Source organism: Tachysurus fulvidraco, chromosome 10 (assembly GCF_022655615.1).
Source record: "Tachysurus fulvidraco isolate hzauxx_2018 chromosome 10, HZAU_PFXX_2.0, whole genome shotgun sequence".
Classification (NCBI taxonomy): Eukaryota; Metazoa; Chordata; class Actinopteri; order Siluriformes; family Bagridae; genus Tachysurus; species Tachysurus fulvidraco.
The window spans coordinates 6,100,832-6,243,925 of NC_062527.1; the positions used below are offsets into that span (position 1 = coordinate 6,100,832).

Genomic DNA, 143,094 nt, shown 5'->3' on the forward strand with positions numbered 1-143,094 from the left:
TAAACATAGAACAAAATGTTATTATAAAGAATTATATAAAGATTAATATAATACAAGATTAATATTACATATTAAATGTGTTTGTTTTTATCTCCAATGAGCAAGTCTGAGGTGACTCAGGTGACTGTGGTGAGGAAAAACTGCCTTGGATGGTAAAGGAAGGAACCTTGAGAGGAACCAGACTCAAAGGGTAACCTCATCCTCATATGGGTGACACTGGAGGGTGTGATTATAAATATACAGTCTGATAAATATTGTGTTGATGAGGAGGTTGTTGTCCTCAATGACCACATAGAGTTGACATCTCTTCTTAACAAAAGATGGTCAGTGTAGTGGGTTTTGTCCAAATAATATAAAACCGGGTATACTCCGGTTTCCTCCACGATCCAAAGGTTGATTGGCATCTCTGGAAAATTGTCCGTAGTGTGTGTGTGTGTGTGTGTGTGTGTGTGTGTGTGTGTGTGTGTGTGTGTGTGTGTGTGTGTGTGTGTGTGTGTGTGTGTGTGTGTGTGTGTGTGTGTGTGAGTGAGTGAATGAGAGTGTGTGGATGCATCCTGTCTCGATGCCCGATGACGACTGAGATAGGCACAGGCTCCCCGTGACCCGAGAAGTTCGGATAAGCGGTAGAAAATGAATGAATGAATGAATGAATGAATGAATGAATAGCTAAATCTATAAGACTGACTTTACAGCTCATTGTTTTGATGACCAACTAAACAGAAGATGACCATTTGCCTTATGTTGATGGGACTGATTTTGGTCCTATAGGGTAATTTCCTTAGCATCCATCCAGATCTGTCTAATTAGTGTTTTTGGCCAAAGCCATGGCCTGACTGATCGTTTTAACCTCCTCATGTAGGAAAAAAATGTTTGACTGCTGATATTTGCCATGTTTAGCTTTTTAGCAATGTGTATTCAGAATCAGATATTTGAGGGACACGTTCCCAGATATTAAACCCTCCTGAACTGGGAAACGAATAATGGATGCATCTCATATACTTTGTGATTATTTTTTTTACTTTTTTTTTTTAAATTGTCGATGTTAATGTATGAATTTATTCAGATGCTGAGAAGACAATGTATTCCCAACACCCGCTTTATAACGTCCAATCCGAATGAAGCTACAGGGCGTCCATTGTCTTTCACCTACTTTATAGCTCGAATTCAAAATGACATCATTCAGAGCGCCGACTTCCCGCAGCTGAGGATCCCGCGCTGTTACCGCCGCGGCGCGGATTGAAATCCTAGACCAGTCCAGCCACTAGGGGGCGCACAAGCTAGTGCACTCTCAGTGCCAGTCCCAAGCCTGTAAAAAGAGAGCGAGAGAGCTGCATCAGGAAGCAGCTTTGGCGACCACGAACGGAGGCAGCCGGAAGTACAACAACAACAACAAAAGAAGAAAAGTGTCATAAATTCGAGAAGAAACTTAAGAGTAAACAAATATTAAAGTTCATATAAAAATTTTATTTTACAGTAACAATTGCTTCTTATTGTTTTATCTTGACTCCATGGATTTTTGAGTGAAAAACAAATAAAAAGAATACCGTTTAACAAATCAACAGTTTTCATGGAACAACCCATACACCCCCCCCCCAACACACACACAAACAAATCACGAGTCAATCGCGATTTTTTTGGCGCCTTTCCAAAAACCCCAGCGACGAATCAGAACCGAACGAAGGCGGGCTTCTGAGTAGAATTCAGCCGCACACTGACCAATCAGATCGCTCGCTTATGTGGCTACGAGTTCCTGTCATGCAACGGGGTTCTTTAAATTCAAATATAGCAGCGCTACGTAGTAACACTCTCTCTCGTGCTTAGGTGGTTTGTGGCACTCACACGATTTATCAAGTATCGTGATGACTAGTGTACAGCTTCGTGTCAGCGGTTTAACGGCTTCCAGAAGCAGCGCTTCTCAGCACGCGCGCAGAAGCGTGTGTCGAAGTCTCTTCGGACCGGTGGATCACGACGAGCTGAACCGGGACATCGAGAACAAGATGCGCGAGATCTCCGAGCGGGACCAGAAACGGTGGAATTTTAACTTCGTGTCTGATACACCGCTGCACGGCGACTACGAGTGGGAAAGAACCGCTGTGGAGGCGACGCCTGTGTTTTACCAGGAGACGGTACAAGTAGGGAAACACAGGGCTGTTGCTCTGCACGTTGAGCCGCATGTAGAGGCTCCTAACCGGGAGACGTGCGCGCGGGGCGACGCTGGAGGTGGAACCGCTTGTGCTGAGAGAACAAACACGGGGAAGAGGAAAACGACTCGGATTACAGGTGTGTGAACAGCAGGATGAAGAACGCGAGCTTGTTGTCATGTTTTCGTGCAGCGTGTTAACTTCTCGCTCTTTTCTCTCTTTCTCTCAGATTTTTACGTCAAACGAAGGAAGCAAGTGGATCCCAAACGGCACGAGAGCGCGTCACAAAACCTGTTCGGCTCCATCGCTTCTGAGCGAACGCCACGAAAACGGCTGCGCTGAAGGTACAAAAGCAGGTTTCTGGTGTGTTTTTTTAAGGTCCGCAACAACTTTTCCATACGAGTCGGATTTTCCCGACTGTTTTGGTGAGTGTTATGGCGGCGGACTAGGTGTGGTGAAGGCGGCGGTCAGTGTTTGTTGTTGCAGGAGGAGGAGGGGGTCTGTGTGTGTGTGTGTGTGTGTGTGTGTGTGTGTGTGTGTGTGTGTGTGTGTGTGTGTGTGTGTGTGTGTGTGTGTGTGTGTGTGTGTGTGTGGTTGGGGGAGGGGGCACGCGCGCGCTGTGGCGGGAAAAACTCGACACCACGAATGACCAGTGTTTAACATGTCTAACACGCCTTCTGTTTTTCCCTGTAAATCTCGGTTTACACACCGTGGAAAGTCCTGGGATAGATTTGCAACCTTTCAGACACACGATGCCATTTTGTTTTTCAGGATTTTCCAGTGAAGGTTGAGGACAATCCTGTGTGAAGAAACACAGCCCTCATGGATGGAAAAATGATGATGAAGATGGGCAGAGCACTACAAGATCAAACACCGTTTCGTGCTCTGTATTGGAGGATCAGGACAACTGCTAAAGAAGGAGTTTGATGAGCCAGATATGGTTTCGATTCTCAGGCTTTCACACAAGCTCCTGCTGAAGAATGTGCACAAAAAAAAACAAACAAATGTAGCAAAAAAATATATATTTATGCAACTGTGACAGAAGTCCGAACTTGTTTTTGACCTGTGTTAATACTGTTTACCTAGAAGCCTGGGGGTCTTTCCATGTAATCCAGCTGTGTACTGATGGACCTCTGGCACTTGGGCATACGTTTTACTGGAAGTGTTTGTTTTGTTTTTGCCGAATCCTAACTATCATAATTTGCCCCTTAAACTTACTTTGGTATTACCTCACAGCTGAATAATGAATGAGTGCCAAGATTGCCTGCTAGTATGCCCAAGTCAGTGTTTAGATGCATAATAATTCTGTTAAACCGCTGTGGTGTTCTTGCCAGATGTTGATTATGTATTAAGTGCACAGTTCACTGATGTTTAAATTGCTTGACCAAGCTTCATATTGGTCATGGCAATGGGACAATCGTGTAAATATGTTAAACAAAGCTTTAAAGATTGAAATAACAAGCCTTTGTGTTGTGTCTGTGTATATAGAGACCTAAAATATCAAAGTACATTGAGTTTTTATTTATGTTTCATTGTAGATGTCTGTAGCCTTACTTTCCGTTGTAGCATTTTCCCTCAAAATGGGATCCGTCTTGTTTCTGAGCCATTTTGTCGCTCCACTGTCTAAAAATGTTGTGTATATTTTGTAATATAAATGTGTACATCTAACACTTCCTGTGTGTTTTTGTTTTTCTTTCTATAGTTAATGGTAAAGCACTTTGGGGGGGAAAAAAATCTTGGATTAGATGTTTCATAGTTTTAATGCACAATCTTTAATTTGATGTACAGTTAATTAAAAAGAACTAGAGCTTTTAGACTTAATCTTAACAGTGGATTAATAACTAATGGCCGTTTGTGTGTGTGTATACAGTCTATCTAGACAGGTCACTTTGTAAGGATCGTACTCTGTTTAGTTTTAAATTGATCGAAAATCAGTAGTGTGGAAACAGTCCTGTGCACAGTGTTGTACTGAACTTAAGTCTGTAAGAGTTTGTTGTCTGAAAAATCTGAACTAAAATCAAATGCTAATCGCAAACCAGACTAACGCTGCAGGAATGTTGGGAACAATAACTGACTCAGACCGCAGCAAACATGTCCTATGTTAAAACCAAAATAGTTTAACTTTTGATAACCCACAACTGTAACATTCGGACTAGAAAGTGATGGCATAGTCACACAAGTGTTCCCCAAATGCAATAACTACCAAAGCTATTTATCAATTAAAATAATACCTGGCTGAGATAAATACAAGTAGGAGTTTTAGACATGCAAGCAGCATAATCTAATCATCTTTGCTGCTTATTGTGACCTGTATTCTAGCAAAGAATCAAATAAATACTATTTAAATAATTAAAATGTGGTATATTTACATTGTTTTGTTACAGCTGTATAATATTGTAAGCTTATATGATTTGCCCAGGTGAAAAAAAGTGATTTTCTATATATAATGTCCGTTTCCACTCTAAAAAACAATGTTTTCTTTGGTCTTGTAAGATGAGTGCAGTGTGTCTACTCTTCTGTCTCTGCCAAACAATGCCTCGACTACAGACGTACAATTTTAAACAGTGTGCATTCCATGGATCAGGCATGGCACGTATAACACACCTGTCCTTATGGAACATAAACCTCTGCTGTATACACTCTTTCTGCTGGCTGCAGACAAAGCCGAGCAGACAAAACCTGTCCCCGCAAGGCAGTGTCACTTACACCTGCTCATGACTTCATCACAATCAGCTGCACAGGAATGGAAAACTGATGCTACTTCCTCTTCATCGGAGTGGCCTGAACAAAAGGACAAGGAAGGGTCCTGTATCCTGGTTGTCGGAAAATATACAATGCATTTTTCCATTTCTTTTAAAGCACTTCCATGAAAGAGATGGTAGGTACCATTTGTGGGTGAGGGTAAACAGCAGCTGGGCGAACACAAGGATTGAAGTGATTAATTGAATAATCTACTCAGGGCTTCTCAAGGACATTTAGCTGGTTGAGAATGGAGATGGTGATTGCAGTAGTTTTGGCACCCACCAGTGACAGTGATATTATAAATCATTTCCATTCTATAACTGTTCTATATGATCAAAAAGTACAATTGTGCAAACATAATTCTAGTTTGTCTACTTTGTTGAATTTTTATATCACTGATGGAGATTTAAGTGTAAAACTCTTCGTAACAATTGTAGTCTAACCCCATCTTCAAGGAATCTCATGCATCTTTAGGCTGTCCATATGGATCCATCCTCAGCAACAGCAAGTGGCTTCCAAGTGAAGAGACTCCAACCAGAAACATTGCATCAGGATGGATTAGACAGTTCCGGAGAACAGAGGGGATCAAGAAAACTGGTATCTCATATTTTTCAAGGTCATCAAGCTTAATACTAACCATACAGAGTTGGACCCGAAGTTGAACTTCACCAGAGTAAAGCCGTCAATCCCTCACAGTAGTATGCCTCATTCAGCTAGAGAAAAAACAACAAAGTATATGGCCCGCCACCTCATAATTTCTCTTCAGAAATGTGGCAGTGGTCTCCTCAACTGAGATTGAGATCCTCTTGGTATAGAATATATATATTCAATTATTTAATTTAGATCAATCAGACATATTTGCTTGTTGAATCTATAACACTGACTCTACAGATGACTGTTTACTGTTAGTTTGTTGCTAACAAAACACATTTCCCTGAACACAACGAGATCGAAAGCTCTGACTTCGCCCTTCCAAGGTACGTCAAATGTGGCATTAATGAATGTGGCCTTTGTTTTTCTCACAAGCTTGACATCTGACTGCCCACTTCTACATAAATGACAGAACAAACCACCGCTCTTGTGGGCTTAGTCTAGTTTTGAGTCACTCTTAGTTGAGTCATGTGGTTGTGAGTGTATCTACATACATTTTTTGCATGTGTCATGGCTGGTTGCCTAGCTGGTGGATCTAACAATCAAGTCTTTCTGGATATTCAGAGTTACCAGAATTTAAAAAATCTAGCAATTGTTAACAAGGTGTGAAGTAGTATCAGCAGTATCAATGTCAGTATTGCATGCAATTTGAGTTGCAGGGGAAAAGTTGCGTTCCCATATGAAAAATAACTATATGGTTCATATACAACAAACATATATCTTTCTTCCTTAAATCGGCCAGAGGAACCGTCATTGTTTCATGTAAGTCCAGTATATGTCCTATACAAAACCAGACTGATTATGGCCACTTTCATACTAAAAAGCACAAATAAAACTTGTAAGGGACTTTTGGGTCATATATAAATATTGTAAGAAATCTTATGAGTTCTATATGATAACAGTATTCAATGGTGTATGTTATAAGTAGAAAATATAGGAAATAACTGATATTCATATACAAAACATTTAAAGATCTTATAGTGAATCACAATATAGTCAAATTAAAGTCATACAGGATTTATTCACATTTTGTGTAATTTGTTTACATGTTTTTAGACATGATTTCAGTCAGTTTTACAATATACCGATCATATATGATTTTAGTCAATTACAAACAAATTTGCGATGGAAACACAATTTTTAACACAATTAATGTGACACAATCAAATTATACTCCACATAAGTAATTTTGAATTACAACTTATGAACTGAACTCTTTGCTCAGGAAAAACAGAACATTTAACATCAGAATACATCAAACACACAGTCGTGGCCATCAGTCATCAAAGAGCATTAAGGTTTCAGAATCTTTTTTAGTTTTCTTTTTCCCTCTAATTTCCGTAAGTTTGACATTGATGGCTGCACCAATGCTGGAGGGCACCACATAAGGCCACTTTTGCAATATTGCTCCTGTGAGGCAAATAAATAAAAGGCAGAAAGCATGTAGAAAAATCAACAGAAACATGTAATAATACCTCATAGTGCAGCAATATAATCTGGATAAAGATATATACTCTACATAACTACAACAGTGACTTCTTTTTCAAGGGCGCACAATGCGAAGCTCATCACAACATGTATGTAGCCCATAATGAGTGTGGCGCTTTATGTCAATTATGTGTTTGAAGGGGTTTATGATAAAAGAGACGCTCAGTTTTGCCAGGTACTTGCTTAATCTCATGCGTAATTAAAGTTTAGTGTTAAGTGAGTGTCTTGCGAGTATTTTTTTGTGAGCGTGTCTCTTTTATTATAAACCCTTTCGACACGTATGCAGCAGGCACGTATTTTGACAAGAGAATGGCATGATGGCATGATGCACATAGGTTCACATGACACACCGAACATATATTTTATATTCGCGGCCCTCGAAAGGGAAGTCACCGGCCGCCAATGAACTACAATACTCTTAACTGACTTGAAACTTACTGTTGATGGCATCTACTTTTATTTTGTCAGGAGCCTGGTGTTGTGGCCAAGAATCCCTAGATGTTCCTCGAAGATTGCTGACAAGGAGCACATCAATTGGAAACACGGCTGTCAGGAGTGTTCTCACAAAACTGGAGGCAGAGTTTGCATTCTGAGCCACAGCCCAAGCCAGTCTGTCAACAAATACATTCAATCCAGAAGAAATTTCCACCTATTTTAAGGAAGCGTACAAAAACAAGTTATTATGCAGTGTTGCCAAAAGCTGCAATAGTTTTATATACATTATAGGGACAAACGATTTGAGAAGCCCACTTCTTATCAACATGTTTGACCACTTTAGTCATTAGAGATAATAAAGGGGTAGTTCACCCAAAAATGAAAAATATGATGAATACGAAGAAAGATATTTTGAGCAACATTTGTAAACAAACTGTTCATGGGACCCATTCACTTTCATAGTATTCTTTTATCCTACTGTAAAAGTCAATGGGGCCTTTGAACGTTGGTTGCAAACATTTATTAAAATATATTTCTTTGTGTTCAGCATAACAAAGACATTTATACAGGTTTGTAACAACATGAGAGTGAGTAAATGATGACAGAATTTTCATTTTTGGATGAACTGTCCCTTTAAGTCTAGTCCCAGACTAAAATGTATGTTTGTGTTCAACTAAAATATCTTACACTGACATCTCAAATCTATCAGTGTCATTGTTTTGTTGCAAGATGTAAACCAGTAAAGTTTTTGTAAGGCACATTTATATAAAAAAAAACAATTTAGATATTCAAATATAACTAAGGCCTAGTCCTGACTTAATCTAAGCTATTTTGTGAAACCAGGCCCAAAAGTATTATTATATTATATCTTATTTTATCTTACCAGTGTGTTCTCAGCATCAGTTTAATCTGAATCTGTATATCTTGATGGTGGGACTGTGTCCCTTTTCTTAGGCACTGGCCTGTCCATTTCATCAGAGTCCAACCGCAGGAATTCCTTAATCTTTGCATTAGTTTGAAATCGGTTGTCTGAAAAATAGTTAAAAGGAGGATGAGAGATCGGCATTTTACAGCCAAATCTATTTGAAACTAAGGACACTTAGTGGCTATTGTAAATATTATTTGTTAATGGTATAGTTACACATCACAACAGCTTACATTGTTAGTGGACCTGTCACTGTAAAAACAAAATCCATTAGAGGTTTACTTACTGCTCACAAACTTGATAGAGGCAGCTTACACTGGCCAGCCATATTTTGGCTTTTTCTCCTTCTGCCATTCCACTGCAACGGAATAGTCAGTTTGTGGGTATCCATCCTCATCCATCTTGGTGTCATCATATTTGCATATGGCATCGGTTTACACCTCGCTATACATCCCAGCATCCTCCCCACTGGACCACTGCAAACTTTCTCATCACCTTGGTAATTACAAAGATTGTGGTTTTCAGTCCATTTAGATTAGATTCCACATGAAAATATGAAATAATCCAAACACAATACATTTGAACAATCCTAGCACTTAAGTTATAGATTGCTAAATGCACAAACCTTAATCAACTCCGCTGCCCGAGTAAGTTAATCTTTACAACACATGAATTTTTATATTACCTTAGGCTTCTAGTGACGTTGCTGAAGAAATCCGTGCAGCACTTTTGAAAAAAATCGTCCCGTTTTACCGCTCTCTGAGCTTGTCCACGTGATCTGGCTTTTCAAGTGACAAGTGACGTGACATACGGCTAAGTACGGTGACCCATATTCAGAATTTGTTCTCTGCATTTAACCCATCCAAAGTACACACACACAGCAGTGAACACACACACACCGTGAACACACACCCGGAGCAGTGGGCAGCCATTTTTTATGCTGCGACGCCCGGGAAGCAGTTGGGTGGGGGGTGGGGTGGGGGTTGGTGCCTTGCTCAAGGCACCTCAGTCGTGGCCGACCCGAGACTCGAACCCACAACCTTTGGGTTATGAATCAGACTCTCTAACCATTAAGCCACGACTATCATTGGATCCCGCGATGCATTTCAAACATCAACCAATCGGCACATTTAATAGTTTATTTTTCCAAAAGTCATTCGCTTGCCTACATAAGTGTTTCCTTTTTTCGTAAGTAACACACTAAGCAGCAGCTAGAATGCCGAAACGAAAATCTGTGTATTGCTTTCACAGTTGCCAAGGAGAAGAAAGAAAGAACTTAAGTAAAGTTGGCCGCATATTCACAGAGTCGAGTTTCCAGAGTCAATAACTCCTGAGCTAAACACTCTTTTTAGACAAATAACACCTATTTTTTATCATAGTAACGTAGAGAGGCAGCTACAACTCAATTTTCCTCAATATCAGCTTTCCTCCGCGTTGGACAAAATACATAAGTCTCTATGTGCGAACACCTAAGGTTCCAAGGGACCGTCTGCAAAGAAAAAAAAACCCGAAAAGCGAACACAAAAAACAGTCAATAACGTCACCAGGGCTTTTAAGTTTTGAAGACATGGCAAGCGAGACACTTCCAAACCCCGACCATACCACCCCCCACCCCTCACCCCTGCGCGCGTATCCCCGCATGTGTGTGTGTGTGTGTGTGTGTGTGTGTGTGTGTGTGTGTGTGTGTGTGTGTGTGTGAGAGAGAGAGAGAGAGAGAGAGAGAGAGAGATATTATAAGTGGTGTTGTTTATTGTAAGTGTTTGTTGCGGCTTATTAAATATATGATAAATAGTCAAAAAGTTTTTCTGCGTGAGAAATACGGAGAGCGTGACAAAAGACCGAAATGCGTGACTGTCACTCTCAATGCGTGACACTTGACAGCCCTGCGTCACTGTAATACACTGTACTGTCACCAAATTCATCTCACACATCACTGATGTCCTGATAGTTATACTACAACACTTATTTTGGGGAAATGTCTTTTTGTTTAATTTTTATCATTTTTATAGTAAATAAAAATCAATTAAATGACAAATAAAAACAATGAAAAATCATAAAAATTAAACAAAAATACATTTCCCCCAAATAAGTACCTTTGCCACTGGGCTTTACTTGTGGAGGGTTTGGTCTACATGTGTACATAAATTGTACAAATTCCTCAAAATGTTTGAAATAGCAGACTAAAGGAGGCAAAGTGGCTGCTCGTGTTGTTTGATGATCAAGCATTTCAACTGTAAAGGAAACTCTTAATTTAAATCGTGTAGCAGAGGAAATTTTGTCTTTGATTCCCTCCACCGCCCTGTCTGTCTGTGCGGAGCTTGTGTGTGCTTTGATGGTTTCTTCCAGGAACTCCAGTTTCCACCTCAAAGTCATGCAGGTGAATTGCCATTCTTAAATTTTCCACAGTGTTACCCCCATGTCCTGGATGCCCTAAGTCCCTTGCCTTGTGCCTTAAGTGTTTTAGGATAGGCTCCAGAATCCCTGTGACTATTTCCTGGGAAAGGTGGATGTTGTACTGATTTAAATGAATTACAATTAGCTAAGAGCTGGGGGAAAGGAAATGAGAGCGGAAAATTATATACAATAATATATATAAAAATTTTATTAAAATTAAATAAAATAAAAAAACAAAAGAAAACTAAAAGGCAGAAAAGTGGCACATTAGTCATTCTTCAGATTTTGAAAGTTTTGGATATATAATTTAAATTTTTGGCTGGAGATTTTTTTTATCAGGTTTGAGAGAAGATCCATCAAACATAACCAAACTCCAGATAACAAACTGGATTGACTGTTTACAGCTCGTTTTACACTTTTCTAACACACACTGCTACCGGTAAACTAGCCACCCAACACTTGAGACGATCACATAATTCCCTGCAGCTATAAAGCTTTATATATTTAATGTTCACTCACATATAAATAGCACTCATATAACCTAGCATTAGTGTTTAACGAGACTCCCTCACACCACTTTAGCTATGAAACCAAAAACAGGGTGTGAGTCAAAACCCAACACAAAACCATTCTCTCTGTCTGTTGATGTGTCATTACCAAGCCCTGCCTTAGACGCACACGTAATTCTCTTGTAGAATAACATCAACACTGCCCCTTATGGTCTGTTGTAAAATCACTGGACCATGGGTGCATAGTCATACAGCATGAATGTGTGTAATTATTAACCTAGTTAAAAACAAACAAACATACTAGACATGTTTTTTTTAGGCAGTAGATTAAGTGCTTGGTGAAGTTGTGGGTCTTTAAGTCTTCGCCTTAAGGTGGGTTGTTTAGTTTCTTTCGCCAAGCATCAGTATTCAGGAGGCTACTAATGGGAACGCAGCAACATGGTGGCCTAGGAACTTTTGGGGAGATAAACAAAAACATGCAGCTACACATGCACACAGACCTTCCAGGAAACAGTTAGAATAATCATGAAATGAGTCTCAACGGCCTATCCTAAATTTCTTAGTATGAATCAGTGTGGTGACATGAAGGCATCAAGGCATGCTAATTAGTTTTCATTAACAATGAGCATTTTCAGTTCTGAATCTATAACAGACACATGACCACATATCCGACACAATTTGGCAGATGGACTAATCCCATTTAATGAGAAGATACACTGACATCCCTGAAAACTGCATCACACAAATAGAAAACAATAACAAAAAAATCAATACAAATGTCACAGCTGATGACAAGTATGCAATGAAATTTTCAAATTTTACAATGTTCCTCCAGATCCATGGTGCTAAATTCAGACAATTAATAATCAGATTAATTACTGAGGAGATGTTTAAAATATGATTGTATATGTGTGTGTGTGTGTGTGTGTGTGTGTGTGTGTGTGTGTGTGTGTGTGTGTGTGTGTGTGGGATGAGGGGGTTGTTTGGTGGACCATCAGACGCCTAGAGATGCAGAACCAGCTGTCCCTCTGATCTCTCAGCTGACAGAGTGGAACATGTGTGTGTGTGAGTGTGAGTTTGTGTGGTGAGTGGAGGGGGTTTCTCGCAGCAGATGTAAGAGCTTCCTGTGTGTCGGTGTTCACAAACTGTCTCAGTCACTTCGCAGCTGTGTGATTGTGAGCACCAGCTGGCCAACCACAGACAGCTAGACAGCCTGTGGTGAGGGGAGTAGGACGAGTGCTGGGACGAAATCACACACTGACTGATTGCATCCATCTCACTTCGTTTCAGCTCAGTTTCCACTTCGTTAACATTCTATAACAGGGAGATACTCTGATTACAGATAATAATGATAATAAACAGAAGAATGAACCTTAAATAAAAAAAGAAAAGAAAAGAGGCACAAGGAACAGTACCACACATACTGTACATTGCTTTTTTTCTGCTTTTTAAACTCCAGTGCATTTGTTCCTAAATTACTGTGTTCTGAATTTCTGTCTTTTATTCTAAGATATCACGTATTATAAGATTACAGCCTTATGATCTTTCAGATTGTGTAGTGTTAAATTGCTCCTGCAGTCTAGGTGTGAGTACTACAAACAATCGTTTTTGGCACGTCTCCCTTTACCGAGGGAAAAAATAAAACCACTTCAAACTAATCGTATTATAGAAACACTTTCATGATGCCTTCAGTCAAAGGTTTATGTCAGATAAGCTCTAAATCTCTTATTCACATGAATGCTTTTTCAAAGTGAACGTATTTATAATAATGTCTTGCCAAATTAGTTGTATAACAAGAAGACAGGTTACTCAAAAAACCCTGCAACTGCTCGGTAACTGCATTTCCTTTTAGCTACAAGTTTTCATCCGGTTCAAAACTTTCACCTGTATTTCTCTCATTATAAGACCTATATTGTTGGAACAGTTTTAAACCAGAGCTACAGAGTCACATAGTCACTTTTATTATAAGTTAATAAGGTTTATTCTTTGTTTCTTTTTTTTTAGGTAACGTGTCAAGATTCTTGTCTATAATCATCAAACATGCACTATTGATGCAGTGGATAGATGGATACTCAAGTTATCTGGTTATTGAATTAAGGTCTTAAGAAGAATCTCTTCCTACTTAGCGTGTTATCAGGAGACATGTGCACCCTTGAATCTGGTGTCCTTGCAGAATGATGGAGTCATGTGAACCTGTCAAAGATACACCTTCATCTAACAAGCAGCCTAAAAATAAGAAACAGCTGAAGACTATCGAGTTGAGCACCTGTCTATATCAGACAAATTCTCTGTCTCTCTGCCATACACACACACACACACACACACACACACACACACACACACACACACACACACACACACACACACACACACACACACCACTTTTTTAACACAACTTTTTTTAACACACTTACTCTTTAATAAAACATGTCTAATTAACTACAAAAACAATTATTTGTAGATATTTGTGGCAACTGGTGATCTGCAAAGAATCTATGCACTAACAAATGAAGAATAAAATCATTCAACAAAATGTCTGCCTTTAAAGAAAAAAAATGGATACTGCTTATAGGCACCTATGTACTTTTAATTATAGATAGATTAAATGAGGTGATGGTAGAAGAAAAGGTGAAACTACTATGATGGCAGAGATCATTTAGAAGCTAATAAAAACTAGAATTTACTACCACCACCACCACCACTCTCTCTCCATTTTTCTGTAATGTACTGTATATGTGACAAGTAAAGGCATCTTTCACACACATTTATCTTATAATAATGGTGCTATTTCACGTCAAGAATCTTTTATTGTCATTTTCACCATATGAAACTGAAGCAGTACATAGTGAAATTTATGTATACATATACATATTTATTTTTGTACTTATATATTTATTTAAATGCTGCAATGGCTGTATCTGGACTGTGGTTGTGTTTTTCTTTCCTTACAGCATCAGGGTCACTGGTTTGATCCAGTACTTTGATCCGGATCTCTGTGAGAGGATTCTCTCTCTCTCTCTCTCTCTCTCTCTCTCTCTCTCTCTCTCTCTCTCTCTCTCACACACACACACACACACACACACACACACACACACACACACACACACACACACACACACACACACACACACACACACACACACACACGCACAATAAAGTTAAATTAGAATACATTAGAAGTTACTTGTTTAAAAACAGCAAGGGTCTCCACCAAGCAGCTCCATTCCACCACCTTTAATGAACGAGAGAGAGAGAGAGAGAGAGAGAGAGAGAGAGAGAGAGAGAGAGAGAGAGAGAGAGAGAGAGAGAGAGAGAGAGAGAGAGAGAGAGAGAGAGTACTGATAAGCACCAGGGTTGTGAATGCTGCCTGATAATCAGTACAAGCGAAAACCATACTTTCTACTAATTTGTCCATAGATCTATGGGCAACCACTGCTATCGATAGATAGATAGATAGATAGATAGATAGATAGATAGATAGATAGACAGACAGACAGACAGACAGATAGACAGATAGATAGATAGATAGATAGATAGATAGATAGATAGATAGATAGATAGATAGATAGATAGATAGATAGATAGATACATACATACATACATACATAAATACATACATACATACATACATACATACATACATACTTTATTGACCCCAGAGGAAGTTCCAGGTTTGTTTTTTTTTATACTGTAGATATAGATGCTGGATTTGGATGCTGGAGACAACTGGATATAATTGTAAAAAAAAAGTCAATTAAAAAGTATATAATTTAGTTAAATACTTGCATTAAACACGTGATAAGTGATCTGTTAAAGTTGTTACTTGTGTGTGTGTGTGTGTTTACTACTGCTGTAGTGTGAGGTGTGACATACAGTAGTGTGTGAACCCTGGTGTGAACTGATGGTATGTAATGATTTTTCTCACTCTGGGAAAGCATCACAGCTCCATTCGTGCCTAAACTCACAGCTCTCTGGCTCTCACATATCCTGTGTGTTCTCCAGTAGACCACACATCCTCAAATACTAATGCTAATATGCATTATATGCTAATACCGTAAAGTCCTGCAAGTTAATAAATAGTGGCTAAGCAGGATGTAAGAACATCCTCATACTGAGGGATGGTCTCTTCATCTCCGAGTTCTACAAGTGACATCAAATCAACATGGCTCCTCATTTTAAATGAGTTAGTCTGTACATACCTTTAGATCGGTCAACATACAGACATATTCACTTGTTAAATCTAATATACAGGCTCTAAAGTTCACTAAAGTGAGGAAAAAATCCATCACTCATTACTGTCAAGCATGTTGCTAACGAAAGAAAAACACATGCAATTTTGAGTTACTACAGCTGGTTGACACGTCCCCAAAGTGTGCATTAAAAAGCTTTAGAGGCATGCTACTGCTCACTGTTTGGAAGTGTGAACTGCATCAGTGAGGTGTGAGCTAATAGAAGAGGTGTCATGGAGTGTAATGAGCTCCTCTCTGTCACCTCACAGCTCCACTGGTTTTAACCTCCAAGCATCCGTAATTTTCTTATCTGCTTCTTGCTCTTCATATAGAAAAAATAGATATACAAAAAATACAGCTTGGTGGTATTTTCTCTCTTATAAAACTTTATTTGGGTTCCAAAATGTGCAAAGGTCAATGAGGCTTTTCTCCTGTCCTGTTACTACCCACAAATAGCCATAAATAGTGATATTTAAATGTGATCTGCCTTATTTGTTGTTGAGCATGCTAATGATAAGAACTGTGTCCAAAAAAAAGCTTTTTTGGGAGAGTTTGGAGTGGAATTTATGATAGAAATTGAGACAAAATGCTAGAATTTCTGCTACAAGGAAATATGAGGAATTATTTCCAAATGGCATTAACCCTTGTATGGTGTTCGTATTTTTTTTACTCAGCCAGTGTTCGTGGGTCTGGTGGGCCCGCTGCATTTTTGGGTTTTTAATTCAACACAATCAAAAATTTTATGTTAAAATACTATACAGATGTTTACTTCATCCCAATTACAAGCAATATAAACAGCATATATGGTTAATATTTGCCCTTTACCTTTATTATATCACATTTTTTAATTAAAGTGCTACTCATGTTTTGTTGTTTTTTTAATAAAATGTAATTAAAAAAAAAAAGAAAATCAAATATAATCAAGTTATGAGTGGGAAACAAAATCAACAAATTTACAAGGAAGCAAAGTTTTTCAAAATTATTGATGTTTATGAATATGGATCCCACAGACCCGAACAAGGGTTAAAAGAGCTTGTTAAAATATACCCCAGTTATTCATACTCGATGCATGACTCCCTCATGCAACTAGTGGGTAGAGATGTGAACTGGTTAAATGGGTTGCTGGTTAAGGGTGATGCAGCACAGTACATGTCCTCATAATTCCTTAGATATATTCTATTTGGTGGAGCAGGCTTCTGTCTGACGCACCCGAACGACATGACCGTTTCTGGGCTCCACAAACACTCAAGAGAGTGAACATCAGTGGGTCAGGGAATGAAAATGTCTAGTTTGTTAAGCAGAGTGTTTTCCTCATGTCATTTATTAGTTATTATAGGCAGGCCTTTCATCCATATCACAGTTAAGAAATAGACGTCTCTGCAATTTGCACATTGATGACATGTAATGAAAGCTGATGTACTGCCTTGTTCACTTCAGTCATGCCCTGGCTGCCAACCAAGCAGAAGCCACACCTGAGTCTACCGAAAGCCCAAATCACCTGATTAAACAGGTATGGAATTAGTAATTAGGTGTGTTACCAGCACATACACCGGCCCTTTGTGAATAAAATCAGACACTGAGATATTATGTTGGAGTTTAAGGAACCACCAACTAATTCACCCATCTCAACTCAAATCAATCAGTTTTACTTATATCAGGAAATACAAGCAAATTTAAAAACAACTAAAATGCCTCACAACTAGAAACTAAAAAAATGGATCTTAGAATGTGTGGAATTACCTCACAGCTATCTGGGGCCTGTATTTACCCACGGTTTACAGCTTGCCAAAACCATCTCCACAAATTAAGTCAATTCAATTCAATTTTATTTGTTGAGCATTTTTAACAGTTAATATAGCTGTATAAGTTTATAGGAAGTATAACAGCAGTGGTTTTTGCATTTAGCTGAAATTCAATCTGCATTCAGAGGCAGGCAGGAAGAGAAGCACCTACATTAAATACTCATTTATAGTAATTTATAGTTATGTTTCATTTTAGAAATCCACGCTTGCACCACCTGAGCTGTAGGCTGCCATTTTACTGGATGAGTCTATGTGTCGGCAGCAGAGGAGACACTCCAAGAGTACTGGCAACGTCATTCTGGTAAATACAGGGAGGGAGAGAAAACACACACACACACACACACACACACACACACACACACACACACACACACACACACACACACACACACACACACACACACACACACAGTACTCTAAACATTACATCACATATTTATATTGTTCTAAGAATTGATTATTGTATGATATGATATGTATGATATGATATGATATTTTATAGTTATTTATGAATACCTACACAGTTCTATGGGCAAGAATTTTTGATTATACTTTATAAAATAATAATTAATAATAACTAAATAACTTAAATTATACAAATATTTGATACCATTTTTTGTTATTGACAGCACATTGATCAACAATTTAGCACTTGCTCTGTAGTCCACTAGGGGGCGCGTTATACAGTTTCAAACTGGCAAAGTGTAAAGATGAGATACTGTATAATCACTTTAAGCTGCAGGGTCCATACTCTATATCAACCATAAATATTTGAGTATCAGCTGATATCGATTCCATCTGATATTCTTTTCACAAAACTTTAAAAATGTTTCTTAAATAGTTAAAGTCCTTTAAACAAATTCACACTAGACAATAGAAATATCAATTCCAACAACAAAAAAAGAAATCACTTCCTGACCCAATTGTAATTATTGACACTTACAGGATCTGATATCCAATAAGTTTTCTCTGATATCTGATCCATGATCTTGTGCTGTTATTAGTCAGATGTATTGCAAGGTACAATACCATTTATTGTTCAGAATTGTATAACATTTTATAAGTGTAAGTCTAATGCATGTGAGATTCTGTGTGTGTGTGTGTGTGTGTGTGTGTGTGTGTGTGTGTGTGTGTGTGTGTGTGTGTGTGTGTGTGTGTGTGTGTGTGTGTATGTGTACCATGTGCTTGACTACACTTAGCGAGTAAGGGATGCCTTCCAGCTCCCGGCAGGTCTGGTTATGTTTCTTCTCCGGGTCTCCTGGGACCAGTACTGGCTTCTGTGGATTCGCCTGAAAAGGAAAATTATTGAACTCTGTATAAACTAAAACATTTTGATTGGTTGCCATTGCTTATGTCTTCCTCTGACTGGAGGAGATACAAACACTCACTGGCTCAAGGTTCCTGTGTAGAGACAGCAAATCAGACATTCTGTCATTGAATCCATCAGCAAAGAATTCTGGATTTAATGCCACAAAGCACTGACCCTGGAACACAGGGAAGATTGTAAGAGGGTTATGGTACATATTGAACTTCTGCTTTACATGTTGAGCAAGAGAGTATGATGTGTGTGTGTGTGTTTGTGTGTGTGTGTGTGTGTGTGTGTGTGTGTGTGTGTGTGTGTGTGTGTGTGTGTGTGTGTGTGTGTGTGTGTGTGAAGGTAAATACCAGGTTTGCTTCTCTGTCAGTTATTCTCCATGTGCGTATATGTCTGCTGTAGTTTGAGCCAGCGAGAATCCCACAGAACACCTCCACCATTAGTGCGAGTCCATAACCCTTGTAACCTCCTAACACACAGATAGAGATGACATGCCATATAAACAACCCAGAACTCTCGTAGAACTCTCAGAATATATTTTTGCTTTGTTTTATTAAAGCCACCCATTTTCAAGCGATCAAATAAATGTGACTGACATGTGTTTCTTGTTACCCACTGTGTCTAATATTAGATTAAGTCTTTAAACAGTTAATAGCTCTGAATGTCTACTCTTGGTTTGAGCCCTGTATTTGGGTAACTAGGACATGCCTAATCACTGGTGTACCTACAGTACAACCAACTAATGAACAGGTAGGACAAGGGAAACAACAGTAGTCAATGACAGAAAGATCCAAGAGTGCTGTGAAGAAACATGCAAAATCAATAATCAGTAACATCACCAACAATCTCCATAGGACAGGAGTGTAGGTGCCATGGTCCATAGTTTAAAGAAGACTTTAAAAATCCAACTAGGTTCTTCACTAATAAGAAGCAGGAAGCCTTAACAACAAAATAGCCTAAACAACAAAATATAGAGATGATTAATTGATAGGAATTGTCAGCAAGGACTTCATCAGGGAGAAAAGAGAAAGTTGGATAAGTCAAAGACTGTATAAGTCAATAACCAAAGCTTAACCTATATTTGCTCGACTAAAAATTGGTGGTCTACCACCGAAAGCATCAGTTTCTAAGTTGATTAAACCAACTGAATGGAAAATCAGGAAATGAAAGTAGCTTGGTGGTGTGATACATCTCAAAGCAAAGCAGACTCACTTTTACAACCTCAAAGATTCAAGTCTTTATCCAGTGAACAAACCTATTGTTACACAGTGCTGAGAGCTGAGACTACTTCCATATAGGTTAAATAAATATTTTCACAGAAAACGTCACCATATATCTGAGCTTGGTTTACTGTATTACTGCAGTAATGACAGTGATGAATCTAATGACTAGAGGGCAAGATGGTGGTGGGACAAGTCTAAAATAGAGACCTGATGTCTCACTGCCACCCACAGGTACCAGGCCTCCTCCGGATAGCACTGCCTTAGGGTCCGAACTGGGAACACCATTGGCATCACAACCCCAACCTTCTGGGATAGACTGGCCATTACGTGCATGAAGCTCCACCTGAGGAAGACACAGAGAGAGAGAGAGAGAGAGAGAGAGAGAGAGAGAGAGAGTGAGAGAGAGAGAGTGAGAGAGAGAGAGAGAGAGAGAGAGAGAGAGATTTCTCAGTAAGAAAAAAGAGAGTTCACTATTTTTCTTCAGATCTTTTCTGTTTAGTCGTGTGAACGTGTGTGTTTGTGCCTACCTTTCCGAGAGCAACAGCTGAGGTTGCCATGTCCAGCTCAAAGCTGTCTCCATCCTTAGCAGGAGCTACTACACTAATAGGGTTTGTCCCTAATGTGCACTTCACAGACAAAACACAAATATAATTAAGTAGTGCTCACCTTTGCTCAATATTTGCACATCTTTGCAGTCTGATCAGTATGTCCTCTCCTGTCCGGTTATGCAGTGTTTTGTTAGTGTGTATTGTATATTTATTTACGATAATCTGAGAATGGAGGCAATAAATACAGGTAGCCTTTTCTTATCGTATTATTTGTGTCATTCCACTGCTGGAATCGGCATCTAACTACACTGCCCATATCCCCATGATGCTTCAAGGACTTCATTTCCCTTCTCTCCTGGCTACAAGTCATCTTAACTTATTACACACCACAGTATCAACTATACAATCAAACAAACAGTATACACTCTTCCAACTAATTGTGAAGTATACGCTCTGTATTTCTTACAAGTCGTTACCAAGCGTTGTTGTCAGAGTGTCTCTGGTTTCTGATCTTAGTCGCCTTGCAGATTTTCTCCTTTTTGCCTTTGGCCGTAGGCTGTCTGAATAAAGCTTTTATGTATCTGTATCTGCATCTGTAACTGTATCTCCTGCTTGCCAGAATACTTCTGCACAACATGGATTCAGTATTGGTGGGTAGTTATATAGACAGGGTCACCTCCATGGAGAACAGCAGCAGATATACAGTTATCCTTTACTACTGGTTCCTGCAGCAATGGATTCCAAAATTTTCCCTAAACTGTACTTTGCAACTGGCCTAGTGCCTATCTCAGAGTAGGGGAAGAGGAAGATGGCCATTAGCAACACCTCTGACCACTTTGAATACTGCGTCATGTTACTCATTATTCCAGTGATGATCAAAACAATGTGGAAGCCAATAATAAATAAAATAACATAATAATAATGGAGGATTGTTTGTTTGATCGTTTCCACTGCTATTTTTAAGCAAGAACATCAGTATTGGATCTGAGCTCTGATATTGGTTTTGTATTTGAATTAGTGCATTGCCATTTCAAAGCTCACGAACGCTGTGCTAACATGTCAAGTCAAGTCAATGTCATGTCAAGGCTGTGTGGTTTTGACACTTTATTACAGATACCAAAATAAAGAGATGTCTAAAGACTGTAAAGGGATGAATACCAACCTCTTTACCTCGTGTAGGAACCACTAGAGGAGAAGTATTAGTGTAGCACATGCCCTACACACAGCGAAAGAGAAATGGGAGTCAAGAACATAATTTATTTACCTTTAGGAGATTTAACCATCTGCTATGTACAGTATTTGGTGGACAACATGATGATAACACCATCATAATGACTTTATAATATAATTATTAAATTAACTGCATTAAAATTAATGTAGTGGAAGATAATCACAAGTATAGAAAAACAAACGTGTGTGTGTGTGTGTGTGTGTGTGTGTGTGTGTGTGTGTGTGTGTGTGTGTGTGTGTGTGTGAGAGAGAGTGTCATTCTTGCATCCCTTGCTTGCTGTGCTGTATCACAACAAGATGATTAAACTTTAGCTTTTTTATTTGCTGTAAAACTCCCAATAAAATGTTTTTTTTTTCAAATTTGTGAAGCCATGGTGCCCACCAAACCTACGCTCACTAGTATTAACTAGACACACTGCTGTACAACTTACAATCATGTTCTGTTTCAGTGCTTGCATGGAATAATAGCCAGCAATGCCAAAATGGTTGGAGTCTGAACAAAGAGAAAAGAAATTGGATATGATGTCAAACATCACATAAATATATAAAAAAAATCCAAGAAGTCTTTTTTAAACCTTATGTCATGATGCTCCATGGTAATCCAAATTTCATACTGATTGTATGAATTATAACCCTAGTATATATTTTTCGACATGGCTAAATTCTAAAAAATCATGGGAAAGATTAATCATGATCGTTGGTTAAGAAGTTCAGAAATCCAAAGAAAACATACAATCACTATAGAGGCTACCTCCAAACCTTTAGCTCCTAGCACTCAAATTATAATTTGTTTCCAGCAACTATGTCATATATCCTGACAGATTTCACTGTAAAAAATTAAATTCACAATGTGTGGTGTATTGGACTTGCTGTAAGCCACGACCCAGCCGATGCCCACATCTTGTGCTTTCTTCAGAGCTAAACTCATGCAGAAGTTTCCCACAACTGGACCCAGGAGGTTGTTCCCGTTCACAAGTGCTGTAGCCACTGACTCCTTTTCCACCACCGGCTCACCCTCCTTCGCACAGATTCCTGCCTTAGTCTCCTTTACATATAAATCTGGTGCATAAACACATTTGCAAGAGGTTTCATCTCATCAGTTCTGCTTTGCTTTGTACTACATAATATAAAAAAAGCTTTTTTTTGGATGTGAAAGCCTACTGGGCTAACAAGTTCAGACACATTGTACAGTCATTGTACCTAATACCGTAATGCTGTTTTCAAATTCTTGACTATGATTAGTCAGATTCAATGGAACAATTTACATGGCAAAAAGAATCTTAGCAAATGGAAATAAGGTTAGAAAAACCCAAATATAAAAATAGTAAACATATTTCTTCAATCTATTTTTAACATTTTTTAGCTTGAAAGAATTTTGTATCACTACCAATATTTTCTTGTATTAGCACTTTGTAGGCAAATACAGAGAACAGCTACACCTTAAAGGTTTTAGAAACTGGAAAGGATTTTACCATATACATTTTTTATTTATTAAATTCAAGCCAGTAAAAATGTGACCCTGGTGTTGTATGTAATGTAATGACAACTAACTTCACTAAAGCTTTAACAAGTTTGAAGCTTCATTCTTTAATAAATAAAGAAATTGTTGGTATACGTAAAAATAATGCACTTTTTTCTGATTTAAATAATCAACTTTTTTTCATTTCTTACCTTAATGAAGACATAAAATGATATTTAAAGGAATGGGATTTACATACACACCCATGCGGTTGAGTCCATGGCTGTAATGGCCCCGCAAGTCTCCTTCCACCAGCACATCTGCTAGACTGCTGGCATGACTGGCTTTAGTGCCAACTGCCAGCATACACTGCTTTATAAATTCTCTAACCTCCGTGGGTTCCAGTAGGCATCTGTAGAATGCACACAATGCTGTAGCATAACACAAAACAGGCTTCATTTCTTTTTTTATAAATCATGAAAATCATGTCATTTCATGGAAAAAAGGAGGAAGTTTTTTTTTTGGCATGTTTTTTAAAATTATACTTGAGAAGACCCAATCATAGGCTGATTAGCTTCAAAGCATATCATTTCTATAGATTGCTGCATTTTTATTAAATGAATTTATTTCCTAATTTAAGATCGATTGCAAGAAATAGATTGATATTGTGAAACATATATTCATTTAAGAATGATCAAGAATCGGAAAAAAAAGAAAGGAAAACAAAAAGGAAAGAAGTCAACAGAAATCCGTAAAGTAAGACAAATAAGACCAGGTATTCAATTAAGAGGAATGCTGCTGTATACAAGGAAGATTCTCTGCAATGGTTTAGAGTATGTGTCAGTTTCTTTGCTTTACTTGACTTCATATCGTGTTTAAAATAATTACAGGCAATTAAATGCTGCCTTTTTTAAAAATAGGTTTTAGATTTTGAATAACTCAATAACATTTTTATAAGCAAATAAAGAAAAAAGTAGAAGAAATATTTCATAGGGCCTTCTATCAAGGCATTGTCTTCACCAGTTTTTGATAAGTACTAGCACCTACCTGCTGAGGCTCATGATGCTCTGTGACTTGTCTGTTGGTCTCCAATTTGTGTTTTATGATCTGAAACATGTTGAACAAGCTCAGTGAATCAGATTAATAAAGGCACTGCGGAGGGGGTGGGGTGCCATTAACCACACCCTATTATTATCAGATTAAACAGGTATTCTTTCATGACCTGCTCTATCTGGTTCTCACGTCTATATTATGTATCAGTATAACACTAACAGGGATGTAGCACTATGAAAGCACCGTGTGCTGACTGTTAGCTCTGAAATAAATCTTGCCAAACCACTCTCTGACCTCAAAGCATGCCTCCGTTACTTTTGTACACATTTTGCAGACCTAATGTTAAACCCATTGGGGATATGGTAGCTTAGTGGTTCGACCACTGCTTAGGTTGTGAGTTTGAATCCCAGGTCCACCAAGCTGCCACTTCTGGTCCTGTCTACAAGGCCCCCAACCCTCAATTGATTTAGTTAGTTAAAAATATACATTAAAATCTAAGGTGCCCTGGATAAGGGCATCTGCCAAATGCCGGGACTAGATAACAGAAAATTGTGAAATATTGTAGTGTTGTAGACATTTCACTAGGTTCCATAAATAGAAAATCAATACAGTAATGTTTTTTACACTTGGGAACATAACAACATACAACATACCCTATCTGGGTTTCTGTTGATCTTTGTGCCAAAGTTAAGAGGGTCTCATCAGAGTGGGGAACCTTAAATCTCCAGTATGCCTTTTGACAAACTACAAAGAGGATTTCATGTGGCTCAACACATAACCATAAGCTTTGTGAAGTTTCCAGGCTGTCTTGTGAAAACCTCCTCTGATATGAGATCTTTCCAGAAATTTCAAACTTACCTCTGTGTGCAAAAAAAAATATGTAAATGTATGTAGATAATTAGACACTGCTAACATGTTAATTTTGCTTCAGGGTTGTGGCTCTTAGAGTTTGTATGAGAATCGCATACTTTAATCATCATTGTACCTACACTAAATGTTGAAACTTTTATGTATGTATGTATGTATGTATGTATGTATGTATGTATGTATGTATGTATTTATTTAATTATTTGTTTGTTTATTCATTCATTCATTTATTTAGTTAGGAAAAATAGGAAAAATCTATTCAAAGATGTTTTAAGATACACCTTTGCAACACTGCTGGGAAAATCCCATCAATGCTTGTAACTGGATTATCTACTACTTCAGCCAAGCAACTGTGGCCCAATGCTTATGGCTAGTAAACTATTTTTCTACCCATCTCTCTGTTATTTGCCTGTTGTTTGTTCCCACAGTCATTAATGCAAATCTCTATTTTTTAACCCCTTATTTTTTTTATTTTTATTTTTTATTTTTTTTTTACATTCGTGTACCAATAAAAGTATTTTGATTCCCAATACTGACAAATTGCAGATGGTCATCGCAAAAACTCTGGGCTCAGTAAACTATTTAGCTCAACCCAGTATAACTGGCCAATTTTCAAGAATGGGATTCTTCTTATAAACTCCTATCAGTAAATATACTTATATAATGACTTTCTATGAGAGCTGTACTTGTTCAATCCATGATGAGGGATTTGGCTGAATGTGTGTTGTGATGATATTTTGATGATATATATGATATCTTGTCCCAAATTTGCAGAAAATCTTGGGTAATTTTGAAAAACTGCAAGCTCCTCCAAATAAAGTTTGATTGATTTTGTGTTAATTCAGTCAGTCTCCATTCGTTTACAAAGGAAAGGCCAGAGTTAAACATTGTTCTCCAGCCAGCCACTTAGATAGCCTCAGGGACACTTTGGATGTCACCTAATTTGTACAGTTGTTACATTTTCCATACATTTAAGTCCAATTTTCTGCCAAACATTTCTTTATCTAACCAGTTTGGGATTTATAAAGGAGGAGAGTTGTGTACACACATTTCACACGCAGGTTTGAATGTATGCACCATTGCTATAAATGAGGCCCCTGAAAATCTGTTCCAGGATTGAGCTAAATATGAAATGACACAATGGCTATGAAGGTTTCACTAAAAATGAGTCCCATATCCCACATTATACATCTATCACCCACTTTGTCCTTGATGTCTAGAATTATTGGAAAAACATACAATAATAACACATAACAAAGGGAAATGTAGCCTATATTGTTGTATAGTTTTACTTTAGCTTTAAAAACACTCATTAAAAAAAATCTTTTTCTCCTGCAAACACTTTTATCAAAATTATTGGCACCTCCACATTTAATATAGGGTGAAAACTCTCCTTGGGTTAGAACAGAGAACTGAGTTATTGTTGATGCATTAGAAATGTTTTGATGTATCTTCCTATAATGACAAATTTTATTTTTTTTTACCAAAGATTGAGAAGTTCATTTTAAAAAATTGATTATGAAAATAATGAAATGTGACTAAAATGAGAATTATATTTGATCACATAAAAAGAAATTTATTGATGTGGAAAAAAAAGTAATGTTAGAGATGAGTTTCCGAGTGGAAAAATAATTATTATATTATATAATAATTCTTTACCAATTTTGCTGGTTATAAGTAACGTGTTAAGTGAAGAGTGTCGATAGATTTATTTAAGTACAGGCAGTAGGGATAGTGTCCTCGACCCTGTGTTTCAGCAAATGACATCAAATCAACATGTTCAACATCAAAGTTTTAGGAAGGGAAAGTAAAAAAATAAATAAAATAGTGTGGTTGCATAAGTGTGCACACCCTCTTATAACTGTGGATGTTAAATAGGAGTCAGTACACACCTGCCATCATCTAAAAGTGCCTCTGATTAAGCCCATATAAAGTCTATAAAGTCTAAAGTCTCCTATTTGTTGTATGTGTGTATATTAAAAAATGGGCTTTGAACAATGTTTTAGGCTCATTGTAAGATAGATTTAAAAGCACTTTTGTACTCTGGATAAAAGGTCTACAGATCAGAGGGATGTCATTGGATTTCAAAAGGTATCAGTCAGGTGAAGGGTAAAAAAGAATTGCCAAGGCATTAGATATACCATGGAACAATGTGAAGACAGTCAGCATCAAATAAAGAAAATATGGTGCAAAAGTGACGTTACCAAAAACTGGACATCCCTCCAAAATTGGAGCTGCAAGTTCTTCTAGTACATGTGACAGCAACACTCTGTATTCTCCATATGTCTGGGCTATGGGGTAGGATGGTAAGACTGAAGCCTTTTTCTTATAAAGAAAAACCTCCATGTTCAAATTCCAAAAACAACACTGCACATCACCAAAATAACACTGTACTCACTATGAAGCATGTTGGTGGCAGCTGCATACTTTGGGGCTATTTTTCTTTAGCTGGAACTGGGACCTTAGTCAAGGTGGAGTGAATTATGAACTGTTCCAAATACCAGTCAATGTTGGCACAAAACCTTCACGATTCTACTAGAAAGCTAAAGAAGAGGAACTGCTGCATCAATCAAAGAACGGCTTCACCAGACGTTTAAAGTTTTGGATTGGCCCGGCCAGAGCCCCGACCCAAATCCAAGGACTGTGCACATGACGTCCTCACAGTCTGACATATTTGGAGCGTTTTTACAAAGAAAAGTGGGCGAATTCAAGATGTTTCATGCTGATGGACTATAAAGACTGAATGCTGTAATACTTTTTTCTTATAGGTCACATTAAAGGTGGGAAAAATTCTTTAATGATTTATCTTGGTCTGATTTTTTACATCACAGAATCTTAACTGGAGTGTGTAGACTTTTTATATTCACTTTATATATCACTCCTCACAGCTAGTTGACTAGCTGGTCGCTAACAATACACAAACGAGGAGACGCCCATGTTTTTCCTGAGAAAAGAGAAATGCTGCACATATATATTTTAAAAATATTATATAATTTAAAAAAATCTTAAATATTATTTATTATTTATAATACATAATATATATGTATGAATAATATGTAAAGTCGCGGGCGCCTTCTCGGCAAATCAGCGGCCACCTGCACGCGCTCTCATAGGCTCTCGGTCACGCGCCCATATTATGCGGCACCTTCGCACGCTGTTATTTGAACCAGAGTGTCTTCACTCGGCGTGTGCACGTGGGCTGTGCCACGGTTTAGGGCGATAACACGTATCAGAGCGCGAGTCACCCCCCCCCCCCCCACACACAGCCGAGGCGCCCCCCCCCCCAAAAAAACGTGAAAAATATATGTATGTATACCTAAATAATTGTGTAAGTAGAAAAAAAAAACAAACGCAAAAACTGCATTTAGAAACAGTTGAGTTCCCCCTCCCCTTCATCACAGTGGTTTGACCCACTGCCTGCTTTCCCAGTTCATCTCACCTACTCTGCACACACAGAGTGGCTGCGGCTCAATCAATTAACTCTATTAAGTAGGGGATTTTATTTAATGTAGTAATGTAGATGCAGACTCGTTCATAAATTAGTTGCGGCAAAAATGCCGATTACCGATGTAATTTTCCATGAATCTGCTATTTTAGCGATTAAAATATTACTTATCTGGTTAACGTTAGCTTGTTTATAATAGCTTCTTGCATAGCGCACTGTAACTAACACGCCAAAGCCGTTTCCCATGCATTGTTTTATTTGGGACGATTTGGCATAATGTTAACTTAACATTAACGGCCACAATTAGCATATTGTTTAGCCGTGCATTTACTAAATGAGCACTGTGTTACGTCCGATCTGACCTCACTGTATTTTTTTTTGTATAATCAAATTCTGTTCTAAAGTATCTTAATTAATTTTAAATAAAATGTTAAACCTTTTTTAATTACTTGTATTTATTGTTGTTATTCTTTTTTATGATAGTTTTACTTTCTTTATGTAAAGCACTTTGAAATACCATTGTATATGAAATGTGCTACAGTATAAATATGTGTCATAGACTAGATAAAATTATGGAGAAAAGGAAAATTTGAACCTGAGAAAAACTTTGAAAATAACCATAATGACGCAGTCTCCATGCTACAATAATAATGATAAAAGCATGCACATACACTGTGTGTGTGTGTGTGTGTGTGTGTGTGTGTGTGTGTGTGTGTGTGTGTGTGTGTGTGTGTAGACAAATCAAATTTTATTTGTCACATACACATACATACAGAGTACGCCATGCAGTGAAATGCTTTTTAGGTCTGTCCGGTATTCTAGCATAAAAGGAGTGGAATTAAGGATAAAAATAAAACCAAAAGGAGGTAGATAAATAAAAAGTATAAACTATATAAAAACTATATAAAATATGAAAATATATGTGAAAAATATATGTATATACATAAATGCGTATGGTTTTAATAATTGTCCTTAAAGTGTCCATGTGCAGTATGGTGTGTATAGAGTGCATAAAGTGGCACTGGGCTGTGCAAGTCCAGAGTTAAAGTGACAGTCCAGAGTTAAAGTGTCAGTGCAAAAAAAGGTTGTGCAGAAACAAATCCGGTTCCCTGCCCATTTTCTCTCCATCTATCCATTTGGGTAACTGTCCAGTCTCGGTATCCCCTCCTCTTATCTGCTCCAAGGCGATCCAGTTGAGCTAAATAAAATAAGCTTTATTCTTCACAAATATGTTTTTATCCATTTATGCATCCACATTTATTTTCACACCGAGTAGTAAGTTCAAAAGCTATGACTAGACAATAAAATGTACGAAAAATTTTGTACATAAAATTTATTTAATTATTTTTTTTAGTGACTGTAATCCTGCTTCACTTTACAGTCGAAATCTTGACTTCATCATTTCAGGTGATGCTTCATTCAAGAAAGTTTGATCCAGAAATGCACACTAGCGCCATCTGCCTGTCATTTTACTGGACGAGTCTGTGTGTCGGCAACAGAACAGACACTCCCAAAGTGCTGGCAACGTCGTTCTGGTAAATACAGAGGGAGAAAAATCATACACACATATACACACACTATGACACTATAGAACACAGTTAACAATGAAATTGGAGATATAGCTCAGACAACAATTAATTAGATTAAAAATACATGAAAATCATTTTATATCAAAATAAAAGGTACCGATATTTATTTAATGTATAGGTTCAAAATTTACAGATAGAAAACAAGTCAGATCAAAGGACATAGGATTTCATCTTTAGGGGTTTTAGCCCTCAGTGAGAATTTAAAACAAGAAGAGTTTTATATTATATATTATATGATTACATAGTAAGCCAAAAGTTAACAGTGGACAGTGTGTCCAATGAATGCAGTCATTAATAAAAAATATTCACAAGATAAAGACCGAATCAATAAATGTTATTTTTATTTAGTATTGAATGGATTGTTTGCATTAATATTTTGTTTGTGCTATCAACTCTGGTAATAAGAATAGGGAAATTCCACTGCTTCTGGTTGCCGTCTTCGCGGTTTTCCGCCGATTAGCGTTATAGATAAATGCCTCCAGCTCTGACTGCGCGTGCACGCTGCGCGTGCCTGTGCTTCACCGTTCAAATAAAGCAGACAGCTGATGACGCACTTTTGAAAGACTACAGTACAACGCACGCGCGTAAAAGCAAAGTAAAAAAATGGCTCTTGGATCAAACCGATAAATAATTTTCTTTCCCATCGACGACATGTCCTGCATTTGAACTTAAATCATAAGAGTCTTAAAACACTCTTTACTAGCACTCAATTGTTTTAACGTTTTCACCACTTTTTTTTAACAACACAGTAATCAACATCTTAGCTCTTGCACTGTGGTCCACTAGGGGGTGCTATCCGCTTGTACTATCTCAAACTGTAATGATGAGATATAATACGTCATAGATATAATAATCATTTTTGCTGTTATCGGTCCAATACCAATGCCGTATCTTATTATAATCTATGTAAATATGTATTATGTACCAATTTATGTACATAATTATATAGCATTTTATACTAATGTCAATGTATAAGGCTTAACATTTAAATCTATAACTGTATTTGTGTGTGTGTGTGTGTGTGTGTGTGTGTGTGTGTGTGTGTGTGTGTGTGTGTGTGTATGTGTACCATGTGCTTGACTACACTTAGCGAGTAAGGGATGCCATCCAGCTCCCGGCAGGTCTGGTTATGTTTCTTCTCCGGGTCTCCTGGGACCAGTACTGGCTTCTGTGTATTCGCCTGAAAAGGAAAATTATTGAACTCTGTATAAACTACAACATTATGTTTGTTTGCCATTGCTTACATTTCCCTCTGATTAGAGGAGATACAAACACTCACTGGCTCAAGGTTCCTGTGTAGAGACAGCAAATCAGACATTCTGTCATTGAATCCATCAGCAAAGAATTCTGGATTTAATGCCACAAAGCACTGACCCTAGAACACAGGGAAGATTGTAATAGGGTTATGTTATGATGTAATGTATGCATGTGTGTGTGAGATGGTAAATACCAGGTTTGCTCTTCTGTCAGTTATTCTCCATGTGCGTATATGTTTGCTGTAGTTTGAGCCAGCGAGAATCCCACAGAACACCTCCACCATTAGTCCGAGTCCATAACCCTTGTAACCTCCTAACACACAGATGGAGATGACATGAAACTTTATACTGTATATTTATCATTCAACAAAACACTTTTGTCAATTTATGTAACCTGGCAAAAAGTCTAACAGGAAAGAAGTGTAGAACAGTCAGATCCAGTATAAGGAATAAAATTATTTGGAGCATGCAAGATTTGAATGCAATTGAGTTAATTTGCCTCAAAGTGTGTTATTCATCTAGGCAACAACAATTTGCCAATGGTTTCAAGATTTCAAAAGACTCATGAACCTCTTAAATTACCAAAGTTAAGATACATTAATATGCAGCGTGTCTTGTTACAGACAAAGCAGAAAAGCCCTCAGTCCAGAAATTTCTCCACAAAACTTACTTTTAAAGCACTGAGAATACTTCCATATATGTTAGATAAACATTGTTTCACGGAAAATGTCACCATATAAATGAGCTTGGTTTGTGTATTACTCCAGTAATGACAGAGACGACTCTTGGTTGCTGTAGGCTTTTGATGTCAAATTGGGCATTATAGAGGCTCATAGAGCAGGAAGTGGTGGGACAAGACTAAAATAGAGACCTGTTGTCTCACTGCCACCCACAGGTACCAGGCCTCCTCCGGATAGCACTGCAGTAGGGTCTGAACTGGGAACACCATTGGCATCACAACCCCAACCTTCTGGGATAGACTGGCCATTACGTGCATGAAGCTCCACCTGAGACATAGATAGATAGATAGATAGATAGATAGATAGATAGATAGATAGATAGATAGATAGATAGATAGATAGATAGATAGATAGATAGATAGATAGATAGATAGATAGATAGATAGATAGATAGAGAGAGAGAGAGAGAGAGAGAGAGAGAGAGAGAGAAGAATTTCTCAGTAAGAAGAGAAAGAGTTTATTACTTTTATCTGTTAGTCGTGTGAACGTGTGTTTGTGCCTACCTTTCCGAGAGCAACAGCTGAGGTTGCCATGTCCAGCTCAAAGCTATCCCCATCATTAGCAGGAGCTGCTACACTAATAGGGTTTGTCCCTAATGTGCACTTCACAGAAAACACACACAGAGGAGGAAAAATAGAGAAAAAATAAATTAGTACAAGGTTTGTTTATTTTCGTCTTGATTTGTCATGCTACCTCGTATGCCTTCTTCATCACACAAAATGGCCTAAAATATTGCATTGACATTGGATTAAATCAAATGTATATATTCAGACTCTCCTTTTGTCATGAATTCAAGTGATATCTGAAGTTGCGTGTGATATTTTTACGAGTTTATTTACATCCGTGTTACTGTAAAATTAGTTCTATTTCAGTACAGATTCATTTTATCAGCTTTCAGTTATCCTTCCTATTCATCAGATGTCTACAATATTCTGGGTATATGTTGCAGTTTTTTTTTAAACTCCTGAAATAGAATACAAAGCTGTTGTGCTGTGTAGACTTGCCTTGTTTATGTCATGTCAGAGCTACATAGTCAATAAGAGAAGATATTGATAATACAGAGATATTTGATGGATGTTAAGTGACAAATACGAACCTCTTTACCTCGTGTAGGAACCACCAGGGGAGAGGTATTAGTGTAGCACATGCCCTAAACACCACAAAAGAGAAATGGGAGTCAAGAACATAATTTAATAACAATGTTTTAAATCCCTTCAGGAGATTTATCTTTACACTGTATACAGTACGCGATGAATAAAGACAACTGGGACAAATTTTAACTTGACATATTACCGTAGCGTAGCCTAAAGATGTAAAAAAAATGTAACTGTTTTAATTAGATGCGAAATATTTGGAGACATTCAGTTTAGGTACAGTGAGTATTAAAGCATTCAGTTTTGACGTGATGTTTGAGAAGCACATTTCTCAGAATTTTACTGATTTTTTTTATAATAGATGTAATAGATGATTGTGTGTAAGCTTGGTATATATATATCTTGATGTCCTTATAAAGATGGACGGAGAAACGTTTAGACATTTAGACATACATGCCAAATTCTCTCTCTCTCTCTCTCTCTCTCTCTCTCTCTCTCTCTCTCTCTCTCTCTCTCTCTCTCTCTCTCTCTCTCTCTCTCTCTCTCTCTCTCTCTCTCACACACACACACACACACACACACACACACACACACACACACACACACACACACACTCACACACACACACACACACACACACACACACACACACACACACACACACACACACACACACACACACACACACACATTCATGTGGAACTCACAATCATGTTCTTTTGCAGTGCTTGTTTGGAATAATAACCAGCAATTCCATAATGGTTGGACGCTGAACAAAAATAAATGAAATATTTAAAAAAAAAAAAGTAAAAAATAAAAACAAACAACATCAAAAACAAAAAACAAGAAGAAAACATAATGAGATAGACTGATTAAACATGTTCTGTTTGACACATTCTTACACATTCTCAGTTATAAACAGCAACTATGTCATATATCCTGACAGATTTCACTGTAAATAATTAAATTCACAATATGTGGTGTATTGGACTTGCTGTAAGCCACGACCCAGCCGATGCCCACATCTTGTGCTTTCTTCAGAGCTAAACTCATGCTGAAGTTTCCCACAACTGGACCCAGGAGGTTTTTCCCGTTCACAAGTGCTGTAGCCACTGACTCCTTTTCCACCACCGGCTCACCCTCCTTCGCACAGATTCCTGCCTTAGTCTCCTTTACATATAAATCTGGTGCATAAACCCTAGTATTAGTATCATTTCTATGGGGAACATTTGCAATAAAAATAATAGTTCTGCTCATATCAACGATAGTCTGTAGTAGTAGGTAAACACTATTATAATATTCAAGAGGTTTCATTAGTACTGTTTGTCTTTTAAAAACAAATAATTGAAATTGACATGTTAAATAAATAATTTAAATTGACATGTTGATTTTATAGCAAGTGGATATTCTAACATTTAAAAAGTATCTCCTACTCCGAGGTTACAACAAAGCAAATATGAGACTATTGAACCTTATTAAATTGCTGGACAATTTGTTTTCACTCTTTTCAAGCTTTTCCTATTTCAAGTCCTACCTGCAGATAATTTTGCAATTTTTACGAATGAATTTCTATATAGAACAAACGTTCTGCCAGTAGAATAAGAAAATGTAAACACTAAAATAAGTAAAAATGTCTAGAAATAAGTTTACTACTTATTTAGTTTATTCTAAAATAAAATAATAGTAATACATAATACTTTACTATAAATCATGAATAAAAATGACAATCATTTAAAAAAAATCATAAAATTATTTGATTTTTTTTTTAATTTCTGACTCTATGGAAGATATTTTTACTTTCTAAGATGATTTTTTTGCAATGCATTTATAATTTTTGGAAGGAATCTCCAGTGCTTTGTAGCAGTCAGATGTAAACTGTTTCTTTTCACACGATGGAAAATTAAACTGGTCTGAAACTGGAGAACCTGAGAAAAAATGCACACAGGGTGGAGGTGGGAATCAAACCCCCAACTCTTTTTTTTTAAGATGAGACAAAAGCAAAAAAAGAGAGGCCAGCAGAGAACTGTGGAGAACTAAATAGTTTTACAGATCTACAAAACTAAATGCTAGTATAAAAAATGATATTCTTTGTTAGTGCAGAAATTAATATTGTTGGCAAACTTATGTGGAAGAAAACTATGCAAAATAAGTAAAGTAACCAACTTTATGTAGTATTGCACTTAGAAATGAGCAGAGAAAGTGGTGTTTAATGGAATGGGATTTACATACACACCCATGCGGTTGAGTCCGTGGCTGTAATGGCCGCGCAAGTCTCCCTCCACCAGCACATCTGCAAGGCTGCTGGCATGACTGGCTTTAGTGCCAACTGCCAGCATACACTGCTTTATAAATTCTCTAACCTCCGTCTGTACCAGCAGGCATCTGTAGAATGCACATATTAATTAAAAAAATATTAAATTAAATTAATTATATAAAGCAAGGCAGTAAAAACCAATACATTCATCCATCCAGTTTTTTGTGCCACTTATGCTATTCAGTGTCACAGGAAGCATGGACTCAGGTGTTGCAGGCCGGGTGTGAACTCTGTACAGGGCACAATCACACACACACACACAAACACACACACACACACACACACACACACACACACACACACACACACACACACACACACACACACACACACACACACACACACACAAACACACACACACACACACACACACACACACACACACACACACACACACACACACACACACACACACACACACACACACACACACACACTATGCATTTGTTTGTCCTGGAGGAGGAAATGCGAGGAGTACTGCGAGGAAACAATGAAGCATGGGGACAGACATTTACAGCATTTTTTGCATTTACAGCATTTAACAGACACCTTTATCCAAAGTGACTTACATTATCTCATCTTTATACAACTGAGCAATTGAGGGATAAGGGCCCTGCTCAGGGGCCCATCAGTGGCAGCTTGGTGGACCGGGGATCGAACTCACAACCTTCTGATCGATAGGCTCAATCCCTAGTGGTGCTGAAGACTCTCTTTAATACCTCAGTGTAGGAGTCTACACTTCATTAGAGTCAGCACTATGATCGGTAAAAACCTCTCTCTCTCTCTCTCTCTCTCTCTCTCTCTCTCTCTCTCTCTCTCTCTCTCTCTCTCTCTCTCTCTACCACTCCCATGATTTTTTTTTTTTGTCCAGCTGCAAACCTCTAGTCTCAAACAGATTGATCTTTCTATTCGTCCAACCCCAACTCAAGCAACTTTATTTGGTCCAAATGATTTGATTTGATTTGATTTTTGTTTCTATTAGTCTATCATATTAGACATATTATCTATAAGAAACAATAAGTATACAATAGCATTAAAGATTATATTTCTTTTCTTTCGCGGTTTCGTGGCCATGGTGGACAAGTTGAGCGTAGGCTGCAGGCAGAGAACAGGTTGAACTGGAAGGAAATGCGTGATGATTATGGCAAGTCTACATTTGTCTGCTTTGTGTTTTCTTTCAGGTAATTATATGAGAGAGAGAGAGAGAGAGAGAGAGAGAGAGAGAGAGAGAGAGAGAGAGAGAGAGAGAGAGAGAGAGAGAGAGGCAGAGGCTGACTGGGTGGAGTTTGCACATTGCTCACACATGCACAGTGTCACAGTGAACTTGAATTAGGAGGAATCCATGAGATATTGCAATGCCATTTTTGAAAAGCACACTGAAAAGCACGGTCGAGAAAATGAAGTGAACATCAGCAGCATTTGAGGTCCCTGACATTTGCCGGAGAAGGGCAGAACAGGAAAAAGGATTTAAGGCTGTGAACCTGAACAGCAGTGTGGATCCCGTGCTACCATCAGGAGTCAAGTGGCACTTCTCTTTTTACTCTCTCTTGCTCTTTCCCCCCTCCTTTCCTTTTCCCCCTCCGGTTGCAGTTCCCTAGACTCAGGGTGCCAAGGCACCTCGGGATAAGTGGGTGGTATGGGGATGAGTGGCTGAATCCAGTATCACAGCTGTATACTGCCACCCCTACCGTTTACCCAAACCACAAATGTAATTTGGGATGAAATCAAAGCTATGGGAGTAATCAAGGACTTCCACAGTGATTGGAGCAGGCTGTCGTCTTGATGCTCAAGGCAGACAGGTCGGTCTGTTTTTGTGTAGACTTTAGTCAATCCATTGTCTATATTTGACTCGTAACATTAATTAACTGCTCCAGTTAGACATGGCTTGCTTTTATTCAACACCGGATTTAAACAAGGGGTATTAGCAGATTTACTTGACTCCAGACTTTGGCAGCAGGTTAGATGGCTCCCCATCAGTTGGGTGGTGGGATTATATGGCACCAGGGACATGGTCGAGTGTCTGTTGTGGACAGACATTAGGTGGTTGAACCCCTTGGTAATTAATGTGTGATACTTGTCATGTGTCAGAAAAATAAATAGGCAGAAATGACTCCAGAAATGATGGCAAAAGTTTGCACAACACACACACACACACACACACACACACACACACACACACACACACACACACACACACACACACACACCTAGAGCATGATCTTGAACTTGTTTTGTCCATGAATGAGATGGAAGCTGTGAAATATTGAGACAGCATTTCTGTTAAGGAAAAGTGTGTTGATATGACTGTATTAAAAGGTTTCATCATCTAAATTCATGTCTTTGTGACCTATACATGATAGACGTCCCCTCTCACACACTCTCTAACAAAGCAATAGACACTTCAGTAGGAATCTTTGACTCATAGAGAAAACTGGCATAGAAACAGGCAGCTCATGATGGAACATGTTAAAGGAGAGATTTTCTGGTGGCTATTATTTATATTGTGAGGAGACGCTACCAATTTTACAGCTATGACAAAGAGTTAACTTTTTATAAGATCTGTCATGCAAATATCTAAAAAAAAAAGGCAGCACGGTGAACGTTGATGTTTAGCCTGAAAGGTTACATTCCATAAAGTGTACCTAAGAAAAGTGCCCTTGACTTGAACAGCAATATTTTGCAGAACAGATAACCATGTTCTCAAGATTGAGAAAATATTATAGGCAGAAACAGTATTTCAGATAGGTGTGTGGTCTTGATATAAGCTATGTGCAAACTTTATTGAACAGTACTGTGCTTGTTACATTTTAAATAAACATATAAATCTCTTGCTCTCATGGCCCATAAACTGAAAAAAATACAGTCCAGTATTTGGTTCTAAGTACAAGCATATGGCTGTACCATATCATCTGTGCTTTTACAAGCTATTATAGGACCTGGGTGGGATCTGAGAAACACCCAGAAAGCTTCATTTGATGAGTAAAACCATTTATCATTACCAGCACAAATCTTCTGACCATTTAGTGGAGAAGATTATACCTTAAGCTCAAAACAGCACTGAGGTTCACTCTGTAGTCATGTACCGTAGATGTTAATTTGAGCTTGAGAGCGGGTACATGGACTGTGTGATCCACCCAAATACCTTAAAGCACCAACAGTGCAGTGAAACAACATGCCTACTAATTTCCAAATGCAAAGCTACCACAATTGGTGTATGTATATAGCATTTACATACATATTTAAATATTACATCATTTGTTGTAGTCTACACTGCTTTTTTAAAAATTTCAATTTTCAGCACAGAAATTCTTATTTTTAAAAAAAAAAAAAAAGTAAAGCCTACCTGGTGAGGCTCATGATAGCAAACACGGTTGTGACGTGTGACCCTCTCTAATGAAAATGCACCGTTTTGAATTCTAGAATTTGTGTCACTTCCTGATCGCATTGAAAAAACTCAGTGAGTCAAGATTAATAAAGTGAATGGAGGGGTGGAGCTTGGTGAAAACCAGCATTGTGTAGTCAGGCAGGTATTCACATAACACCTGGTTTATCTGGCTCTCATTGCTTTTGGCATTCATAACAGTGTAAAATATTGCCAAGGCAACAGTAACCGCTGGACGATTGGGCATAGCATGGACAATGTCTCGCCAACACAACCTCTGACCTGTTACTCCTTTCCACTTCATGCAGATTTAATACTCTTCACTGATCTTAAACAATACCTTAGACAATGACACATCTTAGTGTTCTAGAACAATGCATATCTAATGGAAAAACAATTTATACACTAAACTGTGTAAAGGGAAAGATGGTGTGGGTCCAGGTTTTCATTCCAAGCAGCCACACCTGAGCTTATTGAAAGCTGAGATCAATGGATTTAACTGTTGGAATCAGAATCAGAATCAATTTTATTGCCAGGTACTAGGGTCTACATATACAGGAATTTGTCTTGGTGTGTTGGTGCATTGTAATAATAGAGAAGAAGCATAAATATAAGAAACAAAGGTGTATAAACATATAGATTTACAATAAAAACAATATCAGTTGTGGAAACTGCTTGATTGGTATGAAAATCTGCACCCACATTGGCCCATTACAGATAAGATTCAATACCTCTGGTATAAGACCTTTTCCAAGCATAATACCTGGCTGCTCTCTCTGTCATTTGTATCCTTCTTTAGAAAAAATGGGCAAGCTCTGTCTGACTAAATTGTGACCATTGGTACATAGCAATTTTCAGGCCTTGCCTGAGATTCTCAGTTGGATTAAAGTCTGGGTTTTGTCTGAGCTTTTCTAACACAAATACATTCTTAGTTTTGAATCTCTCCACTGTTGCTTTAGATTTGGAGATTTGGAGGATTTGAAGTCTTTTTGCTTCACTCTCAATGTCTCTTGAAGACTGGAACAGATTGACGGATTTTAAGAAGTAAAATGTACTGAACTTCATTCCACCTATCATGTCCTCAACCTTGACCAGTTTCCCAGTTTCTCCAGCTGATGAAAAGCATCCCCACAACATTGTGCTACCTTCACCATGCTTTATAGTGAGGAATGGTCTTCTCAGGGTGATGAGCTGGAATTAAATTTTATTATGTATGAATTTTGTATGAATCTTTGCCAGAACTTTGTCCTGGAATTTTTTATTATTTTTATGATGATCTATATTTAGGTATCTTCTCTAACAAACACTGGGGTCTTCTCAAAACAGTTGTATTTACAAAATATATAAAAATATATATGCTTACAAAGCATGCAGGGTATTAAAGGGGTATAAATAACATTCAAAGCATTAGATGCATCTCCTCAATTTTATTAAAGGACAAGACAAAACCTTAACACAGGGGCTTCTGTGAACTGCTTCCAAAAGAGAGCAAAGTTTTTGAATGATCTAGTCAAAGCCCAGTCCTGAATCAACTAAAAATCACTGGGTTGACCTGAAGTATGCTGTGCATAGGAGAAAGCTCTCACAATTTGATGGACTACACCTCAAGTGACAACTATTAAACTCCTGAAATTTGCAGATGATACTATGCTCATCTGACTCATCTAAGATGGAAATGAGTCTGCATCCCCAGCAGGAGGTGGAGCGGCTGGTGCTATGGTGCAGTCAGAACAGCCTAGAGTTAAACACCCACAAAACTTTGGAGATGATAGTGGACTTTAGGAAAGACCCCTCAACACTACTCCCCCTCACAATATCCAACAGCCCTGTGTCATCTGTGCAGTCCTTCAAGTTTCTGGGCACTACTATTTCCCAAGACATGAAATGGTTGTGCAACCTACAGTAAACTCCCATTCTCAAAAAGGCCCAGCAGAGGATGTACTTTCTATGCCAATTAAAGAAGTACGGTCTGCCACAGGAGCTGTTGATGCTGTTCTACACTGTAGTCATTGAATCTGTCCTTTACACAGTTAAACCATCAGAAAAAAATAATTGGTGCTTCCCTGCCCACTCCCCAGGATTTGTACCATACAAGAACCACAAACCGGGCAGGAAAAATCACTACTGACCCTTCACACCCCGGACACAACCTCTTTCAGCTCCTCCTGTGCTTTGCTTACCAAAACTGCCAGACACAGGAACAGTTTCTTTCCCCAGGCAATTACCCTGATTAACAACTCACCATAATTATATTCCCTGCTTCATATCTATAAGCACTATTATCAGAACTGTCAATCATCACATCATCTACACACACTACTGCAACTGTATATTGTAAAAAGCATAATATTGCACAATACTGTTATTTGCACTACCATCACTTCTCACACTTTATGTACATAACTGATCTGTCATATACTTTGTATTCCTATTTAATACTCGTACTGTCTATATTGTCTGACATTGTCGGTATTGTCTTGTTTTGTATAGTCCAAGCTAAATGTATAGTATAGTATTATGTATGTATGTACAGTCACAAACAGCTGCATTTTTAAAGACGTGAAAGCGTGACCCCCGCCAGACACCCCCCACCCCCGAAAATTACATAAATACATAAAATAAAATACAATAAAATAAACTAATGGGGAGTTTTTTAATTTCCATTTATTAATTTGTGTGTGTGTGTGTGTGTGTGTGTGTGTGTGTGTGTGTGTGTGTGTGTGTGAGAGAGAGTGAGAGAGAGAGAGAGAGAGAGAGAGAGAGAGAGAGAGAGAGAGAGAGAGAGAGAGAGAGAGAGAGAGAGAGAGAGAGAGAGAGAGACTATGACTGGTGTTGTTTATTGTATGCCTTTTTACACTCCTTTATCATTTTTATAATGTTGCTCCCATTTAAAACAGTTCGGCTCAAGCCCAGCCATTTTTAGGGTCATGATTGTTTCGGTTTGACCATCGAAAATATCCTCGCTAATAAATGTTTTTTTAAATTGGTTGTTGCGTTAAATCTTACCCATATACTATAGTGCTATTTTCTGATTGGCTATTGTGTAGCCTCCTTTTTTTTTGATTGGCTGATAAGTGTCAGGCTCAACTAAGAACTGAGACGCGCTTGATTCCTGCCCGGTTCCATAGAGACAGCGGTGCGGACTGATACATTTTGGGCGCTGCGGCTTATTAAATATATGATAAATAGTCAAAAAGTTTTTCTGCGTGAGAAATACAATGTGTGGCGGGAGAGCGTGACAAAAGACCGAAATGCGTGACTGTCACTCTCAATGCGTGACATTTGACAACCCTGCAGCTGGAACCAAATTCCTTGTGTGTCAACTAACATGGCCAATAAACCTGATTCTGGAAAAATATTGGCAAGTCAAGCTGTGGCTGTGGCACACTGACAGACTAGAAAGGGGGGCTTTAACAATGTATTTGTTTAGGGGTGTGTATACTTATGTAACCAGGTGATTGTAACTTTTCTATTTTTTCCTTGATATATATATATATATATATATATATATATATATATATATATATATATATTCATTGTGATTTTACATTTGTCATTTTACATCTCGGTTTTATTTTTTAATTTATCCATACTATATTGAGGTCACATGACACCTGAGTTGCCCCAGCCCCCCTAATCCCCCAGACCTAAAAACTGCACCACAAACCTTCTAGATTATTGTGGATTCTTGATATATAATTTAACTTAATTACATTTTTGTTCAAGGTGATAAATTTTTACCTACAGGAAAGGCACTGTATGATATGTTTTTAAATCATATAAGGGTCAGATGCAGCTTTACAGCAGCAACTGTGTGTATTTTAGGACAGAGATGAATATGAGAGTATATGTGTTTTCTCCTCTTTAATCAGTCCTCCCACATCTGTCTCTACTCTTTTAGCCAGCAGAAATAGAGCGGCCAGTGAGCACTGGCAGTCAGGTCTGTCATTTAGATCATATAAATACCAGAGAGAAGAGTGGTCAGCAGTAGAACCCAACAGGGCAGGGCAGCCCACAGCACATAAACACCACAGTATTACAGAGCAGACCACACTTGGCTATGCCTGAACTGCATTACCCTGTGCCTTAATAACATAAAGATAAACAAAAAGGAAAACCTCTCATCTTTACTTAAAGATATTAAATATGGCAGGACTGGGATACAAATCTGCCATGATTCCTTAAATCCTTGTGCTATAGGCTGATATTGTGCTGATATATTTTCATACACACACAAACACACACACACACTCACACACACACACACACACACACACACACACACACACACACACACACACACACACACACACACACACACACACACACACACACACACACACACACAGAAGACCCTGTGGAGATCAGTCCACCCATTTATGAGTCTCATACTTGATAAATTAAAATTTACCCAAAACGGAAAAAAAGATAAAAGTTACTCATGACGTTAAATAGTTTATTCCAGTAATGTCACATTAACTTCAAATAAGCAATGATATGGATATTTCTCATTTACCATACAATAATCTGGAAAACAAATTATATAATAATAAAAACAATAATACAATAACTCACTAGTAAGAAGATAAAAAAGTTTTATGAGTCACAGAGGGTCATAAGTCCATGGATAGCTATTGTTCATTGATGGGAGCGTTTTTTGTTTTTTTTTGCTAGTTGTTTCCTTCGCTGTCTACCTGCCAAAGAGCTTCATGAAATTCTGGTAGCCGTCTTCACCAAAGAAGTCGAAACTACCCTGCAAGCTGCCAAGGTGGACGAGAAGCAGTCCGAGAAGCCCAAGGAAAAGCAGCGGCACCAGAAGGTTCCAGCCAGATGCCAGGATATTGTACCACTTCGCCTTGTCAGAGCACTCCTGAGCAGCACGCATGTCTCCCAGGGTCTTCTGGTCTCGGGCCTGAGAGTTGTGATTTGAATTGGAGCACATACGGCATGCACACACACACACACACACACACAAAAACAAAAAGCAAATTTAATGCAGACTCAAATTCATGGTTTGGTCTGGTTCTCTGGTTTGCCCTTTATAGAATGATTGCATTGTCCAGCCAAACCATAAGGAGAAACAAAAACACACACACAGAGAGAGAGAGAGAGAGAGAGAGAGAGAGAGAGAGAGAGAGAGAGAGAGAGAGAGACAGAGAGAGCGAGAGCGAGAGCGAGAGCGAGAGATGTTTCCAGTACTGTAATCCTAGAGAATGTCTATGCTATTAGCTACCTACTAATTACACTCCAGTTATAAACATAAGTGTCTCTAAGTTCAGAATAACTACTGCATCCTCTCTCTCTCTCTCTCTCTCTCTCTCTCTCTCTCTCACACACACACACACACACACACACACACACACACACACACACACACACACACACACACACACACACACACACACACACAATCCTGTGCAGCACCCTTGATATTTTTGAACTGTTTTTAAATCAGAGCACCAGCACAGTTTACTCAGCTTGCTAGAAACCCCAAACCACACAAATTTAAAAAGTTTAAAAAAAAAGCAGTTATTCACATAATGTTTGCTTTCTCATTTTCCTTAAATTGAGTTACCTAAAAAGAGAAATGGTGATAGAAAAAAAAGCAAAAATAAAGAATAGACGCCTTTACTCACCTTGATGGAATAAATAAGGGCCATGAAGCCGAGACAGCAGAAATTGACGTACAAGGTGTTACAGAGGGACCAGACCAGGTAGTCATTGAGAGGTTTTTTGGTCACAGGGCCCATGTTCACCACCGTGGAGCCGACCGGCTTGCGTGAGGACTTGCAGTTTGTGAGTGGAGTACAGTCAGACGAATAGCTGTATGTAGCGTTGTCCATCCTGCTGCTGGGATGTGAGGACCTGAACCTGCTGTAGTGCTGATTCTGCTGAGGCCCTGGAACCTGTGACTCTAACTTATATTCTCACCATGGAGGGGTGGTGACTTAATGTGTGTGTTTGTGTGTGTGTGTGTGTGTGTGTGTGTGTGTGAGTGTGTGTGTGTGTGAGAGAGAGAGAGAGAGAGTAAGAGAGAGAGAGAGAGAGAGAGAGAGAGAGAGAGAGGCCTGTTATTATGTGTGATGGGCACTATGCAAGATCAACTTCCATAACTATCTACCATAGATACACACGACAGCTGCATTAATGTTATGTCTCTCCTACTAAGAAGTACAAGCCTTTCGATGACTGAAGAAATGTCTACAAGATAATTATGTACATAGAAGGTTAAATTTATCGCAACAATAAAATTTAAGGAAGGAATTTAAGGCAGTTTGAACGTCAGTAGTCACTGCCCCCTACTGGAGAAACTACACTTTTCGACATTGTTTCATCAAGCTTGACTTAGAAACAGCCAGATGACCAGTGCTGAGCAAATATTATGACAATGTTTGACCATTTGCTGCTCAAACTTGAGGGTGTAGTGATATGTAGAAAGCTATGAAATTGCCCTCTATTTTGATGAGGGAAGCGCCTCTCATCAAAATAGAGGGCAATTTCATAGCTTTGGCAAGCATGGCACTTTGGGTGTTGTATGATAATAGAGAGCCACACTGGAGGGAGATATCACAGTCCTACCATACCATTGGCTTGATGTTCTTCCCTTAAAAGGCTTGTAATAATTCTTTAACTTACTGTTAATTAACAATTTTTATATCAAGGACAGTCGATAAAAGAATTTTACTGCATGTCGTACTGTGTAGAATAGTGTATGTGCTAAACAGATCTGAAACTTGACTTCAGTTACTTCAGAAAAGCAACTGATGCTCACTCCTCAATCTGGGAATAGTTTTAAGGACTTTTAAGTTTGAACAGTTGTCCTATTTAAAGGAGTTAATAGAATCATAATAAACTCTTTTCTTATATTTATATAAAAATAATTTTATACCTGCATCACCTACATTATTTATATTTCTATATCTTGCAGTTTAAAGACTGGGTAAAAAAAAAATCACAAAAAAATAAAAAAATTCACCCTCATGTATGTTAACCAAAATTCTTACACTGGCAATGCTTGTTGCTGCGAGAGAGAGAGAGAGAGAGAGAGAGAGAGAGAGAGAGAGAGAGAGAGAGAGAGAGAGAGAGAGAGAGATTAAAAATAAATACCAATTCCGTTTTCTTCTTATTAAAAGCACACTGTAAAATACAAAAAATAAAAGCATTGCCAATAAATGAAATTAGGTGGGTGAAAAGTCTCTCTTGCAGTCTGTACCTTCTTTAAATTGGTAAAAAATTAAACATTTACTAAAACGAGATCAATAATGAAAAACATTGTAACATGGTCAGTCCAGGAACAAATGTACTGTAACAAGCCAACAGTATAACATCATTGAGGAAACATAAGTACCACCTCTTGAACCTTACTTCAAGTTAATACTTACAAAGGAAGTTTATTTTTCAAGACATGGACCTTGTTTGACAGCTTGTTCGCATCTAGCTCCATAAAAAGCTTTTGAAATGTTTCAAATGTGTATCTCAAGTCTTGCATGTAGGCCAAGTTTAATGCATAAATTAGACCAAGCATCATAGAACACACACTGGCAACATTGTTTAGGTTATCAAGTTTTTTGATGCCTACAATTATGATGCCAACATCTTGGTATGAGACTGTGGCATTTGCCCCTTTTGATGACGTAGAATCCTAGGGTGGTGTTGCGAATCAAGGTTTAGGCTTCATAATGTTCAACATACTAAAAAATTCAAGTAAAAATATGTTCACCTTCTTTTCACTAAGCTGGCTTATAGAGGGTTTTGCATTTGAACTCAGATATATGCCAAGCTTTAGATGCCGAAAAGAAAAAAAGATCATTCAGCCATTATTTATCTTACCTCAACCATTATTACCTTTAGCATTTTAAAGGCTGTGTGCACGATGTTTGAAAGCCAATGTTGACATTTGAAATCACTAAAACAAACACGCCCCTAACCCAAATGGGTGTCACCCCTGTTTTGATAGCTCCGCCTCGCACATACATACTCAACCCAGCAACTATTATGGCGGAACCTGCTGGGGCAGCTGGCCGAGGGGATATTTTTATTAATAAATGACTCAATGAGTAAGACTATGGTAATACAGGTCAAATGTGTTTTTGTAGTACTGTGTGTTGTACCATGAAAGGTTTAGCTCCGTTTCACGTGGAAGATGACGTTCAACACCTAAAACCCAAGGCAGAGGTAAGGGCAGTGCACTGAACACTCTCTCCACCGCATATTGAGAAGACACACCCCTTTCTACTCATTAGCTACATGTTTGTTTTGTTAGTCGGTCCGACTCAATTTTCTGAAGCATTTTTGAAACATCGTGCGACCCGCCTTTAAAGAGGGCTGGCCATCTGTTCTTAAATTCACCAATGAAACGCAAATCTTCGACCACTTCATGCTAACCCTGGCCATCTGTTTACACATAAATGCGGAAAATGCTACTAATTAGCAATTGAAAAAAAAAAGTCATTTGTCTTTTTATGGGATAATTTATATTATATCAAAGTGCAAAAAGTGGAAAATATTACATAGAAACAAAAACGGAATGCAGAGTGACTAATAATACCAGGGCTATCAAGTATTACGCATTAAGCATGACAGTCACTCATTTCGGTCTTTTGTCACGCTCTCCTGCTACACATTGTATTTCTCATGCAGAAAAACATTTTTATTTATTTGATATTATTTTTACTATTTCTCATATATTTAATATGCCGCAGCGCCCAAAATGTATCTGTCCGCACCGCTGTCTCTATGGAACCGGGCAGGAATCAAATGCGTCTCCCCTGGAGTTCTTAGTCGAGCCTGCCACTTGTCAGCCAATCAAAAAAAAAAAAGGCTACACAATAGCCAATCAGAAAATAGCACTATTGTATCTGGGTACAATTTAACGCAACAACCAATGAAAAAAAGCATATCAATGGAAAACCACTGGAGCTGCGAGCATCACTTTGAGCACAGAGTAAGTCATGATCTTCTGTTTTAATGTTACAACAAATTCACAACTTGTGTATTATATGTCACTCTCGCCTGACTTCAAAACTTGAGAGCCCGGATTAAAAAAAGTAAATTACACACGTGAAATACATCTGGAAATTATATAATCTGTAATTCATAATTCTAATCTTTGAAAATCTCAATATAAATGCAAGTATGTAAAGTATCTTAACGGTGTCTCCACATAAACACAAAACAGGCAGGGTCTCCGATGTTTGATAAATGCTTTTGAAAACTGCGTTGTGTCAACAAACTCTACAAAAATCAAAACAAACGTGTAGCCAATGAGCAGAAAGGGGCGTGTCTTGTCAATATGGGCAGAGAGAGTGTTCAGTGTCCATGTGTGACATTAGCAGAAAGCGGTTTTAACATTGACATGGAGGATAAAAACAAAGAAAGAAAGCAAAGAAAGGCTTATGATAAGGCAAGAAGTAGGACGTGTTAGTATAGGATCAGCTTTCCAGCACTGGAGAGAACTGAAGGAGCAGGAAGCTAAACGTTAAACGCTCAGGAGTTATTGACTCGGGGAAACTCGAATCTGTGAATATGTGGCCAACTTTACTTAAGACTTTACTTACTCGATAGGTGAGTAATGTTGGTTTTGCTTTGTTACACAGAACTAATATATTCCGTCCTTTGCATGATTATGCTTGTGTGTCAATTTTTCCTTGTTTGTTTATCTGTAATCGTATTGTTCTTCCCTTCAGCTATGATAAAGACACATTTCTTTCCATTAGTTGCCTGGGTTACGTGTGTGTGGGCGGAGCTATCAATACAGGGGTGGGACCCGTTTGAGTTAGGGGAGTGTTTGTTTTGGTGATTTCAAATGTCAACATTGGCTTTCAAACATCAGAGACCTATGTACGTTTGAAAATTACTTTTTATAATTTTGTCAAAACAAATATTTTCATTTTAATGCACAAACAAGATAATTATATATTTAAAATTGATTTACTTTCTCTGAACCAACATAATATTTTTGCGTGTAGGAAAGAGCTGGCTAGTAGGTAAGAAATGACAGGAGATTAAAGAATTCTGAGAAAAATGTGTTTGTGTGATTTAAAGGTTACATGCTATGCTTTATAGTGGCTTAGTTAGACATTTAGAAGATTATTATAACTGTTTCCATGTTCGTTAGTTTTTTCTCTTTTGATTATTTCAAGCTTGAGAATGGTCACATTATGTTGGCAGATAACGTTGCTAAGCCTGAGCAGGTATTTCAAGAAAAGATTAAAAATGTTATTATAAAGGATATAATCAGAAATGTAACTGTCATTTTTCAAATACAAAATAAATTACGTTTGATCATTTGATGATCAGCTACATATGATCATATTTGTCATGATGAGTCACAGGCGAGTGAGGATCCAATTGCAGTTTGACTTTTTATTAGGCCAAAACAAGAAATGAGCAACAGATAAGCAGGCAAAAACAGGACAGAACACTGAGCGGAACAGGAATGGAGACAGAGACATAAACAGACAACATACTACATACCAATAACGACTAACACCAGGGAAGTGGACAAACAGAGTAGATATAGTGAAAAAGAACCAATCACAGGGCAGAGACAATCAAAGACTAGGACAAAACACCTGGGGAAGCGATTGAGTGCAATGTCCATGGTAACAAATAAGTGAGCGGGGCCAACAATTAACAGCAGGGAATGACAGCAGACAGAAACAAAGGAAAACACAGACAGACATTACAATATTCAAGTTTCATTGATCAAGTTATTTCGACTTGCTAAGGGTAAATTGTTTTGGAGTGAAAGATCAAAGAAAGCTGTTGCTTCCTCTCAGACTTGTTTTTCTTCATCTCTAAGGCAGGATATGTTGAAACCACAAATATATCAGCTAACCACAGTTTCACAGTTGCACAGAAAGTAAAACCTCTGCAAACATCCTGTTTCACACTTGTATGTTAATTTTATCCAATGGCTTATTTTAAACAATAACACGGAGATCTATTTCATGCAGATTCAATGATTGAACATCAGATCTATTATTACATTTAAAAACAAATTGAACATACAAAAACTTGGAGCGTATTTTTTCTTTGTGCCTCGTTAAATTAAAGACATCACTCAATTCTTTCTTCAGTGATATTTTATTTCTCATTTCACAAAAACATATTTCAAATTACTTCGTGTTGATCATATGGACTTCAACAGGACATCATTTTTCTGAGAATGTTGCTTGCAATGTATTTGTTTTTCTTAAATCTCATGAGACAGGGTGTTAATACGGATATCTGTTAATTGAATTTGTCACTGCGACAGCCTTTGAAACCAACACCGCGATGATCACGATGGAGATGAAAATGATAAGCCCAAGTGCGAAGCCGTTGACACAACATGCCTTGGACCCGTACGAAGTTGCTCCAGCCAGGTCCCCCACCATCTTCCGGTCTCTGGCCTACAATACACGTCGATAATGAAATGTCTGACTTCTGCAAACTGCTTTCGATTGCTTTTGTACTTCCACAGTGACAAATAGGCTTTCATTTTAAAAAAGCAATAGGTGTGCCAACTGTGTACCCAACACTTTCAAAATGTTTCCAACAGACAAAGTCCCTTACTTACAGAATATTTATTTTCATTATAAATAATGAAGATAAAAATAACTAATTAATTGATTAATTAATTACTTAATTAACTTTTTTGGGGGAGTAGATAAGCACATTAGTTAAATACAACTACATCAGGTTTGTCCTTCCAGGTGTGAATAATAGCGAAAGCTTAATAACCAATTAAAATATGTAGGAAAATTCTTACTATACTTATTACTATTTATTATAAAGTTTTATATCTCTAAGCAGTGTTCACTCATTCCACAGCTTACCTTGATGGAGAAATAAAAGGCAAGCAGACCCAGACAGCATGGGTTTCCATAGAAAATGTTGGCAACAGACCAAACTACGTAATCAGCTGGATGCTCTGGCATCGCCACCACAACTGTCCCTGCTCCCGCGGGGACTGGTTGAGGATTCAGTGGAAACATGGCACTCTGCATCTTGTTCAGTCTTATGCCTCTCTGTGCTGGTCGAGAATCATTTCAGTTCGTGTTTGAGTTTGGGGGGCAAGTCCTAACTCTAACCACACTGTTTTAATGTCATCCGTATTTTTTTTTTAGCTTTCTAAACACTTTAAATTCATTTGAACATCTTAAATGATATACAACCCCCCCAAAAAACACAATTTCTCTCATTCAACCAGTGAATTTCTTAATTAGAGCACAATCAAATTTTGAACACAGTCATGAATAACAAATCATGTTATCACAATATCTTCCTTACAGAACACACAGCATAAGATCCTCAGGGTTCAAACCATTAAAAATAATTCAGCCATTCAGCAAAGACACAAATTTCCATATTTTTACCAGGTTGTTGTTCTTTCAGCTGCTCCCTGTTCTGTGTCACCACACAGATGATCTGGCCCTCAGATTTGATTTTGGCACAGATTTTATGTCTGATGCCCTTCCTAACTCAATTCTCCCATTTTATTCGAGTTTTTGAACAGCACTGAGAGTTAATCCCTCATTTGCTGGGTTTAGTTATCTGTCTGTGAAGAGATCTGGTGGCCACAAATGCTCTCACTTCTTAAGTCCAAGGTAATCCTTTCCTTGTTCAGTCCAAGGTAATCCTTTCATTACCCATAGCACAACAGCCCTGGTCTCACATTGCCATAGACCTACCTCAACTTTGATTTTCAAAATGATTATTATGATACAGGCATTCCTGAAGATATAATAAGTGAACTAGGAATCCAATTTTTTTTAAAAATCTCAGGAATGGGGGAATGCTTTATTGAAAAACTAATTGTGCCTGTCAGACTCAAGTGCGGCGGTCAGGTCATGAAAGCAAACCAAGACATTGAGATCCTTAGGACACGATTTCTGCTTTGGTAAGAATACAGTACTGTAACTCCTTTTAGCTGCTCTCTGTCAGGGGGTCAGCGCGAATCTGTCAGGGATCAGCACGGACTTTTGGCCATGTGCGATTTGTTGTTGTTTTTGTCACGTGGCTGCCCCGCCTTCGTCTGCTCCTCCCGGTCACCACACCTGTTCACACCTGTGTTGTGTTAATATGTTTGTTTTCCTTATGTATTAAACTCTTTCATTTGAAGCTATCCTGTGAAGTGGTCCATCTCCATTCCTTCCGTATGCGGGGTCTGACAAAATGAATCCGCCTAAAGACCCAGCAGACCCAACAGGATAGCTTCCAGCTCGGACCGGCCTTTTTTTTTTCCTTCTTCCCCTGGACTGTTCCGTCAGTCCTTCCGTCAGCTCTTTCCCGCTCTCCTGCCCTTTTCCTCAGCTCGTCGAGGCAAGTGTTTGGCCGCGGTGCATCGGGGAAGGCTGCTCGTCCCTACAGCACGGCGGTGGACGTCACTCGGCCATTTAGCTCGCTGTGGACTTAGCTCGGTCCTTCAGCTTGGATGCGGACGTCGCCTCGGCCCTTCAGCTCAGCTGTGGACGTCGCTCGGCCCTCTCTGGCTGTGCCGCCGTGTGCACTGCTCTACCCACCTGCCTCGCCGTGTGCCTTGGCTCCCCTCGCCGTGGTCCTTGCTCCCCCCACTGGCCTCGCCATCGTCCTTGCTCCCCTCACCTGCCACCATGCAGCACACACCTCTGAGACCGGCCAGCTAGGGAACCAAACAAAACAATACATAAGAAACAGCAACTGACTTAAATCTAGAACAAAAGAAAACAAAATTAACAATACATCCTATATTTTATTAAAACACTAACTATTTAAAACCCCGGTTACCAACTGCACAATCTCAATTTAATTAACATTAACACATTTACCTTCTTTGGCAGATAGCAGATATAACCATCAGTCAATGTTTGAGCATTTATTCACATCAGCAGCTGTCAACATACAGTCAGCATTACTTAAATCATCTGCATCCCATCTGGGGCAAATTCAGACACAACCAAACAAAACCACATTAGATCCCATGTGCTTTTAAAACAATGCCCAAACTTCAAAATAAATATCCATAAATAACCAAATCAAACAATATAAAAATAACCAGTCAGCCTACCTCATCTGGGGCAAATTCGAACACAGCCAAACAAAGCCACATTAGATCCCCATGTGCTTTTAAAACAAGGCCCAAACTTCGAAGCCTCTTCCCAGTGCCTGCTTAAAAAGTCTTTGGAATAATTGGCCTACCACACCCCCCCCTACTGGTAGGCACTTGCCTGGTTACACATAGAAGATTCAATTCAATTGAAGTTTATTTGTATAGCGCTTATTACAATTGACATTGTCTCAAAGCAGCTTTACAGAACATAAACATAGAACAAAAGGTTAATATAAAAAAAAGATTAATAGAGTACAAAATTTAAGATTATTATTAGATATATATTTAGTTCACAATGTGTATGTATTTATCCCCAATGAACAAGTCTGAGGTGACTCAGGCAGCAGTGGCAAGGGAAAAACTCCCTTAAATTGGTTAAGGAAGAAACCTTGAGTGGAACCAGACTGAAACTTCATCCTCATATGGGTGGAACTGGACGGTGTGATTATAAATATACAGTCAAATAAATATTGTATTGGTGTAAAGATCACATGGAGTTCACATCTCCTCTATAATATCACAGAATCCAACTGGAGCTGGTAGATCTCTATATGCCTCAGGGTTCTCACAGAGTCAGCCTCATCGGAGCTGGTACCATGTCTGGATGCCTCGGGATGGGTACAAAAAGGGAGAAGCAGTGGAGAGGGATTAACATATCTGCTGTTCATAATATTTGCAAGTCTGATGTAATAGTGCATTATATTATGGGATGTATTATGCATACACCTGACTAAAGAGATGAGTTTTTAATCTACATTTAAACTGAGAAAGTGTGTCTAAGCCCTGAACACTATCAGAAAGACTATTCCAAAGTTTGGGAGCTAAATAAGATAATGCTCTCCCACCTTTAGAAGACTTAGATATTCTGGGAACTACCAGAAGTCCTGAGTTTTGTGATCTCAAAGAGCGTGAAGGATTGTAACGTGTTAGAAGACTAGTTAGATACGTGGGAGCTAAACCTTTAAGAGCCTTGTACGTAAGTAGCAGCAGTTTGTCATCAATTCTAAACTTAACAGGTAGCCAATGTAGAGATGATAAAATTGGGCTTATATGGTCATACTTTTTTGTCCAAGTGAGAACTCTGGCAGCTGCATTTTGTACTAATTGTAACCTATTTATTAAAGATGCAGGACAACCACCTAGTAATGCATTACAATAGTCCAGTCTAGAGGTCATACATGCATGAACTAGCTTCTATGCATCAGATACAGACAGGAGGTTTCTCAGCTTGGCAATATTTCTAAGGTAGAAGAAAGCTGTTTTTGTAGTATGGGCGATATGATTTTCAGCTAACAGTAACAGTGCATCCCTCTAAATGGAAGTTGAATTGTGAGTGTTTCTGTGTACTGGTTTTTGGACCCATAAGTAATATTTCTGTCTTATCGGAGTTTAACAACAGAAAATTACAGCTCATCCAATCTTTTATCTCTCTAAGGCACTGAGTTAATTTGGACAATTTACAGAATTACAGAAATTGCACCCAAATTCCACTCCAAGGTACACATCTAAAAGAGCTCATTCCTAAAAAGGTTCAAGTATCATAAGGTAATACGTTTAGGACTCTAAATGTATAAACCTGATTCATTTATAAATATGGGAACGGCAGCAGGACATCAAGGATCGCCATGAACAACTCTACGTTTGCGGGTTTACGTGACTGCGATTACCATTTGAGGTGACCATTTGACTGATAACAATTGTAACAGGTATACATGACCGTGATTAACATTTAAAGACATCTGGCTAGATAACAAGGTGTGCTCAGTGGAAGAAGTCTACGTGATACGCAGGTATACGCCGTATACCCACTAGGAAATGCCAAGGATTTCCGTATACCCACTAGAAAATGGAAAGGATTTCCGTATACTCACTAGAAAATGCCAAGGATTTCCGTATACCCACTTAAAAAGCATGAGGATACGTAACAATATCGTTTTGTGACAGAACTTTCATTCTTAAATTCACCCTCACTGTGTTGCGAACACAGACTGTGGTTGCGATTGCGAATCACTAACATTTTTGGACCATTATGGCTTCCGTGGCCTTTGACCTGATCTGACGTCACTTACCAAGGAGGAAAATTAGTTGCTTGGCAGTGTTTTGTGGCGCAAATTTGAAATTAACAAACTAATGTAAAATATATGAAACGAAAGCAGACTCAAACTACACTCTGAGTGTTTTCGGAAGCCTGCGCCTAAAGCTACAGCAGCTTCGGGTGACATTTCACCAACAGCCCGAGTACGAATGTATTTGGAAAGCTTTGTAAACTACCAGTTCAGTTCATAATATTCTGCAATGAAAGAGTGCTGGTGATAAAACTGAACAAATGTTTATTGTTCACTCTTAAATGTACATTGAAAATTGACAGCTGATAAAACCTGTGCTCCAGGTCCCATATTCATATAACATTTAAGGCTAAATGTAGCTCTTAAAGGTAAAGTTCACCCAAAAATGAAAATTGGGTTATTTCCCCACCCTCAATTTGTTCCAAACCTGTATGAGTTTCTTTCTTCTGTTTAACACAAAAGATGATATTTTGAAAAATGTTGGTAATCAGACAGTTGGCAGCACCCACTGACTTTCATAGTCTATATTTTTTCCTACTGTGAAAGTCAATGGGTGCTGCCAACTGTCTGATTACATTTAGCCTTAAATGTTATATGAATATGGGACCTGGAGCACAGGATTTATCAGCTGACTGTCTTTTGTTGCTTATAATAAATTGGAATGTTGATAACACATAAGAAGTCTTTAATAAGGCTCTCAATTACATGTAGATGCATATTTTATGCATTAGTGAGTGTGGTGGTGCCTATGGGGTGTCGCTCTAGGATGGGTGCATATGAGGCTGGGGGGGTCACAGTATACTCACTACAAAAAACTAGACTACACCACTGGGTGTGACCCAGCCATTTGGGAGACAATCAGATCTTACGCTCAATACACCTTCAAAGTAGAATCTCATTTAAACTACAAAGAGGAAAACAGTATAAAATGCGTAAAATTCCTACCAACTCCGACAAACCCAAAGTACGCCATGTATTTTGTCACTGCTATGCTGGAATAAACTTCTTGTTCTTTATTAAGATTTTCAACATCATCGTCTTATTTTTACACAACGCATTTTTTTCTTACATTGGCGAGCCACCCAGTGACGGATTAAAAAAAAAAGTGGGGAAAGGTAAGAAAAGCGGTATTTTCTTCTTTTACGCTGTTTTTTTTTTTTATTCAGGGAACCCCTTCGTTTAAAAGAACCTAGAAAAGAAATGTTTTAGAGTAGAGAAGAACATAGAGTATAGTTTACTGATCATAAGCAGGAGGAGTTATTATTGTTAAGCCTATTCTGTACATTTCTGTTTAAGATTCTAACGAAACTGAATTAGCCCGACGCAGTGTGGTGACAGAGTTGTATGTGAATCGTTGTTTCTAAAGTAACTGAAGCTGTTATGTAACCGCCGTGCCGTCCACGGCACAACAGGGAAAATGACCACTAGGGGATGAGTCTGAAGCAACTTCGTTGTGGCTTTTAAGCATTAAATCCTCTAAATACACGGTTAAACTTATTTTTGTATTAAAGCTTAGGCTCTCAAGATTTTTTTTAAGACCACACACAAAGCATAATGATTTATAGCCGTCATACTATTTGACTCAAAACTGGTAGTGAACTGAACTAGGCGGCGCTAGACCAGTTGTTCCCTTACTTTTAGACGCTTCCCTTTTTTCACTGGGGTAATATCCAAAACAAATGCTTCACAAAAATCCCCAAGAGTCCAAGGAACTGGAATCTGTAAGCCTTTTAATCCTAAACGCTTTGGTCGCCTCGCAAATATTCCGTTTCCATACTATGTGGGAACCCTCCCTTGATCCGGGACCTTTACTGCTCTTTGGCCAATAAGGAGACAATTCCAACGGTATGCAACATGACACGTCTCTGAGGCCTCAGGACTTTTCACATTCTCACAGCTCAGGGTGTCAGGTTACAGGCCTTTTTTCACAGCAGACTTCTAGGCAGAGAGGTTCTCTTTGTTTTAGGCCTTTTAAACTGAGCATGCAGTCTTTTAATTCAAAGTTATACAGTAAACAAGTAAACAAGAAAAACATGACCGGACGGACATGTCCGTAGAAAAATATTTTTATTGAAGCCATTTTTGGGTCTTTTGACTTGAATTTTTTTTGGTGAAAGCCAATACATGTGGCTATGACCCTCAGTTGTTATTTGGTTCTTAATATGTTCCAGAGCAATAAGATTAATCAGTTTATCAGGTAAACAACTCAGATGGAAATCAAAACCTTCCATTCTAGCCTCTGTAACTTTGTGCCAGTAAGGCCTAGAATCAATCTGACACTTATATCTAAAACTAGAGAATCTCTAGTGAAACCATAAATAACCAAATCAAACAATGAGACCAGGCTCACCCCTGTGTGTCAAAGTATGTGGGAGCTGTACCACTTTTTGGTGGGTAGGTCATGTAGGCGAAAAACCTGGAAAAAGGGGGCGAGTGCCTGATCAGCTGATAGGTTTCTAAAGTAACTCAAACTTGTGTGTTTGTTATAATTCTGTTAAGATTCTAAAGTAACTGAATCAGCCCAATGCAGTGTGGCAGTTGAATTATAGCTAAAAGTGTTTCTAAAGTAACTGAAACAGTGATAGTATAACGAGCCCGACACACCGTGGCTCTGTATGGAATAAAAACACTGTCAATAATAATCGTACGTAATTCAAAGCATTTGTGTGTAAATTTTAATTTTGCGGAGTTGGATCCCACGAGAGTTTGCATGTTTGTTCAAATACAACTCCAAAATGTACGCCTATGACAGTTTACGCACACAACGCTTGTTTTCACAACACCTCTTTTTCACACACAAAAATGGTCTGCGAAACAACTGTCAAAAATACGTCATCACGTTCACAGGCATTACTATCCGAGGGAAGATGAATTGATTCCACGAAGTGCGCATGCGCCCCCCCTCTTTTAAACCATTGGCGCCGAAATGGCGGATCAGCAGCCAAGCGCTCACTCATCGTCTCAGGTAAGTTGGTTTTTCCTTCCAAATTCGGACATGTTTAAGGGTTAGTTATCACTAATAACAGAGAGGAGTAATATTACAGAGATAGGTTAACTATAGTAAGTAAGATAAGCTCTCAGAGTAAGGTTACATTAGGTGCTTAAAGAATACAGCTGTTTAGGAGGTCATCACTGCAGTCTGTAGCATGATGAGATAGGCCTACATAAAAGACACACACACACACACACACACACACACACACACACACACACACACACACACACACACACACACACACACACACACACACACCTAACACCTCACACCTCACACCTAGCCATTTCCTGCTGCACTGACTGCCCATTTGACTTGGACCTTCTTTCTTCTTTTCTCTGAAAATGACACGTTCATTTCGACAGGTCTTCGAAACTGGAAAGCAGCATTACAACGTGACCGCGGTCTTCAAAAACATGCATGCAGCCAAGCTCATTTACAGTTGGTTTTAGTTGATGTAAATAGTTATTTTAAAAGAATTGCCCCATTTATAAAATCTAAAGTTACTTAATTGATACAAGATCTATTAAGGGGTCAAAAAAATATTACAAATGCAAAAAGAGAGAATTACATGTTAACCCTTTATATATATATAATTTTTTATATATAAAATATATAAAAAAATATTAAAATGAAGAAAACACAACAATAACAAACAACCCTAACAATTGTCTTAAATATATGGTATTAAAATTATAGACATATAAAAAAAAAAAAATCTGACCGGCCCACCTGGACTATCACTTGGCCCACCTTTCATTTCATATCTGGAGCCTGGCCTGCTCTGTAATATTACTCCTCTCTGTATCAGTGATAACTAACCGTTAAACATGTCAGAATTTGGAAGGAAAAACCAACTTACCTGAGACGATGAGCAGTGTTGTAATGTAACGGAGTAAAAATACTTTGTTACTGTACTTAAGTAGAAATGTCACGTATCTGTAATTCGCTATTTAAATTTATGTCAACTTTAACTTTTACTCCACTACATTTTCCTAGATAAAATGTATACTTTTACTCTGTTATGTTTCCACTAAGCATCTTCGTTACTACAAAATAAAATCAGAAGAAATGTGTGTGACTGCAATAAGGGAGGTTTGGTGAGTCACTGCTCCTAGATTGCATTACGCTCCGCACGCTGTACGGAGAGGCACAGGTACGCGCAGCGTGCACGCGCAGTCAGAGCTGGAGGCGTTAATGTATACCGTTAATCGGAAAGCTGCAAATACAGCAACCAAAAGCAGTGAAATTTCACTATTCTTATTACCAGAGTTGTAGCACAAATAAAATATTAATGCAAACAATCCATACAATACTAAATAAAAATAACATTTATTGAATTGGTCTTTGTGAATATTAGTTTATTAATGACTGCATTCATTGGACCCACTGTTTGTAGAGAATGCACACATACATGACATGATTTAATTCAAGACTGGCATCATTACATCATGCATAAAATTTTGGTGTCCACATTTGCCATTTAATAATACCATAACTTTTGGCTTACTATGTGGTCATATAATATATAATATAAAACTCTTCTTGTTTTAAATTCTCACTGAGGGCTAAAACCCCTAAAGATGAAACCTTAGAACCGCCCCTGTTCTTATGCCTACTGAAAATCTCTGAAATTTTACTTTTTACTTTTACTTCAAATACTTAAAGCACATTAAATATCAGAAAATGACTTTTGATACTTTTGATACACTAAATATCAGATACTTTAAGACTTTTACTTGAGTAATATTCTAAAAGGTGACTTTCACTTCTACCAAAGTCTTTTTCTAGTATGATACTTGTACTTTTACTCAAGTATTGCTTTCTAATACTTTATACAACACTGACAATGAGTGAGCGCTTGGCTGCTGATCCGCCATTTCAGCGCCAGTGGTTTAAAAGAGGGGGGGGGGGGTGCATGCGCACTTCGTGGAATCGATTCATCTTCTCTCGGATAGTAATGCCTGTGAACGTGATGACGTATTTTTGACAGTTGTTTTGCAGACCGTTTTCGTGTGTGAAAAAGAGGTGTTGTGAAAACAAGCGTTGTGTGTGTAAACTGTCATAGTCGTACATTTTGGAGTTGTATTTGAACAAACACGCAAAATCTCGTATCTGTAAACTGTCGTGGCCGTAGATTAAAATTAAAATTTACACACAAATGCAGTGAATTACGTACGATTATTATTGACAGTGTTTTTATTCCATAGTAAAGAGCCAGACACACCACGGCTCTGTAGAGATTAAAGCAATAACCCGAGGTAGTGTGGTGTTGTCTGACAGACTGTAACAGTGTTTTAAACTTAAGTTTTAAGTCCATGTACTGTGGTTAAGTAAACGGTTAGGTTTAATGCAAAAAACCCGACGTACTGTGGTTTTGTCCGACGTACTGTGTGACTGTGTTACATTTTAAACTGTTTGTGAGTTTGTGAGTGTTACTGTCTGTGACTGAAAGTGTTTGTGAGTGTTATTGTTTGAGTGTTACTGTTGGTGAGTGTTTGTGACTGTTTGAGAGTTGTGAGTGTTAAGTGTTAGTGTAGTTGACCTCGAGGCCAGACGGAGTGTGTCTGTGTCCGAAGCAGTGAGACTTTTGAGGTCAAAAGCCCGACGCATTGTTCATTTGTGTCCGAAGTACTGAAGCTGTGAATAAATAGACTAACGGATAACTAGATATCTTGTAGTCACAGAAACTGTGTAAAGTTTAAAGACTAAGATTTAAGGAAAGCTGTGAGTTTGTTAAAATGGAACAGCTGATTGTTAAGTACATCGCTAAACACGGTTCTCAGGGAATGTTTGATGGAATAGAGAACATTGTGGATAAACCGTATATGTGGGCTATTTCTAAGTTTGAAAATGACCCTAAAATGCCCAAAAACAAAAAAGGACAGATTGCCAATGCACTGCAAGCAGTTCTTGCATCGTACAAAGTAACTAATAAGACTTTAAATGCATTAAAGGCTGAAAACGAGCAACTGCAATCTAGACTAGATGATGGGATAATATCTAAAAGAGATTACCAGATGAGTGAAATACTCTGGAAAGAAGAAAAGATTAGGATGCAAAGTGAAATTGTACACCTTAGAACTAACAACAGCATGCTTAGTTCATCTTTGGAAACATTGAGAACAAAAGAGAACTACACTACTGCAGATAGAAAGGAAAGACTACTCTCTCGTAACCCTGATAACCCCCTGGTGTGTTATTCATGTGGCAAAGAGGGACATATTTCAAGGGAATGCAAATTTTCCCTTAAGAGATCAGGCCCCAATACAGATTTACACCAGTTACAGGCTACAGTAAACAGACTGAGAAAGGAGCTCAAAAATCTGTGTAACTCCTTGCCTGGTATTTTTCACCAAACTACTCAACAAATTTGGCAAAGTCAGAAAAACAAAATGCATTCTGGTCAGAAAGTAGTGATGACGTTGTGGTAAAGAATTACCAAAATGAGGGCCCATGGTCTGCTCACCGGGAGAGACCATGCAGAGATTCACATCACAAAACTAAAAACCAACTTGGTAAGAGATCATTCCACATAGGTCCATTAATATCATAAAAAAACTGATGGCAGTCATAAGGGCCATGTAAATAGGCAAGTTTATGTTGTATGTGTTTGTGATGTTTTTTGTGTGCTGTGTTAAAAAGGGGGGGGGTATAAACTCATTATGTTTTCAAGTGTTTTTCAGGTCAAAAAGAAATAGATGTGGGGGATGGACTAGGAAGGCAGCTATCGTGACAGCAGTGCCCAACGCTGTCCCAAAATGTTTATCTACAATGGATCCAGGTTCCGGTCTTGGTGAACCTTACAGCATGATCTCCAGACCCAGATGAACAGTGTAAAAGGAATGTATAAGGTCTTCTTGACAACAGCATTCCTGAGGTATCACAGTGGTGTTGGAACCAGTTCATCTACTCCTCAGAGAACATCCTCAAGTAAATAATCTCAAGGATTGGAAAGGATTTGAAGAATTGTTTGAAAGGGTTCTAAGCATGGAAAATTTGGGAATATTACAGAAGAATGTATTAAAGAATGGACTTTAAGGTTTATCACACAGTTACCATCAGGAGAATGGTGAGGATTGGACATGGAATGCTGTGACAAAACTACATTGGTTTTATTTGCGAGTGTGATGCCTTGGAAAAACAACCATTACGTGGGGCACCCCACACTAATTATGAGGCTTGTGAAATCGATCTAACACATGTCCACAATAATTTTACAAGAGTAATAGTTTCAAACAGGAAACGTGTCACCACAACTCTTGATCACTTCTCTGTCGTTGTTAATGATAACCAGACACTTTGTCAGATTAACGATACCTCATTTTGTATAACACCAGATACAGCTTGGTCAATAGGAAAGTATTACTTCCCATACATAAATGTCACCCAACAAACACTGTCATTGAATCCAGAGGAACAACTAGGTTTCGTGGAAGATATCCCAGAATTTGATTTTGAGTTGCCAAAATTGGTTAATATGCTAATGACATTAATGCAGAGAAAAGATGACCATATCGTTAAAGCTCAACAAGGTCTTATGGTAAAAGATAATGTCTTGACATGTCATGGTGGTGATTTGGTTATTGCCTATTATGATTTGATTTGCGATGTAACCTTCAAAACTGCTGTAGGTGTATGCATCTTTCTCATTCTTTGTCAATGCATTATGTTATGCTGTATGTGTACCATAATGAAACGGCAAATTGCAGATAATTCAATGATCAATGTGGGACGTTCCTGTTGGCTGTGATGTTTTCTGAATGTCTCTGCTCCAAACCCAAGAAATATTGTACATAGAACCAAATTTTAAGAAGAAAACCTGTGATATGTTTGCCTTATGGAATGGAGCTAAAACCAGTGTGCGTGAGGTGAAGTTCTGATGGGCCGAAGGGGAACGACCTAAGGCAGGGCTTCGCCGACACTGGGCACCGGCCCAAAAAAATGGGAGGTGTGATCTGTATTAAGGAAGTGATGTGATGCTTCAGGGTCAAAAGGATCAAAGGGGGGACTGTAAGAAATGACAGAAATTGCACCCAAATTCCACTCCAAGGTATTACGGGGTTTACGTGACTGCGATTACCATTTGAAGTGACCATTTGGTTGATAACTGTAACAATACCAAGCCAAGGTCTGCGTGACTGCGGTGACCGCGATTACCATTTAAAGTGCCCATTTGACTGATAACAATTGTAACAGGTATACGTGACCGTGATTAACATTTAAAGACATCTGGCTAGATAACAAGGTGTGACCCAGCCATTTGGGAGACACTCAGATCTTGCGCTCAATACACCTTCAAAGTAGAATCTCATTTAAACTACAAAGAGGAAAACAGTATAAAATGTGTGAGCAGGATTTGCTCTGGGTTCCTACCGACTCCGACGAACCCAAAGTACACCATGTATTTTGTCACTGCTATGCTGGAATAAACGTCTTGATCTTTATTAAGATCTTCAACATCATCGTCTAATTTTTAAACAACGCATTTTTTTCTTACAGTAAACACATCCTTTACTCAAGTAGAAGTACAGATACTCAGTTTTTAAAATACTCCAGTAAAAATAGAAGTAGTGACTACACTCTTTTACTCAAGTTAAAGTAAAGAAGTATGGGCTCTGACAAGTACTTAAGTAAAAAAATCGCCGATGCTACTACCTGTTTAGTGTCATGCTGGTAACTGGACGTTATGTTTTTTATATATATATATATACGTATATATATATATGTATATGTATATGTATATATATACATATATATATGTGTATATATATACATATATATATATATACATATATGTGTGTGTGTGTGTGTGTGTGTGTGTGTGTGTGTGTGTGTGTATGTATATATAATTTTGGAGTGTGCTGATGGATATTTGTGTTCATCAGCCACAAGAGTGTTACGAAAGGCAGGCACTGATGTAAGTGAGGTAGGGTGGAGTCAGCGTAAACACTCATCCCAAAGGTGTTCATTAGGGATGAGATCAGAAAACAACCACATATAGCAGGAAAGGTCAGGTGACCCAATACTTTTGGAAATATAATTTATACCAAGTGTATCACCAAGGCCATATCCCAAACTGTAGGGAGATTCCAGCTCTGTCCTTGAAAACAACTCAAAATTATTGTGATGTTTTACAAATGATAAAATTAATGTTAATTAAATTAAGCAATTCGTGTTTTTTGGGTTGACACCAGGGCCGGTTCTAGGATTTCATCTTTAGGGGGGCTTAGAATTTAAAACAAGAAGAGTTCTATATTATATATTATATGACAAGTCTGGTAATAAGAATAGTGAAATTTCACTGCTTTTGGTTTCCGTCTTTGCGTCTTTCCGCTGATTAACGTTATAGATAAACGCCTCCAGCTCTGACTGCGCGTGCACGCTGCGCGTACCTGTGCCTTCCCGTTCAAATAAAGCAGACAGCTGAAGACGCACTTTTGAAAGACTACAACACACGCGTATAAAAGCAAAGTAAAAAAAAACCCAAAACGCTCTTGGATCAAACTGATAAATAATTTTCTTTCCCATCGACGACATGTCCTGCATTTTAACGTAATTTTTATTGTTTATTTATGAAAGTAAAAATTATCCTTATAGTTTTAGGGCGGCTGAGATCACAGACAGGGGGCTGAAGCCACCCTAAAAAAGGGCTAGAACCGCTCCTGGTTGACGCAATTCGCAACGCATTCGCCAGGAATCCTTTTTGACGCCGATTATTTCTAACATCTCCCTCATATATGGCCATGTGTGTTCAGGAAAGTCCTCGTTGTTAGTTATTTTAACGTCGGTGACTCCCTCTGAATTAACATTAGCCATTCCTTTTGTAGGCGTGCTGCTCATTGTTAGCTCCGCTATCCTTAGTCTATGTCTGATAGCCAGTAAATAATACAGTACACCAGTCACTTGGGGAAAAAGCCGCACAATGATAGGACGATAGGCTGGAAACAGCGCTCAATGAGAAGAAATAATACTAAAAGTAACGAGTCCGTTTTGAAAATGTAAGAAGTAAAAAGTACATATATTTGTGTAAAAATGTAATGAGTAAAAGTAAAAAGTTGTCCGAAAAATAAATAGTGGACTAAAGTACTGATACCAGAAAACTTTACTTAAGTGCAGTAACGGAGTATTTTTACTCCTTTACTTCCCACCTCTGATGCATGTATATCGAAAAAAGCAGAGGTCCTAGAACTGATCCTTGAGGGACCCACATAATTTAACTGGCAATAAAATGGAGGATTCACCATTTAATTCTACAAAATGGTATCATAAGACATTCCGGTGCTTGTTCAGTCCTTTGCCATTTCAAGACTGAACTAATGTCCCTCTGCATAATCTGACCTCTGCATCTAATCCAGAATGCAGCAGCATGACTTCTCCCTAATTTCTCCCTATGATTGGCTTCCTAAAGCTTCCACATGAGACACTGAATCTTGTCTATGAAGTCCAAAACGTCTAGCTACCTTAAAGCACTTATTAAAACCTACAATTCTGTAGTTAAAACCCTGACACGAGGAGATTCGGGATCGGTGACGTGTGGCTTATCAGGGTGAGCCGGAAAATGCTTAGCTAGGTCTGTAAATAAACACACACAAAAATAGTACACAACAACACTGTTGTATAATGGACTTGATTATGTTCTCCTTTTATAATCTCTTAGTGCAGCACATGCAGAGACATCTATGTATATGACATAAGACATGCTTAAACATTAAATTAAAGACATTACTCAATGCTTTCATCTGATAATATTTTAATTATCATTTCACATAAACATATTTCAAATTACTTTGTGTTGATCATACGGACTTCAACAGGACATCAGCTTTCTGCAAGATAATGTTGCTTGCTATGTATTTGTTTGTCTTAAATGTCACGAGACAGGGTGTTAATAGGGAAATCTGTTAACCGTATTTTTTACTACGACACCCGTCGTAGCCACCACCGCGATGATCACGATGAACATGAGAATGATAAGCCCAAGCGCGAAGCCGTTCAGACAACATGCCTTGGAACCGTACGTTGTTGCTCCAGCCAGGTCCCCCAACATCTTCCGGTCTCTGGCCTACAATACATGACGACAACAAAATGTCTGACTTCTGCATTTGATTGCTTTTGTATTTCCACAGTGACAAATAGGCTTTAATTTTTACAAGTAAGAAAAAAGCAATAGGTGTGCTTACAGAATCTTTATTTACTTACTTACAGAATATTTATTTTCATAATAAATAATGAAGATTAAATATACAAATAACAGCAAACAACATACTAATATACTACACAATGTAATTTAATTGAACATAATTAACGAACTTTTTTTGGGGAGTAGATAAGCACATTAGTTAAATACAACTTTATCAGGTTTGTCCTTCCAGGTGTGAATAATAGTGAAAGCTTAATAACCAATTAAAATATGTAGGAAAATTCTTATTATACTTATTACTATTTATTACTATTTATCTCTAAGCAATGTTCACTCATTCCACAACTTACTTTGATGGAGAAATAAAAGGCAAGCAGGCCCAGGCAGCATGGGTTTCCATAGACAATGCTGGCAATAGACCAAACTACGTAATCAGTTGGATGCTGTGGCATCACCACCACAACTGTCCCTGCTCCCGCGGAGCCCGGTTGAGGATTCAGTGGAACCATGGAATTCTGCATCTTGTTCAGTCTTATGCCTCTCTGTGCTGGTTGAGAAGATTTTGAGTGTTCATGTTTGAGGATGAGGGGCAAATCCTAACTCTAACCACACTGTTTTGTCATCAATAATTAAATTTAAATTTAGCTTTTTAAATTAATTTGTACATCTCAATAATAGACAAACCCAAAAAGCAATCTATTTCATTGAATTTCTTAATGAATTAGAACACAATTAAATCTTGAACACAGTCATGAATAACAAATCATGTTATCACAATATCTTACTTACTGTACAGAACACACACAGCATAAGATCCTCAGGATTCAAACCATTAAAAACAATTCAGAACAATTCAGCCATTCAGCAAAGATACAAAAATTTCCAAATTGTTAGAAGGTTGCTGTTGTTCTGTTGTTGATACGGCCCTCTGAATTCGCACAGGTTTTATGTCTAATGCCTTTCCCAACTCAATCCTCCCATTTTATCTGAGTTTGTGAACAGCACTGAGAGTTAATCTCTCAGTTGCTGGGTTTAGTTCCCTGTCTGTGAATTGAACTGGTGGCCTCAGATACTCTCATTTCTTAAAAAGTTTCTCTGTTCCTGCAGTACATGTGTTCAGTCCAAGGTACCTACCTGCCTGGATCTACCTGCAGGTAAAATCCATCCATTACCCATACCACATAGTCTCCCATTGCCATGAGACCCTGAAACATCCCTGAAAATGTACATAAAATATTTCGATCCATAGAAGACATTCAGGTGCTTGTTCAGTTTTTTGTCATTTCAAGACTGGACTAATGTCCTTCTGCATAATCTGACCTCTGCATCTATCTAGATTCAGGATCGGTGATGTGTGGCTTATCAGTGTGAGCTGAACAATGCCCAGCTAGGTCTGTAAATAAACACACACAAAAATAGTATACAACAATACTGTTGTATAATGGACTTGATTATGTTCTCCTTTTATAATCTCTTAGTGCAGCATATGCAGATATATAAATATAAATGACATACAGTAAGACACGCTTAAAAGTTAAACAAAGGACCTGGACTCGGTTGTTTAGACAGTTTTGTTGTTGTTTAGTTTACTATGTAATGTGTTATGTATGAATACACCCTTCCTTGTCACAAAGGTCTGGTGCATACAAACAAAATACTCAACATATTTTTTTTTAAATAGTACAATATTCTCTGGGAAATCTCTGGGAGATCTCTGGGAAGCTGGGAAATCTCGTGTTAGCTTGACCTGGTGTGGAACCACTTTAGAGAGCATAAGAAGGCAAATAAGTGATCTAAAGGGAGAGGGCGACACCTAGTGGTGGATTATTCAGATAAAGTAGGAAAAAAAGATTTTAGTTTTTTATGATCATGCACTCTGGGAAACTCTTCAGCGTGAAGACTTCCTATGTGGAGATGGCATCTACCTGTATGTGTTCTCAATGCCCCACATCCTACTTTTTAGATTGCTTGAGATTGTACACCACTAATTGTCATTAACAGTCATACTGATTCCAAACATTATACTATGCTGCTGTAATTTATTTATTACATAATATTCTCTTGTTTTCTCTAGTTTGTGGAAAAGTACATAGGGTCCAAAGAATTTGGCTTTATTCACATTATTTTACAGAACATGGCAGATGCTGTCTAAAGGAGCTAGCTACAGTACGTTACTTGAGGATAAGTACTGAAGGCTTGAGGGTAAGTACCTCCTAATCTTCTCTGAAAACTTGCTGAAGGCTTGAGTAACCAACAGATGGGTTACCCATCACTTTTAGACCAAAGAGTTATCTACTTCTGCAATAAATGCAATTGCCACAATTTCAACATTTGGGTTTCTCTCACATATTTGCGCAACACTGTAACGTCCATTGAAGGCATCTTATTCAAGGGCTGAATATATGACCAAACTATTAAACTTAGGTATATTTGTAAAGCTTTTTTTTTGTGTGTAAATCAGCTTTACAACAACAACAACAACAACAACAACAACAATAATAATAATAATAATAATAATAATAATAATAATAATAATAGTAATAATATACATTTTAAAATGTAAAAACTGGAATTGTACAAATTAAACTTGTTTATATATATTATATAATATATATTACGGAGACAGAAAAATTAGTGGGTATTCATGTAAGAATAAACATGTTGAGAATTTTTTTTTTCACAAAACGAAATACTTTAACATTTTTAACGCATCTTAGTTTTGTAGATGTTCCAGTTTTTTCCTTAACGCTTTTGTACCTTCAAATAAAAATACTGATTACTTGTTGCTTCTAATGTAAACTTCACCAGTACCTTTTACTTTCTTCTTCTAGGCTGATGATTTTTTCCCCCTTTGTTCCAGACGTCTGACTTCAATCTTTCTACTGCACGTAAAGCAGCAGCTCTGGCTATATTGTAGGGGCGCGGCTTATAGATTACGCAGCGTCATAGCGCAGAAAGCGCACAATGTCCATGTCCTCACCACAGCCAAAGAACGTATAAAGACCGTTTGAAATGAATACAAAACAATTCACACTGTATAAAGACTAAACTTTCTTAAATAAGATTTAAGAGACCCTAATTCAATGTAATTAAATTGTATTAATTGTTTTGAGCTTGAAAATAAAGAGAAGTTTATTTTACTGTAGAATTAAAAAGATATTTCTCTTTAAAGTCACTATGCATGTTATATAATTTATTCAGAAATGCTACTATATCTGTCAATATAAATGCGCCAGGAGGAACTTTTATAATAAATTATAAATTAAAAATTTCGAAATGCTATTGATAAAACCATTTCATATCACTTTAGCATGACCAATGCTGATATGATCTGAAATGTGTAATTAACTAACAATTAGGTCTGTATATTTTATATTTGGCTTATTCCATTTGACTTTTGCTTATGCACCCATTTTTAATATGTAATGTATTATTTAAAGGTTAAGCCTTTATTCTCATAAATACTGTGAATTGCTTTCTATTTGTTTTGTTGTCAATTTATTAAAACAAATATTTTTGTATTAATTTATTGTTCTGAGAAAATATCCGTTTTTTATATGAATGGTTTTTCTTTAGTTCAAAATCTTTAGTTATGAAGATTCTGTTCAATAGATTGATAGAGATTTGGGTATACAGTCTACTGGCATGTAATGTAGCTGTATCTAGTAAGAGGGGCTACATAAAGGGTTATATAACAGCATGTAGCTCAGTAAGAACTGCACTGATATTCCTCTTGGGAAGCTTTAATAGCCGTCTAAACAAGCAAGATAACATGCCATCTAATGGTGCATCATTGTAAGAACTTCATACTATATTTTGTGCATTGTTTGATTGAACTGGGACTCAAACGAGGCAAGTCGTTCATAGAGTTGGTGGTTTAACAACAGGTGAAATGGGGCTACTCCGCCTTGTGTGTGCAGTTTGCATGTTCTCCCCGTGCCTCGGGGGTTTCCTCCGGGTACTCCGGTTTCCTCCCCCGGTCCTAAGACATGCATGGTAGGTTGATTGGCATCGCTGGAAAATTGTCCGTAGTGTGTGATTGTGTGAGTGAATGAGAGTGTGTGTGTGTGCCCTGCGATGGGTTGGCACTCCGTCCAGGGTGTATCCTGCCTTGATGCCCGATGACGCCTGAGATAGGCACAGGCTCCCCGTGACCCGAGGTAGTTGGTAGAAAATGAGTGAGTGAGTCAAATGGGGCTAAGAGATGCCATGGAGTGAATTTCACACTTTGGAACGGTTTTTCATCTGTACACGAAGGATAATCACAGTTTAAAAAGAAGAGTTTGGGCTTTGAATGAATACTTCATTGGTTGGATGTTTTAAACAAATATGAACTGTACTTAAAGTCTGAACGAGTGGTAGACATACTGACTCTTAACCAACTGGTAATTGTTCTTCATGAACAAACTGGATGAACATTGTGTGATTGAATCAAAGTGTGAGTCACTAAGACAAGACTTATTTGTTGAAATGTCTGAATGGAATGTCATTTTTGAAAAGAAATTTAGCAGACCTTCTCTGTGTGGACTGGACAATTTTAATGAATAAAAAAATGAATGTTTACTTATTTACTTAAAACAACTGACTCATAATATCTAATGTCACACAGTGGACCAATCAGTGAATGAATTTATTTATATAAATATTTTATATACAGAATTTAATATATTTTAGCTACCTCTACTTTGTGGAAAACTACCTAGAGTCCAAAGATTTTGGCTTCATGCACATTATTTTACAGAATATGGCAGATACTGTCTAAAGGTGCTGGCTACAATACTTGAGGGTAAGTACCTCCTGATCTTCTCTGAAAACTTGCTGATGGCTGAAGTAACCAACAGATGGGTTCTCCATCACTTTTGATCCTTTATTTCTTTACATTTTTGTTTTTAATGTCTGTCAATAAAATAGAAGAGAGGAGACTATAATAAACTACAAACCTGATTTCAAAAAAATTGGGACACTGTACAAATTTTGAATAAAAACAGAATGCAATGATGTGGAAGTTTCAAATTTCAATATTTTATTCAGAATACAACTGTATTCTGTAACTGAGAAAATGTAATTAAGTTGAATGTATAATGAGGGGAAAATAAGTTTAAATTTCATGGCATCAACACATCTCAAAAAAAGTTGGGACAAGGCAATGTTTACCACTGTGTGGCATCCCCTCTTCTTTTTATAACAGTCTGCAAATGTCTGGGGACTGAGGAGACAAGTTGCTCAAGTTTACAGTAGATATAGGAATGTTGCCCCATTCTTGTCTAATACAGGCTTTTAGTTGCTCAACTGTCTTAGATCTTCTTTGTCGCATCTTCCTCTTTATGATGCGCCAAATGTTTTCTATGGGTGAAAGATCTGGAGGCAGGCTGGCCATTTCAGTACTCGGATCCTTCTTCTACGCAGCCATGATGTTGTAATTGCAGTATGTGGTCTGGCATTCTGGCTTTCTCATGTTGGAAAATGCAAGGTCTTCTCTGAAAGAGACAACGTCTGGATGGGAGCATAATATAGTTCTAGAACTTGGATATACTTTCAGCATTGATGGTGCCTTTCCAGATGTGTAATGCCCATGCCACACGCACTCATGCAACCCCATACCTTCAGAGATGCAGGCTTCTGAACTGAGCGCTGATAACAATTTTGGTTGTCCTTGTTCTCTTTAGTCCGGATGACATGGCATCCCAGTTTTCCAAAAAGAACAAATTTTGATTCGTTGGACCACAGAATAGTTTTCCACTTTGCCACAGTCAATTTTAAATGAGCGTTGGCCCAGAGAAAATGGCTGCGCTTCTGGATAATGTTTAGATATGTCTTCTTTTGACCTATTGAGCTTAAGCCGGCAACGGCGAATGGCACGGTGTATTGTGTTCTCCGACAATGTTTTCTGGAAGCATTCCTGAGCCCATGTTAAGATTTCCATTACAGTTGCATTCCTGTATGTGATGCTGTGCCGTCTAAGGGCCCAAAGATCACAGGCATTCAGTATGGTTTTCCGGCCTTGACCCTTATCCACAGAGATTGTTCCAGATTCTCTGAATCTTTGGATGATATTATGCACTGTAGATTTTGATAACTTCACACTCTTTGCAATTTTTCTCTAAGAAACTCCTTTCTGATATTGCTCCACTATTTTTCACAACAATTTTTAGCATTGGTGGAATTGGTGATCCTCTGCCCATCTTGACTTCTGAGAGACTCCGAGAGGCTCTTTTTATACCCAATCATGTTGCCAGTTGACCTAATAATTTGCAATTTGGTCCTCCAGCTGTTCCTTATATGTACATTTAACTTTTCCAGCCTCTTATTGCTACCTGTCCCAACTTTTTTGGAATGTGTAGCTCTCATGAAATCCAAAATGAGCCAATATTTGGCACGGCATTTCAAAATGTCTCACTTTCAACATATGGTATTATCTACCATTGGTACATCCTACATGCATTAATCTATTCCTCTTTTTAGACCAGTTTCCTACTTCTGCAATAAATGCCACAATTGCAACATTTGGGGTTCACTCCTGTACTTAAAGTCTGACATACTGATTTAGAACCAACTGGTAATTGTTCTTCATGAACGAACTGGATGAACATTGTGTGATTGAATCAAAGTGTGAATCACTAAGAGAAGCCTTATTTGTTGAAATGTCTGAATGAAATGTCATTTTTGAAAAGACATTTAGCAGAATTTCTCTGTGTGGACTGGACTATTTTAATGAATAAAAAATAATATTTGTCTCTTGAGTATGTTTTAACATGAATGCATTAAGTAAATAAACTCATACTCATAATATATAATGTCACACAGTGAACCAATCAGTGAACAAATTTTATAAAATGATTTGACTCACTGAAATGAATCAGAATGACCAATTCTAAACTCTTCTGCCTTCTACCTTATTTAATTGAAGTTACAAGACATTGCAAAATTACTAAATCCTTTCATTTTTTATTCTTGTATATTCGAATATGTTGAATATTTGTCAACTTTTTCCTAAGTATTTTGTTTTGTCTGCTTATGTCTGAAAGGGTTTCAAAGCTATCTTTTTACAGCATTTTGCAAAAATAAATTACAGAATGAGTGTTTGTATACTATATATATATATATATATATATATATATATATATATATATATATATATATATACAGAATATTCTGTAAATATTTTATATACAGAATTTAATATATTAGGGTTTTTTAGTTACCTTTGCCTCCTGAATATAAAGCCTTGCTAAAATTAGTAAAGGTTTATAATATAATTTGTTGTATTTTTTGTAAAAAATTTGGGTATTGGAAAAAGCAAAACATCACACTGTAAAACATCACACAAATGTAACGTTTTGCTAAATGCTCCTAATGAGGTAGAGAAAGCTCAATAAAATAATAAATCTCTCGTTTGCTTTTTTATTCCCACATTCTCTGGCTTTCTTGGCGTGGCTTCCAAGCTCCACCTCTCACCCGACGACAGTGATGATCGCACACGTCATCCAAGTATTCACACATAAACATACTAGACTTTGCATGTAACACTCACTGATCTTCTATCAATGCTCATTTGAGCCATCATTCAAGCTTTCCTGGTGGGATTATTGGGTTACATACTTGTGGTTTACCAGATTACTGTAACAAATAAAGCCTCATATCTGTCCTATCTGCTTTTTGAGATGTTATAGAATATTGTTGTTTTATCTACATGGAAGCAATGTTATGAATGTGATTTGATTCAAGTTTGTATCTGCACTTGGAATATATAAGAATCCAAATGGACACTGCAGTTTATTTCACTGTGTCTAGGAACAGTATTTCCTGATATTACAGTTCATACAATTTAAATGTGTTTTAACATAATTAAATAAACAACAGTAGTCAATAAATTCATTGGTGACAATATTTTGTTCCTACATTTAGAAATATATGAGTATTTTGTTTTCTGCAAATTGACTTTAACAGCACGTAATTCTCTGTTGTTATACACTATAAGTGAAAACAATCACTATGATGATGATGACATAAACGATGGAAAGCCCGAGAGCAAAGCCGTTGAGACAACATGCTGTGGAGCCATAATTCTTCGCTGTAGTCATGTTTCCCACCATTTTCTGGTCTCTTGACTGAAAAACACCACAAGAACAAAATAAATAATTTACAGACATGAAGTGCCAGTCAAGGCCTTGATCCTTTTTTCTGGTGCTCACACTTTTATAGATTACACAAACTAATGCTCACAAAGGTCGACTGCCTAGGCGTCATTTATGTATAAGCTAATATTAGGTCTGTTTTTAACCATCAAAAAGACTTTGGCAAATTATTAGTTTTACAACATACTTATTTAAGAGCAAATAATTAAACAAGAATAACAACAACAAGGAAGAAGAAAAAGAAAAAGCGACTCCACAAAAGCTTTTAATGAACATTTGTTTTAAGTTGTGAACAGTTGAGTTGTGGGCATGTGGTAGCCTAGGTGTTAAGGTGTAGGGCTACCAATCATAAGGTTGTGAGATCGATCCAAGGTCCACCAAGCTGCCAGTGTTGGGCCCCTATGCAAGGTCCTTAACCCTCAATTGCTCAGTTGTATAAAAATGAGATAATATAAGCTCTGGATAAGGGTGTCTGCCAAATGTTGAGTGAATAATACTTACAAAGGAAGTCAATGATTATTCTGTACTTAGTTATTCTGAGGTTTCTCTTTCCAGTCATAATAAAAAACAAAGAGATATATTAAAAGAATACACAGTTTCTTATCTTCACCACGGGTAGTGTTTTAATTTAATTTATTTATATAAGGCTTTTGTAATGTACATCACAAAGCAGCTTTACTGAAATTATTTATCTATATTTATCGAACAGGCCAGAAGTGACAGAAAAACTCCTTAAAATTACAAGATGAAGCAACTTTAACAGGAACCCGTCCTCTGTTTGCTGACACCATATAAGTTTGAATAATTTCTCTTTCACATCCCTACACCTTAGTCAGTCAATTCGCAATAAATTAATGTGTAAAGATGAAGCATGGCTTTTATTTAAATGTTATTGTAGTATTGTTATTTTAGCATTGAAAACTTCATGCTTGTATAATATCATTTTAACTACACACGTAAATGACACATATAATATTATTTTAATTATATTCATATCCTCATTTGTGACAGTTTCCATTCTAAACTAGCCTGCACTGACAAATGTCATTCCTGAAAATAAATTCAGCAGACCTTGGATTTAACAGACAATTTCAATGAACAAATACTTATTTTTGTTTCTTGAGAGCATTTTTAAATGAATGTATTAAGTAAATAAACCAATAACTTACTCATAATATCAAATAAGACACACAGTGAAAAGAAAAAGAATTTAAATGAATCTTTTTGGTGAATTGTATTAAATGGTTTGACTCCTTGGTATGAACCAGAATGACTTGAATTAATTATTTGAAAACAATGCTGCCAAAATATTAACTACTAGTAAGCAAGCATTTAGTTTTGTCTACTTATGTCTGAGAGGGCGATCTTAAAATAATACTTTTTTATTTCTGCCTTGATCTTTAGTATAAAAATCAGGGATTTTTTTTTTTTTTTTTACGTCAATAGAATTCACCTTCTAAATTCCATGTTATTATTCCATGACTCACCTTCATGGAGAAAATCAAGGCGATCAGGCCCAGACAGCATGGGTTACCATAGGACATGGAACAAACAGACCAAGCTGCATAATCAGGTGGATGCTCTGGCATGGACACAACGACTGTCCTTGCTCCTCCTCCATCACCTAGAGGAGCGTTCAGAGGAACCATGGGGCTCTGCATCTTGCTCAGTATCAAACTTCACTGTGCTGTTTCAGAGCTTTCAGGCTATACCAAGTGTAAGTGGGCACGTCGTCCTTTATATAGACTAACCACATTGTTTCCAGTGAATTATAGGTGTATCTGTACAGGCTTGAATGTATGAAAACCACAAACATTTCACAAACTTCATTTTCAGTGTCCTAATTACCAGGTAGCACTTGCAATGGAAATTTCCAGAGTGTAACAGAGTAGGTAATCTATTGTAATTCTATATTATTATAACTATTTGAGATTTGAAGAAACAATTAAACCAGAGAAGATCTTAATCTTTAACCAGAGATCATAATGACTAGAACATCAAATTTATTGCATAGCAAATTAGGATTTATTGATTTATTCCGTTACAGAAGACACACAGCATAACTTCTACAGGCATTAGCAAGAGAAAGACTCTGAGATAATAGAATACAGGGCAATCAAAACGGTTCAGTGTTTTTCTTCACATTTTTTTAAAGCACAATCACACTGTTCTGATCTTAATTCTGTTTTTAAACTCTGAAACTCTAGTTGCTTTATCAATAAATCCAATGTCTTAGCTGTTAAAATATCTAGTTAATGTCAGCATCAGATAGATACACCCTTAGTGCATGTTGTACATTGTTGTAACACAATTCCAGTGATATAACATGGTAATATTACAGAAGATACACTTCTAGGGTGTGTCTAGTTACTGAGGACATGAAAAATAAAAATAAAAATCAAGCTCGTCATTACAGAATGGTCATTCACACGATGTTTAGATAAAAGTGTTTTTAACTTAAACGCTAAACGGTAACGGCCGTGCCGCAACAGCAAAGCAGATAAACAATGAAACCACCGGACCAAAGGATTAGCCACATCAACCTCACAAGCAGTGTAGATGTATGTAACGGGACATAATAAGTAGAACAAAATCTTTCAAAACAATAAACCCTGAATTTTTGTGCAGTGATCACAAAGTACACAAGTAATTAATGGATTTTGTTGCTGGAACTGAGGATCGTTTACCAGAACATACTAGAAATAACACAAGAACGATCACTTTGACTAGAAACACTGATAAAAAAAAAAAAGGTTTATCCTGATAACCTGGAAATAAACTGAGGAACTTTTTTTTTAACGGAATCTGTACTTGCAGAAAGACCCAGGAGAGAAAAATAAAAGAATTTATTTAATTATATTTGTATATAACAGAAACACCACTTGAGAAATGGGACTTACACCAAAGTTTGCATGATCTGAGCTAAAATAAGATACTGAAGCTGGACACTGGAAAAATGTTCACGAGTTGTCTCACGTCTCGGAGACGATTTTTTTTCTGGTGTACCAAAAGACTTGTATCAAAAGACATCGGACTGCTGAACTATGATTAGTGCATGGTTAGTGGTTTTTTTTTTTGTTTGTTTTTTGTTTTTTAATCTTCTCAACAAAGAGCTCATAACTATCCAGCTACACTAGTAATACTTAGTCTTGAAGCTTAAATGATATAAGAAAGATCAAGTGCTCTGGTTAGGTGAGAGGCACAATTTTAAATGCAACAAGAGAGAATTTCCACACGTCATATCTTTGAAGTGACAGAAGACGAACCTCCTTGTGTATACACATGGACGGAGTTCTGGAAAACAAATAGAGATGCAAAAAAGCAGTGTTTATCTCCTGTAGGCAGAAGTGTATCTGGTCACTGATGCATTTTGTCAGTATGAAGCTTTACCTTTTTGCCCTCTGCGTTGTACTCGTCGAGCAGCGCCTGAACACGAGAGCCGTAATCCTGGTGCACCTCCATCAGATTCTTGACCTGTGAAGACGAGGGAGAAAGACAGAGAGACAGTGTTCTAAAACTGTAGGAAAGTCTGAGAGGAGTAGAACAAATAAAAAAAAAAAAAAGGAAAAATGAATGTACCATGCGTTTCTGAATGAAGAGCTGAGCTCCTTTCAGATGCCCTGCCATGTTTTGGCACAAACGCTCACGTTCTGCCTCGTTCAGGACCTTGGTGAAGAAAGTGCAAACCTACAGGAGAACAGAAGAGCACCACAGGTTCAATTCCACACATACGTACAGGGTTAGACTATGCCACATGCCGATCCTCCATGAGATCACTGGTCCACATGACGCGCTGGTACCTGAGTCACGTTATCCTCGTCCGAGCTGTTGTAGCGTCCGACATCAGGAGAGGTAATAAACTTGGACTCCATAAAGCATGGCTGACAATCTGGGGCACTGAAGCTGTTGGGGTAGTAGTTTGGGGTTCCCGCTGTAAAAACAAACAAACAAACACACACAAAAAAATACTCTTATCAGTTGTGTCGAATGGAACTGAAACTGTGAAGTGTTCAAGAGGTCTTGAGTTTGAACATCTGTCCAGGTGTGCAGCCAAGACATGATGTCAAGTGTGTGTTCAGTATGTACGGTGAGAATTTCTCACCATGGTTGTCAGTAAAGCACATGGGTCCATCTCTCTGGTAGTTGGCCACACGGGCACGATAAGGGCAGTTAACAGGCAGCTGGAGGTAATTGGCTCCAAGCCGATGGCGGTGGGTGTCGGGGTAAGAGAAGAGACGACCCTGAACAGAACAGCACAAGATTGAGATTATAAACACAGCAAAGACATAGGGTATGAGGAAAGAGACATGTTTTTTTCAGCTAACCCTTTTATACAGAGTCAATTTACACCTAATTTTTATATTTTAAAAAAAATGGATGTAAATCACAGTTAAATATCTTGAATATCTTATTTCTTAAAATAAGAAACTTAGCTCTCTAGATTTTTTGATGCTCTTAATTTTCACTAACTCCCTATTTAAATAAGTGCTTTTTTAAACTCTGTGCTATACGAATATATTTGATATATATTTTAATTAGATTTTGCACAAATTTGTCTCTAGCATTACATACTGTATTTTACATCCTGAAGCTCGGGTAATTAAGTAAAAAGCTCTGTACATTAAGAATATACGAGTTAAATGCACAGAAATGGTAAATATGATATATGCAAATTCATCCTACTTCTTGATAACAGAATGTTTTGTTTATTAGTAGATAAGTAATTCTTACTGCTTGATTATTCGGAAACACACATTTATAATATCAGAAGAAACAGTTTTTTTGATGTCACAGTGATGCCGAGAATAATGCATAAACATCTGGGCTATTTAGAATATACAAAAAGTTGAGTGATAAACACAACTCTGGTCATATGTTGGTCTCGTATATCAGATTTCCTGTCGTCCTCAAATAGATGCATTACCACGGCTTTCTGCGTGTGGTTTCCAAAACAAATAGGTGCTGAATAGGTCCCCCAGCTGCTTTGAAACTTCTGGACAACCACAGCTATTTAGAAAAACGGCACAGTTCACAGAGATAGTGGCTTTGAATTTACATGCCATTAAAAGCTAGCTGGATTTGTGCTCATAATTCTACAAACTGATATAAGCACTTGTGAAACTCTCGACCTGTATCTGTATGATGTTTTGCGTTGTGCTGCTCTGCCACGTGATTGGTTGATTAAATAACTGGAAATGTATATAATAATTAAGGTAAAGTTAAATCTGAAGCTGCTTTTTGTAACGATGCCTTGTCTTAAATGTAGATCCCAGTGGCAAGGACTCAGTAGTAGGAGTCACTTTGAATTTATTCTTATTGTAAAGTCGGCAACCTTTCTGGCAAAACTCTGAGTTATTTCTAGTCATATAAGACTAGGATCCTATTTATATGAATAAAAAAAAACAAAACAAAACAAAAAAAAACAGAAACCCAGCATTCCTCAAGATGATGTTTCAACAACAGCTCTGACACAAAAAAATGGACAAAAATACAAAAGGTTTATTGTCTTTGCCTCCAAAAACAGCCACAAAAACAAAAACCCCCACAATGGTTCAGGCTGCTCCGGTTATATCTACTAAACAGAGTGTAACCAAATCAAACAGGGCTTTTCCTTATTTGGTATTGTGGTCATCAGATGAGTGAGTAATCTACACGGCTATATAACACACCGTCTGTAGTATACATCTAGCATCAGCTTAAATAAATAAAAGAGTGATGCGAGAGTGTGACGTTTTACCTGTAGCATCTTGTCCGGACTTGGCTCAATACCTGGCGGCATGTTACTGGGGTCAAATGCAAGTTGTTCCACCTCAGCAAAATAGTTAACAGGGTTTTTATTCAACACGAAGCGTCCGACTGGAATCAGGGGGTAGTCATTATGGGACCAAACCTGAGCATCGAAGGAGAAAACCACTCATTGTTATTATTAGTATACATCATCTCATGGTCCTTCATGGTATAATAATCACAACCATAAGTATAACATGGCTACTGGAGAAGAGGTTTAGGCACCTTGGTCAGATCAAATGGGTTCCATGGGTATTTCTCTGCCTGCTCAAAGGTCATGACCTGGATGTAGAAGGTCCAGGAGGGGAAGTTGCCATTGGCGATGGCGTTGTACAGGTCACGGATGGCGTAGTCAGGATCAGTAGCGGCTAAACGGTCTGCCTCCTCTACGGTCAGATTCTTAATGCCTTGATCAGTCTGACAGGAAGAGACAGTGTCACACACACAGGACTAAGGACAGAAACAAACAAGCTCAAACACAACCACACACACCTTGTAGTGGAATTTGCAGTAGACAGGGTTGCCTTCAGAGTTTATCAGCTTGAAGGTGTGGGATCCGTAGCCATTCATGTGGCGATATCCGTCAGGCAATCCACGATCACTGAAGAGGAACGACACCTGCAAGAAAGGCAGAAAGAGAGAAAGAAGAAAAGAAAAACCTGAGATGTGTGTATTAGATGGACACAGTGTATTTAATGAGAATATTCAGAAACATGGACCATTTTCCCTTCATTTGTTATATTTGCAGTTATATTAGTGGCAGAATTTATATAATTTTGGCTCTATTTCGGAGATGTTAGTAAATCTATAGATGCCATAGCAGCAGAATATTATATATATATATATATATACACATATATATACATACACACACACACACACACACACACACATACATATATATATATACATACACACACACACACACACACACACACACACACACTTCTGTTAACTCTAATAAGATTGGCCACATAAATAATCCATACCTATCTGTAGCATCTTATTAACTCACTATCATTATTAAATATTGTATACAATAAATTTTTTCTCCATCTTCACCTTTTGCCCATTTTCTCCTCTGCTGAAGAACCTCTTAAACCTCTTAAAAGTCCTCCTCACTACTCCTAACACTTTTTGACCTTAGGAATAACTTGCATAATCTTTAGTAGTATCTGCTCTAAGGGGAATCATAATTCTAGAAAAGTGGGCATCACTAGGAGCAACACTTTACACTAAGAATCTTTATGAATACGTGCCCTGAACTTTTGCCATGACACTTGCTTCTTCGACTTAGTTAAAGCTAACTGGCTGATGGTACATAATTCAGAAAGGCACACGTTTGTCTTTACAAAGCTTCAGGGCTGATAATATTTCATGTCTGAGCTCTTGTAGAATTGTGGAGATCATCTTCATGACACTCCAGAATTATAAAGAATTGCAGTTTCTTTCAAGAATATCTTTATACTGGTTTAGTAGGTCATGGTCTAAGAGAACTTTATAAAACTGTCGTGGTCACAGACAACACTTTTTTTTTTGTCTATGAAATTAATGCAAAGTCCCAGGCACTGCTCATGTACCAGACAATTCCATCCCAACATTAAAGCATGGTGGTGGCAGCATCATACTGTCGGAATGCTTTGTAAATAAACTTTTTTCCTAATGTTCTGAATGTAATATTACAAATTCTATTCACTGGAATTAAGAAGCCCAAACCTACACAAAAGCACAGAGCTCCATGAAGACATGGTGTACAGAATTGGTGTAAAAGAAGTCAAGTGTCCCGCATAGGGCCCTGATTCTAACTCAACCTAACTGAACCCCAAGTCTTCTCCTCTTCACACTTACAACATCAGTGTCTGATCTCCTCAATGGTCTTCTAGGTGAATGATCACTAATCCCCACAGCCATGTTTCAGCACCCATCAGAAAGCCTTCCCAGAAGAGTGGAGCTTATAATAACATCAAAAGTGAGCTTAAATCTCTTCACTAAACCCATGTGGTTTGGTCAGGTGTCCACAAAATTTTTGCCATATAGTGTAAAAGCAGGTAGATTCATTCTAACATGGTGCCATAGCTGAAAAAGGTAACACTTGTGCAGGTGCTGCAATAAACATAACCAAACCCAAAGGTTTCTCTAGGGGGCGACAAAAACCTTACAAACAAATTCTTACAAACCTGATGCAGTGACTCTGGACGCAGGCTCCAAAAGTCCCACACCATGTCAGGGTCCTTTAGGTGAGTCTGAGGATTCCGCTTCTGAGAGTGGATGAAGGACGGGAACTAGGCATGCGCAAATACACAAAACTCCGTAAGCACACAGAAAACATTATAGTGCAAGAAATTCTTATCTCTGTATGCATCTCTCTCACCAGAAGAGCATCCCTGATAAAGAAGATAGGTGTGTTATTGCCTGTCAAGTCCCAGTTTCCCTCATCGGTGTAGAACTTCACTGCAAAACCTCTAGGGTCCCGGACTGTATCAGCTGAACCAGACTCACCAGCTAGAAACATGGATGTTGTTTTAAAGTATGATGAAAGAAATAATACTGCTGCTCCTGGGACTACAACATACTCCTGCACCATGGTGCATGCCATGAGCACTAAGTCTATGCTAAAGTGGATTTGTTTTGACCCAAAGATGTGGTTCATGGGTAAAAGACTGAGGCTGGAACAAGGGGTGGTTCCATATCCAGAAATGTTTAAGTGTGATATTGCCAAAATAAGTATTTAATCTGACTTTAACCACACCTATATGGTGCACCAACCAAGTATTGGCACCCTTGCTTTAAAAAAGAGAAAAGAATATTTAAAAAAAAAAGAATTTTATTTAAAAAAATAAATAATTAAATAATTAAAATCAGACCCTAGATATATCTGGAGAGGACCTTTGGGAACAACAACAATAATAATAATAATAATAATTTAAAAGCCACACAGCATGGTTGACTTCACTATAATTATTGATTGTTAGTGTCACAAAAAATACTTTAGCATTTATACTCAAGTATAAAACAGGACTCTCGCTTCCTTTCAAAGCAAGAAGAGCAAGGGATGTGTTGTACGTCCCTGAAGTCTAATAACAAATAATGACTGTAATAATTTATTACAGATTTATGATATTAAATGAATGGTAGAGATATAGAGAGGAGACAGGAAGTTTGTCTCACCAACAGTAGAGAATCTCACAGCGACCGGAGTCGTCTTGCCAACATATTCAAACACCTTGGCTTTGCAGTAGCGTGTAATGTCATGAGTCACCTCAAAATAGCCAAATGCACCTGCAGAGAAGAAAAAGTATCAAACTGCTGTACCATCATTTCAATCAGAAAATAAAAAGCCACTGCACAAGTTCCACGTTTCTCTGATCAGCCACTGCTTAAGATGATCTCTTTTTAATTTCCAAAACAAAAACAAAAAAAACAAGATTAGAGTCATTCCTTTAGGGCTAAAGTGTGGACTATTTTAGTAGGTCAGGGTTAACTCCCACTTACTGCCATCCAAACAGACTTTGGCCAAGCGCTTTAGTTAGCAGCAAGTGCAGCGGTTTGAAAAAGGTTTCTCTGCATGTGTTTCCCAACTAACTCCATTGTGACTTACAAGTAGAACCATGGCAGTGAATGGGAGGTGTTCCTGAGGGTAATGCAATGTTCTAACCTTCAAAAACACAGCATAGAAACTGCTGTCTGCAGTGAATCAACTAGTTGAACAACATTTTAAACAGTAAGGTGAAATTATCATAAAACAGCCTGCGTTTTCAGTGACCCATGTTGAAAATAAACAATGCAGTGTTTAACTACATTGCCCACCACAGTGTGTTGGAACAGTCTTATACAGTGTTTGGATATTAACAAGTAACACATAGCTAAAATTCTGCATTATTTTCCCAAATCCCAAATCTTAAAACATAACAGGAAAGAAGAGTGAATTAAACAATTCACAACAAGAAACATTCCAAATGAATCTACTATTGATTTTTTTCTATTAGTTGCTATATTCAACACTATTTTTAAATAGACAATAAAAAAATGTGCAATTTTACATATCGTAATCTTCCCGGTCCATCGACTGTTCTGAAAAGTCTCTTGATGACAGTGATATTTTCAGAGAACAACCCCATATATGGTAAATCTTTAAATTTACATACACAACAATGGACTAGTTTATTCAGTCGACTTGTACTTGAGCATTCGTGAGCACAAACCTGCTCCTTTAGCATGCACCACCCGTTCAGGGATGCGCTCGCGGTCAAAGTGGGCCATCTCGTCAGTGAAAACAACATCCTGCACCAGCAGTGGCCCTCGGGGTCCAGCCGTCTGAACATTTAGCTTATCGCCAATGGGAATACCTGCTCCGGTGGTCAACAGATCCGGTTTCTAAGACAAGAATGGATACACAGGTGAGAGTAACGTGAGGAAACAAAAACACTAGTAGCATCTATACATACTGTAAGATTATGTTCTCCTATATCACTACATTGCTTTGTTCCCTCAGCCACCAGCCAAAACCGTCCTGGCGGCACTCGATTCCTTGCTCCGTACATGTTCCCAGCGGAACTCATCTCAACCCACCATCGCTCAAGATACAACGAAGGTCTACATCAAATCAAGCTGAGTAACAACTACTACTTAACACAGATTTAAAACAGCGGGAAGATCACCACCTAGCCCTGAGGTAAGATACTGGAGATGCTTCTAAACATGTGCTGCAGTCATTGGTCATTTGCATGAATGTGGAGTTGTACTGGTTTTCCTATTGAAGTGGCTTGGTTCTATGTTCTTGTAGCTTCTTTTCACTTTGCTGCTATATTTTACCACATAAACTTATTTCATTTCTGATGCATTTGTAGTGAGGGATAAAATGGTTCCAGTTCTGTGGTGCAGGAACATGGTTTGGGCACCATCAGCATGCTCTCCTTGACCAGCAAGTCCTCCTTGCTCAGCCTGTCATCTGAACTGGTGGGCAGCAGTCCGAATCTGGCAAAGAATGGCATGGCTCACGTCTGCACATCGTTTGTCTTCAGCTAGATGCTGCCTTATGAGCTGGTCTCTCTTTCTCCCTCTCACACACAACCACACACAGTCTCTACACTCAGAGTAGAAAGTTGTTCTTGAGATCACCACCAATTTGCAGAGGCTACAATATACCACCAACTCTTCCTTAATTAACTATTCGACAAACTCCACTCATATTGGGTCACTTTTTCCTTGCCACCGCAGCATTAGGATTTTATATAAAGCACTTGTATTTGTTAAATGACGTAAATGCAAACATAAAATTAGTCTGGAAGTTTGGTTATTCCATAAATAAAATAAAAACACTCTTGGTTTGAATGTTGTCATTACTTTTTATGGGTCATAATTAACCAGACTTTGATAGCAGTGTCTACAATACAGGCTAACACAGTGCTAATAAAATAAATCATCTAGTTGACGTTAAAAACATAATTAAGAATTATTGTTCTGTAATGGAAGGGACTTTATTCCTCGAAAGACCTTGGTCATCGGCCTCGATTACATAACCGAACAGTTAGCCAATCAACACACGTAAAGAAGAACTGCGACCGCTTGTGAACTGTAAGGCTGACTCTCTGATTGGCTGGATCTCTGATAAAAAGCAACCAATCCCGTTAGAGGATTTAAACAGGCGAGTCTAAAGAAAAAACAGCTTTTAGTACTTTAGACTGGTTGGTTGTTTTGTTTTTTTTTTTGCAAGTTTCGCAGTTCTGATCTACGTGTTTTGCAATCCAGATGTACACGTTTACATTTAAAGTTTAACAAACATAACGTTTATTATTTTAACACACTTGAAGGCTAACTACCACGAGCTACTGGCTAATCGAATGCACCAGTTTGATCACTTTTTAAACAAATGCATAACTGCATAGAACTTCAGTTGTTAAGAAATAAAGACATGAGTAATCGACATTAAGTAAACATTCTCAGTGACAGTAACTCGAACTGTCCGACCTTTGCCTCGATTATTTGTTGCACCACGGTGCTCACACTAGCATTAGATTTAAAACGCAAACCTGAGATCCTTTTCTTTCTTTCCATATTTTCATTTGATCCGTAGCCTTTTCTCTGTTTTCCGCCATCCTTCTTATAACTCAAAGGAACGCCAAATGTTGATCTGTGATAACGTTCTTGGGCTGCAGGGTTTCTAACACTGTTTTTGTTCCTGAAGCTCACTAAGCCCCGCCCTTGAGCCAGCCCCGTTTTCTTATTTGTCGTTGAAAGTGGTCCCCCCCCCCCAAAAAAAAACGAGGACAAGGTACGCACGCGTGCATTGCGCATGCGTCAACTGTCTGTCTACATAAGTAAACAATCCGAATGTCAAATTATACATAATATATGTGGTATGTTGTAACATTACAATTCCCATTTACTGGAACCCAAAGGACCAAACATGCTCCAGCATGACTGCTCCTTTGCATAAAGCAAACTCCAGGAACACATGGTTTGCCAATGATGATGTCGAAGATCTCCTGTGCCTCACTAATGCTTTTGTGAACCCTGTGAGATTACCAGGGATTTTGCATTGATTTCTCCTAAAATGTGGTTTGATCTTCATCTAATCCAAATTATAGACAAGGACAATTGTAGTACAAATTTCAATAAACAAATGATGCACATACAGTAGGAGTTTTCAGCTCTTTCTCAAACATTATTGAGTAATCCTTCACATTGCAAGCTGGAAAAAAGTAAGCAAACCTCTATTAAAACCTCCAAAAGAAGATTAAACTGAAAGGTTAAGTTGGTTACTTACATATCTGTTTATTTCAAGAATAATTCATTAATGTAAACCATGCTTCGATCCCATCATTTTAACCTACAGTATAAGACATATTATACAGATAGCCTACAACAGCATTTTTAAAAACCTGAATGTTCACAAGTTCACAATAAGTCACATTGTGTACAAATGGAGGAAATTAAGGACTGTTGCTAGTTACCCTAGGACTGGGAATCGCACAAACATCAGACAAAGAGCACAATGCACAATGCTGTAAGAAAAAAGAAAGAAAAAAAAAGAACTCGAGGATAACCACAATCTCTTGGCTTTAATTATGTCTGAAAACCACATAAATTTGACTCGCTTGTGTGTAAACCACCATCAACACTATGAAGATTATGAAGGAAACGATGATAAGCACAAGAGCAATGCCATTGATCCAACATGCCTTGAAGCCATATGACTTCACTCCAATTTTCCAGTTTTCGGACTGAAAGAGGCACCGATACAAAAACGAAAAAAATTACACTCCACAACCACAAAATGATAAAATATTTAATTATATAAATATTTGAATAGTTAAGACTATAAATACTAGACAATAATAAAAAATAAACAATATTACATTTTTTACAACTTTTTTAATAGGTCATCACTTTTCACCACTGATATTCCTACTGGTATTTGCAGTGGAACACACTGTGGATGGTGGATGGCTTGCATGGAAAGCTGTTCACAGGACTTCTCAGTGAAGCACAAGAGCTCTGCATTTAGTTCAGCATTTCACCTCACTGTGCTGTCTGAAATCCTCCAGGCATCAGATTCAACCGTTTTTCTTACAGGTTATTTGCAAGTTTGAAATAAAGTAAAGTAAAATAAAGTAAGTAAATAAAATTGTCTTTATTTACATAATCTAACTGTAAAACAGGTAAAGATCCTCTTCAGCTTTATTTCTTTCTGACTCTGGAGTTTATCCTGGCAATGCTGGGAGGGTGGATTTCCAGTCTATTGCAGAAAACACTTTATGATTTGCTCTGTGTAACAACAGACACACAATTTAGTCATTTAGTAAAACTAAGGCACAGAATAAAATAAAAATAAAATTTAAATCTAAGGCACAGAATAATTAAATTTTAACTATAATAGTATATTATAGTTGAAAACCTATATTATCGTATATTATTGTTGAAAACGTATTTCTAATTTCTGTTTAATTCTGAGTTATTTTATTTTGTTACTATTTAATTATTTATTTTATCGGTATTTTATGCTCTTTAGCACTTTGTGGCCAGCTTTAGCTGTTTTAAAGTGCTTTAATAAAGTATATTATTATTATTATTATTATTATTATTATTATTATTATTATTATTATTATTATTATTATTATTATAACTTTAATAATCCTTAGTCAAGAAATAAACTTTAATATATCATGTTGCACGTCAGTCCCATTTTTAGATTTTAATTGGGATTTTAAACTCGTAATTCATTTATTTTGTTAGTAAACAAATTCGTGTTCTGAGCTGTTTTCTAGTCATTTCCTTTTTGTGTCTTACCTTTTGTATGAGTATGACTATTTTCCTGGTTTTGCGTTTTTGACCATAAAAGTAACAGACTTTTATATTGAATAATCGACTTCACAAATTTTTTCTGATCGCTTATTAAACTTATGACGGTTGAATGTCATATTTCGTTCTTATCTAACTTAATGCTGACCTACAGTAAATAAAGATATCAAGCTTCCATGAGTGGATAAAGAGAGACGGAAAGAGATGAGATAACTGCAGTCCTAAATCTTTTATTAATCACAAACATCTAAAAACACCTTTACCTTAAGAAAAATATTAATGCAGATAACCAAGACAACATGAAAAGGACAAAAAAAATAATTAATAAGTCTCCTGCAGACCACAGGAATTTTTGACCCTGCTGGAAAGTTTAATGTGTCATAACTTGGGTTTTCTAACACATATTTGCCTGAAATTTACCAGGATTTGAATTTTAACCGGTTCAAATGATGAACTTTGGAAGTAAAATTAATTTTGTCTATTTTCATTGAACTATGTGTTCGTAAAATAAATACTTTCTTCCTCAAGAGCACGAGGTCAACTTGACCCAGCCACATTTAGTGGGGCAATAGGTCACACTTTTGCCCTTTTCAGCGCAATGAACTTACATACAGACACAAAATGCACACATAAAATGTCCACTAACACACGCAACCAAAACACACACACACACACACATACACACACACACACACACACACACACACACACACACACACACACACACACACACACACACACACACACACACACACACACACAAGCACTGGGCATTGCAATTCATTAGGCCTCCAGAAAAAAAATAACTACTCAGGCCATCCTTAAAAATATTCTTGTTTGCCGTAACCCGACCGACCCTGTCAATTTAGGAGCGACTCAATTTTTTATTTTTTTTTGCTTTAAGTTCGACTGACTTTCCGGTTGAAAATTTGTGTTAAGACCGACCAATTTTTTTTTTTACTCTTCAAACAACTAATACACTCACTCTCATTCAATCTCACTCATTTTCTACTGCTTATCTGAACAACTAATACAAAAGCAATAAAATAATATTAATTATATTTTAGTAAGCATTGTAAATCTATAAATTGTCTAGGCCCACATACAAACAAAGGCTACGTACTTTCTTTTAAATAAAAACCCATGACGTCATCTATGTTAACACTATTGGTTAACGAATGTCACACTACGGCCTGTGCGTTCGCTGATTCACTGTCAGAGTCAACAGTTTGCGGTTGGTAATGATGGCTGCGGCTGCAGTAAACAAAGTGTTCACCATTCAAAGTCATACGAGTTCAGGCACCATAATACATCTAAAAAATTCATTAAAACAGCTCGGCACTGCTTTGACTTGGCACGAAGTTCTGGAAAAACTGTGCCCAGATCTTTTCCCAGCCCTTCTCCCGTTCTAGTCTAACCATGACCGTGTCGACTGACTTGAAGAAAACCACAAAAATTACTTCATTTTTTTCTTCAGATGAATGCACCTGAAATTCATGCAATAAACATCACCAAAATTGTACCAAAATTTAGAAAAAAAATAGACCTACCTACCGACCCATATCTTCTCTTCTCTTCTTCTTCTACTACCAAGCTTTACACACACACACACACACACACACACACACACACACACACACACACACACACACACACACACACACACACACACACACACACACACACACGTTGTGTTTTCATATTCAAATCATATTTGTTTCCTCTCTCTTATTTGTGAATTTAGTTGCATAAGTCAGCTTTGACCTGGGGATGTTTATATTTAATAATTTCTGCTTATTTTACTCAAAAACATGGAATATTTTCATGAGAATTATTGTTTATAAATTAAATATAATAAAAAGCATAAGAGGTGTAAAGGAAGTTTTATTCACAAGAAATTATGCCATGTTTCTTAGTGGTGTGTGTGTGTGTGTGTGTGTGTGTGTGTGTGTGTGTGTGTGTGTGTGTGTGTGTGTGTGTGTGTGTGTGTATGTGTGTGTGTGTGTGTGTGTGTGTGTGTGTGTGTGTGTGTGTAGCCCGTTTCTGGGTGATCAGATGGCATCTGGTAGGCAAAATAGACATACGTGTAAAATGTTCACATGTTGATCAAGAAAAAAAAAGCTGATCACACAGAATGGCGATAATTGTATAATTGTTTTTATTTATAAGCATTCAAGTCAATTTGACCTGAAAATTGTGCATCAATTTGGCCTGTAATTGTGCATTAACTTTTGTGCCTCTATAATGAAAATAATTCAAAATTTCTGCTTTTTTTCTTGTTTTTTTTGTTTTGTTTTTTTTACTAAAAAATGAGGCAGGTTTATTATACCAAATATTACAAAAAAAAATGCAAAATATATGTTGGAAACAAGTACAGACCAAAAGTTTGGACACACCACGTTTTCAACAGGACAATGTCCCCAAACACACCAGGCTGTGTAAGGGCTATTTGACCATGAAGGAGAGTGATGGGGTGCTGCGCCAGATGACCTGGCCTCCACAGTCACCGGACCTGAACCCAATCGAGATGGTTTGGGGTGAGCTGGACCGCAGAGTGAAGGCAAAAGGGCCAACAAGTGCTAAGCATCTCTGGGAACTCCTTCAAGACTGTTGGAAGACCATTTCAGGTGACGACCTCTTGAAGCTCATCAAGAGAATGCCAAGAGTGTGCAAAGCAGTAATCAAAGCAAAAGGTGGCTACTTTGAAGAACCTAGAATATGACATATTTTCAGTTGTTTCACACTTTTTGTTATGTAGGTATATAATTCCGCATGTGTGAATTCATAGTTTTGATGCCTTCAGTGTGAATCTACAATTTTCATCGTCATGAAAATGAAGGAAACTCTTTGAATGAGAAGGTGTGTCCAAACTTTTGGTCTGTACTGTATACTTAATTTTTTATAAGCAGTCAAAACAAATAAGGTCAACTTGACTCCTAATTTGTATAGGAATGCAGAAAAGGTCTGCAGGAGTGTTAAAAGTAATTTTGTGAACCTGAAATTTTCCATTAACTAACATGGGAATGAATGGGCATGGTTTAAAAAACAGTACTGAAGATAGCCACTAGAGGGCCCCATAACACTTATCTGCTCTCTAAAGGTTGAATGCCTTTTAAAAAACAACCCAGAATATTACTTATATAAATATATAATAAAAAAATATTTGAAATATAAAGTGAAACAGTTGACAGAAATATTGAGTGATTTAAATCATGGACAAATACAAGAAAGCTTATTTTTGAGTTTGAATGGACTTCCTAGAAACTACACATAAATATGCTTAAGTAACATATGAGAAATTCATTTTGTATATTTTCAAATGACCAGTAGCTGAATAAACATTACTGCTTATAATATTTCTAACAGATATGTTTTGGACTTAAAATCAACGTTTGCTTTTATTTTCATAAATTACCAGGTTTCTGAGTTTTACTGCTATTTTGAAAAGACAAGGAAACAATCTGAGTCATTTCTTTATTTAAAGAGTTGTATATTTTAACATCATTATACCATATCTATTACACTTTCATGCACTGCAAAATGACTTTTTTTTATTTCATCGATCACAAACATGATATCGACTCAAGCCTAAATAAAATATTCTCTATTGCTTCTCTAGTGGTTAATTTGGCACTGGATGAAACGGAGTGCTGTGTACAATGGAGTTAGTCATGAAACCTCAAACACTGCACTGAGATTGTTGACGTACGCTAATCATGTAGGCTACATTAAGAAAACTTGAACCTGGTTAGTTGAATACTGTCTCTTGACATGTCTTTAAACAGAGACTAATCTGAATATGAATGTTAAATGTATGTCTGCTGAAGGAAAGAAATTTTATTGCCAAACCCCTTGTAGTAGTCAGTAACAGTTAGAGACGACTTTTGTCTTCTTTTTTTTTCTTTTTCTTTTTTGTTAAATTTTATCTCTAGACAGAATGCATAAAAAATAAATGAATAAAAACTGCATTTCCAACAGGTGACTAACATCTCTCTGAATACATTTCCAAAGTGCAGGCAAACCGAGGGCACAGGAAAAAGTTGAGAACTAAAAGCAAATATCAAATATATAATTCATGTTTCATGTTTAATGTTTACATTCACCGTGATATGACGCAGAGCCTTAACAGCTAGTCTCGCTTTCTAGCTGTCATTTCTGCAGGTGAAGCAAGGCTCTGATGGATGGGAATGTAAACCTGCTTTAAGGAGAACGAATGTTTACACTCTAAACTACTGCACTCTCCCAAAGAAGTGGTTAAAGGTCTTTCCAACATACATACAGGTGAGTTCTATTGCTTTTTAGTGAGCATAAAAATATAAAACCGCACAGAACAGCAATAAATAATAATTATCATAACAATAATAATAAGAAGAAGAAGTAGAAGAAGAAGAAGAATTTGTAGGTATTAGAATGTGACTGCTTACTCAACTGAACAAATGACTACAACGCAGTGCTGACTGGCGCTCGTTCAGGTCAGACACCCTGTTATAACTGCTACAAATGAGGACAGATTTAACCTGGATAAAAGGACCTGGGATTTAAAGCAGAGACAGGCAGAGTTTCAGTCTTTCCATTATGATCTGCTCTGTGGCTCTGGCTGTGCAACTGCTTTAAAAAGATACTGTTTTTTTTTCCTGAATTAAGATGACCTCTTGACCTTTTTCAAAGTCATTATGATTGGGTCACGGAGACAGTAGGCACCATGCAGGTCGGAACAGGAGGGTAGGAATCAGATTAGGTCCTCCGCAGAGGGTGCCACATGGAGACGGGTTTGCGCAGAGTCGCCAGCATTTGGTTCCAGTGAGTGATGCCCATGCCACTCGCCTCTGGCCCGATGATCACATGACCTATGTTTTCACCACGCCCGTCTTCTGTGTTTTCAGCCACCGTGACTCTTAGGGAGAGGTCCTGTACATAATACAGGCATGATGCAGAAAAACATTGGACGTCTTTGACCGGATAAACAGTTTGTAAAGAAATTGCACAGATTGTATTGTAGGGTTTCATCTGCCCTGGCACTAATCCCTATATCTGACATGAAAAACATCTCAAATATTAATGGAAGTAAAACGTCAGTAATGTTTATATCACGGAATGATTTAGCATGATAAACAGGGACAATAATTGTCCTTTGTTTCTCCTTTGAAACTGATTGTCAAGACTCATTACAGCTGTAGCAGCGGACTCTGTTTCCCGTACTGCACTTCCTTGTTCTCACCTATCTCACATTCACTCACACTCATCTATAACATGTGTGTTTTTCACATACTCACATAAGTATACACCTTACTAGTCGTTACTAATGTTAAATAGTTTGCTTTACCTGCGACTGCGTCTATCTCGGGCCTTTTCTCATGACACTAAGCTCTGTGATCCTTAATAATATCTCCTGCGTGTTATTTGTTACCTGAAGCACGACGGCAGGCACAGAGAAGATCATTGCCTCATTGAAGATAGGGTTAGTATCTCTTTTTATGGAGGTTTTCTTCTTACTGATCTTCCTGCCATCTTGGAGGAGGTACACCTTCACAAACGGATCTGTTCGAACGTTAATTAAGTTAGTAAAGTGGAACAGGAAGGAAAACAGTCAGAATAGTGGGAGTAAAATCCTCTCTGACCTGCTGTGGTTTTGCCATTAGTCCAGACCAGGTTCTTTGCTTTAGCCACCACCACAGTGAGGCGCTCTGCAGTGGGGAGGTAACTGAGGGAGAGCAGAATCTCTCCAACAGCATCCACAGTCTGTAGAATCAATACACAACCGAGTCACAACCCAAAAACAAAACACAGAAATAAAACACGTTGAAACCCCAGTTTGAATACAACATCCAACATCTAGAGTAGATATGTTAAAAGCTTGCAAGACGGGATATTATAATAAAATTCCATTCAAAGTCAAATACAAATGGACCTGGATAAGATATGCAGATTATGTCCAAATTTATACGAGCATCCACACTGCACTCTACTCTACAACTATTACTGGCACAATACTCTACAAATCAATGTGGCAGATATAACTTTGACAACACCAGAATAAACTAGTACAGTAAGGCAACAGGCTGATTGCAGTATAACCAAAACATTAATTTTATTCCCTCTCTTAAAAATCAATCATAAATCTGTTTATTATCTCTTAGACGAATCAGAATAAATCAGAAAGGAAACATAACTCTAGATATAATGATCAATTACACTTTTATACACATTATATATGGCATTTTTTTTATGAATTATGAACTTCTCGCAAGGGGAAACTCCCACATTTCTAAGAGTTTTCTTAGAATTCCATCAGTAGGAACAAGAAGAAAGAATTTGTATGAATATGGGCCCAGATATTTTTACTACAGACTATGACTGTATTTCATTTCACTCCTAAAGCCTGTAGATCTTCTAAAACATTACTGAGTGATGAAATGTGCTGAGTGTGTGGTGGTCTCATGTGTGCCAACACCTTATTGATGTCCTGGAGGTACAGCCAAGCATCAAAAGGTCTTATGGACAGGTCAAGGTCAGACATTTTGAGTTCAGCCTGTCCTGCGCTGATGCTCCTTTCGTCCAAGTCCACTCCGAATGCTGAGAAACGAAGGCTGTACTCATCCACAGATGCTGCATCCAGTGGGATAGAGAAACGCTCATCAAACAACACGGTGAAGGCGTTGCTCTGAATCTGTGGGATAGAGACACAGTTTAGCCAGGAGGAAGCTAATAAAAAAATAATGAGATAAAATAACTTTTGTAAAAATGATAGCGTGATATTTTACTTCACCCAAAGTATTTCTTTCTCCTAGTTGTGTGTAAGCAAAGTCTGCGCAATTCACTGACATGTTAAGTGCCATAAAGATCCCCGTTTATCTCCAGCACTGGGTTTGTGTCACTGCAAATATTCATATTATACTACTTCTTTTATTCTTATACCCTTTTTTTTTTTAAACTAATTCCATGCTTTAACATTTATTTCAGCAGACAATTTAGCTTCTTTTTAGGAAAAAAAAATCATTAAAATGACCGAATTTAAAAAACATGATAATTTCAAGCTTGTCTAGAAACAACACGGTGATCGTTAATCCTATTTGTCGACATATGGACTCATTTCAAGCTCATTTTATTGTTCCATTGACAGATAATTTTGCATCTTCATTAACAAAAAAATGAATGGTAAGAATAACCAGCCGAAAAATGAAATGCTAGAAATTTGTTTAATCTTATATTCAGATTATTGTGAGCAAATTATTGAAAGGAAATTCTAGGTAAATGCCTTGCTTCATTCAAAGACTTTTAACTTGCTATGATGCCATTTTTTGCCGTGTTTAAGGAACAGTGTTAATGGAGACACCTAGGCACAATATGCCTCAGCACTTTTCCAAACTGTGTGAATTAAACACGACTAAAAGCAAACTAAAATGTGTGTGTTTTGTGTCAGCAGTGGGAAAGGCATCAGCGCTGCTCTCAGCTATTTAGAACAACACCGATGCTGAGAGAGGCTGAAGTCTGACACCTTTTTCCGCATCACCTATAAGAGTTAAAGACTATCCTATTCAGCTGATAGACCTGCAGTCAGGACCCGTGACGTGTGATTAAGAACAGGAAAGTAGGAGCGTTTGGGAGAAAAGTGGAAGAGCTTGAAGACCTCCAGAGAGAAGGCTTTGAGCATTAAATATACTGTTTCCAAGCACAGGTTGAAGATTATCCTCAGTATAAAAACATGACCAGATCATCAAAACATCAATCAGCATTTGCTCATTAAGTTTCATCCAAACTGTCTGAGACTGAGAATAGACACAACTGAGGGTGTGACCCAAAAATTGGTAGCCTTGTCACTCATTTCCTCCCTTTAATTTATCTGCCCTTATCCAGAGTAAAAGAAATGAGAAACTGAGAAATTAAGCCCTGGGATTCGACCTCACAACTTTCTGAGCTGTACTCCAATAACTCAACCATTGAGCTACCATGTCACTTTTTAATTGCTTCACCTCTTTTACAGACAATCAGTACACTTTTTAAAATATTAAAAATGCTTATTGAACAGAAATCGGCTATATAAAAGACTTTGCAAACTCCAGCTTGCATCCAAATTTCATCGGCATCCAGTAGAAAAGCAGACACCAGAGTTTTCCAACACACTGTGACATGTGCTCATCCATATTAATGTGCAAAGAAGAAAAGTGGAACAGCTCTTTCACTTAGAAACCATGCTGAGTATCTGCACTAACCCTGATGTCAGCACTCATTCTCTTTCTGTCTTTCTTTTATTCTTTCCCTCTTTCTCTTCCGAGCACTGCCGGATGAATGAGATCGTAATCTGCGATACAGTATGTGACTCTAATACCGATATTGATGTTCTGTAGAACCTAAGGAAGACACGTGACTGGTGATTAGAGCAACTCTTCGGGTTTTTGAGGTTTCTTTAAATTGTGTGTTTGCTGCATCATGAAAAGCATGTGTGAGTTAATAACTTTCCAGTTTCACCATCTAATTTTCAAGGAAATGACAATATATGGAATACAAATGGCAAGACGGGTGAGTTCCGATGAGTTTTCCTCACCCGTGTGATGCCCACATTAATTTCGTCAGGTAACAGAATAACAGTGATGTAGCAGCCTGGGAAATTCTCCTCTTCCTTCTCCATCAGGTCCTTAGCCTGATGCAGGGTGACGTGTAACAGCGAGGCTCGTGCATCAAGCTCTAGCGTCACCTCCAGCTGGCCCACGGTTACATCATGGCCAAAGGTTTGGGCAATGGATGAGATGGAGCACAGCGAGTCGACTGAGGCGGATCGCTTCATCTCCAGCTCCCGGCTCATCAGTTCCAAAGGGCCGAGTTCGCGGAAGCCGTCAGGTGTGTCAGCCAGCTGCAGGCTGGGCTTACGGCTTGCCGATGATACTCGTCGGTGGTTGGAAGCTGCGACACACTATAAAAGTAGAGCATATATTCACAAACAAGGGAGGTACATGTCAGGTTTTACAGGCTGAATCATTGCACACATCAAACGAACGAAGCCTATTACCTTCTGCCTGACTTCAGAGTAAGAGGTGCCATATTTCTCCTGCAGGTAGCGATAATTGAAGTTGGGGTATGGTGAAGGAGCAGGGAAAGAGCCAGACCTCCACAGCTTCCATAGACTTACTCCTACTATGCCAAGCACAACCAAAAACCCCAACAGGTAGACACCAAACTCCCAAGCAGGAGGATCTCGGATCACTGACACACACGCACACAAACCGTCTATGAGAAACCCAACACAACAGTAAGTACATAAATCCCTCTCTGTTACTTTTCCTCTTACCGCTGACATGGTAGTCAGATATGTCCTGGCTGTGTGACGAGGACATGGTCCCACTGCCTGGAAACAGAACGAAGCACAGGAAATAAACAATGAATGCTTCATTCGGTCTCAGTGTTAACAAGAGACAAGCTTATGAATATACTTTCTGGAAAAAAAATCATTATGAGAATCTTTTATTTTTTAGGTTTAGGCAGGTTTATTTTTTAGGCAGTTCTCACATAGCAACCTAAACACTTAGAAAGTATAGGGTGTGTGTACAGTATGTATGTGGGAGAATGAAAGACAGGCAGAAAAAGAGAAAGAGAGAGAGAGAGAAAGAAAGAGACAGAGACATCTCCCCTTGACTTGGCAGCAAGGCAAAGAACATTGCATCATTCTTCATCTCCACTTTTCATGGTTTCCATCTAAAAACTCAATAGAAAGCTGATAAATCAAACCATTTATTTAACACGTCTGTCCTCTCACTGCCAGAAACGAGAGTTAAAATCGTGTTTCTGTCTTCCCCCGCATTGTTCTCAGAGGTTTATGAGGAACTTTTCACTCTCCTGTAAGCCAATCAGCTTTTTACTTGATGTTTAAAAGAACACCTTAGCTTAAAGATTCATAAGTCAATGAATCATTCAAATGTATTCAAATGATTGAAATAAAAATTGTTAGAATGCTAGAAACTAGAACTATGCTTACAATTGTGAGATTTGGATTATTTTAACATTATAATAGTAAATACTACAAACAATTCACTTTAATGAAGCAATTTCGCTTCCTAAGGTATCTTTTTTTTTGCTATGATATCATTTTTCCTGGATGGTGTTAATGTACACATGTCGACAGAATGAGGATCTAGAGGATCAATTGAAAGCAAACTAAACTGAGTTTGTTTTGGTCCAGCAGTTGGAAAGGCATCAGTGCCGCTCTCAGCTCTTTAGAACAACACCTATGCTGAGAAAGGCTGAAGTCAGACACCTTTTTCACATCACCTACAGTAAGAAGAAGCGTTTGGAAGAAGCAGAGATGATTAATGATTGAATCTCATCTCATTGATTCTAATGATGATTTGTACATTATTACAGCCTTCAGCACTGTTCCTGGTGAATCTTATTTTAATGGCATTTTAAAATCTTTAGACAGACACGAAGCATAAACTAAAGGCGTCGAATGATCTTAGTCTCTTTACACAGCTCAGGTGTGTTTGCATGAAAGAGTTTCGAGTTACTGGAGATAATAGGATGTGTCAGGTCACTGTTTGTTCGCACGTGTATAGACAGCCCACGTATCCCAGGTGCGTTGTCGTGATTAATGATCCAATCATATTTATCCAAGACACCAGGTCATACAAAAAAGGTGTCTAAGAATATATAGATATACATTTTGTTTCTCCATACGTATGTTCTTTATAGATCAAAACCTTAGAGTCAACATTTCGGTAATTAGCATGACAATTTTCATTAAAAAATGAATAAATAAAGTACAAATACTAGTCACTGCTGTGTTAAAAGATATATTGGTAGGAACAGGAATCTAAAGTGACAGCAGTGATATAACCCTGACTCGCTAAAATCCAGTGATGAAGATCATTTATCTTTTTATGAAGTTTGAATTTGTTGAAGTCATTTTGTTTTGGATTTCTGGAGTTTTTGTGAGAGAAGTGAGAAGTGCAAAGCCATCAAACTGCTACATTTACTACAGTGACAGCAACTTCAGCCATCACACCTCAGTGTTCTCTCTCTCTCTCTCTCTCTCTCTCTCTCTCTCTCTCTCTCTCTCTCTCTGTATCTCTCTCACACGCACACACACATGCGCACACACGCGCGCGCACACACACACACATACACACACGCACACACACACACACACACACACAAATGCACACACACACACACGCACGCACGCACGCACGCACGCACGCACGCACGCACGCACGCACGCACGCACGCACGCACGCACGCACGCACACACACACACACACACACACACACACACACACACACACACACACACACACACACACACACACACACACACACACACAGTGTGTCTGTGTCACTCTTTTTCGCTATTTCTCTGTCTTGTTCTCTTTCCCTGTCTCTCTTGGTCTCATTCTCTCTCTATATATATCTGTGTCTCTTCTCTCTCTATTTCTCTCTCATTCTATCTTGCTATTTCGGTCTTGTTCTTTCTCTCTGTTTTGAATGACAGTGACACTAGGGAATTGTGAGCATCTATGAGCTCATGTATGCGGAAGAGGGCAGAAAGTGCTTTTTCCTCTGAGTGTGTAATTTGCCTTGAGATGCACCTTGAGCTGTCTGGTCTTGATGATGGGATGCTTAGTATCGAATATTTTAGAGAGCAAAAGGTGCCTAATAGTAATCAGTGCATGATGTGTTTTAGTTACTTCACTGTTTTCTATGTACTCTAGGTTAATTCTCTCTGTGTGTGTGTGTGTGTGTGTGTGTGTGTGTGTGTGTGTGTGTGTGTGTGTGTGTGTGTGTGTGTGTGTGTGTGTGTGTGTGTGTGTGTGTGTGTGTGTGTGTGTGTGTGTGTGTGTGTGTGTGTGTTTCAGCCATAGTGGAGTAGATGGTTGTAAAAAAGGGAAGATGACAGCCTTGAAACACTATATAGGGTTCTGTCAAGACCGAGTTCAATAGTCGCTCAATGGACCAGCTTGGCTTTGTTGAATCTCAATAAATTCTTCTTTTGGCATCCAAACCTTCAGACTCCGACAACTTTTGAAGCAGAATATTCTACAGCATTAGCAAGTGAGACACTAGATTGAGTCTCAGAGACGTTAAAGGTTCACTGGCTCTGACTAATCATTTGTATTAGATCATAATACTGCCTCAGAGAAAAGGGCACTTAACTGTACATCATTACCTCAAGCGACTGAACAGTATGGGCTCTTGTTAGGAAGCTATGTGGGTCAGAGAACAGGGTCAGCCATGATACTGCCAGATAGACACTGATAGTGGCAGCATGACAGTGCTGGGGCTTGAACCTCAGACTTTCTGATCAATCCACATAAAAGGTACATACAAATGTACAAAAAAATGATCCCCAGTTATCCCCTTCATATTTTTGTACGAGGAGTGCATGAAATATATCTCACCACAGTGCAATAAATAAATAAATAACCTGCCACTGTTGGGCCCTTGAGAAAGGCCCTTAACCACATCACCCCCCTCCCTGACCCCCCGCCCGTGCTCCAGGGGTGTTGCATCATGGCTGACCCTGCGATCTGACCTCACCGTCCAAAGATGGGATACTGCACGTAAAGAAAGTATTTTCCTGTGCTTTAATATACATGTGACAAAATAAAGGCTTCTTCTTCAGTGACGTCAACATATGTTCTTTCTGGTGCTCCATATATAGTAAAGAACGTTTCTATCACTGTGTCTCTATTTATTCTGATGCTATATTAGAATTCATCTTTGTCCTCATTTTTAATACAAAAGAGTTCAGTGTACAAATTCGTAGAAAATTGACTCTTTTCTTTACCTATATTATAGAAAAAGGTCAGATAATGTCACATCTATTTAGAGACATTATTCCTGACCTCAGCGCCACACTCCATGCAACAAAGAAATGAATTAGAGAGCTAGAATTATATATATATAAAAAAAACCTCAAGGTCTATGATCCATTCATTATCTATAAAATCTACACAGGATTACCTGCTTCACCTTGCCGCACAATTTATTACCCGAATGCTTAAAGTGCTGCATGATTACTGTTTGTTTAATATCAAGCTTGTTAGTTAAGATCTAGAGTATAAATCATGTACTCAAGCAGCTTGAAAGAAAAATACTTCCTAAATTTGCACAGTTATGGACTATATACATGGATGTATTCAAAATAACAGAGCACTAGACTAACACAGGTCATCCAATAGAGCTCCTGAGTAACAATATCTCTGGCTGAAAAGAGCACTAAGACTGCACTTAAGGTTATGCTCCAAACCTGAAAACGAGCATATTATGAAACCCAAACTTAACCAAACCCTCCTCCTGTGCACAGGAGTGAAAACCGCTATGAATAGATTACAGAAGTCACACCGATAATGAATGCTGCAAATGACTGTGAAAATGTACTTGGGTTTTTTTTTTGCTCACATGTTAATAAGAGAGAGAGAGAGAGCTGTGAAAATGTGTGTGAGGGAGGGGTGCAAAAGAAAAAAGACAGAGAGAAAACGTCTGAGAGAATGTACATAAAAGCCTGTGGTAATGAACTCTGGAGTAGAATCAGTAAGATCATATGTCAGAATGATCCGATTCGAACGTCAGCTCTAAAGCGTTTCTAAACCATAAAATCCAGCACTCCACATCCTTAACCTTTAGCCATAAAGTGATTTCTAATAGCTCTAAAACACATTTCTGTTTAACGTCCTAAATTATTACCCCTAATTATTCCATCTCCTGCAATGATAATTCACTCATTTAGAAACAGCTGAATTACATACAGGGGGGCACGGTGGCTTAGTGGTTAGCACTTTGCCTCACACCTCCAGGGTTGGGGGTTCGATTCCCGCCTCTGCCTTGTGCGTGTGGAGTTTGCATGTTCTCCCCGTGCCTCGGGGGTTTCCTCCGGGTACTCCGGTTTCCTCCACCGGTCCAAAGACATGCGGGGTAGGTTGATTGGTATCTCTGGAAAAGTGTGTGAGTGAATGAGAGTGTGTGTGTGCCCTGCGATGGGTTGGCACTCCGTCCAGTGTGTATCCTGCCTTGATGCCCGATGACGCCTGAGATAGGCTCCCCGTGACCCGAGAAGTTTTGATAAGCAGTAGAAAATGAATGAATGAAATACATACAGCTGTATATGCAAAAGTTTGTGCATCCCATCCAAATCACATATTTGGTTAATTTAGAAAGAGTTAAAAACAACCCTTAATGTACAGTTATATTTTTAGATTTCATACTGATATTAAATACAATAGTGATTGTAGCAGGTGCAATTTTTGAACATATTAAACTCAGGACTTTTGACTCATTGTAAATTTGACTATTTGTGTCATAATTGTTTTTAGAAATTGTTGATATTTACCAGAATACTGTGAATTAGCCAACTGCTAGTTATCTATCTAAGCACAGCGAAGCTATCAAATGTAGGGGAAGCTATCAAATTTAACATAAAATAGAAAAAAGTCTATATCCAATATGACATAAAAAATACTAGAGACTGAGAATAACTGAGAAATACTAGAAATTATGAAGTTCCCTTATTTACATTTACATTTACAGCATTTGGCAGATGCCCTTATCCAGAGTGACGTACATAAGTGCTTAAATCTCTAACATTGAATACATTGAATACCCTTATGTTACTTATAATGTCTGCTAGCTTTGGTTTGCATGGTATGTTGTTAATCTGTAGCATTATCCTTGCATTTACAGTATACCCATTTTTATTCATTCATTCATTCATTCATTCATTCATTCATTCATTTTCTACCGCTTATCCGAACTACCTCGGGTCACGGGGTAGTTCGGATCTCAGGCGTCATCGGGCATCAAGGCAGGATACACCCTAGACGGAGTGCCAACCCATCGCAGGGCACACACACTCTCGTTCACTCACACACACACACACACACACACACACACACACACACTACGGACAATTTTCCAGAGATGCCAATTAACCTACCATGCATGTCTTTGGACCGGGGGAGGAGACCGGAGTACCCGGAGGAAACCCCCGAGGCACGGGGAAAACATGCAAACTCCACAAACACAAGGCAGTGGCAGGAATCGACCCCCCAACCCTGGAGGTGTGAGGCAAACGTGCTAACCACTAAGCCACCGTGCCCCCTACCCATGTTTAGCCATTTTTTTTTTGTGACCTGATAAAAATGAGTAAGAGCTGCACATGGAAGAGTGTCAATCTATAAGAGTCTAAACTATAAGATAAATCCACATATTGCTGGATATATTTGACTTTTAGATCATTGTAAACATTAGTTTTTAGTAAGAAGCAAAACATTCGCCATAAGTTAAACCAAAAATCTTAACTACGGTAAAATGTCTATAGGTTTAATAATCTTAGATTTGGTTGAACTATTTTACTATTTAAGAAGAAATAGTAGATCAAGTTCACCGATTAAAGTCTTTTTACTTACTCCTAACACTTTCTTTTTTAAGAGCCCTTTTCATGGAGACGAGTCCTGATCTTTATACGTTCTTATTAAATAATTATCTTCCAGCACTGTTAGTCAAGACTTATTGGATAACTGACAACTTTTGTTATTATTATTATTATTATTATTATTATTATTATTATTATTATTATTTCATTTTATTGTGGCGATCCATTTTGAACTTTCTGCATTCATATATAATGTAAGTTCCAGCCACACAATAAACTTTCAAAAGCCTATTTTCTGCAAGTGTGGGTGTGTGGAGATCATAAGAATGGAGATGACGCCAAACACAGATGCAATCTGACTCATTCATGCACAGGGAAGGTTTCTTCCTGGAGAGGCAGATTTCTCCAGTATAATGATATTATTTGCCTTTTATGTAAGTCTGATAATATATTGGTTGCGTTGTGTATTTTTTGCTTCCCACATCACCAGGCTTTCCACTTGCTATTTCAAATAACAAGCGCCTCCAGTCAGCTGTGAAAATCACTTCAGCTGGAAAACAACAGTACCGGAGAGAAACACATTAACAAGGGTAATTTTGAAAATGCTGTTTTAATGTCTTGGCCACATCTGCATTTCTAATCTGTTTCCCAAATTGTCTGTCCACAATGAGACATGGAAATGACATTTATATTGTATTAACCATTTTCATGTATTTTGAGCATGTTTACATAGACACCCCTGAATCCCATACACATACACATATCTACTACACTATCTATCCTACACATAGTGATCAAAGATGACCAAATACTGTACATAAATTTGCTTTTCTTTTTCATTTTAAGTTCTGTGTCTTTGAATTGAAGAAATCACAAGACCTATGCATTTTGGAAAGCGGGTCTTTAGGGTGAGTAGACAGAACTGATGAGAAAAGATTTCAGATGTTCTTGTGGTGTTGTAGACTAGGCCACAGTGATTCCTTCTTGTCAATAAAGTGCCTTCAAACGCTGATGAATCTAAACTTAATGGAGAGAGACCGATGCAGGATTTCCCTGCTGAGAGAGAGAGAAAAAAAAGAAAATGTGTACTTCCCTATATTGGTCATCCATTCTAAAACAACAGTGATCAATAATAATGGGTTTACACTGGTTGTGCGAGAAAAGCAAGAGTAGCTGATGGGGGTGGTGTTAGGAGGAGGGGGGGGTCTGGAGGGTTGAGTACTCTGCTCTGTCAGCTCATTCGAGCGTAGGAGCAAAGCCCGTGTGCTTTAACTAATAAATCAACTTTCCTTTTAATCTCCAAAATGAGTCATGATAACGTTAACTGCATCGCGGCCGAATACACACTCTCCATCACAGCACTGTGGCAGAGTATTGGCACGCGGCAAGCACACACACACTCACACATACGGTTCTGTCTCAGCAGGCATGCCCATGCATCGTGACCAAATGGTGGCCAAATAATGGGACACTTATTCCCTGATATGAAATACAAAGAGAACTGGCTTTCTTAATATTAACCTCCCCTGGCAAAAACACTTTCTCTATGACATGCTCTCTTCTAGAATCTGCAATGATGCTCAGGAGATGAGGATAAAGATTTCAGCTGCACCTACTCACAGAAGATGGAGACCCAAATCAATCCATATAACAAAAGTGGTACATTTGTCCCATGTTGCTCCTCTGATAAATAGATTAGGTGTGTCTCTTTAGTGTTTTTGTCTGAGGTGTCTAGCACAGCCTCTGGCATACAGTGGGTTAAAGGACAACTGTTTGATTGTGTGTAGGTGTTAAATAATGAAATGGCTCAAGACCCTACCCCCTTTTTCACCACAAATAATAATGAAGCACTGGGCACAAAGCACAGGCACAGAGAAAGATGGTGACCATGACAACCTTGTGAATATAATTCTGTCACCAGGGGAAAGATGGGTTAATAAAAAACATATTTTACAGCCATGGAAATATCCCAGTCAGTGTCAACACACACGCATAGTCCAGAACCGGATATAAGCCTTATGAATTTGTAGAGAACCATACTGGTGCATCCGGAAACAGGAAGCCTGTGATAAGCAGCATGGGCTTTCTGTTCCTCTTACTGAAAACAAAACATCACGACATGAAAATCTTAGACTGTCACCTTGTGTATATAAGATCGGGTTGATCATGGGGGTGGTTTATATCTAGCTATACCTGTATACAGGGCAGTTTGTATCTTGGAAAAAGTGAAAAATACCAACATGAAATAAAAAATTCAGCAACATCACATAAAGAAGATAAATGATGCATGCAGTTTATTTTTTCCACATAAACCTTTGCTCAGTCTTTTTCTGTTTCTCTCTCTCTGTGTGTGTGTGTGTGTGTGTGTGTGTGTGTGTGTGTGTGTGTGTGTGTGTGTGTGTGTGTGTGTGTGGTGCTGAATGGACAGTTCCTTTAGGTAAAGTGTGTGGGTTCCTGCTGAGACCCTACAGATGGGAACAGCAGTCCACCTACCAGCCATGTGGACCAGCCCAGATCCTAAATAGGACACTATATATATATATATATATATATATATATATATGTATATATATATATATATATATATATATAAACCCTTTTAAATGTGTACATTATTAAACAGTTTAACGCACACAATTTATGGATGCAAATTTATATTACATTCATACATGCACACAAACACACACCTATACGGATGTTACATGTTCCTTGCGCGCACTGAGCCCGTGTCCTGTCAGTAGTAAACATACTAAGCATTATTCTCTCTGAGCAGGCTGTGTGTGTGTGTGTGTGTGTGTGTGTGTGTGTGAGAGAGAGAGAGAGAGAGAGAGAGAGAGAGAGAGAGAGAGAGAGAGAGATGTAAGGAATGGCGGGTATTAAAGCCTACCTTATGAGACTTTGTTTTCGGTGTAAAAGGGATGGGGGACTCCGCTCTCCCTTCGTTGCCTCTCACACTCCTCTCTCCATACGCATCAGCTGCGTTTAGCCACCAAAACAAATGCATTAACAGGTTCGCTTTGGTTCAGAATCAGAGCATCAGTTTAAAGAGCGCATCCTGGACGCTGGTGTAACCGGTGGGATTCGAGAGAGGCATTCCCTCCAAGAGAGAGAGAGAGAGAGAGAGAGAGAGAGAGAGAGAGAGAGAGAGAGAGAGAGAGAGAGAGAGAGAGAGAGAGAGAGAGAGAATGCAGGAGTCCCACCCCTGCAGTGTAACTTCCAGTGCTCCGCCACAACACACTGCCGCAATCATGCTTTATTCTTCATCACTCTATTAACGTAGTACAATCATAAAGTTCAAATCCCACCGACTGTTGTGGGATTATTCTTCTAACTTTCATTTCGTTCAGTTTTATCTCCACGCAACAGTCACACATCTGCATTATGCACATCTGCACTTGCAAAGGAAAGAACATGTATGTAAGCAGTTTTGCTTAAAATAGATGGCTGTTCTTTTGGACTGTATGAACTGTTCAAAACAAACACTACACAGCTTCTCCTCTCAGTGTTGCCTCCCATAGTGATTATACTGATTGGTTAGGGGTTTGTAATAAGCACTGATCATTTAATGCATCTGTTTTCCCCACTGTGGTATCGTGAACAAGACATCAAATGTTTCCCTTCGTTGACGTCTGATGTTAAAATACTGAGAGCACATTTTATTCTTTTGGCTAGAAGATCTTTCCACGTTTTTCTCTGCAAGAATCAGGACAAAAAGGAAACTTTCTTCAGATGCAGTAAGTTTTAACCACACAGTTGTGTAGAATGTGTTTTGCTGTAGCATTATAAATTCACATCACTGGAAGGAAATAAGAGACTCAACATGACAATGCTCCTGTGCACAAAGCTCCATGAAGACATGGCTTGGAAGTTAAGGTTGGAGTGAAGAACTTGTGTATCCTGCACAGAGCCCTGACTCTGACTCGACCACACTGAACACCTTTGAGATTAACCGGAAGATCGACTGAAACCCAGACCTCCTCATTACATTACCCAGTGTCTGATCTCACTGATGCTTTTGTAGCTGAATAAACACAAAATCTAGTTCTAAAGCCTTTCAGAAGAGAGGAGCACATTATAACAGCAACACCTTCTTAATGATGGTCAGTTGGCCATATGGCATAGGTACAACTTAAAACTAATGTTAAACTAACAGTATTGAATTTGCAGATTTCCCTTAAATATTTAAAGAGTTACAGATGCTGGGAAACAAGCCAGAAATCTAGATACTGTAGATAGAAGCCCATAGATGCTATGTGTCCTGCGCATGGTACCCACATCTCAGACGTATCCATCAATGGCATTAGAACAGCACACGCATTCTCATCCATCTCAGAGCAGACTTGTCATTAGAGATTCTGAAACTGGTTTATTTTTTATTATACATCAACTATTTTTCCCCCAACCTAAAACTAATCTTGCAGAGCAACAGCATAAGGCCTAGAGACATTGAGAGATGGTAGTCAGTCTGAGCTTTTGCACCCAATTCAGCCACATGGTGGCACTAATGTGATTCAAAAAAAAAAAGTGGCTGTAACTTTTGAACCATGTCAATATCCAAATTTTTCATTTCATTTTCTCAAATCATCTTCAGACAATGAAACCAAGAACACTTATGCAATTATCTAGTCAGCCAATCACTTGGTAGCACCACAATGGATTAAAGCATGCAGATGCAGGTCAAGAACTTTAGTTAATGTTCACTTTAAACGTCAGAATGAAGAAAAATTCTGATCGCTGAGGCTTTAACCTTGGCATGATTGGACCTGTAAAGAAAGGCTGGAGGGAGACGAATATAGGATAAATAAATAAAGATTTGTCTGTCCATTGTTGAGTCTGTGCCCTTGATAGCCTCAGATGCCTATTCTTGTCTTACAGGAATGGAACGTAATGTGGTCTTTTGCTCTAAAAGTCAATACTTCTTAGCAGATTGACTCAATCTGTCCATTTTCCTCTGACCTCTAACATTAACAAGGAGGTTTCTTCTCACAGAAGCTCCCCAACACACCATTCCAAATCACATCATTTCCCCCACCATCATGGAAAAAAGTGAAAAGCAGGTCTGAATGAATACATTTATTTTACAGAATGCCCTTAGTGTTCGCAATCAAACAAACATTTCAGGAACGAAGGACTAGTGTTAGGTATTGAGAAGAAGGGAAAAAAAATAAAAATAAAATAAAAAACACACAGAACAGGTGATCCTAATACAAATAACACCTAGATGGTCCCAAAACCATAAGATACTGTGCAAGCCCAAAACAATGGTTAAAAAGAATGCAGGAGTTTATTGCAGTTTTTATAAAAACTACTGATCTTGACGAGATGTCCATATAAAAACTGATGTGAGCTAAGACGAATGTTTAAAAAGAAAATAATAATAATAATAAAAGAAGAAAATGGTTAAAACAGAAGTCAAAATATTTACACAGGTTCCACGTATCTTTTGCAGGTAATTTACATTCAGCAATCTCTTAAAATGTCTCTTCATTTACAGAAACGGCGGCGTTGAGCAGACAGCTGGAGTGAAGGCCTTGTTCCAGGACAGCAGCATTTAGCGTGCGATTGTGGAGTTCAGAATTCCAGCCTTGCAGCTGGACTTTGTAGCTTGTGAGAGTTCTCGCTGGAAAAATAATCAAACCAACAACAGGGTTATAAATTCTGCCAGTTTTCATACAGTACCATCGTTTCCTCTTAGCATTTCTAGTTTCACCGAAGCAACTGAAATTTAAATGTGTAAAACATGTGCCGAATAAGTCTACCGGAGTAATGACGAAGAGAAAAAGGAAGAAAGAGAAACTACCACGCCTATCTGTTTAGTGAACTGTGTTGGAGAAAGTCACCAGACATGAGCAGATTCGAATAGCTTAGTTGTGCCCAATCAAATCCCCAAAGGGCTTGTGTGTGTGTGTGTGTGTGTGTGTGTGTGTGTGCACAGGTGTTTAGTCCAATGGAGCAGGAGCCACACCCGATTTCACCTGTTTAAAATCGGCTGCTTCTGACTTTCAAGTAAACTCAGCGGCTTCTACTTGGAAGGATTTTGAACCCATGCTCACACCGGTCCTTGCTAGTAGGGCTGGGCAATTAATCGAAAAGTAATCGAAATCGACATTCAGAACCTATAATCGATCAAATTTTTCCAGGTCGATTATTTCAATTACTTTCCCATTAAAAACACTACCGCGTGTGGAGTCACGTGACCCTGCTCCGTTACGTTATTCCGCCGACATGTCGATGGATACGGCAAATTGGTGGCGTTACCTTTGGGCGTCGAAACTGTTTTTCTACAGTGTCTACATCTGACTTCATTTTGTTCGATGTCATCCTTACTGAAGCCAAAATGTGTCCAAACGACGGAGACTGCGTTTTTCTTTGGTACAAGCTGCTCTTGTTGCTCAGTTGTCTGAGTGTTTAAGCGCTCCATGCTCGACATGGAAAATAATGTATTTTATTTCCAAAAGTGCAAGTTATTTATTTTTACTTTTTTTTTTTTTTTATAAAAACAAAGTGACTGTTCGTTTTAGGTAATGTGTGCTTTAATTTCAGTTGTTCAACATTGTTCAATAAATAATCATAGATAGTGTTTCCTTCAATTATTTTAAAATCAAGTAATGCACCCTTCATTCAAAAATCTCTCACTTGTAATATGTGAGCATATTTACTAACCAAAACTTGTCAGTGAACTATGAGGGCAAAAAAAATAAAAATAAAATAATCGTTCAATAATCGTGATTTTGATTTTAGGCCGAATCGCCCAGCCCTACTTGCTAGATCAGACTAGAACAACAGAGCACATTTATTTGCCCTTTCCTGAGTCACAGGGTCACAACACTGATCCAGGGTTGGGAGTGAATGTGTAGTAGAGCAGAGAGGTGAGTGTGGACAGCAGTGAGATTCATGCCATCAGTGTGGCAGAGCAATCAGCACAAAGTCCAGTTAAACAGGAGGAGTTAGAGCAGGGAGCGTATACCAACCCCCCCCCCGGGCCGTGTGAGAACACACTGGTCATTAGTCAAGTTAAAGGAGGAACACGAGGGTGGGTGTTAATACACGTCAGGGTGTAAAAAAAAAAAACATCATACAGACCTGGAGATGGTTGTGGATTCAATGTTGACAAAATCCCTCTAGAACAGAATGAAGGAGTTAGACATGAGGACAACAGGACATGAGCCCTGGATTGTTTATACACATCAAGTCCAGTGCGCTCACCCATAAAGAGCACAGGCCCAAACGTCGGCCACATTTAGCTTCGTTTTCTGCTCTTGATCACGTTCCCGTACTAAACTTCTCTGTTTATCTGGACTGAGTGTGGTGTAAAAGGAGGAGGAAATTACCGCAAACTCTGTGTAGGAGCTGGCGACAGAGTTGATGGAGCAGTTTCGGTATGGACTGGAGGTCATGGAGCGCAGAGCTCCACTCAGCTGAGAAATGTTTTCCTTGTTCCTCTCCAGGCCGCGGGGCGTCCGAGTACGAGTAGGTGTACGCAAACCTAAACCGATCTGGAACAGAGCAGGAATAATAGAAGAACAGAATGTTAAGCCTGGCGATAAAAAGGTCAGCGGGATGTTTATAGGCACCAAGAATTAGCCCTTGGCCAATACATTCTTCATAATATGCATACTTTATTATTGCCATTTGGTAATACAGTACTAAAGAGTTTAATTTCATAACGGTGTTTTGTAAGGTGTTAAAATGGGAAGTCTGCTGCTCCACTCAGGAAACTTACAATTTCAGAATCATCTCTGTTTACAAGCCAATTTCTTTATTAGATAAATATCAGCCATTTATTGCTTTTATCAGTAGTGGTTGAAATAAGAAGCAAAGCAAAAGATGCAGCAGTGCCGGGGTGTGGCGAAGTGAGGTGCAGCTCACCCTGCTGGCCGAGAGAGGTGGTCTCATGGATGGAGACTGACCAATGGAGCGCAAGGTGGTGTTGGGCGTAGAGCTAACCATACTGCTGGTAGAATTCAGCTACAAGACAGAATTCAGCATTATGGAATTGAAAACGCTGAACTTTCCTGATTTCAACACAACAGACCAGTCATGGAGGCGTTACCTTGCGAGATTTCCCAGGTGTAGGCGTTCCTGCTAGTCTTCTCTTGGTGGGGGTTTTGAGCGATGTACCGTACAGCATGTCCTCCTCGGTCTGCTTGCTCTTTTTCATTTGCTGAAAACAGATTCGGGAAGCAAGAAAACAGGCTGACTACCTTTTTCTCAAGCTTTGGAAATGGTTAAATGACCATATTTGAGGTGTGAAGATAAATCTTTCTGCTTCTTTAAATATATTAGACCAGTTTTAGGAATACGGTGCTTATCTATGCGGCTCAAACAAACATTTTGACAAACCATAAACCGGGCTTTCCAGCACAAGTCATTACACTAATGCCTTTTGGGATACAGAATCCTGCAGACAAACTGCCAAGAAACGTTTTCTTTAGTATGCTTTATAAAAACAGTAAAATGCTACAGGAACAATATCTGAACACGGTGGACATTTTTCAGTTGGTCTGCTGCTCAAAACATTAGAAGTAGAGGTCTTCACGGGTCCACTTAGATCCGAAAACCCGGGGTTCGACCCGAGACCCCAGCTGGTTTGGGTCTAAAAGTTTCACGTGTGCCTCGGACACTGGTCGGGTATAATAATAGCGACATCGGGTCTCTGGTCATTTAAAATTAATGTGTTTTTACCGAACGGACCCGAGAAGACCCGAACTACTGTATGTGCATCGACTCGAGTCCTTTTCCAACCTCTCCTCTGTTTGCCAAGACCGCTTGCGACGTGTGGCTGGTGGTAAGCTAATTTTCGTTGAAACAGACCTGTCAATCAATTTTGAATCCACGCTGTAGCGAATACTTTAGTGTAGAGTTACGCAACTTTCGGGTCCAGTCGGGTTAAAAAAAGATTGCCAACAGGTCGGACTCGGGTCTAATTTTTTTTCAGGGTTGTCTCGGGTCGGGGCCTTCGTAAAAATAAATAAATAAATAAATAAATAAATAAATAAATAAATAAATAAATAATGCACGCCGGGTTTGGGTAAAAAGTGATTCGGGTCGGGTACATTTCTTTAGACCCGAGAAGACCTCTAATTAGAATACAGCCAAAAGCACTGGCTATCAATTATTCCAGATTAAACTAGAACCTAAAGTTTTCCAACCCCAACAATCAGTTTAGGCCTTATATATAGGCCAGTAATTACCCTCTCGAGTTTCTCCTTCTCTTTCTCCAGTTGGTGAAGATTCCACTGTTCCTCCACATACTGCATGAAGTGCTGCCCGTTGACCCGGAACGCCGAGCCGCTCTCCGCCTCCCACTGCTCAATCTGGATCTTCAGACTTTTCTCCAGCTGCAAACATCACGCTTCATTAAAACGCTGCAAGCGCAGACTGTAAACCGAACACGACGAAACACTAAACTGCATGTGAGCATGTGCAGGAGTTAGGAAATGGACCTTGGGCAGACTTTTCTGAAGGTCTGCTCTTTGTTTCTCCTCCCTTAGCAGGTTGCCTCCTCTGTTGTGAAAGCGAGATGGATCCCTGGCCTTTTTCTGCAGATGAAGGAGAGAGAGAAGGAGAGAGAGAGCCAAGTACGTTACTTACTTTCACACGGTGGAACGAACGCTAGAAGAAGAGTGCCAGATCTTACCTCCAGTTCCTGGTAGAGAGTCCAGTTACTCTGCCAGCTTGTCACCCCAAGATAAAGCTCTCGGTGCTGCTCATAATTCTGCTTTAGCCACTGCAATTCTTGCTCATGAACAGTCAGAAGCTCCTCAGTGAAATTATCTTAAATAATAACAGTAAAAAAAAGATTCCATATTTATTTATATACCCATTTAAAGTGACAACACAAGTCACAGATACTGCGTGTCTCTATCCTGTTCGGAGAGCAATAGACTTCCTGTATAAGAAACTTTCTGTTTTACATCAGACAAGAAGATGAGCATCTTTAATTTATTCAATTTATTCTCCGTAGCTGTAACAGGTTTCCGAAATGTGGCAGGATTATCATTCGGCATAGCTGTTAAACAAAATTGTGTAGCGAATAAACAATAAATTGCACTCTAAGGATTCGATGAAGCTGCAAAGGGAATCTCATAACTCATTGAAGGAAGAAGAGTTGAAACACCAGAGAAGGCCAAAGGAACGAGGAATTCTGAAAACACAATATCGAGACTGGGAGTAGACTGTGGCGGACGCGACGGTGCGAATCCGTAATGTTTTATACAGGCTTTGTTATAAAGTAGCAGTTAAAGCTGGTATACCGGAGTAATATGCAGTCAAGGCTTGTCTCTGGTCCAGGCTGTAAAAGCATTTCTCCCAGAGGATCTCGATTTCTGCTCTGACGGACTCGATGACATTCTGGATGTTCTTCATCTTCAGCTCCTCCAGGCATTCAACCTCAGCATGCAGCTGGAGGAGGAAAGGAACACAGACACGGGTAAGACTAAGCTTGTGTGTACAGCGGTTTAGTGCAGCGAAGAGTGTGATCGTCTGCTGTAAGAGGTTTATTTCACTCTTACGCAGAGGTGATAGGAGGTGTGTTATGTAAATCGGACAGGAAGAGTTTGTACGGGTAAAACAGTGTTGTATATAAAACTCACAGCATCCATGTTCCTCTTTTTGCTGAATTTCATGTGTTCAGCCATGGAGTCTCTCTCTTCCTGGGGGACCTGTAGTCTCTCCCACAGCTCTGTGATACGGTCACGGTACGACACACACGCTGCCTCAATCTCTGCTTTCCGATTCTCCAACTGAAACCCAAACGAGACACGATTACGATCAGAGCTGAGCTACAGCTTTTGCAGAGGGAACAGAAAAAAAAAAATCACACACAATGCTCTAAAAAAGAAGAGTAGATTAATCTGTTTAGTGCTTTGTTCACGCACTTCCTGTGCGTGCGTATAGTATTCGATAAAGTGGTGCGTGTGCATTTACCTGGCTCAGTAGTACATTCAGAGCGGTGATGTTTTCTAGTGAGAGGCAGAACGCCTCCTCCTCCTCGCACACCACATCTCTTTCGAAGCTAGTGTCAGGCATCTGCTCAAGATCCTCCATGGATGTGATGATCTGGCGCTTGAGGGACACGAACTCGGCATAGCGGCGCTCCTAAATAAACGCTAGAAGTCACTAAAGTTCTTTTAAACGGTTTTAAAATGTGTACTGTTTCATGACGTAAACCACGCTAGTGACGCACTGAGCTTAACCACAACATATGTTGATGCAATGCAACAACATTATGTCATTTCTTGAACAAAACACACTCGTACACAAGAATGAAATGGACCACCACTGACCAGATGATACTCATCAGTAAACTGGTAGAAGTCTCGACTACATCGAGTGCAGCCACTTTGTTGTAACTGCAGCTGAGTAACAAGCCACTAAACAAAAACACCTTAGTAAAAACATCTAAATTCTGTACCTTCTCCTGGTTGCGGCTGGCGATGTGCTGCTGGTAGTCGTGCAGCTGCTGGGCAGAGGGAACGCGGTCGGCGTCGATGGGGTTCGGGTTTTCGCACAGGATGTCGCACAGCTCGCGATCCTGCCGGATCAGACTCTTCAGCTCGCTCATGCGTTGGTTCTTCTGCTTCAGCATCACCTTCAACCTTGTGCGAATCTCCTTCTCCAGCTGCAGCATGCTCAGGCCATCGTCCTCCTGGACTCACGATTAGCAGAGAACAATCATGTATAGATGGACGTACGCTACGAAACGGGAGTACTGAGAGAGTACTTGTTGTTAAAGTTACCTCGTATGGAGAGAGTTGAAGCTCTAGGCACAAACCATCCAGCTCCTTCCGGCATGACTCGATGCTGTTCAGCAACCTCTTTTTCAGGCCCTCCTCCTCTGCTATCATCATGTCCAGAAGGTTCTGGAAGATAAACACACGTTTAGCCATTGCACTGGTTCATTACTGAATAACACTGATAACATCTACGGTGTAATAGACCCCTGTAGTGATTATTAAGTGTATTAAGGACTACCTGGAGTGTACTGTGATGTCATGCACACCAGCTTTGCATGCGCAAACCTTTTAGTCAAATTAAATTGAATGTCATGATGGTGAAAGTTAGCTTGCATTACACTCTCCAAGCTAATTTGACCCAGCAGCTTGTCGTTTTGCTTAAAACGACAAAGCCGTCTCATCCTGAGGACATCAAGGCCCCAGGGCTGTATTCTTAAAGCTTCTAAAAAATCATCTCAGATAACTCCTAACTTAGCATGAACATTTCTAACTAGCTGCTCAGTTGTATAAAATGACATGAAAATGTAAGTCATTCTGGATAAGGGGGTCTGCCAGACGCTGTAAATGTAAATATACATTATAATACACACACACACCACACACACACACAAATATATACATATATTTCAAGTTATTAAACTCCCAACATATGACTATGACGAATAAAAACCCTCTAAACTGGTGGTGATGAACAGAATGACTTTTCTTAGCTTCACCCCTGTATTACTTTGTCTTTCTTGTTTTTGTGAAAGAAAGAAATGTAAATCATCGCTCGAGGGAAGTGCTCCAGAGAAACATGGTTTTCAAGACTTTATGGAAATTTACACCCTCCTCCCCCCGTCTCAAAACTTTTTTCTCTCTCCCACGGTTACACTGCAGTACTATACAAACATTATTACAGCAATTCCGCAGTAATTACATCCATTTCCGCAGATTTACATAATGTCTGGTCTTGTACGCCGAAAGCAGCATGCAGTAAGCATGGAGACGCGCCGGTTCCTCATATTAGCTGCCAATTAAACAAAGCAGATGTGTGCAAGTCATTTAACGCTTAGTGTGTCTGCTGTAATATGATTCGGATTAAAGCACAGGTCAAATGACGAAGGGGAAAAAGTGCATATGGCACAAGTGAGCATGTTGGGTTAATGATCCTGTGCGTCTGCACTTTACTGATAAAAGGACTGTATGTAAATGAGGTGATAAGACATCAGTGTACAGGTGTGTGTGTGATCACCTTGATGTGCATTTTGACCGCATCAGTACGCTGCATTCTCTGGTCCTCTGGAATGCCGATCTCCTCCCAGATGTCCTTGAGGTGATCCAGGGCTTTATTCAGACAAGCCACTGACTCAGCAGCATGCAACTCACTGACAACACACACACCAATTAAACTTTTTTTTCCTTCCATAAAGTAATAATTAGTTTACAGAGGGAGCACACAAGAGATAACATGTTGAGCGAGTCTGTAGCAGTAACATGGAGTTACACCATTTTTGCACACTGGACCACCTTCTATTAACACATTCTATTCGATTTTGTGATCATTCAGCTACAAGAGCGTTGGTGAGATCAGACGCTGATATTGTAAGATTGAGGAAGTTTGGTGTGCAGTTGGTGCACAGTTTCTCTCAAAGGACACAAGTTCTTCCAAGCCAATCTTGGCAAACCATGTCCTCTTACAGCTAGCTTTGTACACAGGACAATAATCATGCTGGCAAAGGGAACATTTAAAGATGCATTTGCTAAGGTGTGTGTGTGTGTGTGTGTGTGTGTGTGTGTGTGTGTGTGTGTGTGTGTGTGTGTGTGATTTCAATCTTCTCCCTTCCCCTTATACAGTATGTAACAAAGTGATGCCAAATCAACATGGCTGCTCTAGCTGTGAACTTTTAGGAATAAACTCTATAAAAGTGACAATACTAATGACTGTAAATTTCAGTGCAAAATGTTTACATAAAAGTTTAAAGTTCATTAAAGAGCCACTCAGTCCAGAATATATTAAAGAGAGGTTAAGTAGCTATTTGGGGGCTTAACACACTTTGACAGAGATAAGGATATTTTAGTCCAGGGTTTTTCATCCAAACACAGCAGTGTGTCTTTGCCCCTCTCTGTGTGTGTCTCTGTCTCTCTCACTGTGTGTGTCTCTGTCTCTCTCACTCTGTCTCTCACTGTGTGTGTGTCTCTGTGTGTGTCCATAAAATGATTGACAGCAGGCGCACCCTAACACAAACATACATTCCAGCTGGAAATCAATTTTCCAGATTCTCAGCTATTGTTTTTTTAAAAAAAAAAATCATTATACATATTAAACATATCTTCCGGATTATTTGTACACGCAGGAATACACTGGCTACCGTAAGACGTTCTATACAAATGTTTTCCTTCAGCTTTGGGAACCAGTTTGGAGAATTAAACCCTTGTTGGACTGATAGTCAGGTGTCCACAAGCTGCAGCATTGTCTACACTACAGATCGCGTTTTAAATCATTAAATCCAACAATCACACGGCAAGAAGAGCTACTAACAGTTTAAATATAAAAACAGCACTTATCTAAAAGAGAAGCTGTTTTATATTCATTTACATCATGATAGTTACCTTTAGTGAGACACATAATAAACCCTAACTACCATAAAAAAAAGATCTTGTTACCTTTTCCTCATCGTGAAGCTCGAGCAGAATCTCCTTCACCATAAACAAATTGGATGATGATAATAATATAAAATAAAATGAAATAAAATAAAATAAAATAAAAAATCCCACTTTAGTTCAGCTCTGCTGTAGGGCGTTCAATATAATCTCTGCCTTTAGTGCCCGGAGCCGTTCAATGAACTATTCAAATCCCGCATCTTTGAAGCTGATTGGCTGAAACGGACAATACGTCACGAAACTAAAACCCAGCGATCGGATTGGCTGAAGGAGACGCACGTTAATCTTGCGTTTAGAAAAGAACTGCGTCATTAATCAGTGGTACTATAATGTACTTTAATCAGTGTTACAAGAAGATAAGGTTCAAGTCTAATCAACGTAAATATATAATATAATATATTGCATAATATAATATAATAAATATAAAAAAAATATAAAATAATATAATAAATAATAATAATATATATTATAAGAAATTAATTTGGCTTTGAACACTTTTGTGCACAGTGAACATTTATTTTATTAGAACCAAGAAATACAATTTTAATCGATTTTTTTTTATAAAGCCTTGATACAGTATTTACTAAATACAATAAACAATAGTTAAAAAAAAACACGCTCTTATTTTGGGTAAAAAATAAAAATCATCGTGTGTGAAATTTTGTGTGTGAAAGTGCATATATGTACCGTAAATATATTGAATTACAACAACAAACTAGTCCGAATTCTTATGTCCTTTTATTGTATGCATGTAACCTTGTAACAAGATTCAATTAAGAACAATCAGAAGATTTTGCTGATGTAAATTAACAGCTTTACAAAGGACTGTAAATGAAATGTATTACTTGATGTAAAAAAAAGTAAAGTAAAATGTGCTTGGGTGCACAGAATTGATCCTGTACAATATGTCACACAAGACTGCGTTAATAGTTCATCACAGCTGATTAAGCCTGATTATAACGTCATCAGTTAGTATTTCTAAGCAAACAAATCCACAGCACATTAACACATTGCAATTACCTTCTAATCTATTCATAAGTACTGAATGTGTAAATATGTATTGAGTTTAGAAACATATAATATATAATAAGTATGTGTACAATAATATTTATTTACATATTGAATCCCATTTAAAATCTTATCACATGTGCAGAACGTTCAGGTGACGTGCGTGACGAGTTCCTCCAGTGCTTTCTCCCGGTGGTTGTCATGTAAAAGAAGAACTTCTTTAATAGTGCTCTGCTGGAAGCCCATTTCCCCGAACTGAGCCAGCAATCGCAGGAACTCTGTAGCCTGGAAGACACACAGAGGAAAGCACAAACTAGATAACCCATTCAATTCTCAGTCAAGTCTCAGTCTCAGCAGGAAGGCTGAATATAAAGCAGCCATCTTAGAGACATTAGTACATAAGAACAGTCGTATTTATTAATGTGATCTTGTTAAAAGGTAAAACTGTATCATTTGTATTGGCCTTTAAGGGGTTTGAGCACTATCATGGTATGTATTTTATTTTTTTTATAATATCTTGGCAGGTGCTTGATACAAAAAAAAAAACAAGAAACAGGAAAATTTCTTGCTTACAAAGTTGATCCAATTCTCATCCATTTGTTTTTCAGAGGACATGCTGATTTATGTGCTAAATTGAAATTTTATAGAAAACAATTTTCACTCCTACAAATTCATTCAATCTTCTGAGATTTAATCATCAAAGATTAGATTTAGGCAATGTAGGAAAAAAGCTTTGCAAATACTTTCAGCTTATATTACTTTGCAAGAAGGCAAATAACACCAAAGTAGCAGATTTTGCATACAAAAGTAACCTAATATTGGAAACAGGACCACGAAAAAAAAATCCCGCTCGTAATTACGACATCGTGATGGAGTTCATGCGCGTTCAACTAGTAATAAATACGACCTTTCTACCGCCTGCATTTGACGACATTTGTGTTGGAATCGAATGCACGTTCGTCTCAAAAGCTGATTTCGATTTTTTTAAGGTAGAATCATTCACATAAACTACAAATCCGTTTAATTCCGACCAAAACGGCTCGAACGGAACTGACGTCGTAATTCCGACATAACTGCAGTTGCATCATTGCTAAAAGTCCTAAATCTTACTGAAACAATTAGAAATGTATTGAAAACAGGGAATATTTCTCACCTTGCTCTCACAGTTCTGAAACATCTCCATAGCGTCCTCCACCTGAGTCTTCTCAAACCCCAGTGCACACAGACGATCACGAGCCAACAGATAATTCAGAATCTGCACGAATACACACCATGAATTTAGTTGTTTAGCACCTCTAGTGGATTAATCCGGGTATTGCAACTCTTTTTCCTCCCCTGTTTAGACAATGCTGATGGAGTCCCAACCCCTGCATATAACATTCAACAGATTCTTACTGGGACTCAATTTTAACTGATTCAAAATACTAAATAAACAGAAATAAAAAAGTTATTTACTCAGCATGTGGTAGCCTAGCAGTTAAGGTGTTGGGCTATCAATCGGAAGGTTGTGAGTCCGAATCCGAGATCCACCAAGCTGCCACTGTTGGGCCCCTGAGCAAAGGCCCTTAACCCTCAATTGCTCAGTTGTATAAAAATGAGATAATGTAAATCACTCTTGATATAAGGGTGTCTGCCAATGTAAATGTACTTTTAATGAATATTATATGATCAAGGCTAAGGCTAAGGGGTGGATTATCAGTATTTACTGCAATTATTTTGGGGAAAGATTTTTTTTTCGTTTTATCCCGGCCCTTCGGAAGCTACACAAAAGCTATTCAAGTATCACAAGATAAAATAATTCACACTAATCATCCTGTTCAAAAGTTTAAACCCCTGGCTCTGAATGTATTGTTTTTGTGCCATTTAACTGTTCAGAACAAACAAGGGACTCATTAATAACTCTCACAATATATAAAAACAGCCACTGGTCCTCCAGGGAACAACACACAGGATTCCGAATTGAGCGTGTGGAAACATTTGAACTGGTTCATTTGTTTTAATTCAGTTATTATTGTGTCTTGTGGACTAGATGTAAACACCAGTTATGTTCGTGCAGAAATGTAAAATAATCCCTCCTGCCTGAGTTCATATATGTTTTGTAATAAATTTTGTTTGTACTGACGATAGCTTTTATGATTTCCCTAAATATAAAGCAGTAAGCAGCATGATAAATGAAATAGTTAACTTACCACTTTGCATAAAGTGGTCTTGAGCATGGGCATCAAATACACCGTAGAGCTTCCTGATAAGCTAATACTAATACAAAAATAGCAATGAGTATGTGTGTGTTACCTGCTCTGCACTGCGCGTGCCAGTGCGCTGCAAAGCCAGGATGGCAGAGCGTAGTGTGTATCCATGAGCAGTGATGCTCTCAACCAGTTCTCTCTCTTCCTGGCTCAGACCATACAGCAGCTCCACAGACGAGTCTGGGACTGAGTGGCGATCTCCATGAGAAGTACGAGGACGAGTGGCCTGCCCACACACACATAATAAAGAGAACATGCTTCTTATTAAATGCCAACAGAATCTATCAAACTGCCACCAAAATCCGAGACCGTATTGAAAATCTGGGACTTCTAAATAGAAGTAAAATGAAATAAATAATGTTTTGATTTAAGATTTAATCTTAAGCTTTGACACAAACTTGTGCATTCAGAAACTCTGAAATTATTATATTCATTAAAATAAAAACATTTTATATCACATTAAGCCACATCGTTATATCATCGCAGTAAAATTTTTTATTACTCATATCTTTTTGTCTAAAAATACCTAAACTTAATCGCTGTAACATTACTTTAATATAATTTTAATTTCTGCACAAAAATAAGACAGAATACCAACAATAAATATCTTAAATATAATCAAACTGATCTAGTATTTCTGATTCTTAGTTGATACTAAAATTTTTAAACACAAACAAAATTGCTAGATTTTTTTTAAAATAATTACAAGCTTCAAATTTATTTTGGAAAATATTTTCCTTCCGTTTAGAAATAAATGTTTAATATTTTAATTAAATTTTTAAAGCGACGTTGCTCCATTTTATTAAAACGATTTAAGGTACGTAACCCCTGTGCTTTGTTTGAACAGTTAAAATAAATAAAGTCTTTATTTTGAAGTGTTCATGATGACAGATTTTTTTTTCTATCGATAAATACAGCTGTTTGTGATGTTTGTAGACCTGCAGAGAAGACTTGTGTGGGTGAGCAGAAGGCTGCGGGCCAGCTGAGGAGGGTCTGGGCTGGAGCTTGATGTTTGTGACATGTGATTTGTGAGTGATGTTTCGTTTGGAGCCTCCAGAAATGTGTTTTTTGTGAGGTCGTGAGGACCTGAGGCTCGGTGGACTGCTCATCTCCTTCAGAGAGCTGCTGGAGTTTTTGTGGGAGTGGACCGGTGCTCGGGGTGACACGGACCTCTGAGTATCTTGAAGCAGGCAAAATTTGGATCTTTCTCTGCTCTGAGAGCGGAAACATTGATCTTCCTCAGGAGAGGAACCCTCATCATCCTCGCTGTAGCCAGCAGCATCGTGCGCAGAGTTGTCTACGAGGAAGTGCGTACGAGCGAGGTGCCGTCTCTGCAGGTCCGCTGAACTCAAGCTCAGGCTGCGATGTCGCTGTGCTTTATCACACAATCCCTTTCTGCAGAGGTGTACAGAGCGCCTTTCCTGAGGGCTGCTGAACAGGAGCCAGTACGGAGGGCAGGACGGGATCACACCACCGAGCTCAGGAACAAAATCATGCTTATTAGAACGATCACGGAACCCATTCAGAACCCAGTTCTCCAGACAAAAATCATACTGGAGAGAAAAAAAAGAACAAAATGGAAATGTACATTTTACGCTTTTGTTTAATTGTTCAAATGATCTAAACTCCAAAACTATTGAAGTGTGTAGGGGTGTGTGTGTATGAACATGAGGGAGAGAATGAGAGAGGGAACCTGCAGGTCATGCAATTTTTGGTGGTAGTCTGGGATGATGATTTCTTGGGCAGTGACCGGCACCATCATGCCCAGAGGCTCATCTAGAGAACCCAGTGGAACCTTAAAGGGAACATCATCCAGACTGCCCATTCTTTTGCCAACACACACACACACACGCACACACATGCACCAAACAAGTAACTAATTGTAACTAAAGATAAATAATTGAGCTTTTTGATTCTGGCACTTTTAAGCTAAAATCACAGATTCTAAATCACAATTTCAAGATGTTTGTCTATTTTGCAGGAATTATTTATACTCCCTATATTTTACTATAGTTTACATTTGACTGCATATTTTTTAGATATTTAAAATAGGATGCACATTCAAAACAGTCATATTTGAAAATTGCATTTTCACATGCTGTCAGTGCCTTACAGCTTCGACTCCTTTATAACCCTGTCCAGATTCCCTGTGGTATAATGGATTTACAATATAATGGAACCTTACTGGAAAACCAGTGGACTGAACAGTCCAAAGGATATAAAGGAGCTTAAAATGTTCTTCATGGAAAAGCATGCCAAAGTCCCTCTACTGCTAAACGTTAGACTTTACAAAATAATAATAATATAATTAATTTTGAATCCATTACACCTACAAGGAGTTCCCACTTTTTAGACTACATTGTTTAAGATTGTTTAAACATGCTGGTGTTCAGTATTGAATTGTATTTCGGTAATATGGCTTAATTATAATGATTTTATAATCATTCACTACTATACAGAACAATTCTTAAACCATGATGCTGTCACACACAAACACACACACACACACCTGAAATGATCACATAGTGAACACACTGACCTGTCGTATTCTTTCACACTCGTGAGCTGTGCGTGTATGATGCTCCGTTGTTTGCAGTCAGTTGTGTTGAGCCACAAAGCTAACACTCTTACACTGAGTCACACACTAAGCCTTTTAGCACCTGGTTTCCAAAACACACACGTCCATAACAGCACAGGATGTTTCGGATAAAAGTATTACATCAGCAGTAAAAGAAAAGTGCTTGTGTAAACGTACACGTACACACACACACAGCTACATATATAATATTATATAATTATATATAAAATGTTGTGCAGCTCTGTACACCTTTTATAGTATTTATATATAATGCAGGTGTTTTTAATGTCACGGCTGATCGATGTACAATTTAACAACCGTTACTAACGATTAATAATTATTCATGACAAAAGTAACAGGGCTGTTTTAGACATTAGCACAATGATTCAATTTAAGTTACATTGCATTTGCTATAGAAAAAAATATGCTTACTGTTTAACTGATAAAAGTAGAATAAAAAAAAACTTAAATGCCATCACAAGACACTACACTGTTCGGCAGGAGGATATTAAACTGCACCAAAGCGTTTACCTACGTACATCTAGGCTACAGATATTAAATCACATTTCATGTAGCATTTCTCATGAACATGAAAATTATTTCAGCTTTAATTCAGTAGATCAGAATTACACTGAATAAACGTTTACATACACCAATTTGACACCAGTCTCTTTAAGCAGTCTGGAAGACTTCTAGAAGCTTCTGATTGCCCAATTGTTTACATTTAGAGCCTTGACACCACAGGAAAATTAAGCACCTCAGCTGAAACCTCCACAAGTCCGGTTCCTCCTTAGGAGCAATTTCCAAATGACAGAAGGTACCACAAGCTTCTCTACAAATAACCGTTTGAGAATCTAAACGTCTTGGGATTAACCTGAAATGACATTGTTCAAGAAAGAGAACCAAAAGATCAATGAAAAGTCATAAAGAGGTTCAAATTAATCCTAAAAGTAAAGGAACTGGTGAACTACGTGTATCCACTATTAAGGGAGCGAAACATTGACATATCCTGAAACTTGTCACACAAGGAGAAGCCCCTAGTAAAAGACAAGCATAAAATCAACAAGACAATGAATGAAGGGTTTCATATGGAGAACAAAGGCTGAAGAACATCATCCCAATTGTGAAGCATGATTATCTAGTAATCATCAGCCAGAATGTTTTTACTGAATCTTCTCCAGGACAACGATCCTACAGCAGTCCAAAAACATTTGTTGACCCCAAAGTGAAAGTATCGATGTGTCCAACAAACCGAGACCTTAAAACCCTCACCTTAGTCCCAGTAGACAAATTGTGGACTCAAGTGAAACTGTCTGACTGAGGAGGCCCACAAACCTGAAGGACTGTGAGAATCTTGTCTGTTGCATTATTCAAAGGTAAACACACCAAAGATGTATGTAAACTTTGTAAATATTGGAAATTAAAGCTGCATCGTTAAAACTACTTTCTATGGAAATAAAACAGATGCCATAACTGAAAAGATCTTAAATTATTTGGAGTTGTAAAAATGTATGTAAACCTTTATGTGGTCACAGGCGTGGCCCCCTGAAGGGTTAACGATTTATACGTTTTACTCGGTTACAGTTCAAACAGACCTACTGTAAGGTATATAAACAAATTAAAATGAACAGTTTATTAGCCTTATTTCTAAGAGTGTACTATGGTGTACAGTGTATTTATGGGACACACAGCAGAAGAGTGGCAGTGTGTGAAGAGCTCTGTGCAGGATTAAAGCCAGACTGTAAATACATGCCTGACCTTTATGGCATAAGAATAGGATCACAAAATGCTGAGATAACTCATTCATCAACCGGGAGAAGTGTGTCAGAGATTACACACTCGCACTAGGAGTACACACACACACACACACACACACACACACACACGTTAAAATTGAACAAGAATTACACAATAAAGTTATATTGCGTCACTAAATTTGAACACTGACAACTAGAATATGGTGAGCTTGTTTCAGTTGTGTCGATATTTTAAAATGAACACTCATACAGGATATAAAAACATATATTCATATTTTTATTACTACTGATAACTCAGACAACAAGGAATGGCTGTATGCCACCAAATGCCATGAGATACATACATACATTTTTATATATATAAATATATATATAACGGCCAATTTATATATATGAACACTAATGGCTTTCAATAAAGTCAGTAGCATACTTATATATATATTTATTAGGCATTAAAATACATAAAAATCAACCATAAAATACACTCGTGGAAATAAAAAAAAGCAAAACAAGCATTGATTATCAGAACATCGTCCAGCATGAAGTGGTGAAGGTGAAGTAGAGCCAAGACAGAATAGTGAGCCTGGAACACAAGGTGTTGTGGTGTGTGTACCATTCTAAATCTATTATATAAAACTATAATATAAAAACGCAAAACTATGATGGAAGGACGGCCACCGGTGCAGTCCACCAACATTCCCCAGTAAGTCAAACAACCAACCTCAGCAGCATTGGAGTCTCGTAAGGAATACACGCACACACCCATGTACACTTGCTGAATGAACGCATCTCCTTCTTAGAACGATTCCTAATTAATTAAAAACAGAATCAGGATGCTCGCTAGTGGAAAGGAGCAAAAAAAGACCAAAGGTTTTTCAGACAGACACAGATGAATAATGGCTCAGACAGACTCTGTGTGTTTTCTTAGCCACTTCGACGTGAGCAGATCAGCTACTGTATTGCACTTTTTTTTTTTTAGTGCAGTGCTTCTCATCATATTTATGAGCTATGGCATATTCTGATCCTCACAGACACCCAGCATAATATGCATATACAGAATTATAATGTGAAATAATATGTACGAGTAGTCTTAGATTACACCTTTTCATAAACCGAGCCATCAGATGGAATCAATCTTCAGGTCAATGTTAGATTAGATATCCTGCCTGCATTTTGCCTTGCTTTAATCTTAACATGCATCCAAGTTTACCTTGAAAATGAAATGATTGCAGTTGTGGGTTAACATTAAAATGTTCAGAACATTGATTGCTAAAGGTACACACAGGGCTGTGAATGATCATGTGTATGTTTAACTCATCAGTGTTGGACACGATACAAACCCAGCTGAAAGAGCAAGCTAAGCTACATTAGTGAGAGAGCTGTGAATGTACATGACTAAGCAAAAACAGTAATTCTGTATTGAATGAATTATTAAACCAACTGTTTAACAAAAAATGGCAGTTATACATAATTTATATCATAATCTATTTTTTCTTTTTGAACAATCCCAGGCTTGTTGAAATTGTGCCACGGACCACAGGGGCCCTGAGGGCCGCTGGTTGAGAAACACTGCTTTAGAGCTGTTCGGCTCACACCACTCTTTATCTAGGTTCAGAATAAAAAAGGAGGATGATTTCCAGCAAATTCACAATTTTAGCACAACATGGCTCTTGGATTTTCTCTACTGATCTGAGTGAGCCAGTTAGCTGACTGGTCCCTGTGGAGGCAGACCTGGGACTTGCCGCTGATTCACATTCTAACCTCTTCGGCCCCTTTCCTTTCAAAATTAAGTGCACACACAAACACATTTTTACAATCGGGCATATTGATATAACAAAAATGTAATACACACACACACACACACACACACACACACACAAGCTTGTGAACATGTGGAAATTGTTTCAATGCAAAAGAAACTGAGCTGTGCCTTGAGGCAGGCGTTGTCAATAATTATGTGCCTAAAGGAAGTAACTGTATAACTGACTGCTGCATAAAATCAAGCACATACACTATTTAAATACTGCTTCCATACGTAACAGATATCATTTACAATGATTGCACATCAATTCATAAAAGGTACAAAAATGACCGACCTTAGAAAAAAAAGCATGCCATTCCAACCCATTATTCTCTGGGGCTGCTCCGCCCCCAACTCATTGTCTGGGTTTTGAGGAAATGGAACTTTGATCGGAGCGCTTGAAGACGCTCCAATCACCACAGTGCACATTCACTAAACTCCTCCGCATATTTCAGTTCCGGATCTGAAAATCCGGCTGCTAATTCCGTGTGTGTTTGCATAAGGACACTTTAAGTAATGTAGATCTTTGCTGCATTAAAATAGATTTTGTTTCAAAATTTCATTAGTTTCATGTGAAAATTACATGCCGCCTATCTCGTAAACTTTGGTAAATTCTGGTGGTACAAAAATATCTCACTCTTTGGAATCATTCGCGTCGACTTTCTGACACTCAAGACTGTAATACAGAAATAGAGCTCAAATTTAAGGAATTTCTTTCACTAATAAGTTAAATCTCGATCTCATCTAGACTTTTGAGTGAGACAGGAGGTTCTCAGAGGAGAACATGACTAAAGAGCTGATAGATGGTGAAAGAGAGAGATTGAGAGCGAGTGGCAGAAATACCGTGGCCCTCAGTGGTATCTTCCATCTGTGGCAGCTGTGGTTTAATGAACTCCTTATGCTTCACACACAGCTCTAAAACCTAGAAACATACATCCTTTACTCTCCCTACACTACATCCAGCATTAACATACTGCAACTACAAAACATTCGTATGAAATCTCAGACCCTTTGCGAAATCCTGAAATGCCTAAAACTAGTGTTGTCCCAAGTCGAAGCGGAGAAGACAAGCTGATGCCAGATCAGTTCTCTCTCAAACAGCTAGCGTAAACAAAGGAAGCATTTTATCGTGAAGGCCAAACTGTGAGTCGTTCTGCAAATGTAGTCACACTGAAAAAACAAACAAACGCAAAATAAAACAAAACAATAAAAACAACTAATGGGGAAAAAAAAACACTGCTTTTCTATTAACACAATTTCTAACACAAGAACCAAACAGCATGGCTGGTTACAAAAAAAAACAATTCAAAAGCAAAAGCATTATTTCAAAATTCTTCACCACTCATTACTAAAGTAACACAGACAGAGTAATAAAGCACAAACATGTCTTGCACGTTCCTCAAATTAAAAATAATAAAACAGATAAAAACAAACCAAGAAAGAAAAAAAGCATACAGCGCAAATGTGTATGTGCCAGCAGACTCCACCAGGCACTTGGCCTGTGATATAAAAGCTGACTGGCTGTTTAAACGAATCTAGGTGTTAAGCATCCACATTCAGATCTGCTGCAAAACACGTACAACCCTGTCAATGGAGTCTGTGGTGGCGAAGGCCAGGTACTTGCAGCAGAGCCAGTCCTCTAAGCTGACTCCACCGCCGCTGTGGCTGGCGTCTAGCGAGCGCTCGGCAAACTTGATCATCATGAGTGTACGCTTCAAGTCCAGCCAGTTCTGCAGCGCTGCATGTCGCTGAATGGGAAGAGGTGCAGCACGCAAGAGGTCGTCGCGTGGCCCCCACAGCAGACACTGCAGGCATGCCCGAGCTTCGGCCACGCCAATGCGCTCGGACTCGTCAGTGTGGAGCAAGAGACCTGCAAGCCGCATCAGACCCTGAGAGTATAGGGACCGTGTAGGGAGTGGTGGCAGTTGCTCCCTCTCCTTCAAGCCAGCTGCATCCGCCAAAGGATTGGGTTGGTGCAGCATCTCATAGATTAAAAGACCCAGTTGAAACTCATCACATTCAGTGTAACGCACAACGCTCTGCTGCTTGGCCTGAGAGAAGTTGCTGATGATGAGGCGAGCTGGGCAGGCAGAAGAAGCAGAAGCAGAAGTGCTGTTGTTATTGGACTCTGGAAGCTCCAGGTTCCAAGGATCTCCTGGATGACAGTGCACAAGCAGCAGGTTCTTCAGGTGCAAGTCGCAGTGTGACACATGGTAGGGCTTCATGTGCTCTAAGCCACTACACAGCTGAAGCAGCAGCAGGCACACTTGGCGCTCATACAGCTCTGGATTACGCGAATGCCTTGCTGAACCCTCTTGCACAAAATCGGCAACCGTTTGGAATGGGACCTCGCGTGTAATCACCACAACTCGGCTACGCAAACTCCCACCATGGCACACCATGTCCCCCGGCACTGCTATGTTCCCCTGCCCTTTCTCATCCTGCCTTTTCACTTCACTCTGTTCCAGATTATGCTCCTTCTGTCTCTTTTCACCCCTCCCTTCATCACTCTCATCCTCATTCTCCCAGGGCAAAAGGCGGGCAGGAACATCTGCCAGGAAGTGGCCACAGTCTTGCTGGATGTTGTAGTGCACAGAAAGGCTTTGTCGAACAGCCAAGCTGTGAAAGAACTGCTGCTGGGTCTCCTTCACCTTGTACCTGCAAATCTGGGAAAGAGAGATGGAGAGATACATTTTAATGCATATAGTATTAGTAACGGTCATCTCTAGTTCTCACAGAATGGAGCAGTGGTCAGGCTACAACAGTAATCCTAGGCAATCGTGGACACAAGCTCACAGAAACTGGACCTGGTCTTTTTCCGGTTTTCAACAGCCAAGTTTCTATCAAAGCCTCCGATTCTTGTAACAGGAGTGAAACCTGATGTGATGGTTTGCGATTGTAGCTCAACTACGCTCATCAAAAGCCTGGTCGTTTTACTTCCTCTCAGGAATACTAACTAACTGTTGGTCTACAAAGTACCTAAAACAAATTAAAAACGTGTACAGCCTCTAACTCAGAGAGACAAAAATGAGACCTACCTTAACAGCATAGTTGACGAGTGGGTCTTTAGAGTAAGAAGCTGTGTAGTACACAGCGTCTTCTGCCTCGCAGCATGGCTTGCCAGTGGTAAGTCTGAAATGGGACCAGCTGTCTGTGCCAAAGCGCAAAAGGTCTTTCTGACCAGCCATGAAGCGGTCCTCACAGCGGCCAGCCAGTTTGCGCAACGTGTCAGCGTGAAGATTGCGAATGCGGCTTGCCACCTCTTCCCAGCTCTCCAGACCCCTGTAAAGAGCAAGCCTGCGGGTCTTACTGGCTGTAAGGCTCTCTGTGCTGCGGCAGCCCCGTCTTTCCCGATCTGGGGCTGTGCTGCTGTTGCCTGAACGGGAGATGCTTCGCCCCCCTCCCACTGGCCTCTCCAGTGAGTCCCCTGACTCATCTAGGTGACGAGCATCAGAGCTGAGCGAGGAGCTCTGACTGGCTGTGTCCCAGGTGGAGTCCAGGTCATAGAGTGGATTTGCCACGCTCAAGCTTGCGCCACCAGGCTTGACCTCACCCCGGGGCCGGCGAGTCATTGGTTCTATGGTGAGTGTTGGCTCTGTGTTGGCTCGTGGCACAGATTTCTTAGGTAGCGGTGGGGGAGTGACTTTGGCACCTAGATTGAAACCTTCAGATTCAGAATGAACGCCATCATCAGACGTCTTGAGGTGCCTGGGGTGCTTTGTGGGGATCAAACTGGCCCTGGACTGACCTGGGAAGAGGGAAGAAGCCAGACAAAAAATGTCAAAATTATATGTACTTTTGAAACCTGCAATGCGTCCACAGGCCCCCCAGATACATGATTAAGATCAATCCTGGACCAAAAAACAAGATTCAGACAGACAGATTTCCACTCATTAGTTTTAGCATACAAAATCCCAAATGAAAATAACCAGAACTAAGATTAAAATATAGCTAATGTTTAAATAGCTTGGCCAAAAAAGATTTCAGTAGATAGTGAATATCTACATTGATTGACTACATTGATAGTGTAGAAGAGAAAAAATAGCCCAGATTTAGTTCTGCACATTTTGTTTGTGTTTATTTTTAAAGTCTTATAATCAATTATAAGTTTGATAAGTCCACCAAATGCCATTACAATTGTTTGTTGTGTTCAGATGAAGCAAAAATCAATCTTTTCGGCATGTTGGCCTCCGAGGAAATATATATAAAACTGCGTACAGGGAAACGCATGTGATCCCTGCTATAAAATATGAGGTTAATCACTGATGGTTTGAGGCTGTTTGTAGCTTAGGATTCAGGAGCTTTCGAGAAGATTAATGGCATCATGAATTCTGCTAAGTACCAGGATAATTCAGCCCAAAACCCGGTTGCCTTCGCCAGGCGCTTCAGGCTTGGCCATAGACAAAACTTTTAATAAGATGATGAGCCAAACATTCTTCCAACAATCAACACAAAAACAACGCAATGAAATTTAATGTTTTAAAAAAGTTCTGAAACACCATTTAATATGACAGTGACAAAGCATTTTAAGTGCTCATGGACTGCACTGTAATATTTGCTTTTACTGGTGTCAGGAAGAGACAGGAGTATTTACTATGTGCTTGCTGTGGTTGTTGGATTGCACCCCTTCCCCCCCCGTGTGTATGAATGGAAATTTAAGGCCTGTGGGTAATTTTGACATCCCACTCTTACAAAACAAACTAAGCTCATATTTGATTTATGACTATCTCCAACTTTAATATTCAAGTAATAACATTCCTGCAGAGTTAATTCCCTCCTCCATACGCAATCCTTCACTGTAATTATTAGTTATGGGTATATCATGCAAGCTACATCTGAATGCTAGAAAAACACCTAGATGAACTGTGATGCTGATGTCCACAAATGCCGCCTTCTTCTATAGAGATCCAATGTGTGTGTGTGTGTGTGTGTGTTTCTGTATCTGCTGTTAACTCAAGTTAAACTCTATCTTTATCCCCTTTATGTGCCAGAAGTGTGTGTGTGTGTGTGTGTGTGTGTGTGTGTGTGTGTGTGTGTGAGAGAGAGAGAGAGAGAGAGAGAGAGAGAGAGAGATTGTAACATACCTAGGTTGGTGTAGGTGGCACTGCAATAGCTAGAAGCAGGGGAGTGTGAGTGAGAGTGTGTTTGTGTACCCTCGTCCTCCTCAGGCTCCCCTAGACTGACAGTGGGTGAGAGGGGACGAGTCATGGGGCGTGTAGATAGGTTGGCTTGCTCCCTCATGGTCAGCAGATCCACCTTGGCTGGTAACGAGGTGATGGCAGGCGTGTCCATCTCTGGGCCCTGAACTGGCATCTGGCTGTATAAGACAGAGCAATCATCAGCATCGATCTGCAGCCATCTGTCGATTAACTGTATGTCCTACTAAAGAATGCAATCAGATGTTAAAATGCATCACTTTACTGCAGAGTATTCAACAGATGATCAAGGTGTTGGCTAATGTTCCATAACAGTGGCTGGATGATTATGCCTGATAGCTGAAACACTGTGATGCATTAGACAATAGAAGTTTGTAAACGTGCACGGAAGGAGTCGCAATTGTCAGAGGTAAAGCTTTACGTTACACATGTTGAATTTCTTTCTATTTTTTTTTTTTTTTTTTAAAAGACAGGTGAATTGCAATAGAAATATTCCACAACATTATTCATAACCTTTAATGGATAAAAAGTATGATGTAAGGTGAATTTTGCTTTAATGCTATTGAAAAACATCCATTTTCAATCGATTAATTTTTCTTTTCATGGTTTTATTTTTTTAAATCTTAAATGAACATTTTAACATTTTATAAAGCAAGGACTTTCTATTCCATATTCATCAAATCAGAGCTTACCTGCTATTCTGTACAGCAAACCCTAATAAACCCTAATGACCCTGACCACTTGAAATACTGATTATTGAATTGAGGTCAGAGCTAAATTCATTAAATAGCATTTCTATCATACATCATTCATCTTGTATTGAATAATTCAGTATGCAGTGTGATGTTTGTGCTGTTCAAACTTCCTAACATTCAAAATTGCTATTTGTTTTATTCAATCCTGAAAAAAAATGACAAAACATCCTGGAACATCAAGCCCAAACCACAAGTTCTTTAAAAAGATAAATAAAATATAAGCCATTACTTACCATAAAATCAACCCACACAAAATCTAAATGGCAAATTAAAAAGTATAACCTGGATTGATTAAATCTCATGCGCCATTACAACACTAAGTGAACGAGAAAGCACTATTAAAACATTTTAACACTGACATCATGTTCTCATAACTCTGGAAGCTAGATTTAGTGTTTAAACTTGTTCTAGTCTCCTGAACCAATGACTGCATTGCATTTTCCATATCTAACGAGGCATGTACATGTCAGAAACTGAGTGCGCAACACACACACGCGCACACACACACAAACCAACACCCGAGCCAGAGCTTACCTACTGTTCTTGCTCACACAGCTGCCCATATCTGAAAACTCCCTCACCTTCAGGCCAGGAGAAAAAAAAAAGCTCTCAGCTAGTATTTTATTATGTAACCTTCCTTTTTTCCTCCGTTTTCTTCCTGTGCTCTCTCTCTCTCCCTCTCTCTCTCTCTCTCTCTCTCTGGTATTTTACCTGTGAGCTATACTCTGCATGCCTCTTGACACACCCTCTAAGAGTTGCTTACAGAGGAAAGAATGATTAACACTTCCTTTACCTGGAAGATATGCTCTTATGACAAACCTTGCCACTGACTATGGATTGGCAAAAAATAAAAAATAAATCAGATAAATTGTATAATTTCAATATATTTCAAGTTACCGTTTTATCTAGTTACGTTCACTGAGGAAAAAGTTAGAAAGAAAAAAAATTCTCATGTGACAAACACCTCAATAAAGCCTCGGGGCTAAGATTAATGCCTAGTTCATGCTTGACTCCAAGACACAGCAGTGACACAAACTTCACTGATCACGGTCCACTGCGTACATTGTTCCAAATCTGGAAAATGTAAAACAAAATCCACTAGATGATGGGTCAAGAGCTGGCACACCCAATAGTGCCATATATTCAATTTAGTCTTCATGATGTTTCAGGCTTGGCCATAGATAAAACCTTTAATAAGATATTGAGCCAAACATTCTTCCAACAATCAACACCAACACAAAGCAATGAAATGTAATATTTTAAAACAGTTCTGAAATAACATTTAATGTGACAGTGACAAAGCATTCTAAGTGCTCATGGACTGCACTATAATATTTACTATGTGGTTGCTGTATTGTTTAGTGTCGTCCCCCCCCCCCCCCCCCTTAATGATGTTTCATGATCTCATGCAAGCTTTTCATGAAACAAACAAAACAGAATGTGATCATGAAATTGTGTCCCATAACAAACTACGACCATGCATTTAAAAAACAATTACTAAAGTACAAGATGGTAAGAGTTTATTTGAAAAACAGTAACTGTAATTTGCACCTCGTATAATGTTAGCCCTTGAAACAGACCTATCAGTCTAATCAAGGCTAGTACTTGAGCTTTTGTTTGGACTTTAGTGTTAAACTGCCAATAAACCATAAAGAATTCAACTAAAATGCATGAGTGACATTAATTGAAGGTAATCTTATGAGTGTGGAATTAGGCTTTGTGAGATTTACCACAGTACAATAGCGCGGAACAACAGAACATGTCTAAACAAACAATATTACACACAAACCACACTCTATTACGTGACTCGGGAAATTAAAAACACCTTTACCCTGCTTACAACACAAAGCTAACCACAGAAGTTGAATCAGAGCCAGGAAGTCAAGTTCAGAAGGCTACCCTTTAATGTGTCATTTGTTACGTATTAGCTGTATGTCAGAGATAATGCCATGCACACAATAAGTGCAAGCTTGCGTGATTGCTACTGCTGCATTGTTTTATTATGTTAGTGTTCATCACTTCTCATGATAACGGTCACTGTGGTAAAGTAACAAAAGAGAAGAGGGAAAGAAGGGGAGATAAAGAAAACACTTACCTCATTACTTTGCTGATCAAGAGGCTGGCTCTGCTCTTAGGTGGACCTGACTGGTTGAATGACACACCACCAGCACCTGCATTACACTCCTCCACCCTGAGCTCTGCCTCACCATCGCCTCCTGACCCACTGTCAGGCTTATAGGTGAAGATAATGGTGGGTTTTTGGTTGGGATCGTCTGTTTTTGACTCTGAAAACCAGTGCTGCCTCTGAAGAGGAGGAGGAGGTAACATGGTGATAACTGTCCCATCCAAACCCACCAGCTTTCCTTTCTCTTTCTCTCGCTCCACTTTCTCTTTTTGTTCATCCTCATCTTTCCGCCGGCGAAAGAAGCTCTTGAAAGAGATCCAACGTTTGGGCCTGTTACCGTCAGATGAGCGTCTACCTTCTGCTCCAGGGCTGACCTCCCCATCACTGGGTCTGGAGCCCATGGGTCTGGACCAATTGCTGAAGTGTCTCTGAAGAATGTTGCTAGCATGATATGGGGAAGATGTGGATCTAGGTGGGGGGAAAGGGGCACTGGGTTCAGATTTTGGACTTGTGGGACCCTCAGCTGCTGAGGCACTCTGAGACTTAGGTAAAAGCTTGGATGGAGTGTCCTTGTGAGATTTGGACTGACTACTATCTGTTGGGCAGTGGAGTGATTTGGGTCTGCTGAGAGTACCCTTAGTGGCATCAGGGGGAAGAGAGTAGAGCTCCTCGGCACTATATGTCTTACTGTGAGTGGAGGGTGAATCTGGAGGAGACTGGGGTGGCTGGATAGAGGCTACTATCTGAGACAGCACCATGCTGGCCTTCTCCCTGTGCCCTGACCCTGTGCTAGTGGAGGTCTGGCACTCACTGCTGCATGCTACAGGTGAATCGTCACTGGGGTTAAAGCTACTGGCGAGTTTAACAGTGCTGCTTTGTGTCAGACTGCTAGAGGCAGTGCTAGAAGTGGGGACAGTGTTTGTCCGAGGGCTGGAAACAGTAACTGAAATGTTGCCTGCTGTATTGCACTCAGGGATATTTTTGGTTTTGTCATTGTGAGGTACAGTTCTTGTAATATCTCTTTCTTCCTTAGCATCAGCTGAGACAAATTTTCTGGTTGGCTTGTGTTCTGTGGGTGAGGAGTGAGCAGTTTCAGAGTTTCCGATTTCCTCATATGTGTGGCTGGGTACTCGACCACCTGTTCCTGGCTTGGGCTGTGGCAGGTCCCCACTTACCCCCAGAAAGCTCTTATACACAGCCAGATTATCATATGCACTTGGGTTAATCACAATAGGCACTTTCACTGCATTTTTTGAACTGCGTGCGTATGTTGGTTCATCTCTGATGATGATTGGGAAAGGAGGCATACCTGCATTATTGTAGCTGTTAAATTTGATCTCTGACAAATTAGGTGACTTCACGGGTATGGTACGTGAGGAGGAGATACCAGCAACAGGGGAGGTGGGAGCTGATTTGTGGTTGGCATGTCTGGGAGTGACTGATGACCCAGCTGGTGTCCCAGTAAGCAACTCTACTTTAGGAAGCTTTTGCCGAGGGCTAGTGCTTGATGTCCACACCTCTTGGTAACGACTGCTCACAGGCTTTTTACAAGAAGGGCTGGACTTAGTAACATTGGCTAAGGCAGTACTTAGAGAGACTGGTACTGATGGAGAAACTGAAGTGAATGGAGATACTGGAGTGGTTGGAGATATGGCTGCAGACTTAGGAGACAGTGGCGTTTTGGGCGATATAGGTGATTTTGCGGAGAGGGAAGAAGCAGACAGGGGGATATTTTTTGAAGCTCCTGGGTAGGGTGGGGGACTCAATGCTGTGGTTGAGCCTTTGGGCTTGGCAGTGCTCCCAGTAGTTCGGTCCTCAGTGCTGGCCATGGAAGCTGACACATCCACCACAGTGTAAGGCTTACAGATAGGAGTCTTCTCCAAACTCACTACTCTGTATGGTTTAGGCTGCTCCTCAGTTGGACTAAAGCTTATTGTGATTGGCTGGCCAGGGAGTGCCTGCGGAAGAGGTCCACCCTCTCTCTGATTAATGTCTTGATCCTGTAATCGGATGGCCAGAACAGCTTTGTGTGTCTCAGAGGCTTTGGGTGAGCTCAGTGCTCTGCCTGCTGTGTCTTCTTGTCCTGCAGAGTCTCTGTTCAGTGGAATAGGGTGCAAACCATTAGACGGGTTACAGGGGACACTACTGCCACTGCTGGAGGTGCAGGAGTCCTCAGGGAGAGAAGATGAGGACTCTGGTGAGGTGATGGACTCAGAGATAGACAAGAACCCACTGCCTTGAGGGTCAGAGTCATACGGAAGCAGGCTGCGTGCTCCACTGGAGTCCATGGAAGGATAGCCATTTAAAATGTCATCATAACTGTCATAGTCAACAGCACAGATCCGTTGCAGTGAGCGGTTCCTCAGTGGTACAGTATTCCACTTCTTACCAGCTGCAAATCGAACTGGAGACAGTGTTGCAGCACGGAAATTAGCAAAGCGGGGCTGACCCCTCATTCGGATCTCCATAGCCAAAAGCTCTTCATCACTCTCGTCCCAGCTCTCGTGTTCACCATCATCACTTTCACTTTCCTCTTCATATTCCTCATCTTCCTCTCCATCACTGGAAAATTCTGGGTAGCAGAAGCGTCCCCCCTCTGAACTGATAATCTCTGCACTATCACTCAAGGAAACATGTTTGTTTGCACTGCTGCTACGACCCAATGCCAGACAGCTGGATGCAGGCAAGCCTCTCTCCAACGAGCGCCTGTAGGAGCAGCTGATGCGGCCCAAGAAGTCGTCCCTGCTGGAGCTCAGATCTGAGCCCAAACCTGCAATTTCCTTCAGCACATCCGTTAGGCCATTGTTATTGTTACTGCTTGGTGGACAGAGAGAAGTAAAGCCGTCCATCTCTCCCCTTTCATCATTTCTCTCATTGTTGTTTGGTTCTGGGGGTCTCTTAGGATTTAAACCATTGTGATTCCAAACATTAAAAGCTGAAGCCTTTCCAGGCTCTACACTCTCTACCAGATTCTGAGGATTTCCTTCTAGATCGAGCCCCAATCCAGAGCACGGAAGCATCATGGTGGGCTTTACTGCAATTGTGGGCTTTTTTGCTACAGGTGGGCGGAACTGACCTGAACGGGAAGAACTGCTGCTTCTCTGAGGGTTGCTTGCAAGATTAGAGTTGACGATAGCCCTGCCTTCTGTGGGTGAGAGGCTTGGGTGGTTAATGTTACTTGTGCCTCCTGTGGTGGTGTGACTGTGTTGGTTAAGGACTTGTTCAGGGGGAAACCTGTGTGTAACCCCCTCGGGTAGGCGGTGCAGACTCTTTGGTTTGAAGCAGTTCTTGCACTCGCCAGGCTTCCACACGTGTTCGGTGAAGGTGTTGCAAGCAGACATGTCTGCAGTGCTGACAGCAGCAGACTCAGTGGACAGGAAAGCGCTCCATTACAGACACAGCTGGTACTCCACTGCTGCTCACAGAGCCTACAGGCCAGGGGCAAGGAAACTACTTCTACTTCTCAAACTGACGAATCCACCTGAAAAAGTAACAAGGGTAAGATATGGTTTGTTACTGAAATAACTTGAACAATTTTATACTTATGTTATATTTTACAATATTACTTAATTGTGTATTTAATGCACAAACCACTGCAATGTAAAGATGTGCATTAACTGTGAGAGTCCAGCAGGGGGTGCAGTGTGCTTAATGCTTGGATTCAAAATAACCATATTTTACTGGAACCCCAGTAAAAACAATTTTCTGGCATGAACTGCAGAACGATATACCTGTGTGTGTGTTCGGTTTCTTTAACAAAACTACAAATACATTTAGATCGTGAATATGATGAAAGTAACATGATCTTAAACTGTCAATTTAACAAAGTTGTATATTCTTGTACGAATATGTAGGATATAAGAAGGGCTATGCATTCCTAAGAAGGTGGATACATGTTGTACACATTGTCTCACACACACAGTGTGAGAGAGAGAGAGAGAGAGAGAGAGAGAGAGAGAGAGAGAGAGAGAGAAACGCTCAAGCATTTTTCCGCTCTATATTTAGCACTCAGTTAAGTCCGGTTGCGTGTAGTTTTCTGCCAATGCTCAACATGCTGAAACTCCCACACAACCCAGACCGGGGTCTAGTGAACCGCCTTCTGAGAAACTGAATGCAAAAAGCATGCAGAAAAAAGAAATACTTGACAGCAACAGAGCATAATTTGACCATATTAACCCAGTCTATGTTTAGGGTTGGTATCATATCATATCATATCATGTTTACTTATAGGCTTATGCTAGATGGCTGCCATCACATGCTTTTGTTTTCAACATTTTGAACATTTTTCATTTTAGTACAAAATGGTTAATATTGGAATTTATCAGTTGAACCCATTAGACAATTTGTATGAAGGATGACGTGAATTGCTCTCATTTCTAATACAACTCCTTGTCCACAATGCTAACGGCTATGGTTGGTAGAATGTAAAATTGCAAAAAAAAAAACAACATTTTACTAGAAATATATCTTTTAGCAGATAAAGTTTTATTCCTTCTAATGCACAAAAGGTGACAGATGAGTATGTACATGCTACTCATGTAGCAGGCTAGTTGTGCACAAGTACACCATTAACCCTCCCTCGATATTCCGGGGCCTCACGGAAGTGGGGAAAGGTAATGCGGCTCTAATTCAGCATTAGTGCTCGGCTCTTCATCAGTGAACATTTGAAGACTTTGGCAGGAAGGAAATAGTGCCAAATCTGTAATGAACTCAGAAATGACACTGACCTATTAGTTAATCAGGAGCTCTTGGTTGCACAATTCCACTTGACTACAAACAGTTGTAGAAATGATTTATATTTACACTATTTACAGTCCAGTGTCACCCAAATAAGGATGGTTCTGAGTCTGGTTCACCTCAAGGTTTCTTCCTCATTTCATCCCAGGCTTGCTCATTAGGGATAGATATCAAAGAATTAAAATGTAATTATTTTCATGTAAAAACTTAAAGTATTTTCATTCTATGTTTCTGAAAAGCTGTTTGAGACAATGTCCATTGAAAAAAAGTGCAAAAAATAAATTTAATTGTTTTTATGGCCTAATGCTTGACTATGGTCAGTGGCCTGTTGCTAGCTTTCAGGGTTTTTATACCTGCTTGTTAGCTAGCTAGAAAATGGATTAAATGATTTAAAAGAAAAAAGAATTAGTTGAATAGTACAAATCTTAGCTAGACGACAAGGCTACTTCATGCTACATCAAATTGGAAGAGTTTTCTACATAGTGACAGTCTGAAAAAGAAAAACAGAATAAAATATTAATGGCATCTATTATCTAGCTTCCAATGAGTACTCAAAGGAGGCTTCGTTATATTTTATTTTTAATAAAGATACTAAAAAAAAACAGACAGAGATTATTATTATTATTATTATTATTATTAAAAAAGACATCTATCTACAATAAAAAAAAAAAAATATATTCCTTTAATTAATTAGTGAATGTGTCCCATCTGGGGCATAACTGAACATCCATTTCCAAATTTTAGTTTTGCTTTATTTTACCCACTTGACATAGGTACAACACAGGGCTGAGATGAATACCGGCTCTGAATAAGCTCCTATTGGATGACATTAAAGACACAGGACATACTAATCTTTAACACCTTATTGTAACTAAAACTTGTCTTTTGTTTTAGAAGAATTAGAAGAGCTAAACTGTAGACAAAGAGAATCACCTGCAATGTGCTTAAAAGTCATGGCTACAAATTGTCCTACCGAGAAATCCATCAAAGCCAGAGACAACAAATGCACCTTTTTCCTGTTGCAGGTTATTAGTTCAACAGATTTAATAAACATGCTTATTCCTATTTGAGTTTTCATGGCTTGTAAAATAAATCGCCGGAATAAAAAAAAGAGAATGATTGAGAAGCGGTTGGCTCCTGCTGCGGCCCAACTGCATTCACATTTACAGCATTTGGCCCTTATCCAGAGCGACCTGCATCTTCTTTTATACAAGTGAGCGGTTGAGGTTTGACACAACCTTCCAAACTGTAGTCCATTGTCCTATCCATTGAGCTAAAAAATTACACAAACATACACATAAATAAATTAATGTGGAAATGTTAAAGTAACCAGATTTGGTTCTGAATACGTCACTATGGCAACTCAAAGTACAGATTCATCAGGAACATCTTTGTGTGTGTTTGTGCATGTGGCTTGGGTCGGCACACACACATACACACACACGCGCGCACACACACACACATACGCACACACACCGAACTAATAATAATAATAATGAGAGAAGCTTTTAGTGAGTCTTCTGAACAGTTGTGACCAGATGTTCGCCAAGATGTATGGATGTAGGAAGGTGCTTGAACTCTTGCAGTATTAACACCAAAAATTCTGTTTAGCATTTTTTTTTACTTATAAAAGCAGATCACTGCTCTACAGATTCTTTACATGCACTTTATTTTGTCATTCATTAGTCAAATACCACATAGTGTTCAGTATCTGGTTTTCCTGAAGCAATTGCAGTTCCCTTTAACACCAGTTCGGAATAAATCATCATACTGACTGGGCGTGTGAGGCATTTTAATAAAGGGGAATGAATGATAGCATGATACTACAAGAAGGTGAGTCAAATTACCATGAAATCCACAGCAATGCTGTTAAATATTCAACAAAACATGTTTAACCATCTGCACCAAAAGTGCCAATAATTCTAGGGCTAACTGTACATGTGCAAGGAGTCTGGACTGGATACAAGAAATACTCTAGAACAAAAGGAAGTCCTGCACATTATTCAGGCCATCGAATGGCAGGATGTCTTGTCTCCTCTCTCCTCTGGTACGCCGCATGACTCACCACTGATACAGCATGACTCATACAGTTCTCTGCTGTTCTGTTTGCACTAAGCTTTTCATTTGTTTGGCCTTTTTTTCTGGTCTATCTCTGCCAGATGTGAATTTCCTGCTTTGATGGCATATACTGATGAGTGTTTGGTTTGCAAACAGGCAACCAGAGGAGCACAAGACCTTTAGAGAGTGAGAGTGCGAGAGAGAGAATGAGAGAGAGAGAGAGATAGCGAGAGAGAGAGAGAGAGAGAGAGAGAGAGAGAGAGAGAGATATAGCTAGACAGCAATAGACAAATGCCATCCAGCCTTCTTTAGAATTTAGGCTTGGACTTCACAAGACCTCTGAAGGTGTGCTGTGGTATCATGCACCAAGACATTAGCAGCAGATGCTTTAAGTCCTATAAGTTGTGAGGTGGAGTCTCCTTGGATCGGAATTGTTTGTCCAGCACATCGCATAGATGCTCCATCAGACAAACATCTATGGAATTTGGAGTTCGAGTCAACACCGTAATCTCATTGTTCAGGAACGGCTTGAGGAACATGCCGATGTCTGTGGTGTGACAGGGACATGGTTGCCATGAAGGTGTGTACTTGCCTGCTTCCCGTAGGGCATGTCTTCCCCAGGTAGACACACATTTTGCCATCAAGCTCCAGTTTCTGGTCAAATAATAATCTCAAAGTCTGCTAACAAGCCTTAGAAAAGAATCTCCAAAAAGCAACTTTAGTCTTTTGCCAGTTTGGACTGATTTCCATTCAGCCTTGCAATGATCCTCTGTAGCTGTCCAAGAAGCATGCAGGTGATTCG

The 143,094-nt window shown here is 38.7% G+C and overlaps 11 protein-coding genes and 1 long non-coding RNA gene across 21 annotated transcripts in view; 1 reads left to right on the forward strand and 11 right to left on the reverse strand.

The window, feature by feature from the left end:
• Window positions 1–1,784: 1,784 nt before the first annotated feature.
• Window positions 1,785–3,811, forward strand: cdkn1cb (cyclin-dependent kinase inhibitor 1Cb). Its single transcript, XM_027163752.2, has 3 exons — window positions 1,785–2,280; window positions 2,371–2,485; window positions 2,913–3,811. Exons 1-2 carry the CDS (start codon window positions 1,860–1,862, stop codon window positions 2,481–2,483), a joined length of 534 nt encoding a protein of 177 aa, XP_027019553.1. The 5' UTR covers window positions 1,785–1,859; the 3' UTR covers window positions 2,484–2,485; window positions 2,913–3,811.
• A 2,724-nt stretch (window positions 3,812–6,535) lies between these two features.
• On the reverse strand, window positions 6,536–9,291 carry LOC113654045. The gene is made up of 5 exons (XR_003443289.2): window positions 9,068–9,291; window positions 8,669–8,877; window positions 8,341–8,486; window positions 7,461–7,671; window positions 6,536–6,944 (listed from the first exon to the last, which is right to left on the reverse strand). It is a non-coding gene; the product is annotated as an uncharacterized LOC113654045 (long non-coding RNA).
• Window positions 9,292–17,323: 8,032 nt separating this feature from the next.
• LOC113653906 (uncharacterized oxidoreductase YjmC-like) lies at window positions 17,324–24,232 on the reverse strand. The gene is made up of 11 exons (XM_027163784.2): window positions 24,139–24,232; window positions 23,355–23,503; window positions 22,503–22,691; window positions 22,064–22,125; window positions 21,565–21,618; window positions 20,382–20,480; window positions 20,062–20,197; window positions 18,982–19,100; window positions 18,705–18,800; window positions 18,495–18,605; window positions 17,324–17,614 (listed from the first exon to the last, which is right to left on the reverse strand). Exons 1-11 carry the CDS (start codon window positions 24,150–24,152, stop codon window positions 17,552–17,554), a joined length of 1,092 nt encoding a protein of 363 aa, XP_027019585.2. The 5' UTR covers window positions 24,153–24,232; the 3' UTR covers window positions 17,324–17,551.
• A 5,533-nt stretch (window positions 24,233–29,765) lies between these two features.
• On the reverse strand, window positions 29,766–38,960 carry LOC113653868 (uncharacterized oxidoreductase YjmC-like). 4 transcript variants are annotated; one of them, XM_027163729.2, is made up of 11 exons: window positions 38,793–38,960; window positions 35,365–35,517; window positions 34,131–34,319; window positions 33,843–33,904; window positions 33,138–33,191; window positions 32,545–32,643; window positions 32,173–32,308; window positions 31,496–31,614; window positions 31,325–31,420; window positions 31,115–31,225; window positions 29,766–29,988 (listed from the first exon to the last, which is right to left on the reverse strand). In XM_027163729.2, exons 2-11 carry the CDS (start codon window positions 35,441–35,443, stop codon window positions 29,926–29,928), a joined length of 1,008 nt encoding a protein of 335 aa, XP_027019530.1. In that variant the 5' UTR covers window positions 35,444–35,517; window positions 38,793–38,960; the 3' UTR covers window positions 29,766–29,925. The 4 variants fall into 4 exon arrangements, with proteins under 4 accessions (XP_027019530.1, XP_027019529.1, XP_047676112.1 ...); XM_027163728.2 differs by having other exon boundaries at window positions 35,369–35,517; window positions 38,793–38,950; XM_047820156.1 differs by lacking the exon at window positions 38,793–38,960 and adding an exon at window positions 37,657–37,707.
• Window positions 38,961–43,273: 4,313 nt separating this feature from the next.
• Window positions 43,274–44,787, reverse strand: LOC113654050 (interferon-induced transmembrane protein 5-like). Its single transcript, XM_027164001.2, has 2 exons — window positions 44,468–44,787; window positions 43,274–43,743 (listed from the first exon to the last, which is right to left on the reverse strand). The coding sequence occupies exons 1-2, from the start codon at window positions 44,672–44,674 to the stop codon at window positions 43,522–43,524; spliced, it is 429 nt and encodes a 142-aa protein (XP_027019802.1). The 5' UTR covers window positions 44,675–44,787; the 3' UTR covers window positions 43,274–43,521.
• A 5,110-nt stretch (window positions 44,788–49,897) lies between these two features.
• LOC113653916 (interferon-induced transmembrane protein 2-like) lies at window positions 49,898–69,080 on the reverse strand. 3 transcript variants are annotated; one of them, XM_027163804.2, is made up of 3 exons: window positions 52,625–52,686; window positions 50,654–52,458; window positions 49,898–50,227 (listed from the first exon to the last, which is right to left on the reverse strand). In XM_027163804.2, exons 2-3 carry the CDS (start codon window positions 50,822–50,824, stop codon window positions 50,051–50,053), a joined length of 348 nt encoding a protein of 115 aa, XP_027019605.1. In that variant the 5' UTR covers window positions 50,825–52,458; window positions 52,625–52,686; the 3' UTR covers window positions 49,898–50,050. The 3 variants fall into 3 exon arrangements, with proteins under 3 accessions (XP_027019605.1, XP_047675257.1, XP_027019603.1); XM_047819301.1 differs by lacking the exons at window positions 50,654–52,458; window positions 52,625–52,686 and adding exons at window positions 66,460–66,656; window positions 68,921–69,080 and having other exon boundaries at window positions 50,000–50,227; XM_027163802.2 differs by lacking the exons at window positions 49,898–50,227; window positions 50,654–52,458; window positions 52,625–52,686 and adding exons at window positions 65,703–66,031; window positions 66,460–66,656; window positions 68,921–69,080.
• Window positions 69,081–73,869: 4,789 nt separating this feature from the next.
• On the reverse strand, window positions 73,870–75,980 carry LOC113653919 (interferon-induced transmembrane protein 3-like). Its single transcript, XM_027163806.2, has 2 exons — window positions 75,732–75,980; window positions 73,870–74,217 (listed from the first exon to the last, which is right to left on the reverse strand). Exons 1-2 carry the CDS (start codon window positions 75,903–75,905, stop codon window positions 74,074–74,076), a joined length of 318 nt encoding a protein of 105 aa, XP_027019607.1. The 5' UTR covers window positions 75,906–75,980; the 3' UTR covers window positions 73,870–74,073.
• A 266-nt stretch (window positions 75,981–76,246) lies between these two features.
• On the reverse strand, window positions 76,247–86,219 carry cat (catalase). The gene is made up of 13 exons (XM_027163801.2): window positions 86,061–86,219; window positions 84,234–84,405; window positions 83,200–83,310; window positions 82,403–82,533; window positions 82,209–82,313; window positions 80,524–80,649; window positions 80,257–80,448; window positions 79,982–80,134; window positions 78,347–78,485; window positions 78,045–78,175; window positions 77,824–77,931; window positions 77,635–77,718; window positions 76,247–77,538 (listed from the first exon to the last, which is right to left on the reverse strand). Exons 1-13 carry the CDS (start codon window positions 86,124–86,126, stop codon window positions 77,482–77,484), a joined length of 1,575 nt encoding a protein of 524 aa, XP_027019602.1. The 5' UTR covers window positions 86,127–86,219; the 3' UTR covers window positions 76,247–77,481.
• A 5,573-nt stretch (window positions 86,220–91,792) lies between these two features.
• Window positions 91,793–106,838, reverse strand: syt12 (synaptotagmin XII). The gene is made up of 8 exons (XM_047820126.1): window positions 106,578–106,838; window positions 97,616–97,672; window positions 97,337–97,530; window positions 96,875–97,240; window positions 94,784–94,999; window positions 93,951–94,071; window positions 93,740–93,870; window positions 91,793–93,240 (listed from the first exon to the last, which is right to left on the reverse strand). Exons 2-8 carry the CDS (start codon window positions 97,659–97,661, stop codon window positions 93,067–93,069), a joined length of 1,248 nt encoding a protein of 415 aa, XP_047676082.1. The 5' UTR covers window positions 97,662–97,672; window positions 106,578–106,838; the 3' UTR covers window positions 91,793–93,066.
• Window positions 106,839–108,748: 1,910 nt separating this feature from the next.
• On the reverse strand, window positions 108,749–118,248 carry prc1a (protein regulator of cytokinesis 1a). 2 transcript variants are annotated; one of them, XM_027164049.2, is made up of 15 exons: window positions 118,075–118,248; window positions 116,663–116,795; window positions 115,432–115,554; window positions 115,107–115,340; window positions 114,620–114,790; window positions 114,286–114,435; window positions 113,947–114,094; window positions 113,331–113,467; window positions 113,137–113,232; window positions 112,885–113,031; window positions 111,744–111,854; window positions 111,560–111,658; window positions 111,022–111,186; window positions 110,774–110,811; window positions 108,749–109,310 (listed from the first exon to the last, which is right to left on the reverse strand). In XM_027164049.2, exons 1-15 carry the CDS (start codon window positions 118,083–118,085, stop codon window positions 109,262–109,264), a joined length of 1,812 nt encoding a protein of 603 aa, XP_027019850.1. In that variant the 5' UTR covers window positions 118,086–118,248; the 3' UTR covers window positions 108,749–109,261. The 2 variants fall into 2 exon arrangements, with proteins under 2 accessions (XP_027019850.1, XP_027019851.1); XM_027164050.2 differs by lacking the exon at window positions 110,774–110,811.
• A 542-nt stretch (window positions 118,249–118,790) lies between these two features.
• On the reverse strand, window positions 118,791–125,235 carry ubap1la (ubiquitin associated protein 1-like a). 3 transcript variants are annotated; one of them, XM_047819317.1, is made up of 7 exons: window positions 125,176–125,235; window positions 123,865–123,985; window positions 123,019–123,151; window positions 122,264–122,878; window positions 121,372–121,551; window positions 120,233–120,334; window positions 118,791–119,364 (listed from the first exon to the last, which is right to left on the reverse strand). In XM_047819317.1, exons 3-7 carry the CDS (start codon window positions 123,148–123,150, stop codon window positions 119,230–119,232), a joined length of 1,164 nt encoding a protein of 387 aa, XP_047675273.1. In that variant the 5' UTR covers window position 123,151; window positions 123,865–123,985; window positions 125,176–125,235; the 3' UTR covers window positions 118,791–119,229. The 3 variants fall into 3 exon arrangements, with proteins under 3 accessions (XP_047675273.1, XP_047675272.1, XP_047675271.1); XM_047819316.1 differs by lacking the exon at window positions 125,176–125,235 and adding an exon at window positions 124,661–124,777; XM_047819315.1 differs by lacking the exons at window positions 123,865–123,985; window positions 125,176–125,235 and having other exon boundaries at window positions 123,019–123,186.
• Window positions 125,236–125,916: 681 nt separating this feature from the next.
• peak1 (pseudopodium-enriched atypical kinase 1) overlaps window positions 125,917–143,094 on the reverse strand; it is a 63,074-nt gene continuing 45,896 nt past the window's right edge. For both annotated transcript variants that reach the window (XM_027163826.2, XM_027163825.2), the window contains 4 exons: window positions 135,468–138,978; window positions 132,546–132,778; window positions 130,500–131,209; window positions 125,917–130,127 (listed from right to left, as the gene is read on the reverse strand). In XM_027163826.2, the coding sequence (XP_027019627.2) occupies window positions 129,018–130,127; window positions 130,500–131,209; window positions 132,546–132,778; window positions 135,468–138,838 (5,424 nt within the window). In that variant the 5' untranslated portion in view covers window positions 138,839–138,978 and the 3' untranslated portion in view covers window positions 125,917–129,017. The remainder of the gene's footprint in view (window positions 130,128–130,499; window positions 131,210–132,545; window positions 132,779–135,467; window positions 138,979–143,094) is intronic.

What these genes read in the sequence shown, in the direction of transcription:
- cdkn1cb (XM_027163752.2), top strand. Translation starts at nt 1,860, where the DNA reads ATGACTAGTGTACAGCTTCGTGTCAGCGGTTTAACGGCTTCCAGAAGC. An exon ending in GAAAACGACTCGGATTACAG is followed by an intron (nt 2,281 to 2,370) that starts GTGTGTGAACAG and finishes TCTTTCTCTCAG; the next exon opens with ATTTTTACGTCAAACGAAGG.
- LOC113653906 (XM_027163784.2), bottom strand. An exon ending in TTCCTACACGAGGTAAAGAG is followed by an intron (nt 20,481 to 21,564) that starts GTTGGTATTCAT and finishes TTGTCTGTGAAG; the next exon opens with TGCACATTAGGGACAAACCC. An exon ending in TACACAGGAACCTTGAGCCA is followed by an intron (nt 18,606 to 18,704) that starts GTGAGTGTTTGT and finishes TTTCCTTTTCAG; the next exon opens with GCGAATCCACAGAAGCCAGT.
- LOC113653868 (XM_047820155.1), bottom strand. Translation starts at nt 37,688, where the DNA reads ATGGACAAAACAAGTTCAAGATCATGCTCTAG. An exon ending in CGGCTGGGTCGTGGCTTACA is followed by an intron (nt 33,905 to 34,130) that starts GCAAGTCCAATA and finishes ATTTTTGTTCAG; the next exon opens with CGTCCAACCATTATGGAATT. An exon ending in TAAGTGTAGTCAAGCACATG is followed by an intron (nt 29,989 to 31,114) that starts GTACACATACAC and finishes TGTATTTACCAG; the next exon opens with AACGACGTTGCCAGCACTTT.
- LOC113654050 (XM_027164001.2), bottom strand. Translation starts at nt 44,674, where the DNA reads ATGGACAACGCTACATACAGCTATTCGTCTGACTGTACTCCACTCACA. An exon ending in CCCTTATTTATTCCATCAAG is followed by an intron (nt 43,744 to 44,467) that starts GTGAGTAAAGGC and finishes CACAACTCTCAG; the next exon opens with GCCCGAGACCAGAAGACCCT.
- LOC113653916 (XM_027163804.2), bottom strand. Translation starts at nt 50,824, where the DNA reads ATGCAGAGTGCCATGTTTCCACTGAATCCTCAACCAGTCCCCGCGGGA. An exon ending in CCTTTTATTTCTCCATCAAG is followed by an intron (nt 50,228 to 50,653) that starts GTAAGCTGTGGA and finishes CGTGTATTGTAG; the next exon opens with GCCAGAGACCGGAAGATGGT.
- LOC113653919 (XM_027163806.2), bottom strand. Translation starts at nt 75,905, where the DNA reads ATGCAGAGCCCCATGGTTCCTCTGAACGCTCCTCTAGGTGATGGAGGA. An exon ending in CCTTGATTTTCTCCATGAAG is followed by an intron (nt 74,218 to 75,731) that starts GTGAGTCATGGA and finishes GGTGTTTTTCAG; the next exon opens with TCAAGAGACCAGAAAATGGT.
- cat (XM_027163801.2), bottom strand. Translation starts at nt 86,126, where the DNA reads ATGGCGGAAAACAGAGAAAAGGCTACGGATCAAATGAAAATATGGAAA. An exon ending in ACTGCAAATTCCACTACAAG is followed by an intron (nt 80,449 to 80,523) that starts GTGTGTGTGGTT and finishes TCTTCCTGTCAG; the next exon opens with ACTGATCAAGGCATTAAGAA. An exon ending in ACCCATTTGATCTGACCAAG is followed by an intron (nt 80,135 to 80,256) that starts GTGCCTAAACCT and finishes TTCGATGCTCAG; the next exon opens with GTTTGGTCCCATAATGACTA.
- syt12 (XM_047820126.1), bottom strand. Translation starts at nt 97,661, where the DNA reads ATGTCCTCGTCACACAGCCAGGACATATCTGACTACCATGTCAGCG. An exon ending in ATCTGACTACCATGTCAGCG is followed by an intron (nt 97,531 to 97,615) that starts GTAAGAGGAAAA and finishes CGTGTGTGTCAG; the next exon opens with TGATCCGAGATCCTCCTGCT. An exon ending in TGCCTGCCGTCGTGCTTCAG is followed by an intron (nt 93,241 to 93,739) that starts GTAACAAATAAC and finishes TATTATGTACAG; the next exon opens with GACCTCTCCCTAAGAGTCAC.
- prc1a (XM_027164049.2), bottom strand. An exon ending in CGGTCAAAATGCACATCAAG is followed by an intron (nt 115,555 to 116,662) that starts GTGATCACACAC and finishes TTTATCTTCCAG; the next exon opens with AACCTTCTGGACATGATGAT. An exon ending in CTTGACTGCATATTACTCCG is followed by an intron (nt 113,468 to 113,946) that starts GTATACCAGCTT and finishes TTATTATTTAAG; the next exon opens with ATAATTTCACTGAGGAGCTT.
- ubap1la (XM_047819315.1), bottom strand. Translation starts at nt 123,186, where the DNA reads ATGTGTGTGCGTGTGTGTGTGTGTGTTGGCAAAAGAATGGGCAGTCTG. An exon ending in AAAAATTGCATGACCTGCAG is followed by an intron (nt 122,879 to 123,018) that starts GTTCCCTCTCTC and finishes TTTTCTCTCCAG; the next exon opens with TATGATTTTTGTCTGGAGAA. An exon ending in TTCAGAACTGTGAGAGCAAG is followed by an intron (nt 119,365 to 120,232) that starts GTGAGAAATATT and finishes TGTGTCTTCCAG; the next exon opens with GCTACAGAGTTCCTGCGATT.